The sequence below is a fragment of the Sinohyriopsis cumingii genome, chromosome 4, assembly GCF_028554795.1.
Source record: "Sinohyriopsis cumingii isolate HCF-2022 chromosome 4, ASM2855479v2, whole genome shotgun sequence".
NCBI lineage: Eukaryota > Metazoa > Mollusca > Bivalvia > Unionida > Unionidae > Sinohyriopsis > Sinohyriopsis cumingii.
Genome location: NC_142964.1, coordinates 109,492,208 through 109,636,386, shown reverse-complemented (window position 1 = coordinate 109,636,386; position 144,179 = coordinate 109,492,208). Strand labels below are relative to the sequence as shown.

At 36.2% G+C, this 144,179-nt stretch overlaps 3 protein-coding genes across 3 annotated transcripts in view; 2 read left to right on the top strand and 1 right to left on the bottom strand.

Moving 5' to 3' along the window:
* The first annotated feature begins 29,350 nt into the window (after positions 1-29,350).
* On the top strand, positions 29,351-57,504 carry LOC149801866 (osteoclast-stimulating factor 1-like). Its single transcript, XM_089956236.1, has 8 exons — positions 29,351-29,520; positions 39,347-39,393; positions 40,121-40,235; positions 43,528-43,619; positions 44,480-44,599; positions 49,170-49,248; positions 53,650-53,739; positions 55,496-57,504. Exons 1-8 carry the CDS (start codon positions 29,469-29,471, stop codon positions 55,549-55,551), a joined length of 651 nt encoding a protein of 216 aa, XP_089812362.1. The 5' UTR covers positions 29,351-29,468; the 3' UTR covers positions 55,552-57,504.
* Positions 57,505-62,953: 5,449 nt separating this feature from the next.
* On the bottom strand, positions 62,954-118,341 carry LOC149801865 (sorting nexin-27-like). The gene is made up of 13 exons (XM_089956235.1): positions 118,011-118,341; positions 116,746-116,828; positions 105,695-105,843; positions 104,375-104,567; positions 100,030-100,100; positions 99,174-99,275; positions 92,336-92,414; positions 91,650-91,810; positions 84,890-84,979; positions 82,416-82,565; positions 81,550-81,678; positions 81,021-81,080; positions 62,954-74,212 (listed from the first exon to the last, which is right to left on the bottom strand). The coding sequence occupies exons 1-13, from the start codon at positions 118,265-118,267 to the stop codon at positions 74,201-74,203; spliced, it is 1,536 nt and encodes a 511-aa protein (XP_089812361.1). The 5' UTR covers positions 118,268-118,341; the 3' UTR covers positions 62,954-74,200.
* A 14,724-nt stretch (positions 118,342-133,065) lies between these two features.
* Positions 133,066-144,179, top strand: part of LOC149801864 (uncharacterized) — a 23,087-nt gene continuing 11,973 nt past the window's right edge. The window contains exon 1 of the mRNA XM_089954359.1: positions 133,066-133,190. Coding sequence (XP_089810485.1) covers positions 133,160-133,190 — 31 coding nt within the window. The 5' untranslated portion in view covers positions 133,066-133,159. The remainder of the gene's footprint in view (positions 133,191-144,179) is intronic.

The window sequence follows — 144,179 nt, the reverse complement described above, 5'->3', positions numbered from 1 at the left end:
CGACCCCTCCGTGTTCCATGAACAGTTCTCGAAATTTTCCACAGCAACGTCGTAAAATGTCCACGTCGAAACGACAATACTTTAACATTTCTTCCTGAAAGTCGAAAGGGTCGGAGGCGTGAGCCTGGTACCAAGCGTAGAAAGCTTCTCGTTGTTCGGTACGCATGTTGTCAGGGTCGTAATAGTAAGCCTCAGGCAAATGGGGTAGAACGGCGTGTTGATTGGCTTCCGTATTGAAAAAGTGTGGAAAGTACCCTTTAGCCATTTCTGTCATTCCAAACGTTTTAGGCATTCGACTCAAAGGCATGGCAAAATAGCTCATCGAATCTTTAAACTGTACTTGTCCCACTTGCATGAAAATGATTTTGGCTTCGTTCAAAGTGACTTTAGGACGCTCGGTGCCTTGTTCCGTATAGTATCTGAGAAGAAACTGTCCATCGTATCCGGAGAAATAGTGAGCCATCACCGTGGCATGACCATGACAATCTCCGTAACGTTCGATGTCCTCTTGGCTCCACGTCTTGTCGATGGGGTCTAAGACCGATTGGGCGAAATCGGCTAGCGTGTTCGGTCTCCGAAAGATTTTTTCACGTCCTCCAGGAATCTTGCTGCAGTGAGGGCAATAACTGAAGATAGGTTCTAGAATGCACTTCTCGCACGCATGATTAGCCACGCAGAAATTAGGAATGTGAATGCCAGTCTCTTGCATGCATTCGAAATCGAAAAAGATGAAATTGCCTTTCTTCTTGTGTCCATCCTCTTTCCCTGGTGGGGGTTGGTATTTTTGCACGTAGCATTCGTGTTCCAAGTCCACGATGTGGTGACAAATGTGACATTTTTTCTTTCCTGAACATACGTGTGCCTTGGCATTATTGGTACATGGGCCTTGTCCACACGTGGGGCACAATCTTAGCAGTTGACAAGCACATTTCTGCCGTGAACCTTGCGTCTTCAGATGTTGTTGGTAACAGGCAGGGCTGACAAACGTGCGCAGACAAGTTGAACAATGCACTGGTTTTTGCCCTTCGCTCAGACAGGGTGGAGAGGCCAAACATCCTGAGCATTTCGATCCACAATGTTTGTGTTGCTCTCGATTATTATAACCATGGTCACATTTCTCACAGTAATAACCGTATCCCAGGAATGCATTGATACTGGTAATGGTATCGAAATGGTCATCGTGATAATAGACATGAATGTATTTTCCATCCTTAAAGTCTTTCCCTCGAAACAACAGAGGTCCGCGCACTTCTTGAGGGTGCACTTTCAAGGTGTAGAATGGAGCTAGGACATCTTGCAATTTTTGCATTTCAGGAATGCCACAGGGTGCGTCTTTGGACAGGCCGGCTTGTTGCAACAGGAGTTCTGCTTCACTTCGTTGTTTGGCTCGGTTCGATTTTCGAATGTTCTCCCAGTCTCTTTTCCATTCTACCGTGTCGTTCTTATCGCCATAGGTTCGTCCCACCACGATGGCTCGGGCTAAACACATCTGGTCTTGAGAATTGTGAATTTGGACGAGACTCTTTTTGGTGCTGCGAAGGTTGTTCACCAATAACACCTTATTGCGTTGTCCGGTCCCTTGAGGAGGAGAGACGTGGGTCATGTCCAGTGTGGCTTTTCCATCGGTGATGTCAAACTGATCATTGGATTGTTTCACGTGTTGAATCTTGTCCATGACTTAGGAAGCGGTCAATTCTGCAGGGGTGCTAAACTCGATCCAAACAGGGGATTTCAAACCGTCGTGTTGTATGGAGAGTCTCAAGCGATCGTCTTCTTTGGGTTGACATTGTCGCTTGAGTGTGGTGAGCAAAGAATCCCACACCCCAGTGATGAACCCTTCTGCTTTCTCTAACGGTACTTCGGACTTGAAATCTTTAAACTTCACCGTGTATTTATAAGCCGTGGTTCTAAATTTTCTAGAGGAGCGCTTTTCCGTCTCTCGAATGGAATAGTATTTTTCAGGGTTGACTAAGGGTGGCGAACTTTGTTTAGAGGGTTTGGATTCTGGTTCACTCATGTCCTCTTCAAAATCACTGGCATGAATTTGTGGCAAGACTTCAGTTCTGGTACGGGGCGATAGATCACGTTTCTGCCTCTTACTTTCTTCTTCTTTCTTCTCAAATGAATTGGATCGTTTCATCTTGAGTGCAAAACGTCAAATGACTCAAGTTTAAACACCATAGACTAATTTATAGTCATGGCAAACCAGCGTATATTAAAGGGTGTGTGTCTTGTCCTTTCACTTCATTTCAGTCTCAAACCGAGCACAACGATGGAAGAGACTAGCCAAATCGAACGTTTCATCAGAGCTTTGCAAGGGGTCATTAGAAAATTCTCTTCAGACCAGCCGATGGACTACTCTCCTTCCTTTCGAGATAAAAGTCAAGATACTTGCTATATCTGTCAAAAGAAAGGGCATTGGTCTTCAGAGTGTCCAGACCGTCAAAAAAGAAAAACAGGGGCTAGAAAAGACAAAAGTCAAGATACCTGTTATTATTGTCAAGAAAAAGGACGTTGGTTTCCAGATTGCCCAAAAAAGAAACAAGAGGAGTCAGAAGAAGAGAGGGATTCTTCAGAGGAAGAAGAGGAGGAAGATAGCAGACAGGTGAAGAAAAAGAAACAGGAGAAGAAAAGAAGAAGGGAAGAAAAGGAGGAGGAAGAGGAGGAGGAAAAGACTGTGACGGTGAAGAAATTTAAAAAACAGAGTAAACAAAGAAACAGAAGAAGTGAATGTACTTTTTAAAGTGCTCTGTTGTGAATTGTGAATTGGATTGTAACTATTGATAAAAGAATAAATTAATTATATAAGGTAAGTGTCTTTGAGTTTTGATTTTTAAATAAGAAGCTACACTCACGCACTCATATAGACGTACTATAGGGGTAAAATGGTTTTTGTTTTTTTTAATTATTGGCAATTGGAAGTCTATCTCTTTTCGAGAGAAGTGGGTGGCCCTGAAAAGGGCCTTTTATCTTGGTGTAGAGGTGAGTTTAAGCAATCAACTTTAACTGTCTTAAGCCTTTGCCACGGCCGAGGCCTACTTCTGATGATGATGATTTGGATGAAATCACTAAGGGTGGTACGGTAGGCTTAGTCACAGGGTTGGCCGTATTCTCTTCGGTCGTGATAAAGAAGTTTGATACATTTGTTTCAGACTTCTTAACTCCGCTAAACTGTCCAACAGTACCGTGACGATTTGACTTTCACCCTCTTGTTTCTTTGCTGCTTCTTCTTGTTGTTTTTTTCTTACCTCTTCTTCTTGTTGCTGTTGCTGTAGGAGAAAAGCTTGTTCTGTTTCCTTTTGCCGCTGTATAAATTTCTCCAATTCTTCTTTCTGTCTCTGTCTAAAATTCTCCACGTGCGGTAATGAAGAAGGTGACGAAGGTTCCGGAACAAATTCTTGCGAGGTAAGAAAATCCACAAAATCCCAATTTACCTCTTCTGAAAGTAAGTCCGGGTTCCCTTGGGCGGTCTCCACTGCTGGTGCACCCCAATGGATCGTTTTCTGAGTTTCCGTCATGTTGAATCACTGTCGCATGGATTGACACCGCACAGGCGCTAGCGAATCTATATAGACCACGTGACGTCACAGACTGTTCTCTTCGGATTGGATGCGTACTGCCTGAATTTTGTAACGCGTGTTTGGATTGGTCAATGAACTCAATCCGTTTCAATCCTTCCTGTACCTATAAATAAGCGCAGTTCACTGCATTGATTCACCTGTTCTCGGCGCCTGAAGATGTGGACCACAGTCGAATCATCCACCCTTGTTTCTTCGATGATGTTTAGGACGGACATGCTAATGTATGTCCGATCCAAGTGGACAGTTGTCCACAAGTCAGACACTAGTCTGTGGTTACGAAGAGTCTATGTGGAAAGACAAGGATGCCTCAAGAGGACTCTGATTTATGGCCCTGCAGTAAGACGCAGCTTGAGGACAAGAAGATGCCACAGATGCCCTTTATGTTAAGGGCATATTAACATAAGCCCAAAGGCCCTTTTCAGGGCAACCCACATTTCTCGAAAAGAGATAGACTTTCAATTGCCTACCCCATTTTTTCCCATGTTCAATTCTCCTTGTCCCTAGAATTGCTTTTTTCTCCCATGTTAAATTTCCCTTGTCCCTAGACAGTCCCACGATTTATTCCCCATGTTAATTCCCCTTGTCCCTATATCGTCCCACGATTTTTCCCCATGTTAAATTTACATAGTCCCTATATCGTCCCAGGGGTGTTTTAAATGATAAGTCCCATTGTCCCTGAATCGTCCCCCTTCACTACTGATACACTCAAACAGAAGAATATGCAAAATCTGAATATGTTGATTCTTGGAAAGAAGATGATTGGGTTAAAGATGTATATTCCATATTTGCTAATAAACTTGCTGAACATTACGACACGTATTTTAATAAATTTAAAGATGATGTAAAACTAGAAAAAGTAAAAGAGGATCCTCCTAGTTTTGTTGGAATTGGTTTTTCAAATCAAAGAAGTGGTCTTATTACACGTCCTAACAGTGGTCATTCTGATGTTGAACGATTAGAAATTCTGATCGGAGGAAAACGTGCTGGAAATAATTCTCCAGAAATTATTAATGAAATATCTGATATTTGCCGAAGATTATTTACAGGAGGTATATTGGATAATAATGTTTATCAGTCTTTCATTAATGAACTTGTTGATGTAATAATTACAGATTTTGAGAATAATTAGATCAGTATAATAATTATTAATAAAATGATCGTACACAACGCTCAACGTGGACCTGTAATGGTCAGAATAAAACATTCACGATTACCAACGTACAAAGCGATCTACGGAGATGGACTTGGTGATGTTGTTCAATGTTTATTAAGAGAATAGCTCCAAAAGCAATACCGATTGCAAAACAATTACAAATGAAAGCTATTGAGGCTATACACGATAAAAGTATCAGTGTTGTTGGTAATATTGCCGGTAAAACATTTTCATCAATCAAAGAAAGATTAAATAGAATTAGTACGAAGAAAACAACAACCAGTAAAATTACCCAGTACTGATATTATCTCTGCAAATACCAGCAAAATAGTAAATCAAGCTGCAAATCAAAAACCAGCATAGTTGGCTGTTAATGAAGTCGTTCCTGCCAAGTTGACTAATAAATTTATGCCGGTAAATACAAGTTCTATTTCAGTAAGTGGTATTCGTGTTAGAGGATGACAATTATAATAGACATGTTTAAGCGTATATCCGATCCAGCGTTTGATATGGACGCACCAATTCTTAAAGATGAATCTATGCGCGATTATCGATATTATTCTTATGAAGCACGTGTACCAAATCAGCGTGGGCGAATTGAAATACAAGTTCAAGATTCAAGCAGATACTTTTACCTGCTGAAGCGTTTATTGAAATAGAAGGAGAACCTGTAACAGACGTTGTCGCTAATATAGCATATGAAGGTGATGTTAAAGTTGGTTTTCCTAACATTGGTATTATGGCGTTGTTTCACAGCGCTACGTATATGATTGACGGAAGAAATATTGAAACAATTCAAAAAGATGTTGATGTTGTTACAACAATATTAAATTTAGCAAGATATTCGGATGATTATACAAGATCAGATGGAGCCTCAATTATGTTTATAAAAGATAATTCTGAAGGTGAACAGTATGAAATAAGACGACCAAAAAAAGTTACATTTGCTGCTGATGGCGCAGATATAGAATCGGTTGTTATTAAAACTAATCCAAATTACAACCTAGGATTTGCAGCATGTAAATCAACATTCAAAGGTGATCGTAGACGATGTTCATGCTCAATTCTAGTATCTCATATCTTTGGATTTTGTAGAAATGTCAGAAACGTTATCTTTGGAGCAAAACATACAGTTATACTTGTGAGAAAGGGTAATGAAAAGGATGCCATTTGGCATGAATGTGGTGTTGCTGTTGCTATTAGTCAAGTAATATTATTTAAACGTTCACCGTGGATGCCAGTAATAACTCCGTCAATTGTTGAAGAAGAAAGATTAATCGATTTTACGAATTCAGGTGGAAAATCATTGTTATAATAGTTGACAGTACTTACAGATTGCATTCAAGGTAATGGTGCTGGGTTATTTACATGGCATATAGCATCACCGCAATGAATTTCCGCACCAAGACATATATTTATCGTTTTACAAAATGCTCATCGACTAAACAATCACATGATATCTGACAACGTTGCAGTTTGTGAAGTTTCTTTAAGGATAAACTGACATCAATAACCATCTGAAGATATACTGTTAAATTTTGCCCAAAATTATGTAGCGCGTGCATATGATCGTTTAATGACGTTTATGGGACGTGATCAAAATATAGATACTGGTTTGCAAATATCACAGTTAGATTTTACAAGTCTGTATCCGATCTATTACTTTTCGCTAGAACATTTAGATTTATTTAAACAATCTGTCGTTGATATTCATTTTCGAGCTCGTGTAAATCCAGCTGGTGGTGTTAATTACAGAGCATTGCAGTTATAATCAGCGATAAATCTATGTTACTTGAAGGCGTTGGTGGACGAATGAGAATTATTGATGCACCTATTGAAAACATGTAATTAAATCGCTCATTTATAATGTCATAGCATCATGTTAGTGTCAGTCTGAAGCCTGGTCAGATTAGAAAACTTTAATCAAATTCAGCAAAGAACTGTGGAATAAAAGTATCACTAAAACAAGAACAGATCACAGGTGGTCAAAATAAACTATCTTTGTCAGAACGTCAAATCAGGCATTTCAATGATCCCAAACAATCAAAAACAGGCGTTAAACTCAATTTTATGCAAGCTCCATTAAAGATTCCATCAAGACTGGTGGTATAGTTTCACTTCTTGCAGATATACTAGCTTTAATAGCCGCTGCAGCCCCAGCTGTTGCAAAAGCAGTTGCACTTGGTGCTGCTGGAGCTACTGCTGGTAAACTTACTAACTTAGCGATAAATAAAACAACAGGAAAAGGATTAAAAAAGACACGGCCGAGCTCTAATACTTCTAGGAAACTCTTATCGATAGGGAAAAGGTCTGAGACTTCCAAGAACAGTTCTCTAATTCTTCCTATGTCAAAGTTTGATTTACTCGATGCTGCTAAAAAATTAAATATAAAAAAATTCTGAGGTAATTTTTATACGTGATCAATTACCAAAACAACCAAACAATATTGAAACTGGTATCCCAAATCTCGATAAAAGTTCCGGCTCTGGTACTCATTGCTTGGCATACGCAATTGATCCACGTGGAATTATTTATTTTGATTTGTATGGGTTGGTTCCACCAAAAAAAAAATTGTATTAAGTAAACACAATAAAAACTCCAATTTCGTGTTCAACATTACCCACACAAACAATAACCGATCCGCCAATATGTGGTCGTGAAGTAATTTCTGTACTCGACGCTATACCACTATCTTCGGATGCACCTCATAAAGTCGTAAACGAGCATACAAGTAGACGCGTCGTTTTAAACAGATCTTAAAGTATAATGGCTGATGTTTACGGAAGATCTTTCTCGAACCATGAACAAAAATCCGACAGAATAACTCATGAGAATGTAAGTACACAGATTAGTGATGAAATATCTGAACTATTAAATCTTGCAAATGTAGATCCGAAGGAAGCAGTTGTATTTCAAGATAAACAATGAAAATCAAAAACAAGCAATCTTTCATTGAAAGATATCATCGTTAAAATTAATGGAGTAACTAAAAATAGCATAGCGGTGTTTGATAGTAATGGAAACATTAAACCTGGTGTTATTATGTCAACGATATTAGATAATATTCGTGGTCGAGTACAAAAATCCGGTGATTCAATGACTAGTACTGTTTCTCTCAATATGTCTAATAATAAAATTACTGATCTTGGAGAACCAGAATCAGACAATGACGCTGCAACGAAAAAATTCGTCCTTCCAATGCTGAACGCGTTAATTTCAGTTAATAATGAAATGACCTCATTTAGAACTGATTATTCTAATCATGTAAACACAAAAATATGATTATTCGTAGAAACAAATAGATCCATTAATGAATTGTTTTGGATGTCCACCAGCCATAGATATTAAACTCTCCGACATAAAAATAAAGTAGCGTCTGGACAAGCATTATGGTCACCACTCAATAAATCGATTAAACATTGCACTTAGGTTACTGGTATATATAGTCTCTCAGTGCTTGGCGTTACAACATTTACGATATCACCACAATTTCACGGCGTTATGCACTAACTGGATTCACTGGATCCATGTTATTGATGTTGGAGCAAAACGACGAGGAAACATTTGTAGTGGAACCCGAGGAAAAAAAAATCTCGACTTGATTTATTATTGGTGTCTTGAATTAGTCTCCAAATTCCCACCTTATTAAAATGTAATGAGCATTCCAAACAACGTTCAACGTTTTAGATACAATCAAGCACGTAAATGACGAAAAAACTAAAAATATTGTTGACAAATATACAGCAAAAGCAAACAAATATACAGACGTGTAGTTGTTGTTGACATAATTGTGTATTCGGCGTCTGCTGTTTTTGCTGAAACCGGCGTATTATTATAAACAATAACAATTGCATCACCAGCAGTTGTAACAATTTGTATTTCATCTGCAACAAACATTGCTGGACTTCTTAATATTATTACGACAAATCATGCACAGGCACAATGCAAAATTGTATGAGTATATAATAAAATTACACACAGCAACACTAGCATACTCCAAATTATCCTCGTTAAAATATCATATTTTGAGTTCACGGAGATGATTAAAATTTACAAGGAAGTAATGACTGTGACAGAATCTACGCCTGATTTAGAAAATCAGGATTTAGACAGTAATACTAATAATGTCAACTTTGAACAAGCTAGCTCAGGAAATTGTCGTTAATACAACTCCGTCAAAAACTACAATGATATTGGTAAGCTCAGCTAAGCCTGAATTTAGCGTTAAATTTCCAACTACAATTTCAGCGACAGAAATAGCGCTAGCACAATTATTAGTATATCACAGCTGGCCAAATATCAGATCAAAATTATTCGGTTGATTGTTAGCAAATAATTCACCTGTATTTTCGTATAAAAATAAAGATCATGGAATTCTTGATTATCAAGTTGTCGGCATTCCCACCGGTAATTATCAAATTTAACAAATCAATGATTAATTTCAACAAAGAATTAAATCGAGCATTCACTCTTCGTGAAGCACCTTTATCAGCTGCGATATAAATATATTCGCATGATTACGCTGTAGATATGTATAAATCATCAATCAGAAATGTGTTAGGATGTCAGAAGTTCCGCCTGTTCATCAAGGACTATCATTACCAAAACTTTCTGATTTTTCTACTAATGAATTTTTAAAAATAAATCCTCCAAAATATCGGGAAGGTTATGCGGAGAATATTGAACGTAATTTAATTGCTTCTGATGGTACACAACTTCCTGATTTAGGCATAACTATATATATATATATATATATGAAACATGATGAAGGGAGAAAACCAATCATAGATAAAGATTACATTATGTGTTTTTATATTAAATATTAAGTCTGAACACTCTAAATCACGTAATGATCTTCGAAATCTTCTCTATCTCAGTATTATGATGATTATATAAAATAACAGATCATTGAAACAATACAACATCTAAACCAGGTTACATCAGACCTTGAATATATCAATAAAATTGTCGTTGAAATAGTAATTTTCCGTGGTGATGAATCTATTGTCCACCGCAGTTCAATAACACTAAAACTGTATTTTCTTAATTATTTTAAAATAACCGAGACAGGTCTACCAAAATTTATACTACCTGGAATTAACGCCGATGGGCTAAAAAAACTCAGTTAACAATCTAATCAATGAAAACTTCCTAAAAATATTAGCCGCATGAACACAAATATATCCAACGACAGGTAGTCTCAAACATAACAATGATCCATATGGTCTAGGCCGTCATATTTAACCAGGAATTGTAAAGATAACATCAACAATCGCTGTTAATCTTGTATGTGACGTAATTGATGTAGCTATCAAATAGATCTTGAAAAGTCCAATCAGGCTCTGTACACATTTACACCTTCTGTATCTCCTGGATATTTGATGGTACAATAAGCCATTAATCAGGTTTATCTACGTCGTTGTCACAATAATTTATTATCAAGAATACATTTCAAACTTAATGACCAGACCAGACACATTCTTGGTTTGAGACAATAAATTCTGATTATTAATTTATATGTAAGATCATAGATCTTAACGTTCGTGATTGATTTTCAATTGGGGATTATAACATAATTTGTTGTTTACTGATTCTCGTCCAGATTTCAGGTAAATGCTACATAAAATAACAAAAATCAGTAAGATTTTAAAATTTGATGGGGTAATAAGTACTCGAAATTGTGAAAATCAATCAGATTTTGTAATTTGATGGGGTATTAGGTACTCGAAATTGAAAAACTCACATCAAAAGCAGAAGAACAAAATTACATCATAAAAATCAGGTAGAATAAACAAAATTTGACAAAGTCAGCAATAAATATTAACTTTCACTAGTCACGACTGAGACCCCAGTTGCCATAACTTTCATTATCACTACTTTCACTTTCACAATCCCCCTTAGTGACGTTGGTACTCCAGTAACTGCCAGTACTTTTACTTTCACAATCACTTTCATTTTCATTATCTCGCATAAACATTTTCAACTGCCTCATGCGCGTGTTCATAATCTTTTTCTTTTCGTATTTGCCAGCTAATGTTGATCTAATTTTTTCAGTCGCGAGTGACAGAGACGAATTTGTGAAATTCTGTATCTTCGACCATAGCCAAGAATTGGAACATAGACTGCTGGATGAGCTTAATAGATCTATACTCTGCTCGAAGTGTATATCTATCACTGAACTTTCGGGTTCGTAATGACTCAAAATCACAAATATTTTTTTTCTGGATCAAGCTGAATTTGTATACCGTCATATTTTAATTTGTTAATTGCAGAAATAATAATATTATTATTTTTGTAGTTCATTATTTACATATTATTTACATATTTATTGTATAAGCTATTTACAGCGTATATACAATCTTAATTTTAAGGACGGTACAACGCATAATCTTAAATATAGTAGCATATTTACATCATTGTATTAAGTCAGGTTTAAAATAAATGTATTTCTGTATAACAGAGAGATCTAAAAATAACCACTGCATTGCAAAGCGGGCGATTGACTTTGTCATTGGAGACGAAATAAAGATGTAAATATCCTTTCACTAATTTTTGAACTATTAAAAACTTATATTACTTCACTAATAGTAGTTATCACACAGATAGCTAAAGTATTGCATATTTGTATATAATTAATTACGATGACAAAAAATACGGCCAATAACGCAGTAACAAGCGAGAAAACTACTTAGTTACTCTACTGGAGAGAGAGCTTAGCCTGACAGAGTTATCTCCCTTTAACAATAATACAATATTATTTTTGTGTGTATACGTGTGTGTCTCTCTCTGTGTGTGTGTGTGTGTGTGTGTGTGTGTGTGTGTGTTTGTGTGTGTGTGTGTGTGTGTGTGTGATTTGGACTTTTTAACGTAGCTTTACTATTTTATCGGTCATATCGCTACGATGTCTCAGCGTGGCAGTTTGTCATGATGTCTAGCACTGGGACATCATGCTGCAGACATGTAGCATGATGTCCCACCCAGTCACATTATCCTGACACCAGGCAGATCAGTCATAACACTAACCTCATACTGAAGAGCGCCAAGCGAGGAAGCTGTTAGAATGACTGTTATAAGTCTTTGATATCACTTGGCCGGGGACCGAACCCACAACCTCCCGCATCCGAGACGGACGCTCTAACCACAAAGGACAACGGACCGGTTGACAGAAGTAGTAACAATTTTTTTCTTTATATTTTTTCGATAATCCGATCTGTTAATATTATCTAGGACACATTTTACCGGACGCATTGAAATATCAAAATATTTTCCATCTGCGTTCATTGATTGAAATATTATTTAATCGCCATTTTCTGTATTTGCAGCTAAATAATTTTTGCCATTTTGTCCAAATTTGCTGTTCTGACTTTGTGTCATTGCTCGTAAATTGTTTAAAGGGTTAACGAGTTTTTGTACATTAATATGATCGATCATATGACCGTCTTCAATTACCCCACGAAAACATTCGTAGACAAACCTATGACTGAAATAATGCTTATTCCCCTTAGTACTGATCATGAGATAACCGGTGTTACTGACATTACCAACTAGTTTCTGATTCGACAGTTCCTGATTACACTATCTCGAGATACCTCGTAATCATTGATGATAGGGTGTTTCACAAATTATTTTTCCCCATTTATATGATAATATTATTTGTCTAAGTGATTATTTGTCTAAATGATTATTTTGAAAATCTGGCGAGATAATCTTTAGCATTTCTTTTCCTTTTGGCATTATTATCAGTGTTTTTTAAAATCATAATATCCTTTCAGCTCTCTGTATTTTTACCACGACATTGCACACACAACTGCGCTTTTCCTCTAACCCCAACACCACATTTTAAACATGGTTTAGGTCCTAAACTCCCTCTCCGCACAGGTTGTAAGTGAAGTCCACATAATTCGTTTACACAAGCTTTCTTACAGGGAGTTGTAGAACCTATCATAAGCCATTTGCATTTATTCTATGTTTGAATATATATTTGTCTTAATTACAATATGGATGAGTTTAAGCTATTATCAGCAATTAAGATTAAACCTTCTAAATCTATACTAGATCTTGATAGATGAACCCCTGACCCATGAAAACGAGCTCTGGTTGATCCGACTGAAACTCTGATTGAAAGTATTTGTAATGCTAAGATAGAATTTTGCCACGATGCTGCATCTCATCTGTGGTCAATATTCAAAATCATACGCAACACCGATGTTGTCCATGCCACAATGAACGATCAACGAGCGGCGACGATTATTAATTATCTCGACAATCAAAGATATTTTTCAGAGTAATGGTTTTAAGGAAGTAGACGATACTTGGATTATCAGTGACAACCGCCGTATTAAGTAAAAAATCCATACCAAGAATGTTGACTGGTATTGACAAAACGTATTATGGAAGAGCATATCCTGAAACCGCGGTTATTTATGCAATATATCCGACGAATGATAAACCCAGAGTTCTTGATCTAAAACCAATGAAATTGTCAAGGCTTAATTGTCTAGCCGAACGAGTAATGGATCATTTTACAATTTCGACTCGTGGAAATGGTTTAAAAGATAAAAGACGTAAAATAATAAATTATTGGTCAGAAATAGTTAAAGATATCGGAGCGTATATCAAAGACGTCGCTGAGCTAGGAAAGAAATTAAAATTTACAATAATGGTAAAAACGATAACCGGTGAGATTTTGTACTAATCAAAGTATAAATCGAAAGGAGCTTCGATTGAAATTTTGTATCACAATGTGCATGTGTAGACAAATGCAGTAACAATATTTCCACCAAATCGAATTGTTAAGTTTTACCAAGGAGATATATTTGATTTTATTACCGAAATAAGTAATAATGATCTTGTGTCAGTATGGTTATTTCAGAGTTCCGATGCTAGAAACTATGATCCGTTTGTAAGACCTAGTGGATATATTTATCGCACAGAATCTCTCCCCGATGAAATGAAAAATCTTGCGTCAAAATACACCCATGACGATGTCATGCATGAAAGGTTGCTCAGTAACTGTTTTACGATTCCGTCAGTCGCGACTCATTTTGCTAGAGAGAAAAATTCGTGGAAGACTACAAGGTTTGATTTTCTCAATGATATAATATCGAGTTGTCTCGAATACCAATGCGTTGGATTTTGGAATACCAGATACGATTATCATTATGTTATATCGGTTGATATGGTTGCATGTTATCCCGGATGTTCTAAATATTTTGAGCGATTTAGACATCCAACACACGAGATGACCAGAGTATCGCTAAATGGACCATTACCAGATTTTGACCTGACTGGATTCGCTTGTATCAAGGCATTTAATTTTGCCTAAGATCTTCATCCGAAATTTTATATCTGATTTGTCAAACATTTTTCAGAAAAAATATGGGCGCCAACGATATATGCTCGATGTAAAAATACTGATATCGTTGATTGTAAGTGAAGCAATTATATATCATACCGTCCGCAGAAAAAAGCTTAATTACCATAACAAAAAAATATACCGATGATGAAATCCGAATATGCCTGATTTGGAGAATGAAATCGCAAAAGATCTTGGCAGAAAACTAACTGGTAAATTCACCCATGGAGGATCATATGATCATATAAGACACTGTACAAGATTAATTATAGATGATGCTGAACTCGATTTTATAATTACCAATACAACTAAAAGAAACATATTTATAAGTCGAAGTAATGTTAATTTATCAGACAGAGCTAAATTAGGTACAATTGTGAGTTATATTGACGGTAAGTCAGCGCAGTTTACGCATTTAAGATTTACAGTGCTCGCGTACGTTTCGATAAATCTATTAGCGATGATAAATAGAGTTTCTGAGTTTACTATCAGAGTTGCTGCGGATTCATTTTATATCAATAAAAATACAGGATTGCTAGAACGACTACATATCGGCACTTATCCATCATGGGGTGAATGGAGAATAAAACAATTTCTTTGTTGTTCTAGGGTTTAAGGCCATTTTTCAGCACAAGATAGGCTATACATGGCGGCCAGTATAACTGGTGGAGGAAGAACCCTGGTAAACCCATGGAAGAACCACCGACCTACTAGAAGCTACTGGTAGGCCAGCTGAGCCTTGGACTCGAACCTACGCAGACAGAGGTGAGATGGCAGTGATCCAGAACGGTGAGCGCTTTCGACCACAAGGCCACTTGGGGCCCCCGAGTATAAAACAAGAAAATATACTTAATTATTCTGAATCCGTTGACGTTGAAATTAAAATTGTCATCTGCGCCATCAGTATTTGATCATGTGACCAGAAATAAGACTGTTTATCTCAATGGACTGGATGTTCTGGAAAAACAACTCGTGTGATTTAATTATTTCGGAATTTTTATATAGTTATATTAACACCTACACACAGACATCTCAAGAGAAATGAAAGAAAGAAATATTACATCATGCATTTATCACAAATTATTCCAATGGAAGGGAGATTAATGGACTCATGAACGAATGGGTGAGAAATATGTTCTAAGGATTATTGTTTGGGATGAAATATGCACCGTTTCATTAGAAACGATAAAAATATTTCTTGTTTGGTTATTGACGAAAAAATACTGCTGTGATAATGTGTGGCGATCATGGTCAACCAACACCTTTTGTTGCATTGTCTCCACATAAATGGCTGCAGAAACGTGTAGATTATCATAAAGAAAAAACTGATGATCATAGAGCGCTCGAACCAGAATTAGGAGAGTTTAAGCAGTTAATCAGACTACAACCGAATAAAGTTCAGAGTGCAATAATGTGCGAGATAATTTCAGAAACTCCTATAAACAATGTTTGGAATTTATGGAGACCAAATGATTTAATAGTTGCAAGTAAAAAGATAGTTCGTGATATTACTTTTGTTACATAAAGAAAATGTTTCGAATCTACCCGTACCTTTGTGTTATCGACCAGCAGATACGCAACGATTAAAATATCGAAGTTGATATGCCAGGATCGTCAGAGAAACAAAATCTTGTGTTGAATGATATTGGTTTAGTTCCTGTCAGTGTTGTTGTGAGCGCGTTAACTGTGGACTAAACTCAATGAAATCTAGGATACGCAATGACAATTCATTCATCATAATGATTAACCAGCTCTGATACAAATTTATGGATTGTCGATGATCGTATCGAATGGTCGAACCTAGTTTATCTCGCAGTGTCTCGAGTCAGAAGTATATCTCAGCTGCGGAGGGTTATGATAGAATTCACAGAAAATAATAATCAAATTCAGGAAACTAACGATGATATAGTAAGAACAAAATTAGTTAGTTATAAACAGTGTGAAAAAAAAATAAGCCCGACTTTGATCTCGATGCTGAATTTTTCATGACATTGAAACAACGACAGTATAGTCATTGTGCGAGCTGTAACAGAGTAATGTTGTTGCAGTATTCAAATAATAATCCAAGACAGTATACCATAGATAGAATTAATAGTAGTCTTGGTCACACAAGAGAAAATGTAATGCTGACCTGTCTTGAATGTAATCGACGTCGAGGTGCTAGTTTACAAAAGTGAAATTGGTGGTAATTGTGTGTCTTCAGGAATTACTTGTAACTGTTCACGTACAAATCCACGTTGAGGAGTAGCTGAATCTAATCTGTAGATTGCAGGGCTACCCGCAGATCTTACCACGCTAGAAATTGTACGTGTCGTAATTCTCAAAATAGGATCAGTCGCTCTTTTTTACAACCTTCAAGTTCACCAGGTTCTTAAAAATACCCCACAGTCACATTACCTAGTACTGGTTCTTTTGAAAAGTCATGTCGTTGTATTGGCATATGTTTCTTTGGTAATTGCATAATGGGTTTCATAGAAATTGCATTGTAATTTCATTATTTAACGCAGCTATCACACTTGGTAATTTTGCAACCCATTCGCGAGATCTCACATTTTTCTGAATTATTTCCTTCGCATATTGATATCCAAATAACCGCTCAGCTAGTGTTCGATTAGAACGTTCAACAGTTGCCTGATCACGATGAATTGCAGTATGTCCTCGTCTGATGTTGACGTTATGTTTTTTAGTCAGAGATGACACTGCACCAAGAAAGTCCTTCCCAGGATCAACCTGTAGCATCTGTGGTCATCGCCAGAGGCCCTCGTTGATACTTTCGTTCAAAAGCAGATACAATTTCAGCTGCTGTTTTAGTTGATAGTGTTTCTGCTTCCTTATATCTACTTGCAACATCAACAACAGTTAACGCGTATTTTTATGCACGTGATTGACGTTTAACAATTTTAATAATATTGTGTGGTAAAAATAAAATATCTGCTTGTTGAACTTCATTAGGAGTACTGACATCAAAGTGTGAATGCTGAATGTTTTAGGTGGTGGTAGCTATATTTGCCGTATTGCCTGTCGTGCTAACTAATTTTCAGCAGCAGAACGTGTAAAATTTGCTGCATTTGTAACAAGTTTACTAATCGCTGCTCTATCACTCCAATATCCTCATGGGGTATAATAAATCGATTCCATTATAATAATAATAATCGGTTGATTAATTACCAGCCCCTAGCACTAGTTTACTTTTCATCGCGGATCTTATCAACTAATTAGCTAACGATTCTGTGAAAGATTTTTTTTAATGGAATTTAACGATTGAATCAACTTCACATCTGCAATATGTCGGTGTTGTAAATCGTTACTTTTATAAGCTACATCATGAACGTGACATGCTTGACAAACATAATTTACTGGATACTCTCCAGGTTTTGGTTGATCTCGCTCGTGAAGTCGGATATAAAGTCGATAAAATTAAGATAATGCTACCAGTTCTGGCAGAGAGTGTTGATAGAATAGTGAGCAGAAAGATTTTACTTCTCACTTAGATATGTTGTTAACGTGTTATACTGTCCACTGTTCAACTAGTTATGGACATTTGAAAGCATTTCCCTGTCCACTGTACAAGTAGTTATTGAAATAAATTTGAAAGCATATCCTTGTCCACTGTACAAGTCGTTATGGACATTTGAAAGCATTTCCCTGTCCACTGTACAAGTAGTTATGGACATTTGAAAGCATCTCCCTGTCCACTGAATAGTATTTATGGACATTTGAAAGCATATCCTTGTCCACTGTACAAGTCGTTATGGACATTTGAAAGCATTTCCCTGTCCACTGTACAAGTAGTTATGGACATTTGAAATCATCTCCCTGTCCACTGAATAGTATTTATGGACATTTGAAAGCATCTCCTTGTCCACGATACAAGTAGTTATGGAAATTTGAAAGCATTTCCCTGTCCACTGTACAAGTAGTTATCAACATTTGAAAGCATATCCTTGTTCACTCTACAAGCAGTTATGACCATTTGAAAGCATTTCCCTGTCCACTGTACAAGTAGTTATCGACATTTAAAAGCATTTTCTTGTTCATTCTACAAGTAGTCATCGACATTTGAAAGCATTTTCCTGTCCACTGTACAAGTAGGTATTGAAATAAATTTGAAAGCATATCCTTGTCCACTGTACAAGTCGTTATGGACATTTGAAAGCATTTCCCTGTCCACTGTACAAGTAGTTATGGACATTTGAAATCATCTCCCTGTCCACTGAATAGTATTTATGGACATTTGAAAGCATCTCCTTGTCCACGATACAAGTAGTTATGGAAATTTGAAAGCATTTCCCTGTCCACTGTACAAGTAGTTATCAACATTTGAAAGCATATCCTTGTTCACTCTACAAGCAGTTATGGACATTTGAAAGCATTTCCCTGTCCACTGTACAAGTAGTTATCGACATTTAAAAGCATTTTCTTGTTCATTCTACAAGTAGTCATCGACATTTGAAAGCATTTCCCTGTCCACTGTACAAGTAGTTATCAACATTTAAAAGCATTTTCTTGTTCACTCTAAAAGTAGTTATCGACTATTAAAGCATTTTCTTGGGAACGATAGATTAACTCCTCAAAATTATGCATCTTGCTATTTCCGTTGCAAACGCGGATATGGCTTCAGTAAATATCCCATAGAATCTCAGCTCGCAATGTCAGTCTCCTCTAGTAATGCCAAGCTATGAAGGGTTATACTTCAAGTATTTCGCTTGCTGTTGGATAGATACTGATCCTTTATTGAATTTGGTCACTGGATCTTTGCGCAAATGAGTGATTATGTCTTCTATCCCTTCTGGTACCTCGCTTAACTGACTCTTCCGAACTATGCTATCTCCTTGTAATAGGATGCCTTGTTACTTCTAAGTTCCGAAATTCGGTATATCTGACTCCTAACATTTTTTTTTTCACATGTGAGACTTCCATAGGGATGCAATCCAACCGTGTAATTGAAGCGATACACCTAAATCCCGGCTAATTTGAAATAAAAACACAAAGGAGACAGCCTTCCTAATTCACATTAATAAAATATAATTAACCCTGTCCTACTTATTCGCAATAAGAAAGGTTGATGATTAGTGTCAGACGTGGTGTGATACACCAGAGAGAAAAGTTGATCTTTAACCATGTCACGAAATTGTTTAAATCCTAGCATTTATTAAATACATGTACTCGGGTTTCTTATTTTTGTGTACAACGATGCCCGAGTGTGATTTAAGTATATTGTACAAAAGACTTCCAAAGAGTGAGTTCGGTTCATCTTATGCCGCACGTGCGAAGTGCTTTCGATGGGAAGAACCGAATACTTCCAGCGCACAGACGATGTATTGCTGCATCGTCTATGTATAAATACCTCACCGTAGGTCAAAATCTTTACATTACGGAACGTCTTGTCAGTGAGCGGTCCACTTAAAGACTTAAAGATTTAAATAACAAACCCCAACTACCATGGGAAGCAATATATATATATATATATATATATATATATATATATATATATATATATATATATATATATATGGATACTTATTTCGTTTTAACGATACAATATATATAAATAATTTATTAACTAAATTGCTGAAAAAACCTGGAAGCTGTAAAATAATAACTGAATTGCTATGCAAATACAGAGACAACCAAAACATATGGGATAAAAATAAGAATATATATAGAACATTGAATGATATGGCCTGTCAAGACAAACAATTAATATAATTGAAACATCTTAACTTAAATTGGCAATCATTATGGATAAATTATGCAGAAATAAAATCACCTTCTATACAAGGCAGATTGTTTTGTTATATACGTGGAATTTGGATGACAGGAGAATATGCTTTTTACAGACATATAATAAGTATAATATCACGCTGTCAAAAATCATATGGACGCAAAAGGACACTTAATATTACGGTGCCCGGAAAAATCTACAGAAAGGCAAGATTTAAAAAATAAAATTATAATTAAATATGGAACAGCAAATAATATGTAATTCCTATATACAAATAACATCAATGATAAGAAAATATATAACGAATTAATATTGTGTATTAATTCCATCATGAAAATAAGAAGGGAAGATTTGTAACTTAAAAGTACTATATTTATTTATATTTTGGAGAATTTTTTTTCTTCAAATGGCACACCGTAGGAGGTCCTTGTACGACCCAACAAAAACTACATATACAAAGTATACTACACATAGATACCACTATACACCTGCTTATCCTCTTTTTAATAACACAACAATAGCAACAACCACACATACAATGATTTTCTACATACAACAAATATATCTTTCTTCTAACCTATTACCCACACTAAAATGCTTCTAAAAACTCTACTAATGTAAATTAAGAACAACTCGAATAGAATTTGCTCATATGAGCCAGTCCGAACAAAAACACAAAGGGATAAAAACGTACAAGAAATATAGCAATCAACACATAGCACACACCGGACTCTATTGATCCACTGGCCTGGATCACTTGTGTAATTAACTCCAAAACCAGCCAGGGTTGAGGAGTAGCGGCACACTAGTTAGGGCGGTGTAGAAACCCTACATCAAAATTTTCTAAAAACGAAATTTCTAATAAAATCAAAACAAACATACATACTATGGGGGAAAACATGCAGATATAAAATCCATTAATTTTCGGAACTAGGAGGTCCGTCAAATGATGTAATTCAGAAACGGACTACACCAATATGGATCGTAAAGACTTGCCTGGCCCGGAATGAATATGGACTATGATTTAGACAATGAATACAAGGGGAAATAAATATATAAAACGGAATACTACAAGAGAAACTCCTCCGGTTTTCGCCGAGACGGATAGCCCCTATTTCAATCAAGTAGGAGGAATGCTGTCGACGTGGAATGAAGGAGGATGGAATTTTATTATATATTACAATATTGAAACGGAAACGGAATAAGGACAACGGATAAAGTTTCATATTCTCAATGAAATACATACAAAGGTTTCTGTAACAGGACTGTATACAAGTCGAGGCATAGAACTCGAGACCAAGGTAACAATACAATAGAATGTATACCAAAGTATACAACTTGAAACTTCATTCCTGGGTTTACAGTTGTCTTACTCATTTGTTAGAGTCACTCTAGATTTACCAAATGATTTCACCAGATTTGCTATCAATTGCCATAACTAGAATTTTTTTGAACTAATACCTACATGTACTTAATCAGCTATACTGACAATAAATCCGCAACACGTGAACTAACATGACCAGTACTCACTAACTAGCTCGATGATGCATAGCGTGTGCGCTGCCCATGCTTTAACTAAGCGACCCTAATTTGAACTCGTGCATTAAGCAATTCCAGTGCTTCTTATGTGTTATATTAATTAATTATTAGATTAATTTCAGATCTACCTAATGATTTCAACAGAAAGTAACTTGGTAATTTGTAAAGATTCCTGAATTTCTATTCGCCTTACTCATTTATAATAATTATTTGAGTTACTCTAGAGTAACCATATGATTTCACCAGATTTGCTACCAATCCCAGACTTGAATAATTTATAACTAAGCGACCATAATTTGAACTCGTGCCTCAAACTATTTCCTTATGTTCTTTTGCACCAAACAATTACATTTACTTCCTTCTCTTTTACTTAACATTAAATTGCTTCTACAAAACTTAAATCTTGCATAATTAAAGAACAACTCAAACTATTTGATTTATACCAGCCAGTCCGTACAAACTACAAGGGTTAACATACAAAACAATATAGCACAAAACATATCGCAATCACCGGACAACACTGATCCCTGGCACGGATCACTTCCGTAAACAACTCTTAAGACCAGCCAAGGTCCAAGAGTATCTAAACAATAGTTAGGGAGGTGTACAAAGCCTAGAACAAAATTTTATAAAATCCAAATTTATTAAAACTGATACAATAAAAGACATATTGGGGAAAAACATAGGCACATAAAAACCTTTAACTTTAGACACTCGGGGGTCTCCTCTATGATGCAAGTCTGCGGGGGACCACACCAATACAGTTTAGGACTTGCACATTTTTTCAGTACAGCACAGTACAATGACGCTTAAGCAAGCAAGTGGGAGCATATGAAACAAGTGTACTACAAAGGAAACTACTCTAAACGGATATGGACTAGGATTCAATACAACGGATACAGGAAATATTTATAAACAAAACGAATTTGAACGAACATGGACTAGGATATAAGACGATGGAAATATAATTAACACTACACTAAAATGAATGCGGGAGGTCGTGGATTCGATCCCCGGTCGAGTCATACCAAAGACTTACAAAAATGGTACTAACAGCTACCTCGCTTGGCGCTCAGCATTAAGAGGTTAGTGTTAGAACTGGTCGACCCGGTGTCAGGATAATGTGACTGGGTGGGACATCATGCTACATGTCTGCGGCATGATGCCCCAGTGCTAGACATCACTATAAACTGCCACATTGCAGACATCGTAGCGATATGACTGAAAAACTGTTAAAGCTACGTTAAAAATCAAAATCACATCACATCACATCACACTAAAATGAACACGGACAAGGATTCAAGACAACGGATATAGGAATAATGATACTGATACTCATTCTTGTGGGGTGGAGTCTTGCGACTATTCTCGAGATTGATTAACGTCTCGCGATTATTCTTGCGATAGACACTACTTAACCTTGAACGGCACGTATAAAGAATCATACTATTTAAACAGTATATTACAATTTATATATGAATACAAGTCGATATAAATATCGAAACAGGAAACGAATCGGAATGAACATGGACTAGAATAAAGGATAAAGGACGTTTCATATTTCTAAGGAAATATGTAAATGTATACTACTATGGAAATGACTCTGAATGTACAGGGCTGTGATTCAATAACGGATTACAAGATGTAGAACTGAATAACTCATCGAGGGATACAACTCGATAACAAAACTAACAATATAAAAGGATGTATAAAATAAGTATAATATAATACTAGAAATGGATACAAGTTGAGGATACAACTCGAAAACACAATTAATAATATATTCTGACCTATACAATAAGTATACTATAATACTAGAAATGGATACAAGTTGAGGATATAACTCGAAAACACAATTAATAATATATTTTGACCTATACAATTAACAAGATATTCTAATGTATATGACAAGATTCAGATAACGGAACGCAAACATTCTTAATGGAGGGGACGAACAGACAGACTTCCAAGCTTCTCTACCTCTTTACTAATTAATGAACCACTCACTACAACTTTTCAATTTTCTAATCTATTTGCAAACATGCAAACACCATACAAAATAACTACTTCCAAGATATCGTATGTTAACATTAGAATTATTTCAAAGTTTCTTAAATGTTCTCAACAGAAAAGATCTGCTACCGAATTGCCATAACTTGTAACTTGAATTTAACAAATGGACTACACCACAAAGAGGCAATTTGCCAGAATTTTCACTACTTTTATACTAACCACAAACATGCAAACAACAAACTTTTATACTATTTACTAATTTGTACTTAAGAAATGCTTTCAAAAATGAAACGCTATCGCGGAATGGTATAACTTGAAATTCGTGAATGTATTTAACTATTTATTATCAATGCTATAACTTGAACTTGAACTTCTTGAATTACTTTTTTATATATTATTACCAATGCTATAGGGGTCCCGAGTGGCCGAGTGGTCTAAAGCGCTCTCCGTCACAGATAACTGCCATCTCACCTCTGTCTGCGTCGGTTCGAGTCTCGGGCTCGGCCAATGTGGATAAGTGAGAAAGCTTGCCGGTAGCTTCTCGTGGGTCGGTGGTTCTTTCTGGGGTAGCTATAAACTAGTTAGGGAGGTGTATAAACCCTAGAACAAAATTTAATAAAATCGAAATTTATAAAAAATAATTATACAGTAAAAGACATATGTGGGAAAACACCAAAAACACATAAAACCCTTTAATTTTAGACACTAGCTCACCAATAATTTTAAGGACTTGCACATCTTCAGCTGTAGAGGTATGTGAGTTATTAATTTATTGTGTATAAGTTATAACTAATGTACCACCACGTTTATTTTTGTATATTTTATATGTATCTTCGGCTTGCGTAGTATCATGCGAATATAATTATTCTTGTTTGTGACTTAGCAAGATATTTATATTAGCAATATATAAAGTTGCATTTGTAAGAAATGTTTAGTACTGTAGGATTCTTGTTGGGCACGGTTGGGTTCACTTCTGAACTTGTGCATTGTTTTGCAATTATTGTGCCGATAATGTAATCTGTGTAGCTTAAAGTATATAACGTCATTATGTTTAAAGGGGCCCCGAGTGGCCGAGTGGTCTAAAGCGCTCTTCTTTACGGATCACTGCCATCTCACCTCTGTCTGCGGCGGTTCGAGTCTAAGATTCAGCCAATGTGGGCATGTGAGAAAGCTTGCCAGTAGCTTCTCGTGGGTCGGTGGTTCTTTCCGGGGTTTTCCGGGTTCTTCCTCCACCATTAATACTGGCCGCCATGTATAGCCTATCGTGTGCTGAAAAATGGCGTTAAACCCTACAACAACTACAACAACATTATGTTTAATCATATATGCCCGTGACATGCACAGTACACGGTGTTAGATGTATTTTCGGCTGACCGGAGTGATGCCCAGAGTGATCGGGGTCGCACCTGTATAGCTGACCAGAGTGATCAGAGTTATCGGAGTGATCGAAGTTGACGTGGTACCAGCAGCAGAGCTAACCATAGAAGCTGATCATAGCAGCTGTGAAGCTTAACCATAGCAGCCGTAGAGCTGAGTAAACAGTGTTGCTGGTCGACAACCAGGGTAGCAGGTGATCGGGCGTTGCTGACCGGGATTGGTGGGCGCTGATTGCTTGATTGACCAACCTGGAATACTAACTGCTTGATTGACAGTGTAACTGGTAGCCAAGTGTGTTGGTGACGGAGTGTATAACTCCTTACATGTAATCTTTTAGCCGTGTTTTTAATACCCAGTGTGTTTTTGTTACTGTAAAGATAGTTTGCACATCTGTCCCTGTTTTCATCATTTTCGCTTTTTGAGTGAATACATTTTTACTATGCGAGTAAATACCACAGTTTTATTATTTGAGTAAAACACATCATTCTTTCCTTGTGAAATCACTGTGAATCATTCACCTTTTGTCCATGTACTGTGTAAGGTCATTTATTTGTATTTTCATTATTTAGTTCGTGCGGATTATGTCAATTGATCCAATATTTGGATATTATACGCACGTATTAATCTATGCTTTTCTCATTCAGAGTCATTCGTCATTAAACATTGTATTTGTATCACCGTCAAAAATGTTCAGTTGTAAATCCGAAATCCCACCCGGTTATCTTGTAACAAACCGACATTTGTGATAAAGGTTAAATGTTAGAGATCACAAACTTGCAAATAGATCAATATGTATGATGTGCCAAATACAAAACAAGTAACCTAAAATAAGATCAAAACGCATTTCATTCGTCTTATAAATAGAAATGAATTAAGACATATGATTTACAAAATTTTAACATAATCATAGTGAAAACAGTTTGAGATTCATTGAAAGCAATATAAATTAGTACATATTTTAATGCGGTAGGAAGTAAAATATTTAATCAATCATATTTGAAAATTATCATCATTCTAACAATTTGGAACTTAGGTTCTTTAAAATTTAAATTAGATTTGACAATCAAAATCATGGAAGAGACCAGTCAAGAAGTAAATAAACCAAGGATATGATTTGTTTACCACATAATAAGACTTATTAACACAACGAACATGGTAGGTCGCAACGGATGATGTCACGGAACGTTTTTCGACATGTTACATAACAAATATGGACAGGACCTGACCAAAAGTACAAGATGGATGTTTGAGACAAGAATGAGCATTAAAAACACCACATAGATGAAGATCATCCGCTCATACATAGACTTTCCTGAATGGAAAACGAACTTGTATCATAGTAAAGTAAATATGGATAATACATGCTTTCCTTTGATGCGAATCAACTCACAATACTTCCGGAGAGGATTCTAGAAACCATCAAAATATGATATCGATAAATATTGTCCCTTACTTAAACGTGTTGGATAAAGCGTTTGTGCAATAATAATTTAAAATGAATTTGACATAGCTCTAATTGCTTATGAGTAGCAAAGAAGTTGTTTATACCCAACAAAATACCGTAACACCCATAGTTTTTGTTACAGACAATACTAATTTAAAATGAATTTTATGTAGCTCTAATTGCTTATGAGTAGCAAAGAAATTGTTTATACCCAACAAAATACCGTAACATCCATATTGTATTTTGCAGTCAATATTTTAAACCTTACCCATAGTTTTTGTTACAGACAATATCCCAACGCATTAATAATTTTTGTTCCACAGACAAGGCCCTACTCCCCAGCAAAACGGACCATCTGCTTCCTTCAACTAGCCTGTTAAAAAGATGATGAAGATACAATACTTTCCAAATCTGACGATCTCACATTTCGTCAGTCACGATAATACCCAAGCTATGGCGTCCGCGTTTGGAATTCTGAGAGTGAAAAGCAACTCAAGACATTTTATAAAGCAATAACACTGGCTTTAATTTGATTGTTCGATATAAAACAGGCAATCGGAGTGAGAAACAAAATTCACTTTGATTGGTTGAAATTCATAAAAGATGCGTTATGGTTGGCAACGTGCCAAAACCTAATTTCAGTCTCTTGCATGTTTATATATACGTTTTCACCAGCCTTGTCATCCATTCTTAAAAAATCACGAGAAGGCCCTGTGCCCGAATCTCGACTATCATCTAAACAGAATAGATACATCTGTGTTTCATCAAAGAATTTACGTAGAGAGACAATGATATTTGACCCATCTCAAAAACAAGATAAACTTACTAACTGAAGATTTGCTCATTCTCAGAATAAATTAAACGTATTCCGACGATGGGTCAATATTATGGCAATCTTTCTTGTCTCTCGGTGTAAACTTTTCGTGCCTGACGAACAAAAGAAGTTATCAGTGATTCCATCGCGAGCGTCGTTCATTCTTTTTTTTTCTCAATTCTTTATTTTCCTTTTCAGTCGTTTTTTGCAAGGAATTACCTCTTCAAGTGAAATGTGTTCTCTTTGACATTCTTTTGCAGAGTCAATATGTGTGAAACATGTTAACAAATTTCATTAACATGTTAGGTCTTTTACTCGAAGTTTTCTAGAAACAGAGTAGTAATCAATCTTGACACCGTTTTTTTGTTGTTGTTTTTGTTTGTTGTCTTTCACTTGTTTGCACCGTTGGTTTGCGCCTATTACATTTGTGTGTATTCAAAAATAACACTTTAATATTCGTCCTTTGTTTATGTGTGTAATTGCATAGGTGCATGTCTGTGTGTTAATCGTCGTACCCTACGCACCTTCACCGCCTTTGGACTGTATGTTGGATAGTAAGCATAACTATATGAGTGATTTCCTCACATACCACGTTTACATCCCTCTCTGTACTTATGTTGGTTGGTATGGTTGTTTATCTGTTAGTATAAGTAGGTGAATGATCATCTTCTAATAAAAGACACGCACTCCGTCTTACAGAAACTCATTATACGTAATTATGGTGGTGTTTATCCGTTAAGACAAATGTATGTAAATGTATATGTATGTATATAATTTTAAATGTATATTTCCTTCCTTAAGTTTGTCTGTGTTTTTTCCTGCCTAAAGAACAGCGTTTGTACTTCTTGGTTATTAATTTTGTGTGTGTGTGTGTGTGCGCGCGCGCACACACACACACGTTGGTTGTAACAATCAGAATCAGATTATTTTATTTCGAACGTGAATTAAAAGTTTATAAATCTCACGGTATGTACACTTTATATACCTCCCCCCCCCCCCCGGGTTCGCCCCCACAATGTCTTTTGAATACAAATTGAGTCATATTTTAAAAACAAATCTGGATTTCCGTTAGATTTTGTATGTTATATCGTTATCATTTTAAAATATCTATACTGACCAATCACGGTGCTCCATCAACATTTAGAAACGTACCTTGCCTAACAGTAAATTGAGCTCATGCACAGCCCTGCATACGGCGTGCCACTTTTATTGTATGTACTGAGTGTTATTTTAGCGTCCTAAAACTAAGCACTGGAAGCATCAGAAGAATGTGAACCAAATTTAACAGCAAGCATCCTCATTTAAAGTTTATACAAATGTTACCATTCTGACATCCAATAAATCCAATGTTACTGAAAAACAATTTACACAATAGGGTATTCTTTAATACAGATAAGCATATATTGATTCAATAAAAAGTATCCTGGCATAAAGAATTTCACAACTGTACAAATCATGTTCATTAGCCATTAATTATGACTTCCTTTAGTAAAATATACTAAAAATTATAAAACTGTTTTATTTTTAAATAGAAGTCGCTCAATGGATTTCTACCAAACTGACAGAAAGCATCCTGAACTTAAAGTCTTATATTGCTTTCAGTAGTCATGCCAATTCACCGCCTAAAATGACGAACATGACCAAAAGAACTCCAGAAAATCTACCTTTCAACAACTTTACATAAAACGCAAGAAAAAATTGAGCATATAACATATAATGTAACCATATCACGAAGGCCTTTCAGCTTTGTACCAATATGCGATTAACCGTCAGAAATGGTAGCCGGTACTAAATATACCGTTATTATATTAAAATATTTAATTTGTTCAGCTTTCCTATAATAAATTATGAAATGGTATAGAAAATAGCCTTTATTGATTGTTTGATGGCGCTTATTATACGTGACCTTTTTTCTTTATTTTTTATATTTTGTAAAATTAAAATACATGAGTCAAATTCTTGGGGTCATGAACTTTTTGTTAGTAATGATCGGTATCTTCAATTTTTTTTATAGTAAGTACGTTATTTTAAAAAAAACAACAACAACAATAGGCGCATATAATTAAATGGCTCTAATATTACACTTTGCCTCCAGATGCATTAGTGCATTCCGCATTACTTTTAGAGTTGGTTATTTTTCGTCTTATATCATGGAACATGATTACATGCGCCATGTAGTATTCTCTGACTAACTGTCTCTTGCATAAATTTCAACTCAAATTAAAAGTTATAATTATATTGCTGCTTCACAGTGTATTTCCGAATGCAAAATGTTATAAAATGTCATGTTCCGTGCTCAAACTTGTGCGTACGTTTGTGTTAAATATTTTTCGAACTCATTCGGATGACATTGACTTTCATCCCTCAACCTGGAACTTCACTTCCTAGTTGATGAGTAATGACAGCATCCTAACAGGTTTATCCTCACGTTAAATAAATTTCTTTTTCTCACTTGAGTGACTTGAATATGGCAAACAGACCTCGTCCCTCAAGACCTCCACCGCCTGTACCAAAGCCAGGTAAACTAATAAGGTTCTCCCACAGTGGGTAGGCAGGTGCCCGTGGTTGATGCAACGGTGCCTTATAATTATACAATTTACCAAAGATTGATACAGAAAATATTCATCAAAATCAGTAAAATGTTATGAATAGAATGATGACAAATTGTTTCTAACCTTCTAATGCGAACAGGACCATACGATAATATAAAAAGACATCTGATCAAAATCCCAGGTCACTATGTCTATCCACTAAGGAGTAGTGACGAAAAGAATTTTGACAAGAGACGAGGTAAGTAACGGGATAAATTGCCGGTTTATACCTGGGACTAGAATAGCTATGGTTTCAAGGGTCAGCTTGTACCCTCAAACCGATTTTAATAACGAAGAGCTTCAGTGATAACAGGCGTCACGCTACCAGGCGCATACAAGATGAAAATGTATCCTTTTTCTGTATGAAAGTAAAAACTACTTCGCCCTGCGATTTTTTTTTGATGTACGTTGCCAGATCGTAGCTTTTGAGGTGCTCCCTCACCTTAGCCATAATTTTGGTGTTGTAGCTCAAAGTGAAATGCAGGCATCAAGCCATCAAACTGCAGGTGTTTATTTCAGTTGCACTGGCAAGGAGACCCTTTGCACATTTACAGACATGTGTTTTGATAGCTGATTGACCATTGACCCTTTTCCAAGTAAGTTCCTAGCTGAGATGTGTAATGTATCTCGCTGGTAATAGCCACTATTACTAGCTGAATTCCGCAAGTTATCATTTGATGATAAAAAAACATACTATGTAAATAGCAATTTGTGGTTTAAGAATATACTTTGTAACTCTATGTGACCTGTCAGTTTTAACTGCCACATGGGCATTATTTTCTTCATACATCAGTTTGACACTTTAAGTGAACCTGCCAGGGACAAATAATGGAGGACATCGCTGTATCTAGGAAGTAACACTCTGTCTGTTTTTGCAAACATTTGTAATATCTACTGTGTCTAGGAAGTACCATTCTGTTTTCTAAAAAAAATATTAGAATAAGATTTTGCATATAGTGGATGCAGAAAATAAAATATTTACCTTCTGTGTATGTGTATGTCTTGTATCCATCCATAAACTGAAAATGGACTTTTCTAGCAGTCAGACAATGACAGTGAGCAGCCTTCTCATTAATATTAAAAACATCCATTTTGGTTTGAAATACTAGAAGGCAACAATGTTAGGTATGCTTGAGTTTGAAATTATAAATCAGTGAGCAAAATAGTAAGTTTTGTACATTTATATCCTTAATGCTTTTCCTTTATAAAATTAGTAGATGAGTACAAGCTGTTTAGTGTGTAGGCTGGAAATATAGTCCAATGTTGCATCTGTGTTATCCCTTAATTTCTTAAAGTTTTTGAAAATGTACAGAGGCATTTACAATTATGATTTGGATGTGTACATGAAAATTATATACATTGTCAGGGATCGTCCTGGGCTTTGCCAATGTCGCAAATTGCGATTTTTTTTCCTTATTGGTGACAAAAATATCCCATCTGGCGATTTTTTTGGCGACATACTTTTTGGTTATTTAATTTGTACATACAATCATGGATTTGGACTGGATAAATTAAAAGGTAGAACGAAAGGAAGCCACAATGACTAAGCAATGCATTGGAATCAGTCTGTTACACAAATGATCCTTTGTTCTTATTGACAACCCCATCTTTACAGTGCATTGTTACATCATAATCTGCTTATGCTGACATCTGGGCTGAGTACTGTATGCTGTGATACAGTCAATCATGCTACCGCACTATACCTACAACTGACCGACTTCTGAAGACGCGAATAGAACAGATACAATTAATTGTATGGCTAATCCATCTTGGTTTTTTTTATATACATATACCAGTACAATAGTTTTGCTGAACCTTCATAGAAAACTGATAACCTTTGAAGTACCGACTACTGTGTATAAATACAAAGCAAATGGAAAAAATCTCAATCACAATTACATCTGTCGCCAGTGCAGCATTTTACTCATTGATCTTTTCCTTTTGCCATCAGTCCCGTGTTACGGCTGCAGAGACTTAAACTCCGCAACAAGAAATAGCAAAAAAAAAAAACAGTTTTGCATAATTAATAATAATTATTTATTTCTCAAAATACAGGAGTGAAAGAATCCCTAAATTGGGTGTGAATTTATGCTTATATATACGGTCCAATATTGCCAGGTGTTGACTCATGTAAGTTTCATTCGTGGGAATGGAGATCCTATTTTTCTTGTCAAGAAAATTTATACAGCATTCAGTGATCATTCTTGGGATTTAGGAAGCAATTCGCTACAAGCTTTGTGAAGCTAGCCATAAAGGGGTGGGGCTGCTGAGAGACTACTGGTGTCATCTGTCAGCACTGTGGACTGTGAACGTGGATTCCGTAAGATGAACCTCATAAAAACTGACATCAGAAATAAGCTCTGCATCTCATCTCTCGAGAATTTTATGAGAATCAGCATGTACAGATGTGAAAAATTAGACTTTGAAACTGCATTCAACAAGTGGGCAGCCCAAAAATCGCGACGGATCTTCATGTAACACTTTGTAACATTTTGTTAATACTTGTTGTAATTAAAATATTATCTAACCCATCTTTTGTAATTTTCATTTCCTGTTACATAGACTAAATTAACACTTGGAAAAATGTACACTACTTGTTTTGGCGACACTTTTTGAAAATTGGCGACAAAATATTGAGGTTGGCGATTTTTTGGGCGACAGCTTTTTAAAAGCCAGGACCATCCCTGCATTGTTTTAGAAATATCTGCTGAAATCTTCATTTTTGCATGATATATCGGTAAAGAAATGTATCTGTAAGCTTGAGAAACAAGACCTGTGAAGCCACCACCCATGGAATTCTTTGCAAAACTTTTGGATCTAGTTCTTAAACTCAGCAACTTTTCGTTTAATGGCAAGAATTACCTCCAGGTAAACAGAACAGCTATGGCAACTAAGATGGCCCCCTCATATCTTTATATGCAGATTAAAAAGCCAAATTTTCAACTATGTAAGCTGTAAACCATACCAGTGGGTACGTTTCGTTGATGATGTGGAAATGAAATGGAAAGGCTAGACAAATTCTTCATGTAGATCAGTACTTTCCATATTTGGTCAAATTCACTGCTTAAACACAGACCATATATTTTTGGAGACAAGAACTAAAATTGTCGGTAATACACTTCATACAGACATTTATTCCAGACCAACTGACAAACATGAATACCTTCAGCTGCCACCCATGGCACTGAACCCAAAACACCCTTCATCCTCACCTTTCCTCCAGAGAATCCACAAGTAGGTTGCATAATTCACAAACTTTTGTTTATCAATGAATCAAGTAAACTGCTTAGATTGGTCTTTCCACACAAACTAGTAGTAGCATTTTGCGGACCTCAAAATTTGAGACATGAAATTTAAAACCACTCTCAAATCAAATAATAGAGGGGAAATCAAAATCTTGTGGAAGCAAACAATGCAAGACATGCCAACAGATGAAGGAAACATTTTGAAGCACAATGACAGGTCAACACCTTCAAAGTCACTAATGTACAATAACATGCAGCAAACAAAGCGTGATCTGCCTTACATGCAAGGTTTGCAACTCCCAATATGCTGGAGAAATGTGCACATTAAACATTAGAATGAATCTGCACAGATCAGACTGACTGACAAACTAATAAAGTGGAAAGGAGTCCACTGGCAGAACATTTCTCTTCTCCAGGTCATACTTCCAATGATGTAATCCTGTCTGGCATTGCACATAACTCAAAATAGAGCACAGAGCATAGGAAATCCAATATAGCTTATTGGATTTGTTGGCATTGTATACTGAAATTAGGAAGAATCAAAATGGGCATTTTTCATTGCATAGGTAACAAGGAACTTACAGGCTACCAAAATCACATTTTCCTACCATTGATTTGCTTTCTCAAACAGATGATCTTAATTATCATTTTTATGTAAAAATGTATTTAAAAAAACTTCCAAATGTATACATTTATTAAGAAGTGTTTATTGAACTATTATATACCAACAACTCATTTGATGCAATATTGCTTTACAACATAACTTTATGAAAATTGTAATTAACAGCCATGGAAACATTATATCCAGGATGGAAATATTATATCCAGGATGGAAATATTATATCCAGGATGAAAGATATGTAGACAGCGCAAACATTTCATTGATGACCTACTAAAGCAGATGATTGGGGCCAGTTGTTGTAGACATTCCTACCTTGCTAGGTCTAAAAATAACAACTCTTTATCGTTCAACCTTTATTTTGTATTTATTTTTACTTATCTACAGCAAACACGATGTAGACTTTGTATGGTGTTTGTGCTTTTATGTTTTGTTGTCCATTGTTTTATTATCTTTTGTGGTTTTTTGCTCCTGGAAAAGGAATCAGCAGATTTTGAAAGCTCTCTGTCTACATAGTACATACAGTAGTCCCCCTCTTATAAGGCCACCCCTAATGCAGCAGGGAAGTGGCCTTATAATGCGGGTGGCCTTTCTAGAGGGCGATGACAAATGCGAATAGTAAATACATATGAAAAGTCACAAGTACATTTAATTTTAAATATTTATGGAATAAATGTGGCTTCTCGTGAGGCGTAAATGATATAATATTAACCTTAGTGGTAAATGTACTTTACTCAACACTTCTTTCAGTAACGGAAACCTGACATCGGAAAACAGAAATCGGATTACTTAACACACGTTATGAATACAATACTGGTTCTGGATACATATTCAAATAAAATGCGGCCGCTTGAGAGGGGTAAATTTTATGATTTTGCACTAATATGCTGGCCGCTGGTCGTGTTACCCGGGTGGCCTTTCGCGAGGGGTACTTTTGAACACAAACTCGTCGGTGCCAACGGACTCTGGCTGTAAGGAGCGGGTGGCCGCTGGTCAGGGGGGCCGTTCAAGAGGGGGACTACTGTACATACATATATATATATATAGAGAGAGAGAGAGAGAGAGAGAGATAGAGAGAGTATTTATGCATGGACCTTGTAATCATTTTTGTCAGTGGTAGAATTATTTAAGCATGAAATAGTAAAACTTTAAATTTTGGACTAAGGTGAATGAGCTGTTTTGAAAACATTTCACAGTTAAATTGGCATTGCAAAATAATCAGTAGTAAATTTATTTCATTTAATTTTATATCCAGTACTATAAATGTATCTCACATAAAATTTGGAACTGCTCAGTGTACCTGAGAAATGTCATATTTTAAACAACTATTAATATCACATTTACAGCAAAGACAGAACTTAATATTTCACATTTTCCAAATCAGCCCATAATAAGGTCCGCATAAACATGGTCAGAAACAACCGACACCTAGTAAGGCTGTATGGTCCTGTAAAGGCTAGTTACAGAGGCAAAAGTCAACTAAGTCTGATGAGACAAAAAGAATCACACTATTTTGAGATTTTTTTGGGTTTTAATTGCCTGTAGATGTAAGGCATAAATCTATGTAATTGTTCATTTAAAAAATATATATCCACATTAAAAAGTGACACTTATTTTATTTGAAAATTGTAACTTTAAACACAAATACCATTATGAAATTGAGGGATATGCAATTTGTTGAATCACTTTGTGTCGTGTTATATAATTATCAAAGAGGAAATGTATTGGAAATTTCACTGTATACATGCCATATATACTCACTTATAAGTAGAGTCGAACTGCAGACAACAGGGATCCTGATCTGCAGTATCATAATTGGCAGCAGATCAGGCTCTATATTGATTGTTCTAATGATTACTCCAAGCAAACTGCACAAAACCAGATCTGCTGGAATATTATGAGACATCAGATCTGGGTCTGTGCAGTTTGCAGTTGGACTCACCTTATAAGCAAGTATATATGGTAAATATTTTCATGAGTGTGACCCATTTCACTTCAAACTTGTGTTAGGTACCTGGGGTTTTGATCCTTGTTGAGAGTGAAAAATTCCTTATGATATGAAGATATGTATTGAAATATAAAACTTGATAATTACTTATTAATAAAAATGTCTTGATGATGTAGAGACTGTCCATGGGATGGCTTACTTGTATCTTGATTCAAAGGTTAAATGTTAGGTAAGAGATAGTGTTAATTAAATAGTCATATTTGACATGTACCGCTCCACTCACCAAAGACTGGTACAAACTATTGCCTCGCTTGGCATTTATCATTAAGAGGTTATTGTTAGGACTGGTTGGCCTGGTGTCAGGATAATGTGACCAGGTAGGACATGATGCTACATGTCTGCATCATGATGCCCCCGTGCTAGACATCACTATAAAACTGTCACACTGCAGACATTGTAGTGATACAACTGAATGTTTTTTTACAGCCATGTTAAAAATCAAGTCACACATACACACATGCACCTGCACACACACATATATTGAATGAAACAAATGTGGCTGGGTCAGCCAATCATTGGTTACAACTCTGCTATACGGTGATGCAGACAGCTGATAACCAAACTCATCTGTATCAAGCTATTAAATGTAGTTGAAATCAATACATTATACAGTTACTGTGCAGAAATGATAGTAGGGTAGACAGATGATTGTGGGCCAAGGGCTAACTTTGGCTGTAATGATCTTCCATCAAGGAGATTTTAAAAAAAATACAAAAGAATAAAAGTAAAGATAACAACCAGGGTTCAAAAAATGTATGGGTGGCTGCTTGAGGTGCATGGCAAGTGACTTTGAACTTTTATTTATCCTTCATCAATTTTACCTACATACACATTGTACATGATACTGAATCAAATTAAAATGACACTCATCCACCTGGATGAGCGATGCTGAAAAAGTGACTTACCATTCTTTGCCATCACTTGTAAGCAAGCACATGATAAGACTTTGTCAAAGTAAAGTGCAGCTCATGCAATTTTTCATTCCTCCATCTGTCCCAGTACTGAGGCATTGTGCCACAGACATGTAGCATGATGTCCCACCCAGTCACATTATTCTGACACCAGGCCAACCAGTCCTAACATTAACCTTTTAATGCTGAGTGCCAAGCGAGGTAGCTGTTAGTAACATTTTTATAAGTCTTTGGTATGACTCGGCTGGTGTTCGAACTAGCAGATGCCACTAGGGCACGGAGTGACCTCCATGCAATAAGTAATTTTATTTCAAAATTATTTTTAATGTTCTCTCTCAGTGAAGAGATCTTGGCTGAGTTTGATTTTCTGGATTTTGTGTAGTTTAGTGGAGCTATAGCCACTGATCATCAGACACCTGCCTTCAATATTTGTTTCTGGTAAAAATACCTTCTTTAATTATGTTTGTACTTCAATCATATTTTATATACAGCTGCTTGAGTTTTATGAACAGTTGGATGAATTTGACTCAGCTTTCCAATATATCCCATAATTGTCAAACCCATCCACATTAATTTCTGCACAATGTTAATCGAATTTCAACAAAATTAGTTATTTAGCTTGGTTTCTATGATGCCTTGGATGGGTTTGATTGTAATAGTTTGCATCCTGGGTTATTGCCCCTGATTGTCACATTCACCCACTATCCCACTACAACAATTCCATTAACTGAATTAGTGCCAGAAGCATTAATTAACCATGATCTTTGTACGACTAAGTTTGATGCTCAGCATTCTTTGTCACTGTTCTATAGTGATATAGCATTGACTTGTCAGACCCATTAATTTAATTTCCACATAATAACTTTCATGATTATTAATGGATTTCAGGTAGCTTGATTGTAATGAGGCTTTACCTAAGTTTAACTGTCAGCATTCTGGATTATTATTGTAGCAGAGTTATAGTCCCTGACTGATGTACCTGCCCCCATAAATTTCCATACAGCTCTTTTTTATGATTGAATTTTGGTAGACTGGTTGATGGGATTTCAGCCAAATTTCAGCAGACAGCTTAATATTGATAAGCCCTGTACTGAGCTTAACTATAACCATTCTGTGGCATTATTTGATGGAGTTATAGACTGGTTTTCAGACCCATATATTTTCATTTCTACACAATGCCTTATTGGTTTTTAAATAAAATTTACAATTATTGTATTGTGTAGAAATGAAAATAGATGGATCTGAAAAATATTATTTTATTGTTGAGCATGCAGCTAAGTTGGATTGTTAGTGTAGTCTAGCTACATTTTAGCATGCAACATCTTTTAGTGCAGCTATGGGCTGTGTCTGACTCCTTCAATTTCCTCTTCACAAGATTTCATATTTGTATGTAACCCAGTATTGAAGATTCTTTGGCTTGGTTTGATTTATTATTGTTAGATCTGCATCATTATTCACAAGAGCTGCAGCCTTTTATTGTTTACACCCACCCACATTTGTTTTCACACAGTAATGTCCTTAAAATTTTGTGTGCAGTTCTGTAGTTAGTTTACTTCTGAAACAGTGGAATTTTATTATCAGCTTTCATTGTTGTTATTTTTTGGGATTAACAGAATGTTGCACATACATTTTGTATGTAGCTTGATATTGACAACACATTTTCAGCTTAATAGTGATGACACCTAGCTTAAAGTGTCAGCTTAATATTGATGACATCTCACCTGGCTTCACTTGTCAGTTTAATATTGATGACATCTCACCTGGCTTCACTTGTCAGTTTAATATTGATGAGATCTCACCTGGCATCACTTGTCAGCTTAATATTTATGAGATTTCACCTGGCTTCACTTGTTAGCTTAATATTGATGAGATCTCACCTGGCTTCACTTGTCAGTTTAATATTGATGACATCTCACCTGGCTTCACTTGTCAGTTTAATATTGATGAGATCTCACCTGGCTTCACTTGTCAGCTTAATATTGATGAGATCTCACCTGGCTTCACTTGTCAGTTTAATATTGATGACATCTCACCTGGCTTCACTTGTCAGTTTAATATTGATGACATCTCACCTGGCTTCACTTGTCAGTTTAATATTGATGAGATCTCACCTGGCATTACTTGTCAGCTTAATATTGATGAGATTTCACCTGGCTTCACTTGTTAGCTTAATATTGATGAGATCTCACCTGGCTTCACTTGTCAGTTTAATATTGATGAGATCTCACCTGGCTTCACTTGTCAGCTTAATATTGATGAGATCTCACCTGGCATCACTTGTCAGCTTAATATTGATGAGATCTCACCTGGCTTCACTTGTCAGTTTAATATTGATGACATCTCACCTTGCTTCACTTGTCAGCTTAATATTGATGAGATCTCACCTGGCATCACTTGTTAGCTTAATATTGATGAGATCTCACCTGGCTTCACTTGTCAGTTTAATATTGATGACATCTCACCTGGCTTCACTTGTCAGTTTAATATTGATGAGATTTCACCTGGCTTCACTTGTCAGCTTAATATTGATGAGATTTCACCTGGCTTCACTTGTCAGCTTAATATTGATGAGATTTCACCTGGCTTTACTTGTCAGCTTAATATTGATGACACCTCACCAGGCTTGACTTGTTAGCTTATAATTGATGAGATCTCACCTGGCTTCAATTGTCAGTTTAATATTGATGAGATCTCATCTGGCTTCACTTGTCAGCTTGATGAGATCTCATCTCATTTCACTTGTCAGCACTATATTGATTAGACCTCAGCTAATGTTTCCTGTCATTTTTCAGCATCATCTGTGGTGTCTTTCTCTACAAAATGTTCCTCAACTCCTTTATTATATCACCACTGCATTTTATCAATTTTTATACAAAACTATACACCACTGCTAATGTAAAACATAGGACATTAATTCCTGGAATGTTATTGTAGTTTTCTATTTAATTTTAATGTAATACTTCTGTTTCAGGGCAGGTAAAGGTGGTGAGGGCCATGTACAGATATGAGGCTCAACAGGTATGTTACACATACATTACAATAACCCACACCTTTCAGGTTTACTGATTTGCCAGAATCAAACAGGATTCTACCATATGTCTTTATACACTTATTGTTCCACAAGTGAACACAAATCATAATTTTTTGACAGTTTTTCCCCCAACCATATATTTAGTGTTGTATGTTATATAAGAAAAACCATTAGAGATATATATCTCTGTTTTCCCCTCTTGTGTCCCTACCCCTGTTGAGGCTGTTCCAACTGGAGTAGTCTCTTATGTTGTCCCACCCCATATACCACTAGGAATAGTATCCCCTGTTTTGTCCCACTCACCCATGTACCATTAAGAATAGTCTCTTTAAGTAAGGATATCCTAAGGAACCAACATCTGTTGAATATCTAAATTTGTATTTTTATACCCTCTCAGTGAGTATATGATATACCAAGTTATAAACCAGTGACTATACAGCTTCACCAAGGACCACTATTCAGGAGTCTTGTATTAGACCCATCTAATATGTTTTGATACACAAATAAATGATCGCATAAATACCAAATCTGAGACATTTAAGACAAATTGAAAGCTTTTGTGGAACAAAATTCTGAAACTGTTGTGCACATCTATGGATCACCTCTAGGCATTTTCCAAGGTTTGAAATCTATAATTTGCTTGGTATTGGATGTACTGGCAGCTTTAAACGTGTTAAGAAAATACTCTCTCAGATTATTCTACCATGATTCCAGTCTGATGAGCTTACATTTGATGAAGGCGACCTTCTGTACCTACTGGACGTGTCCAACCCTGACTGGTGGAAAGGTAAATGTGGCAACAGAACAGGTCTAATTCCTAGTAACTATGGTGAGTAAATAATATTGTAGCTTTTGTATAGCCTTTATTGGCATATTATAATGAGCCATAGGTGCTACTTTTATTTGGTGACAGCGGCAGTACTATTATCAGTAACTGTGGTGAGTAAATAATATTGTAGCTTTTGTCTAACCTGTATTGGCACATAACAAGTCATAGGTATTACTTTTATTTTGGTGACAGCGGCAGTACTATTGTCAGTAATAGTAAGGTCAGGAGTAGATGTTTGTTGAATGACCTATACAGGGAGAGTCTGATGGGACAACAATGTGTACTCCAGGCTCCTTATGGGTACACTTGTTTGTTGAATGACCTATACAGGGAGAGTCTGATGGGACAACAATGTGTACTCCAGGTTCCTTATGGGTACACCTGTTTTTTGAATGACCTATACAGGGAGAGTCTGATGGGACAACAATGTGTACTCCAGGCTCCTTATGGGTACACTTGTTTGTTGAATGACCTATACAGGGAGAGTCTGATGGGACAACAATGTGTACTCAAGGCTCCTTATGGGTACACTTGTTTGTTGAATGACCTATACAGGGAGAGTCTGATGGGACAACAATGTGTACTCCAGGCTCCTTATGGGTACACTTGTTTGTTGAATGACCTATACAGGGAGAGTCTGATGGGACAACAATGTGTACTCCAAGCTCCTTATGGGTACACTTGTTTGTTCAATGACCTATACAGGGAGAGTCTGATGGGACAACAATGTGTACTCCAGGCTCCTTATGGGTACACTTGTTTGTTGAATGACCTATACAGGGAGAGTCTGATGGGACAACAATGTGTACTCCAGGCTCCTTATGGGTACACTTGTTTGTTGAATGACCTATACAGGGAGAGTCTGATGGGACAACAATGTGTACTCCAGGCTCCTTATGGGTACACTTGTTTGTTGAATGACCTATACAGGGAGAGTCTGATGGGACAACAATGCATAGTCCAGGTTCCTTATGGGTACACCTGTTTTTTGAATGACCTATACAGGGAGAGTCTGATGGGAAAACAATGTGTACTCCAGGCTCCTTATGGGTACACTTGTTTTTTGAATGACCTATACAGGGAGAGTCTGATGGGACAACAATGTGTACTCCAAGCTCCTTATGGGTACACTTGTTTGTTGAATGACCTATACAGGGAGAGTCTGATGGGACAACAATGTGTACTCCAGGCTCCTTATGGGTACACTTGTTTGTTGAATGACCTATACAGGGAGAGTCTGATGGGACAACAATGTGTACTCCAGGCTCCTTATGGGTACACTTGTTTGTTGAATGACCTATACAGGGAGAGTTTGATGGGACAACAATGTGTACTCCAGGCTCCTTATGGGTACATTTGTTTGTTGAATGACCTATACAGGGAGAGTTTGATGGGACAACAATGTGCACTCCAGGCACCTTATGGGTACACTTGTTTGTTGAATGACCTATACAGGGAGAGTCTGATGGGACAACAATGTGTACTCCAGGCTCCTTATGGGTACACTTGTTTGTTGAATGACCTATACAGGGAGAGTCTGATGGGACAACAATGTGTACTTCAAGCTCCTAATGGTTACACTTGTTTGTTTCAAGACTCATATTGCTTTCCACATTTACATCATAATATGTTTATGAGACATAGCATAGTTTAAACAAGTTGATTTGATTTTATATAGTGTTCTGTGAATTGAAATTTAGTTAACTTCTTAAACTTCACTATGACCCTTTATTGTTGTGTGTAACAGGTAGTGAGAATTTAGGTATTGTTTTCCACTTCACATCATGTGTTTTTCAGACATGATGGTGTTCCACAAAAGAAGTGGATTTTTAAAATAAATATTTTGTTAATTGAATTTAGTTTAGCTTTTATGGAACAAATTATAAGTAGCTGATTAATTATCTTTTTTATGGAACTGATAATAAGTAATAATAACTGATAATAAGTAATAATAACTGATAATAAGTAATAATAACTGATAATAGGTAATAATAACTGATAATAGGTGATAATAAGTAATAATAAGTAATAATGACTGATAATAGGTGATAATAAGTGACAGTGATTCAGAGCTAAACATAACTGACATCCCTGAAAAAGAGTGAGTACAAATTCTTAGACTAAGCACAATAAAATGAAATCAATCTGACCTGTATAGTTGAAATTAACCTAAACTGCATACTTTGAACTGTGTAGATGAAATCTGTCTGAACTGTTTAAGTTGGTGAAATCAGTCTGAACAGTGTTGGTTAAATCAGTCTGAACTGTGTAGGTGCAAATCACTCCAAACTGTATAGGTGCAAATCAGTCTGAGCTGTGTAGATGAAATCAGTCTGAACTGTGGAGATGAAGTCAGTCTGTACTGAATAATTTTGTGAAATCACTCCAAACTGTGTAGGTGCAAATCACTCTAAACTGTATAGGTGCAAATCAGTCTGAACTATGTAGATGAAATCAGTCTGAACTGTGGAGATGAAGTCAGTCTGTACTGTATAATTTTGTGAAATCACTCCAAACTGTGTAGGTACAAATCAGTCTGAGCTGTGTAGATGAAATCAGTCTGAGCTGTGGAGATGAAGTCAGTCTGTACTGTATAATTTTATGAAATCACTCCAAACTGTATAGGTGCAAATCAGTCTGAGCTGTGTAGATGAAATCAGTCTGAACTGTGGAGATGAAGTCAGTCTGTACTGTATAATTTTGTGAAATCACTCCAAACTGTATAGGTGCAAATCAGTCTGAGCTGTGTAGATGAAATCAGTCTGAACTGTGGAGATGAAGTCAGTCTGAACTGTATAATTTTGTGAAATCACTCCAAACTGTGTAGGTGCAAATCACTCTAAACTGTATAGGTGCAAATCAGTCTGAACTATGTAGATGAAATCAGTCTGAACTGTGGAGATGAAACTAGTCTGAAGTAAATACATATTTTGTTTACCAAACAAAATAGGGTGATATGGTTAAAAGGTTAAACTATTTTCAACACATATTACTAGAATGTGAATCAAAAGTTGTGGCTCATCCAAGTTCCATTGTGTGAATTAAATCCATGCCTTGAGAAGCCACCTAATTAAAATAGCTTGTATTTTAAATCATAAAAGGTTATTGTTTTTGTGTAATGTTTACTGTTACTGTTCTACAAGGCATAAGGGTGCAGCCTTGATAAGAGGCAGAATTGAAAATGGCTTGACTTGTCTGTAATAGTTTAGGTCATGAGAAATTGGTTGCTATGGTAATGTGTGTAGTTGGAACACTTCATTGGTGGATATTTAACATCAACTTGCTGTTTCAGTGGAGGAAAACACTGAGTCTATAGACTGTCCACTTCATGAGGCAAGCAAGAGGGGTAACTTGCCTTTTCTTCAAGAATGCATTGCTAATAACGTAAGTCCTAATCTTAAACACTTTATAAGAATTATTTTGTATGCCAAGTCAAGTCAAAATCTTAAACACTGTATCATATATGTTTTGTATGCCAAGTCAAGTCAAAATCTTAAACAACTATGAGATAAAGTTTGTATGCCAAGTGAAGTCACTATCTTAAACATTTTATAAGATATATTTTGTATGCCTTGTCAAGTCATAATCTTGAAAACTATATAAGATTTATTTTGTATGTCAAGTCAAATCATAATCTTAAACACTTTATAAGATTTATTTTATATTTCAAGTCAAGTCACAATTTTGAACACTTTATAAAATTTATTTTGCATGCCACATCAAGTCACTATCTTTAACACTTTATATAATATATTTTGTATTTCAAATCAAGTCACAATCTTAAACATTTATAAGACTATTTTGTATGCCACAATCTTAAAAACTATATAAGATGTACTTTGTATGCCAAGTCAAATCACAATCTTAAAACACTTGATGAGATATATTTTTTTGCCAAGTTAAGCACATACACGTTTACCAGACATATGTGAGCACAAGATATTAGCATAAAATGAATGGTTTATATAGTAAGTGTTTTAGCATAGTTCTCTTTAAACAAATCAGATTCAGTTACACCAGACAAGCAATAAAATTGTAAGGATTGAATTTTATCAATAATTTGCAATGATTACCCTTATGATAAAACTGTAAGACAGTCTTTATGGTGAGCTAATTGTTCATCATAAGGCTATTAAATAAGATTTGATTTATCTACCATTCTTACTTTGTGTATACTCTCTTGATTTTTTTGTAGTTATAGTAATCAGTATTCCTGACATAGCAATGCCTGACTTTATTCCCAGGTATCTGTAAATGGTCTAGACAAGGCAGGTTCTACTCCAGTACATTGGGCAGCCCATGGTGGACATACACAGTGTTTGGAGGAGATACTCAAAGTTCCAAACTGTGCAATAAATGTGCAGGTCTGTCTTTACTTTTTTTTGTCATGAAACACAAGCTGTGTAATGAATTTATTTGCATCAGATGTATATATTGCTGTACTCTATGCCAGTTATTGATGAAGGCATATTTGGGGGAAATGCAGAATACCAAAAGTATTATTTCCAGAGTCCATATAGTTTGTTAAGATCAAATATTTGCCAGAACTTACAGAAGAATTTGAGAATAAAGACAGATTCCATGGGTGCAAAGTTTTTGCTGAGTGTTCTAGCAGATACTTGAACTGATCAAGCTGTGCATTTTAGTTGCTCCATTTTGTTCTGGCAAACATTTAAATTGAACAAACTGTGCATACGAGATTGTCCTGGCAAATGCTTAAACTGCAAGATAGAGTGTTCTGGTGAACACTTAAAACGGAACAAACTACTGCTTGAGTGTTCTGGTAAACTTAAACTGAACAAACTGTGAGTGCTAGAGTGTTCTGGCAAACACTTAATCTGCATGCTAGAGTGGTCTGGCAAACTCTTAAACTGCATGCTAGAGTGGTCTGGCAAACTCTTAATCTAAACAAACTGTGCATGCTAGATTGTTGTGAGAAACACTTGACAATGCAACTGTTTGCTAAAGTGCTCTAGCAAACACTGGTACTAATGCTGGAATGTTCTGGCAAACACTTAAACTGAACAAATCATGCATGTTAGAGATTTCAGGAAAACACTTGAACAAACTATGCTTGCTGGAGTCTTGTAGCAAACACCTGACCTGAACAAACTGTGCATACTAGAGTGATGTGGAAACACTTAAACTGAATAAACTATGCATGCTAAAATGTACTGGCAAGCACATGAACAGAACAATCTGTATATGCCAGAATAAACTGTTTATGTTAGAATATTCTGGTAAATACTTGAATTGAACAGACTGCATGCTGGGATGTTATGGAAACACTTGAACTGAACAAACTGTGCGTACTAGAGTGATGTGGCAAACACTTGAACTGAACAAACTATGTATGCAAAAGTGTTCTGGCAGGCACTTGAACAGAACAATCTGTGCACCAGAGTGGCTAACTCTTGAACTGTGTAGACTGTGTATGCCAGAATAAACTGTTTATGCTAGAATGTTCAGGTAAATACTTGACATGAACAAACAGTGCATGCTGGGATGTTATGGCAACACTTGAACTGAACAATTGGTGCATGCTGGGATGTTATGGCAACACTTGAACTGAACAACTGGTGCATGCTTGTCATTCCAGAATGTTCTGGCAATCACTTGAACTTAACAAAGTGTGCATGCAAGAGTGTGGGAAATGCTTAAATATAGCAAACAGTGCATTCAAGAGTGTGGGAAATGCTTAAATGTAGCAAACAGTGCATGCAAGAGTGTGGGAAATGCTTAAATATAGCAAACAGTGCATGCAAGAGTGTGGGAAATGCTTAAATATAACAAACAGTGCATGCTAGAGTGTGGGAAATGCTTAAATATAGCAAACAGTGCATGCAAGAGTGTGGGAAATGCTTAAATATAGCAAACAGTGCATGCTAGAGTGTGGGAAATGCTTAAATATAGCAAACAGTGCATGCAAGAGTGTGGGAAATGCTTAAATATAGCAAACAGTGCATGCTAGAGAGTTAAAGCAAATGCTTACATTTAACAAAGTGTGCATGCAAGAGTGTGGGAAATGCATAAATATAGCAAACAGTGCATGCTAGAGTGTGGGAAATGCTTAAATATAGCAAACAGTGCATGTTAGAGTGTGGGAAATGCTTAAATATAGCAAACAGTGCATGCTAGAGTGTGGGAAATGCTTAAATATAGCAAACAGTGCATGCTAGAGAGTTAAAGCAAATGCTTGCATTTAACAAAGTGTGCATGCAAGAGTGTGGGAAATGCTTAAATATAGCAAACAGTGCATGCTAGAGAGTTAAAGCAAATGCTTACATTTAACAAAGTGTGCATGCAAGAGTGTGGGAAATGCTTAAATATAGCAAACAGTGCATGCTAGAGAGTTAAAGCAAATGCTTACATTTAACAAAGTGTGCATGCAAGAGTGTGGGAAATACTTAAATATAGCAAACAGTGCATGCTAGAGAATTAAAGCAAATGCTTACATTTAACAAATAATGCATCCCAGATTGTTCTGTCAGATGTTTAAATTTAATAAGTAGTGCATGCTCAATTGTTCTGGCAAATGCTTATATATAACAGACAGTGAATGCTAGAGTGTTCTGGCAAATGCTTAACGTAACAGACAGTGAATGATAGAGTGTTCTGGCAGATGCTTAAATGTAACAAACAATGAATGTCTGCGTGTTCTGGCAAATGCTTAAATGTAACAGACAGTGAATACTAGAGTGTTCTGGCAAATACTTGAATGTAACAAATGGTGAATGCTAGAGTGTTCTGGCAAATACTTAAATGTAACAGAGTGAATGCTAGAGTGTTCTGGTAGATGCTTAAATGTACCAAACAATGAATGCTAGAGTGTTCTGGCAAATTTTTAAATTTAATAAACTCTGCTTGCTAGAATGTTCTGGCAAATGCTTAAATTTAACAAATTGTGTAAACTAGATTTTTGTGGCAAACATTTGCATGCTAGTACTCAATTGGTACACATGATTCTTATGTTTGAGTGCAGTAAATGTCACGCAGTCACACACATCAAATCAGTAGGAACTGGCAAGACTGCTCAAAAATGTCATTTACAACAGCTGTCAGTCATGTAAATGGTTATGTTGTGTAAATAATACAACATAGTCTTGATGATTTCTTTTGTAATCAGTATTTATAAAATTTGTTTTACTACCCATATTTTCCTGTTTTCTTAGCAACATTGGTTCTTGTGACCACAAACATTTGTTTGCTAGAGAAAGTAATTGAAAATCACAAATGTAGAATATATATTTGTTTGTAAAGTACACATATCTCCATTGCAAACCTGCACAAGTCTGAGTCCAAAATTGTTTTAAATAGAAAAATTGGAAGCATTGCTATAATTGCATAAATATTTAATCAGGCCATTTATGTATGCATTTAAATTGGGTCATTTATATGTGCATATAAACATGCATGCCAGATTTCATTTGTATATCAGAAAAATGTAAACAGGTCATTTATGTATGCATTTAAACATACATAACAGATTTCATGTGTTTATTGGAAATGATTTTTACTTAATTATGATTAAAATGTTTTCCGTATTGAAAAATCAAAATCTCCAGAAATGTGTAAATAAATTGAAACACTAGTCTAATGACCTGAAAATCAAATAAGATCACCTACATGTCAATAAATATATGCCTACCAAATCTTATTTCTCTACCTCATGTTGTTTAAACACGGTTTTTGTTATTAAAAGAATCCATGTTGCAAAATGTTGAAAGTATGTGTTTGGAAAAAAAAAACGAATAGTTGCTGTAATGGCTGACAGATTTAGTTGCTTCATCCTGATAGCTAGAATGCAGAGAGCATAGAGATAAAAAAATTATCAGGTTTTGTCCTGATTTCAAATTACTTTAAACATAGAGATATATTTAAATCCTGTTTTGTACTGACTTCAGTTAATCTTGAGCACAGAGATATATTTACATCAGTTTTGTTGCTGACACAGGTATGTAGGTTGAATGTATTTTATGCAATCTTGCAAACAAGCTTCTTGGTATAGGTGTACAGTGCCAGTTGAAGATCTGCAAGAACTTAGGACATACTTATATCATTTTGTTTTTACACAAAAATATCTGCAGTACAGTAGAAACTGTATTGAATGACCACCCCTTTTGCCCAAAAATTATGGTCTCCCAAGACAGGTGGTCTCTCATTACAGGCCTTAATACTATATAATGAATCAGTCTATGTTCTGAGGACCTGATCTCTCAAGACAGGTGGTCCTTCATAACAGTGGTCTTTCAAGATAGATTTTATTGTATACATCTTTATGATGCCGTGTACATAAATGTATACCGCTCCGGTGGCCTAGTGGTTAAAGCGTCCGTCTCGGAAGCAGGAGGTTGTGGATTTGATCCCCGGCCACGTCATATCAAAGACTTACAAAAATGGTACTAACAACTGCCTCGCTTGGCGCTCAGCATTAAGAGGTTACTGTTAGGACTGGTCGGCCTGGCGTCAGAATAATGTGACTGGGTGGGACATCATGCTGCATGATGCCCCAGTGCTGGACATCACTATAAACTGCAACACTGCAGACATCGTAGTGATATGACTGAAAAATTGTTAAAGCTACATTAAAAATCCTAATCACACACATAAATGTATACATGTATCAGTTTTTAAATGTATACATATATCAGTTTTTATAGGTGGAGGGTAGTAGAAGAAAACATGGGAGGGGACCACTTTCTTACTGAAAGTTTAAGTAAAACAGCTGGTAAGAAATGGTCTAATGCATATAAATATGTCAGGAGTTATTATTATCCACTTATAAAAGGTTCCTATAGCTTACTTTTATACAAGTCTGTTCATTGATCTGCATTGATTCTGTTTTTTGTATTTACTGGCAATATTATTTGAACAGGAGTTACATAAGTTCAAAAACAACTTCTTAATAGAACTATTTGATGTTCTTGCTTTCAGAACAAGTTGGGTGACACCCCTATCCACTGTGCCGCCTGGAAAGGTCATGCTGAAGTAGTGAGGATGCTTTTGGAAAAGGGTTGGTGATATATCACTACTTAGACATGTGATCATGAACTTTGCTTTTGGAAAAGTTTTGCTGATATCTCATTACATAGACATGTAATCATGAACTTTGCTTTTGGAAAAAGGTTGGTGATATCTCACTACATAGATGCGTAATCATGAACTTTGCTTTTGGAAAAAGGTTGGTGATATCTCACTGCATAGATGTGTAATCATGAACTTTGCTTTTGGAAAAAGGTTGGTGATATCTCACTACATATACATGTGATGAACTTTGCTTTTTGACAAGGGTTTTTGATATGTCACTACATAGACATGTGATCATGTTCTGTTTTGCAGATAATCTCTGTTGTTTTATGTCCTATTTTACATAGATAATAGCTCTTATACTGTACACAAAATTTAACAGGAAGTCACTAGATGCTTAATTCACCCTGGTATGATCTGTTTTATTTGAAAAGGGAGAAACAAAGATATCCATGTTTTTATTTGAAAAGGGAGATACCCATGTTTTTAGTTGAAAAGGGAGGTACCCATGTTTTTAGTTACAAATGGAGATAGCTGTGTTTTCTTTTGGAAAGGGAATTATCCATGTTTTCATTTTAAAAGGGAGATATCCATGTTTGTAGTTGAAAAGGGAGATATCAATGTTTTCAGTTGAAAAGGGAGATATCAATGTTTTTAGTTGAAAAGGTAGATAACCATCTTCATTCAAACCAATTGATTCATAAGATCATCTTCCAGAGAAAGATTAGATTCATCAGTTCTTTTTATTTTATTCCCCATATTTCTCAACTGTACTATAAAAAGAAATTTTGTTAAATGTCTGTACTTGTTGCAATCAAACCCGTTTTAACATAGTCTGGTTAAAGACTGTGTTCATGGTTATGTGCAAAATAGCCTGGTTTTCAAAAATGAAAAGTCCCAGTTTTATTTGCAAGATTTGCTTAGTGTATTTTTTAAAGTATCATCCTCTTCACCATTTTCCTCTCTTAATGATGTTCTAATTAGCATGCAGTTAGATGTTGACTGTTAGTATGTGTCAGTTTGGAGTTGACTGTTATTATGTGCCAATTTGGAGTTGACTGTTATTATGTGCCAGTTTGGAGTCGACTGTTATTATGTGCCAGTTTGGAGTTGACTGTTATTATGTGCCTATTTAGAGTTGACTGTTATTATGTGCCCATTTGGAGTTGACTTATTATGTGCCAGTTTGGAGTTGGCTGTTATTATGTGCCAATTTGGAGTTGGCTATTATTATGTGCCCATTTGGAGTTGACTGTTATTATGTGCCAGTTTGGAGTTGACTGTTATTGTGTGCCATTTTGGAGTTGACTGTTATTGTGTGCCATTTTGGAGTTGACTGTTATTATGTGCCATTTTGGAGTTGACTGTTATTATGTGCCATTTTGGAGTTGACTGTTATTATGTGCCATTTTGGAGTTGACTGTTATTATGTGCCATTTTGGAGTTGACTGTTATTATGTGCCATTTTGGAGTTGACTGTTATTATGTGCCAGTTTGGAGCTGACTGTTATTGTGTGCCAGTTTTGAGCTGACTGTTATTATGTGCCATTTTGGAGTTGACTGTTATTATGTGCCAGTTTGGAGCTGACTGTTATTATGTGCCAGTTTGGAGCTGATTGTTATTATGTGCCAGTTTGGAGTTGACTGTTATTATGTGCCAGTTTTGAGTTGACTGTTATGTGCCAGCTAGGTGAATTGAAATGTGACATTTGATACATCTGCAAAAGATAGTCCTTCACAGATAATGGCTTTATTTATCATGAGTTGAGTATCAAAAAATATTCATCGAAGTAAAGTCTGCAGACAGTTAGTGATCTATGTCCAAAGTGAATTACTTTTTTATTTCATAGTGAGATATTGAAATATATCAGTGGGAGAAAAATTATATTGCTATATGTGACTATATAATGATATCACATTTGTAACTACTTTTGTTCATATTTAGGATGTGTATGCTATTTAAACCTGTATTTCTGTATTTAGGCCCTTTTCATCTTCTTTCCTATTTCCCTCCACATCTGGATGTACAGATCTTAAATTATTACATAGTCACTATAGTTTTCTTATAGTATATGCAGTTTCATATATCTGATATCACAATGTGTTACATGTCACTTTATGTGATTAAGATTGGTCCATATAAGCCCATGAAATTATTGTGCAATATTCTGTTTACTGATTGGCTGTGATGATGGGATAACTTTTTTAACACCGCCATCTAAAATTGTTTTCTATTAACATTTTGGTGGTCATTTTTTGGCTTGACTCATTTTCTCTGTCTGAATATGGCTAGTTTACCCCCATGGAGGTTTGTTGTGTCATGTATAACAATATCATCATATGAAAGAGTGCATAAAACCCCAATACAAGAGCAACAACAAGAAGTAAAACTAAGGGTATTGCTCATTTCATGGTGGATGTTTCAGGTGGGGGTGGAGGGCGGGCAGAATATCCATAACATAGAATCCACCCCATATAAAAGCATGGTTAAAATGTTGAAGTAAATAAACTCACCTCTGTTCACAGAAGAATGTGGACATAAACTGGTCTCCCAACTGACAGAACTTCGTCAAACCACAGCATATTTACATAGTAAATACATGATGCAAATCAAACTCAAAATGAAATTTGTTTATGTCTTCCTTACAGTCTACTGTTTCCAAATTTAATACTCCAAATACAGTATATATGGGAATTTCTGTATCCAGTAATCCTGTCACAAATACAGTATATATGAGAATTTCTGTATCTAGTAATCCTATCACAAATACAGTATATATGGGAATTTCTGTATCCAGTAATCCTCTTTTCACATAACTGTTGCAACAATGTAATGTTTAGTTGTGAAAGTGACATTTTATGGTGAACATGGACTCTAGCCGGTACTGTGTACCATATCAAACAATGTGATATCATACACGTTTGAAATTCTGTGTTGAAAAATTATTTTTGTTTTTATAAAATGTTCTGTTTGTTTGGATGGATGCATGTTATTTGATTTATAGTTTGTAGATAGGTATGATCTACTTGTCCTAGTTCAGCTTGATTTGGGACTAATTTTTATGCACAACAAATAAAAGGTGCAGCCTCTGTCAGAAAGAACAAAATTATTCATTCTTCTTTGTATCTAATAATTTCAGCTTTAAAAAAACTATGCGATAAAAATATAGATTTAATATTAGATTTATGAAACTCGATGAAAATGTTCAGCTTTTGATTGCCAAGGTTCACAAAAGCTGGACATTGTTCAACTCATTTCATAAATTCAATATTAAATCATTACCCATTTGAGATTCTCTATATATGTCAGCTGTAGATCCTAAGTGTACATGTATGCAGTCAGTGGGGTGCCATCAAGAATTGCCTAAACACAAACTCTAAATAGCAAAATGTATGTTTCAGGTATTATCTTTTTTATAATTAGCTTTCTAATGAATCGTGTAAACTGTTATTGATATGAGTACAGGCTGGTGTAGAGAGGTTTTGGGTTACAGTCAGTTTTGATAGGTTTGAGAAGAACATTAAAACCAGCATGATTTTGTAAATTTGATAAATTGCGAAATAGATCTACATATCTTAAACCAAGTCAAAATTAGTGTCCTTTAGAATTTGTCAGTATTCCGCATCACCAGTTGCAACAATCGGACAGCATCCAGTCACTAAATTACAGATGTGAATCAAATTTAGGTTTTACCAGGGTTTAATGTTCCAGAATAGATTAATTTTTTCTACTTATATGATATGAGAGTGTAAGTCAACAGGAGAATTCATTTGTCTGTTGATGATTGAGCGTATTGGACAGCCACCATTTTCCTGTTGGCATATCAATTTTTTTGTCAAATACATTTTTCAATGATACAAGTTGTTTAAAAATTGATACATTATAATAGATTAGATATAGTGGAATCTAAATTTGGTTCATGTCAGCCACTTTTTTGCCATATTTAATCTGTGTCTGATTTCTGACATGCTCCATACTCATGGGTGAATTTCAGGTGTTTCTATGACATTTTTCTTTTGCTGTGGGTGGATTGGGGTATTGGCACTAATAATAAAAAACTATGTTATATTATAGTTTGTTGAAGAATAAAAATGAGCTTTTATCCTGACAAACTGGCAAATAAAATAGTAAAATGAACAAGTTATTCATTCTAACAAAATAAATTGCATGTATATACATATTGCAATTGTTATATTGTCTCAGGTGTGGTGGAAATTGGATCAATAATAGGACATAAATTTGTGATTATATCTGATATATTCCCATGTGCTAGGGCAGAGCCAATTGAGACCGATAATATTGTGATTGTAACTTTTCTATTCCCAGGTGCTAGGGCAGAGCCAGTTGAGACCGATAATATTGTGATTGTAACTTTTCTATTCCCAGGTGCTAGGGCAGATCTGAAGAATAATGACAACAAGCTTCCTTATGAACTGGCCAAAGATCCAGAAACAGCAGCTTTATTAAGACAAGCAGGTTGGTGGCTTGATATTACGCTATTCATTTTATCCCCAAGTTTTAATATTAAAGAAGGATGAATGAACTAGCTGACTATGTTTTGCCATATACAGCAATTCTGTCAAGTATTACATGTACTGGGTCTTAGGTTTTATGTCAGGGAATACAATTTTGTTGAGATCTGATTTTAGGAAAATTATTCTGAAATTGTACATCTTGTCATGGGAGTCACAGTGGTTAAGGTGTTAGGCTGACAACCCAAAAGTCACAGAATCAAGTCCTGTCCAGATCAGTCTGGGTGAGCTGCATTGGAGCGTCTCAAGTAAACAATTATACTCCCATTCCATTAGTACTGTATAACCTTTTATGTGCTGATGTATTGTCAAACACCTAACAAATGACACACATTATGGGGACCTAATATCTGTTGGTTTTGGGGTTTGTTTCTTGACTTTATGAAATTCATGAGCAATCTGAGCTCTTGAGTTTTTCCATTCCATATAAGCCATTCCATTCCATATAAGCCATTCCATTCCACATAAGCCATTCCATTCTATATAAGCCTTTCCATTCCACATAAGCCTTTCCATTCCACAAAAGTTTTTCCATTCCATATACGGGGGCCCCGAGTGGCCGAGTGGTCTAAAGCGCTCACCGTTCCGGATCACTGCCATCTCACCTCTGTCTGCGTATGTTCGAGTCCAAGGCTCGGCTAGCGTGGGTACGTGGGAAAGCCTGCCAGTAGCTTCTCGTGGGTCGGTGGTTCTTTCCTGGGTTTTCCAGGGTTCTTCCTCCACCAGTTATACTGGCCGCCATATATGGCCTATCTTGTGCTGAAAAATGGCGTTAAACCCTACAACTACAACAACAACATTCCATATACATACATAAGTACTTACTGTTAAAGTTACATTGATATTTTAACATATTAAAAGATAATGAAATTTGAGATATGAAACCAGTTTTGGAATTTATATTGTTATGTTGTTACTCTCTTTACCATATTGAATATGTATACACAATTATGTGTAGCCAAGTAAGTGGATTATTAATTGTTCTGTGTGTATCAGTCAGTAAAATAATAGCATAACACATAAAATGCAAGTATTAAGCAGTTATTATTTTCATTTTATGTTTCTAATATATATGAATAGCAATGTATGTCCCTGGTACAAAATTTTTGAAATTTTCTTAATATGTATACAGTGCTTGCCACCTCAGATTTATTTTGGTGCTACCCTGGCTTTCAACCTTTGTGAGCTTTGTGTACTTGCCTCTTTCAATTTATTTTTGGCTGTGTTTTATATTATTGATATTGCTGTATGAAGTATTTGCCAGTACAGTAAAACATAAATAATAATAATAATGAGGACTTTGTATAGCGCCTAATCTTTAGAAGCTCTAAGTGCTTTACAACATTAGACAACACCTATAACATAAAAAGCATAATATTATTTTTTTTAAACCCACCATGAAATTAAAACACAAAAAACAAAACAAATAAAACAACAAAAAAAAACTTTGCCAGATTCAAGACTGACCTAATAACTTAAGTGAGAGGTATATATAATGATAAACCAACTTGTTTATAAAGATATTGGACAGGCGAACTTCACTGTTACATTATCCATTGAATTTGATACTGTGTTTATAATTACATATTTGTTTGCATGCATGTGCCCATCTTTGTCTTCATGTATGTTACTGTAAATTGAAAGATTAATTCGTGTTGATGCTGTACAGTTCTCGAGCGGATTATATTTTCTGATTTCAGTGGCTCCCAGGACTGAATCAGGTGACTATGGGGATGAAGATGAAGATTCGGACTAGATAACAAAGGCCATCTTACAGTTAATGTATCAATGTGTATATTATAATGTCATGTGTAAATATGTCCAAGATTTCTCATGATGGATTAGTAAAGATTGATCAATTCACCAGCTGCGAGTATTGTTTTAAAAATGTTATGTATTTTATGTTGCATTTCATAATGACTAAGCCATTATTGTAATATTTTTGCTTGAAAATTGCCAATTGGCTGTCTTTCCAGTGGCATTGGATTTTCTTACGTTTTTGTCTGAGCTCTATTTTTTGTCTACTTTAAAAAAAAAATGATATCCCAACTTTATAAATTTTATGTTGAAAATTGATTACACACTGCATGAATGGCCTTAGCAAAGCAAATTTAGATGTGGTCTCAGTGATGTGAGCTCAGTGTTTATGAAGATAGAAGAAACCTGGACTAAAGGCACATTGTGCCTGCGAGTAAGCAGATTTTTTGCTCAAAGTATATGAATGTTAATCAAGTAAAGTTTTTTTCAGTAAGTTTTATACTTTCTTACTATTTTTCATTATAAAGTATCGATATTGTCCCTTACTCTTTCTTACATTTTAAAAAATAAGTTGCCCTCCTTTATTCCTACTCTTTCACACAATTTCAGACAAGATTTCAGAGTGGTCCAAATGCTTTGATTTGATGTTATATTTAAACTATCAAGCTTGATATATTCCATGATTGCTTTGACAGAGCAGTCCATTGAGGATATATTACCTTTCATTTTGGGATCTAGGGTAGCTGAATGGTCCAAGGCACTCACCCTTATCGATCACTGCCACCTCAACTCTGTCCATGTAGGTTTGACTCGCTGGCTTGGCCAGTGTGGGTAAGTGGGAAAACTTGCCAGTAAGTTAATGTGGGTTGGTGGTTCTTCCTTAGTTTCCTGGTTCTACCTCCACCGGATATACTGGCCGCATTGTATAGCCTATCATGCACTGATAATGGTGTTAAACCCACAAAAGCCATAAACCATACTAAGTTTAATTCTAAGTGAGAGAATTGACCAAGAAGTTATCACTAAGGTACTTCTTAATTGTGCTTTTATATTTGTGGATGTATAAATGGTTATGGTTTCATTAAATTTCCTCATGTGTTTCATTTTACACTTAACTCATGTTGGTCAGTCAAATGGCAGTGTTTTGATTCAGCATAGCTAGCATATATACCTTTGTAAGTCAAATTCAACTATAAACTGTACAGATCAAGAGCTGTCATTGCATGATGTGTCCACAGATCTGGGTCTATGCAATTTGTTGGAACAGTCATTAATACAAAGAACATAGACCCCTGATCTGCTGGTGCATTTGGCAATGGCAGATCAAGGTTTATGTTCTATGCAGTTGGTCTTATAGGCATGTATGCAGTAATTATCATTAGTCAAAATGTGTCCATCTCTCATTAGGATGAAAAAAAGCTAATTTTATTGCTTAATGAATTTTGAAGAAGAAAAATTTTTTTATAAACAAAACATTTATGAGGCCTAGAAATGTATTTACATGTTACGTTTTTTTTTTGACGGTTTATTCCAGTGATTTATCATCGAACAAGTTAAAAGATTAATGTAGATATCATTGTCTTTTGGGGGAATTATGTCTGCTACATTTAATTGAAGACCAAGTTAACAACGTTATACTAATAAATGCATCATACATCAACTTGTGCATAAGTAACATGATCTGTTTTTGTTGATATTATTTTCAAAATTTGCCCTGTTGTATAATATTATAGTCGGTGTTGCCCATTTTAATGTATATTTTGTATAAGGTTGGTTAACAAAGACCTATTTTGGGCCATTTTTCAGATTTAATATGCAGAATGTTCCAAATGATTCATTAAACCAGTTCTTATTTACTTATGTTATGGGCATGTCCCCTTCGTTTGTTAAAACCAATAAGGATAAAACCTTGTTTGCAGAATATATTTTATTAAAATTCAAGCCAGCAAAATGTGTATTTTCTGTCTGTCATGCCTTGATAAGTTTATAATGACCCCATTAGTTGTCTTTCTTCTTTCTTTCATTCTCACTGGTAAATAATTTCAAAACAAGTATATATAGATGCATATATTATAGAACATCCTTTAAATAAATCTGAATTTTTGTTGTTTAAGTTTTCCTTGATATGTGATAATTAGTAATGTTTATAATAACAATTTGTTTTTATTAAAAATAGATAATATAGCCATTTAAAACATAATCTTAATTAATTTTACCTTCCGATGTGATGCTGATTAAGTTTGTAATGATAACCTGTTTTGATGGTAAATAGACAACATTATAATTTGTTAACATAATCTTACTTCATTTTGCCTAGTTATGTGATGGTGATATAATATTCCTGAAAACAATGTTTTGAGGGTAAATGTATAATATAGTCAGTTGTTAAGATAATCTTAATGGGGCGCTGAGTGGTCTAAAGCGCTCACCATTCCGGATCACTGCCATCTCATCTCTGTCTGCGTGGGTTCGAGTCCATGGCTCAGCTTGCATGGGTACATGGGAAAGCCTGCCAGTAGCTTCTCGTGGGTCGGTGGTTCTTCCCTGGGTTCTTCCTCCACCAGTTATACTGGCCGCCAAGTAGAGCCTATTTTGAGCTGAAAAATGGCGTTGAACCCTAGTACAACAACAACAACAACATAATCTTAATTAATTTTACCTTGGGATGTCATGCTGATAAAGATTCCAATGACGATCTCTTTTGATAGTAAATAGATTGTTTCTGATGAAAAGTCTGTCTTGAGGGTAAAAAGATCATAACTTATTAATATTCATTCATCATTTTGTTTGATGTTCTTCACAATTTAGGTTTAGTTTTACCATTGGGAGCTTTTGTCCTAATATATTTTTTGTAACCTTTAAAGTGTCTTCCCCACTGACTATTAATAGGACCTCCACGATGGCAGTAGTCATAATATAATTGTTTTAGGTGTGTTTTATAGAGCATCAACACATCCAGGTTGTTCAGTGATGAGGCATATGGAACAAGGTTCCTTAGTAAAAAAGAAGTGAACCAGGACCCTATGACAATTCTGGCAAGATAACCACTGAGCCAGTATCACTCCTACCTCCATTAGTTGTATCTAGGGTGCATTGGGCCATTTCACTTTCCCAAGCCTACAATGGTTATTTAGTGTTATATACTGCTTATTTTCAGATATGCATATTGTATATTCCACTTGATACAGTCAAGTATCATCATATTAAGAGTAATCACTAGTCACAGTTCATTACATTCAGTCAACTATGTTCATATTAAGAGTAATCACTAGTCACAATCCATTACATTGTCAACTGTCTTCATATTAAGAGTAATCACTAGTCATATCCCATTACATTCAGTCAACTATCTTCATATTAAGAGTAATCACTAGTCACATTCTATTACATTCAATCAACTATATTTTCATTAAGAGTAATCACTAGTCACATTTCATTAGTCAACTATCTTCATATTAAAGAGTAATCACTAGTTACATTCCATTACATTCAGTCAACTGTCTTCATATTAAGAGTAATCACTAGTCACATCCCATTACATTCAGCCAACTATATTCTCATTAAGAATAATCACTAGTCACATTCCATTAAATTCAGTCAACTATATTTTCATTAAGAGTAATCGCTAGTCACATTCCATTACATTCAGTCAACTATATTCATATTAAGAGTAATCACTAGTCACATTCTATTACATTCTGTCAACTATATTTTCATTAAGAGTAATCACTAGTCACATTCCATTACATTCTGTCAACTGTATTCATATTATGAGTAATCACTAGTCACATCCCATTACATTCCGTCAACTATCTTCATGTTAAGAGTAATCTCTAGTCACATTCCATTACATTCAGTCAACTGCGTGGGTTCAAGTCTAAGATTCAGCCAATGTGGGTATGTGAGAAAGCTTGCCAGTAGCTTCTCGTGGGTCGGTGGTTCTTTCTGGGGTTTTCCCGGGTTCTTCCTCCACCATTAATACTGGCCGCCATAGTCTATCGTCTGCTGAAAAATGGCGTTAAACCCAACAACAACAACATTCAGTCAACTGTCTTCATTTTAAGAGTAATCACTTGTCACATTTCATTACATTCCATCAACTGTCTTCATTATTAAGAGTAATCACTCATCACATTCCATTACATTCAGTCAACTGTCTTCATATTAAGATTAATCACTATTTACATTCCATTACATTCAGTCAACTATCTTCATATTAAGAGTAATCACTAGTCACATCCCATTACATTCAGCCAACTATATTCGTATTAAGAGAATCACTACTCACATCCCATTACATTCAGTCAACTATCTACACATTAAGAGTGATCACTAGTCACATCCCTTTACATTCAGCCAGCTATATTCATATTAAGAGTAATCACTAGTCACAGTTCATTGCATTCAGTCAACTATATTTTCATTAAGAATAATCACTAGTCACATCCCATTACATTCAGTCAACTATGTTCATATTAAGAGTAATCACCAGTCACATCCCATTACATTCAGTCAACTATATTCTCATTAAGAGTAACCACTAGTCGCATTTCATTACATTCAGCCAACTATATTCATATTAAGAGTAATCACTAGTCACATCCCTTTACATTCAGCCAACTATATTCATATTAAGAGTAATCACTAGTCACATCCCATTACATTCAGTCAACTATCTTCACATTAAGAGTAATCACTAGTCACATTCCATTACATTCAGTCAACTATCTTCACATTAAAAGTAATCACTAGTCACATCCCATTACATACAGTCAACTATATTCTTATCAAGAGTAATTACTGTTGTCAGAATCAAGTCCTGTATCTTCTCGTTAAGACTAATCATTCATCACACTCCATTTGATAATTATGTATCTTATCATTAAGAGTAATCACTCATCACACTCCATTTAGGTTCCTCTCATCAGTTATTATGTACTTAAAGCAGGACAGGTACAATGTAATGTTGTGTACATTTACAGGCAGCATATTAGAGAGTATGTTGGCATACATGTCTTTCTTTCATGTACTGTGAATTAAGTTTCTTTACATGTGCTATATGGAAGATAATGCACTGCCTTAAGCAGACAGCTGATCAAAATGACTGCTCCCGTAAGTTCAAGAACTGAAATTGAACTAGTCTAAAGTGCACTAACTTAAGCAGTTATTAAAATAAAGAAAATTAATTTTGCTAGAGTAGACAGTACTAAATTCAAAAAGTGCATAACTTAATTATAACACAAAAAAATTCTGTTAGTTTTTTTCTTCAAAATTTCCTCTTGAGTCCTGGAAGTGAAAAAGACTAAGCAGAGGTAACATTCTTTTGAAAGGTACATATCCGAAGTAAACTCAAGCTATTTACTCCTATAACACAAATTACACCTATTAATAAAACAACAAAATAAAGGGAATTAAACTTTATTTTAACAACGCATATAATATACATAGTCTTTTTTAAATAACCAGGAAACCCTGTAAAGAAAACCTAGGAAATTCTTTTTTTTAAATCATAGCAAACTCAGTGCAAAGTACAAAACTGCAGGATGGAACCCTAATAGTCTAATATCGTCTCATTACTCTTGTCACATACCATTTGATACAGTCTAGTGTCTTTTCATAAAGGATAATAATTCTGTTCACATTTTGAGCCAAGACTAGAAACAAAGCCGGTTAACCAAATGTTCCACAAAATTTAAATAAATTTTAAAATTGACAAGGGATGGAAGTTTTTCTTTAGCGTTAACAACATTGGAAATGATGTAGCTATGCAATATGAATAATTTGCATTGTTATTATTCTTGAAATGCATTTGTTATGTGCTGATACAAGGTTATATACTGTGTTTTGTATCAATAAATATTTCCTATATTATTGAAGCTATCGCTTTGTGTGGCAGTAATAGGTTTTCCTTTCCAGAGTTGTGTAAACTCATCTTTATGTTATTTAAATTAAGTAATGGGGGTTGCTTAAAGATGGAGAATAAGCATCAAGAATGCTTGATTTGTCTTCACGAAATACATAGGCCCCAGTTCGAGTCCAAAATGTGAGGGAACACTTATTGTAGATATAAAAAAATCTTCTGGGTCACAAATGTTCATAACCCTTGAATTTTGCTACAATGACATGAAAATCTAATGGTTTATGTACATTTGCATGCAAACATACATACCAAATTTTGCTCGTCTACCTCATAGGGTTTTTGCATATATGTGCAACTTGTATTTTCTGTCAGCAGTTTATGGAAGAGTGGGGAGGGAGGCCTGCTCCCAGCCACAAAGCTTTAGGACTTGGAGTGTGTCTATGATATGTATTTTTGCTATAAATATTCTGTGGGATTTCCAAGCATTTTTTTTGTAATCAACAAACACTTGGAATGATTACAATTTGGCTTTGATCACTGGGTTGTGGTTGTGATATGATTTGGCATTGATCAGATTTTTTATGTTGAGGTTGTGATGAGTATGTTGTGGTTGTAATGAGTATCAGTTGGCTGAATTGTTATGTTGTGATTGTAATGATTATGTTGATGATTAGATAATGATTTAGCTGTGATATGTTGTGATGTGATGCTTATGTTGAGGTTGTGGTGATTATGATTTGGCTGCGATTGTTATGCTGTGATGTGATGCTTATGTTGAGGTTGTGGTGAATTATGATTTGGCTGTGCTTGTTATATAGAGGTTGTGATGACAATTTAGCTGTTATGATGTTGTGGTTGTGACTATGTTATTATTGAAAGAAGTATTAATAGCATTACTCCTCATCTTTCAACATCACCACAACATATATTTTCAACCACTACAACCTACATAGTTAACCACTTCCACCTGTCCCTGTTTAAAGACTGCCTTCCACTGAATGGATGGTGTACATGGTCGTTTGATAGCTAGATAGTCCACCTTTCTTTTAAAGTCTAGTTTAAAGTCATTTATAAACTTTTACATCACATTTTGCCTCCTGCACAGACGACAGAGAAGGCACTGGATTATGGTTATCATATTATATTGCTAATTTGAAATCTGTAAACATTTGCAATGTAAAAGTGTGGCGAGTCCAGGATTTGAAACTGAAACCATCTAAAATGTGATAGGCACTCTATGACAAAAGCTATCAGTCTACACTCAAACAAGCTCAGCTACATATATGTTTTCTGCCTTTACGAGTCATGCCCAAGATTCTTCCTCACTCCTCAATATAAAGTCACCCTTCCTATGTAGGTTGCAGCCATGCACAGGAACCCAGTCAGAAGCATGAAATATAACTGGCAAAATACTTCATGGCCAGGCTGGGACTTGAATGATGCCTTTCACTTGCTATATCGGTGCTTAAATTCTTAAGCCCGTGTGTGCAAATTCCTCCTGGCCAGCTCTGTTATAACAAAAATTGTACAAATGACATGCTCATTTTTCAAACCTTTATTTAGATAGGTGGCAGAGAAAAAGAAACAGCGCATGACAGAAAGTCCTCATGCTGATACTCTGATACATTTAATAATCACTTTTTTATACACAAAACTGTTACTGGACAGTCAAATGCAACAGTCTTGAATAAGTTAACAGCCTGAAAGCAATCAACATCTCTCCAGTTCCCATTCAAACATAAAGACATCCCTAGCAGCACTACATTACACAAGGATAGTTATGAATTGTTCACTGAAACTTGCATGTCCTTTACCTGAATTTTAACTAGTGCTTAGCTGTATACCATTGCAGTGATAATGTGTTTTTGTAAATAAGTAAATTAATAAAGGGGAAACCAAAATAATATTACCAGATTTATATGTTATGACCATTTCATGAGAAAATCAATTTGATTCAGTGTAATCAAGATAGCATCACAAGGAAAACATGCAGGACAGCTTCAAATGACCTTGCACAAGAGAACTCCACATGGAAAACAGACAGCTTCAGATGAACTTGCACTAATGAGCTCCACATGGTAAACATTCAAGACAGCTTCAGATGAATATATACAACAGAGCTCCATGTGAAATTTAAAAGATCTATTTCATGTTAACATGTTGTTTATAATTGTTGAAATGTAAACAATTACAAGTCACATACAACATAGTTTACCTGCCCTCTTTATGCATACATATCATATATACTCACTTATATGTTGGAGCCAACTACAAACTGCACAGACGCAGATCTGCTGGCTCATTATGTGGTGGCAGATCTGGGTCAGTGTGATTTGCAGTTTGACCCTAATAATAAGCCTGCATATACAGTACATACAACCAAGTACAGTACATGCAAATTCTGGACAACATGTCACTCAGAAATGATAACAGCAGCAGGTAACTTTATGACAACATTATTCAAACAAGAAAAAAATATCGTTTAAACATGTTCAGCTTAGTATATGACATGATACAATCTGAGTATATTTCAGCATTCAACCAATATGATTATTCACACACTTATTCATACAAATACATAACAAAACAATAATCTCCAAGGTTACCTGTCTAAGGTAAACAAATAAGAATGTAATAATCTTGGCAAAATAATGTGTATTACAGTTTTTTTTTCTCCCCAACAAATGGTTCATTACTAAACTGTAATTGATTACTACTGACATCTGCAACTAATTTTGCTATGAAAAGATCAAATAATTGTTCAAAAGCATTCATTCAAGGAACACAGTGTTGAAGCCTGAAAGTATAGCCAAGTTTTTTCACACTCATCTTGGACTTGCTGCATTTACATGTTCGACCAATATCATTACAAACCGGACATGTGGAATCAATTTTTGGAAAGTGGCTGCTATACAAGGGAGATTATTTCAACAGCAGTTGCACTGTGAAGATTAACAAAGTATAAATTTACGACAGTGGATCTGACTGTATATTTACTGTGTTATAATGGAATTAATAAATACACAAGTAAAATAATATTGCAGAAACAATGCCTAACCTGAGCAATGTTTGAACACAATATGAAATTTTACCATTGAGAGACCAGGTATGAATTAATCAGGAGTACAACTTGTTGGCCATGAATGCATCATTATTGTAATGGTATTAATACAAACTAGAATGGTAAGAGATGCAATCTGTTTGCTCTTGACCAATGGTTCCAATTAGCTTGATAATCGAGATACAACCTGGTTGCTCTTGACCAATGGTTCCAGTGAGCTGGGTGATTGAGATGCAATCTGTTTGTTCTTGACTTGTGGTTCCAACTTGCTGGGCAATCAAGATGCAATTTGGTTGCTCTTGACCAATGGTTCCAATTAGCTGGAAAACCAGTCCAGTAATGGTAAGAGATGCAGTCTGGTTGCTCTTGACTAATGGTTACAATGAGATCTGCAATAAGTCCAGTAATGGTAAGAGATACAATCTGGATACTCTTGACTAATTGTTACTATGAGATTTGCATTATGTCCAGTAATGGTAAGAGATACAATCTGGTTCCTCTTGACTTGATAGTTTCAACAACATGCACAATCTGTCCAGTTATGGTATGAGATGCGGTCTGGTTGCTTTTAAATGATATAATGGTTGCACTGAGGTGGGCAAACAGTCCAGAAATGATAAGATATACAGTCTAGCTGCTATTATCAGTCTATTAATTTAAAGAGATACAACCTGGCTGCTTATAATGGTGGTTCTACTGAGACAGGCAATCAGTCCAGCATAAAATTTTCTCAACTGTATGAAAGACCATTAAGTTAGAAGATAAAACATGTTTTCTTCATTATTTATATATATATATATATATATATATATATATATATATATATATATATATAAGAGAACAAATATATATGAGAACAAATGAGTCTACATTTAAGACAATGTACAGTTGTGACTGAAGAATTAGCAGAAAAAATTATAACAAATACTTTATAGAACTTATTGTTGAAGGTTTTCTTATTTATCAACATATTCATACTTAAAAAAGTGGAAAAATAATATTATTGCAAGAATGAAAATTAAAATTAAAATGCAAAATAAAAGATAATATTATAAAAGCCATTCATTTATCTGAATTAAATGATTAAGTTTGTGAGTCAATATTTCAATGAATTATGCTTTTACCATGCACAGAAAATAACTTACAGCAGATAAACTGCACATCAACTTTCATTCAAACAATTTAGGTAGATAGGTAGGTACTATTCTTAATGAAACAATTTAGGTAAGCAGGTACTAGGTAATAAATCTTGATAACAAGTGAAGATGACTAATTTTCCATTGGAGTGACTAAATATGTGAAGAAAAAAAAATTGCATCAATTTCCATGTTCTTCTCGTACAATTAATACCATTTAATACACAGTGTAGTTATCTCATATAATGAATATTATTTAATACAAAAATTTTGATCGTATAATTAATATTATTTAATGCACAATTTTGATCATATAATTAATATTATTTAATAAACAATTCTGGATGAAAATTCTGAGCTTGAAAATGGTACAAACTGCAGACATCGGAAAATGAGACAGTAGTTGATAATGATAATGGTAATTTGTTCTTGAAATAATGTTTCAATTTCTTATATTCTTGTTTGTTTTTCTTCCACTCATTTGATTACCATATATACTCACTTGTAAGCAGAGTTCAAATGCAAACAATATAAATCCTGATCTGCCAAACAGATGCATAGAGCCAGATCTGTCATCACATATGGAAATGGGTTCATACAGTGTGCCTTTGATCTGCCAAACAGATGCATAGAGCCAGATCTGTCATCACATATTGAAATGGGTTCATACAGTGTGCCTTTGATCTGCCAAACAGATGCATAGAGCCAGATCTGTCATCACATATTGAAATGGGTTCATACAGTGTGCCTTTGATCTGCCAAACAGATGCATAGAGCCAGATCTGTCATCACATATTGAAATGGGTTCATACAGTGTGCCTTTGATCTGCCAAACAGATGCATAGAGCCAGATCTGTCATCACATATTGAAATGGGTTCATACAGTAATGCTCTCCACTTATTAGGTAACACACTGTATAACATGGAAAATGACTGCTCCAGTGGCATAGTAGCTCGAGTGTCCACCACAGATGTGGGAGGTCGCGGATTCAAATCCCCGCTAAGTCAAACCAAAGAATTAGAAAAATGGTACTAGCAGCTGCCTTGCCTCATGCTCAGCATTAAGTGGTTAGTGTTAGGACTGGTCGGCCTGGTGTCAGGATAATGTGACTGGGTGGGACATCATTCTACATGTCTGTGGCATGATGCCCCAGTGCTAGACATCACTATAAACTGTCACACTGCAGACATTGTAGCGACATGACTGAAAACATGGAAAATGTCAAATCCACCCCTTTGATAAATAATCTGCTTTTGTAAAGCTTTTGAATCTGTTAAACTTTGGAATCTGTGAATTATGTGAAAACCATATTTATCTATTAATAGTATATCAGGGTTATATAGAACATTTGACCTGCAGTTATGATGTACTCCTGGTGAAGGCAACTTAAAAACAAAAGCATAAATATAACTATACTACAAAATTTTAACATCAACACTGTTGCTCTTAAAATAACTAAACAGTGGTCCCCATCATGAATGACCCTCCTGACCAGCGGCTACCTGGTTATTACAGCCAGAATCACTTGGCACTGATGAGTTTGTGTTCAAAAGTACCCTTCAATAAAGGCCACCCCTCTAACACAACCAGCACCCAGCATATTTGTGCAAAAATTTTAATTTACCCCTCACAAGTGGCCACGTTTTATTTAATTCATATGGTATGTAATCCGATTATGTATACTGATGTCTTTTTCCTAATGTCAGGTTTTTGTTATGGAAAGAAGTGTTGGCTAAAGTACATATATCACTACGGTTAATATTGTATCACTAACACTGCTGTTTACAGGAAATGGGGTCAACAATGATGTGATAGACTTTTGGGCTGCTGATTTTTTTTTTCTTTCATGATTACAACAAGACCTAGAACAAAACAGGGTACCAGACAAAGACCGCAAAGTCATGTGACAGTACATGTATCAATTCCTTTATAAACAAGACATTTCATGGACTCTACAAAAGTTTTGTCTGCATAATTAAGTTACAGTACTGAACAATTAGCAACACAGAATAAATAGTTATAACATTTGAACATGTTCATCACATAAATGGAGAATTAATACTTTAGAAGAAAAAGTAAATGTTATTAGACTTGATGATGATGGGGAGAGTTCTAGAGCTCTTGCCAAAATATTTTATGTTGGGAAGACTCAAATAGAAAGCAACATAACAGATAAGGAGAATATTAAGGCAGTGGGAAAATTTAGGAAATGGAAAGATATATATTTTAAATGTCAGGCAATGTACGTACCAAGATTTAAATGAAGTTTTTGAATGATTTTGCCATGCGCATGTCAACAATACCCTACTCGCAGTTCATGCATAAGAGCTACTAATGTATATTAACTTGAAATAAGTTAGTTCTTAAGACGAGAAGAACCCAGTAATAATTAGTGCTACTTTTAAATGAAGATATTAAATGCTCTGAAGTTATTTATATTAAATGAAGATATTAAATGCTCTGAAGTTATTTATAGCTTTCTTATACATACACTTCACTTCATAGTCCTCCTTTAGAAAAGCCACCAGTCTTATATGGCCACTTTCCCGGTGCAGAAGGGGTGGCCATATACCACAAAATCTTAATATCAATACTGCTGCCCATCCCATTACTAATGGAGAAGTTATACCTAGGTCTCACCAATACATTGCAGCAGATCTCAAAAGCAACCCATTCAAAAGAATGACATTTGAATAAAAATGTTGTTGTTTTTCTGGGGTTTAATGCCATTTTTCAGCACACAATAGGCTATACATGGCGGCCAGTATTAATGGTGGAGGAAGAACCCCGGAAAGAACCACCAACCCATGAGAAGCTACTGGCAAGCTTTCTCACATACCCACAATGGCTGAATCCGAGACTTGAACCAGCACAGACAGAGATGAGATGGCAGTGATCCGTAATGGAACGCGCTTTAGACCACTCGGCCACTCAGGGCCCCCTAATAAAGATGTACACATTCTGGAAATTTGGCTAATGCTATTGTGTTTAGAATGGAGATTTTGACAATTTTGGCTATAGAGTACTAAGTACTCCATGTTTTAAGGATGTAACTTTATGTATAGAATTGAAAAGTACATCAGCACAGTCCTGGCTATATAGAGCTGAAGACATTTAGGCATTAGAATACAGGCATAAAAAAAACAGACATAAAGACTAATCAAAGAGGTGAAAACAATGATGACCTCAAAGGTAGACAGGATACTAATTTACATAAAATCAGTGGGAAGAATAAACACTTGTGAGATATTGCACTTCATGGTTCCTTTTATTCTCATAAAATGAATAGCTGAAATAATCTTTATTACTAAACTGAAGTTCTTTTCTTTTTCATCTTACAAGAGAATTTATATCAACATTCGAAACATTATTTGAGGAATTATAGCGATTTCCATTTGAAAGCATTTTCTACTTTCAAGTATTCGAATATCCATGGAAGATTACTATGAGATTTAATAATTTACCTAAATATGAGTTGCTTCCCTTGACATTAAAAAATATTTACGTAACAGGTCAGTGGCTCTATACTTTGTTACTAATTCTATAAACACTATACTCTATATTATGTTACTAATTCTATAAACGCTATACTCCGTACTTTGTTACTAATTCTATAAACACTATACAGTATGGTAATATTATTAATAATATCTGGCCTGTTCTACATTCCCAAGCCCAGTGGGATAACAATGGAAAAATATAATAATATGGTTTTGTCAATCATTTCCAGGATAATCAACCACAGAGAAAAATGAAGAATGTCTATAACTACCATAGCCATCTCTTTAACATTTTTCTTATGATAAAGTGTCATCTAGAGATGATATATCTCCATTTTGTTGCTTAATTCTTACTGTAAGTACCAAACAGTCCATAACTCCCAATCTTCACTACAGTCAAAAAAGTGTCAGTTTCTATTCTACTTATCCTATATATCCATGGCAACACTAAAATAATTATGGCAGAATGGATACCTCATTGCAAACTTGCATGGCATGTATCAAGTTTGGTGTAAAATACCTTAAATGGTTTGAGAGACATGCTTTGGTTGCATATAAACATGTAACGACAGACAGACATCAATATTCTTGACTAAGGGCATTTATTTTAAATACATGATGAAAATTTCATGAAAATTAGATGAGAAAATTTGAATTTACTGACATTTAAAATAAGCTGCATAGGTAGTACACTGGACCCCTGACTGACTACTTGTAATAAGGAATTAGGTAAACATGTACACCTAGCTAAGTGATTAGTCAGCAGGATTTGGAATTTGTGTTAAGTGATAGCTGAGTGACAGTAGCCATGAGGTGAACAGTAGCAAGATATATGGAACAAAGTTTAAGAAAACACTGAAACAAATAGTGTAACTTATATATTTTTTTGACTCAAAAGTCAATGTAATTTTAAAACTAAGTGCTGAAATAGAAAATCCACTGACAGCAAAAAAATGAATCCAGAATTAATTAAAGGCAAAAATGTTTTCAAAATTTAATAAATTAAACTAATTAAAATAAATATTTATATACTAGGAAACTGATTAATGAACTGTATCACAGCAACAACTACAAGTCTAATCTGGTTTGGTTTTGTGGAGATTAATTCTATTTATCAGCACATGATGGTCAATAGCTGGCAGTCAGTATATTTGGTGGCAGAAAACCCTGGGAATCAACTCGTGGGAAGATACTGGCAAGCTTTCTCATATCCCCATATTTGTGAAGCCAATTTATCAAACCCACTCAGACTGAGGTGAGATGTGTGATTCATCTGTAACAATTATTTAGTCACTTGGGACCCCCCCCCAAAAAAAAACTAGTCCAAAAGAATAAATAAGTGTCATCAGTTACTATACCATGAAAGCAATATATGGCAATAAGATAGCAAATTTTGTTCACCTGAAACTCAGATTCCAAAATCAGGTAAAATATATGTTGCACAGCTTACATGTTACATTTTGAATTCCAATTACAGACAACGTGCATGCCATTTTTCTCAAAACATAATGAAAATAAAGACTAGACTTTTTTCTGAGGTACAAAAATTAAAGGGGCAATAACCAAGTATAATTAGGGCAATGATCAACTTCAAATGTGATACTGTACATTATTTCAGTTTTATTCTTGAAATGACATCTTGATTCAGAACATTTTCAGTAATAAGAACCAATAATATCCAAACGCCTTGGATACAGCACTGGACATTAAAGATTAGAACATTTGTAAAAGGAAAGAAAGAAATATGGAAGGAAATAAAGACATTTATCACTAAAACTAGCATGGGCATAGTGTGATTCTTTGCCAACAAACCACATTTATATGCTGGCACGCTGGCCTGAGTAGGCACAATAAGTCATCATCTATACCAGAACATGTGGAAAGTCCCCAATTACTACAGTAGATTTTGATAATTTGTCATTGTTTAAAAGAAAAATATGTACAGGCAAAATCATAACAATGTTATTTTCAATTATTTCTGAATAAATAAATATGTTCCATTTTCCTGTCAAGAAAGTGCACTGTTTAAGCAGTACCAACTTCTGTACTGGCTATTAAAAAGTACTATATACAAACATCAACTTGTATCACATGGATTGTAAATGCTGAGGCATTCAAACAGTGGCAATATTTTCTACATAGCATAATGTATTATACACAACCTGTATCACTTTAGAACAAGAACCTTTAAAATCTGAATTATATCAGCTCTGTGTGACAGCTATAACATACACAATTATATATGATTTGATATGGGGTACAATTAAAACATACTCCTTTTGTTTCTATTTGGAGTTTTGGAAGTCTGCATGACTACATAAGAATCATATGACTTCAAGTTTTCTTTCAGCCATGTTTCTTTAATAAAAAATGTGAAAGAGGCTATGGGATAAGTATCAATATACTTGATATGAAAAAACGGAATTATGAAAACAACCACAGCCTTGCTATAAACATAGGTTACTCAGTGCTGTCCAACCCATGGCCCGCATGCAGCCCTCGGGCTGATTTGAAATGGCCTGCCCGAGCTCGAGCAGCTTTATAATCATTCCTTTTCAGTTTTCTGCTGCGGCCCTCTGCTTCAAGAAAAACATGTCTCAGTGGCCCATGGTGTCAAAAAGGTTGGACAGCACTGGGTTACTGGTATGCTTACAGCCTTGCAATAAATATAAACAAGCTTTCATTCTGAACGATACTTTACAACATTAGGAGTGCAATATCCCGCAGATAAAACTAATTCATATTTTCCAATCCAAATGTAGTAACCTTTTATCATATACTCCATTATTATATCATGGAGTGATTATAAAATGAACCATTTCATCTCCCTATATGATGCATGGAGAAAAAGATAAACTTACCTTTCATAATAGAAACCAGAGCATGTCACTAACAGTAACAATTATGATGTAATATTCTAATATCATCAACGACATGCTAGTGGGGTATTTAAACTAGCAACATGGAAAACAAAAATTATTTTTATACATGTCATTCAGTATGAAGCAGTGCTGTGTGCAGAAATGCTATACAATTGATAAGTTATATGGAAAAAAAGTATATAATAACTATGAATTAAATTCCCAATACTAAACTACAAAAATCACAATATATTCATCTTACATCTGACATAATGCAAGCTTAATTTCATCACCCCTGTATTTCTGCACCTTTTACTTAGTTTATTCATTTGAAACATACAAAAAGAAAGAGGAATTAGAAACATCAAAGTTTCATTAGAACTCAAATGGACCACTGCAAAGCTTTAAGAACAATCCAGTGACTGGCCAACGTTATAAACTTGGGAATGTCTACATTGTAGGATCTACATGTGGACGTTACTGTACTGTAAGTACCTTTCATATACAATAATTACTGGAAACAACTGCTAGAGTAAATTAACTTGTGTCAAAGAATCCTTAAGTTTACAATAGTTGTCAGAAATACAGGCACTGATTTTGAACAGATGAGGGCATATCACATTTACAATGTCATTAAATCCCAATTAAAACATGAATGACACTTATGAAGCCTTCTGTAACTGGCATTTATTTCATTTAGTGTTTACCAACATTTCATTTCTTTATATTTCATCAAATATTGCATTGTTTCTTGGGAAAATATTTTCGTCCAAGATAAAATTAAAAGTTGCACATTTCATTATAATGATTTTGAATGTCCTTGCACTGACTGCCAGTTCTGAACAACAAAGCAAGCAATATATTGAACTTTCATTGACCAACTTCAATTGTGATTTTTAAAAAAAATTGCAAAGCAAATAGAATCCTATTTTGGCCTTATCTGTCAGAAAAATATGTGACCCCATGCTTGCCTGTTTTAAGTGGGTTCATGAGTTATCCAGGCACACTAAAATGAGAGAAGGGTGAAATTTTCCATTTATGCAGGAAAGACAGGGCTCCTATGTATCTAGTTATCAACTTCTGGCAGTGGATAATAATGAACAAAAATTTATATTGAAGACAACAAGTGAGGTCAAAGATATAGGACTTGAGCAGTTTGAACACAGGCCCTTAAGACTTAACAACAATGATTCCATCAGCATTTCCAAAAGAAATGTCATACCCATCTTACATCCAAGACACACATGGCTTCTATGACAATGTCTGATTTTACCCTCCAATACAGCTGGCTATTGAAGAAACAAAAGTTTAGTAAATGCTGTTGCTGTTGTTGTTTTGAGGTTTAATGCCATTTCTCAGTGCAAGATAGGCTATACATGGCAGCCGGTACAATTGGTGGAGTAAGAATCGGAGAAACCCCGGTAAGAACCACCGACCCATGGGAATGTCATAAATGTAGTACATTATAAGCATGCATGTCCAAGAAGCAGAATCCATTAACTAGGACACTCCTGAAAGCACTGGCCCTGAGGACCTCACATTAGAACCAAATGTCTACTTGTTTCTTTCTAGGATTTAATTTATATTCCATCATCATTTTACATCTTTTATGTGCTTATCTTATACAAATAGATAGTCACTTTTAGCTGCGCATTCCTTATTTTCAGCCAGCTCACACCTAAATCACCCTTAGTCTCTCAACTTTTCAAAATAAGACATCTCATTTTCAACACTGTAACAATGACTGTTAAAATTATCGTGATTTCATTGTAAAATATCTCAGACCTCTGCTTTCCATGTAGGCCTGCAAAACCAGATGCTTATGAGAAGGCTGCTGTTGACAGACATGATGTCCTAAATCTAATACACAATCTAGGAATTATTCATTATAACAGTCATCACAGTGTATATATATATAACAAAGTCTAGTTCATTCGCAGTCATCCAAACTCACATATCAATCCATTTCAAGTATATAAACATAAAATCACAAGTTGTACAGTAAATTGACAACAGATGTTGTGGTACTGATGATGATGATGATGATGATGATGATGATTACAGTCACAATGGTGGTCGTGGTAGCAGCAATGATGATCATAATGGTTTATCCATTCAATCTTTCCTGTCAACAAATGACTAGTAAACACATAGTAAAATAAAGATCTTTCATATAGGGATCGACTTTGCAATATGTCTCTTGCCATTTTCATTCAGTCCTCAATCTTTCACCGAACCTGCTGAAAATAGAAAAGAAAGTAAGTACAGTTTCTATTATGAAAAGAGAATTTCTAATTTGTACATTTTTCTCACAAGGCTGGTCCAATCAATGTATTTTCTGAGGTATTTGCTGTAAAACCCGGCACAGATGTTCTGTATGGCTGACAATTCCAAACAGCATACTTTATAACAAGACTGAGACAAAATGCTTGCAGTTCTTTAGAACAAAAATACTTAATAGATGCCTTACAATTAAAGTCTGTAGACTTTAGATTCAGCATTCTACATAAATGGTTCCCACACTTTTATAAAGATAAATTTCCAGGTCATTTCCATGGTTTTTCCAGGATGAAATTAATTTTTCAAGGTTCATATATGACCATTATTGAATGGAATTAAAAAAAAATACCTTTTAGATTAGAAAATATGCATTTTCTAAATCTAAAGATGTTTCTCTTTCAAGACTCTCCAAAACATCTAAGTCAAAAATGATGATCATGTACAAAACCAAAAAATGTATCAAATGAAACAAGTTTGACTATATTCATATACTTTGGCATGGAAGGCAATGTGCAGAATAAAATTTCTAACTTTACTTTGCTGCCATGTTTTATGTTGCTATGTGGAAACAACATAACAAACATAAATTAGTTTTGTTTCCTTTCAAACCTTTAAGTCTAAAGAATTATATATATATATATATATATATATATATATATATATATATATATATATATATATATATATATATATACACACACACCTCTCCCTCGGTAACTTGCGCACAATGGGGTCCACAAACATAGATCACACTATAAGCAAGGCGTGAGTTACCAAGGGGCCTCCGAAAATTGAAAAAAATCGCTTTGACATCGAGAAAACCGTAAAGGGGGGGGATTAGGGAACTGGGCTGTTTAATGACTGAATCCTCATTTTACAATCACGTCGATAATAATTTTTAATAATGCGCTTTTTCTAATCAAGTTGTTTGTTATTCTGTTTAAATAACATTTTTTTCCTCAAAATATCCAACATATGAAAGATTGTTCCAACTGGTTTGAACAACCATCACGTGTACGCCAAAAATCTGTGTATTACATCACTGCTTTTTGTTTTCTTGATGAGCCTGGTTCCCGTTGTGGTATTTAATAGTATCTTGCCAAATCGGTAGTCCACAATTTGGGAACTAGACTAACTGTTGATTCACCATCAAACAAGATTCCTTTTTTTTTTTCAAAAGACATGAAATTTATTTCGTGACACGTCTATGTCAAAACTCAATTTTTGATTGTTCAATTAGTACAGTGTAAATGTCATGATTTCATTGGAAGTAATAATGAAATTTCTTATCATCCCTGAGGATATCTCGAAATGCCAGTTCAAGAATTCTCTGAAACTCGCTTCCCACAATGGTCCATATCTGTGAAATCAAGCTCTTTATTTTACGAAGTATTCTTTTTGCTTTGCTGCCTTGTTATCTTTGATCAGTTATAAAAGAGTTGGTTAATTTAAGGTAGTTTCTGTTACATACACAATAACGTTTATTACAGTGTTCGATTGATCAAATGAAGCGAGTTCACCCGACATACGACCGAGGCTGCTAGATTTTAAGTTAGTCAGATTTTTGTCCCTTTTAACTTTTCTTTTATTCCACCTCCTTTTTTTCATTCAAAATACATAATTAACGTGACAATATAAAGGATGTCAGCTTTTAATTCAGTGCAACAATACAACAAATACTTCCGCAAGTCAGTTATCAAAACACGGTTGGCACTTAATTAGGTTCTCAGAGAAATGCTCGTGGACATAGCTGTTACGGTAGATTGACGCATTTTACGTTTAGTTACAAGAGGACACATTGCACTTATGACGATTACACTTAAAAGGAACTAAAAAATGGAACTAGAATACAAATTCAATTGATAAAAAAAATATTTAATTTGTATTTATTTATTAAAGTACTGCCTCCACTCAGTGTAAGTGACATTTTAATTGATCGAAATTCGAAAATGTGGGTTGTGAGATTTGTGTACTCGTGCAACTAGCAATGCAAATCCGAGTCTGAGGTCAAATTTCATGAACACCGTAGTTTTATTTTGTCTCTCAGCAGATTAATGACATAACGATTTTAATACTCTCAATTTCTGAGAAAATAATTTTCATATTGATTTCATGCAGGTATGACTCAATTTAACAAAGCCATCTGGTAAGTGGCTAAGCTTTGCCACCACCATGTTGGCCTCTTATGATGCTAGACTGGTTTTCATACTTTCCATGTAAGGAAAAATACGAATATTCGAGCTATCTGTGGAAAAAAATCTACTAGACAGATCTAATGCACTGAGTGTTTGGATTAACTCAACATAATTGTTTATGGCAAGCACCTAAACAATCCATTCTGGTCAGAACTCGATAAATGTAACGCAGGATCAGTTCAGTTATGACTCAATTACATAACTGTTTTTGGCACACAAAAAAAAAGTGGTGGCGGAAAATTACTGTTTTTTTTCTGACTTTCATCAATATTTTCAAAATTCAAGGACTTTTCACGGTCAGGAAAAAATTATCATTTCTCACAATTTTTCCTGATTTCCCGATAGCATGGGAACCCTGTACATAGAGTCTCTATGTTCGAGTTTGTAGACTTCAGATTCAGTTTTCTACATAGAAAGTCTCACAATTAAAGTTGTAGACTTTAGATTCAGCGTTCTATATCGAAAACCTCACAGTTAAAGCTTTGTAGACTTTAGATTCAGTGTTCTATATAGACAGCCTCACAGTTAAAGCTTTGTAGACTTTAAATTCCATATTCTATATAGACAGCCATACAGTTCAAGCTTTGTAGACTTTAGATTCCGTATTCTATATAGATAGCCTCACAGTTAAAGCTTTGTAGACTTTAGATTCAGTGTTCTATATAGACAGCCACACAGTTAAAGCTTTGTAGACTTTAGATTCAGTATTCTATATAGACAGCCACACAGTTAAAGCTTTGTAGACTTTAGATTCAGTATTCTATATTGACAGCCACACAGTTAAAGCTTTGTAGACTTTAGATTCAGTATTCTATATGGACAGCCTCACAGTTAAAACCTGACAACCACACAGTTAAAGCTTTGTAGACTTTAGATTCAGTATTCTATATGGACAGCCTCACAGTTAAAACTTGTAAACTTTACAAAAAGTTTGTATACTTTAGATTCAGCATTCTATATAGTCATGATTTCAATGTAAAGTCAGTCTCAGAGAAATTTCTATGACACTATCAGTTGTCGAGATGTCTGAATTTTGCTAAAAAAAAGTAGAACTTTTAACAAGTGTTAAAAGACACTGGTCCAGGTCAACTCTGCCGACATGGAGTCTATTTACACCTGTGCTAGTAGGTGATTATGTTTTAAACTGCCATTGATCTTTGATCAACAGTTAATTAAACAGGCCCGGAATACAGAATGACTTTGTTGAGACAGTTACGAGTCTTGAATTCTAACTGATTAACATTGGATTTCTGCAAAGAAGAACTCACTTGGCAACAATGGGGTGTAAAAATCTCCTCTCCTTCAATTACTTTTATTTTAATTTTTTCAAAATATTTTAGTTATTTTATGTACCCTTGCAATTATAAATGCATAAGATTATAGTCGATTTTGTTTGTTCTGATTTCTGTTACTCTATTTCGTGTTGCCATCATGATCTTGAAAACTATTTACAGATAAATGAACACTGTAATATATAAGACCATTCACGGGATATGGGAGCAGTAAGTATGAGTAAATAATCTGGACAATTGGCATCCAGATGGTCTCTGTTTTACTGCAATGACCCTGACCAATGATCCTTCATCTTTTGACCCTAAAATCTATCTGCCTGTTACATACCTAAAGTGCAAGTCCTACACACAAAATTTGGTCAAAGTCTGTGGTCTAGAACTAGGTTATTTCTTCTTTCAGTCACAATGACCTTGACAGCTGACCTTTCTGACCACAAAATCATTAGGCTTCTTTCTTATACAAAGTGTAAGTCATCCCCAAACTCTGATAAAGGTAAATGGTTGTGAACTTAAATTTTGTGCAGAATCTTTTTTTCTTCTTTAAGTCATAGTGACTTGGATATCTGACCTACTGACCAAAATTCAAAGGCAACCTGTCCATACAGTTTGGTATACATCTGTCATGTAAAACTTCGTTTAGTCACAATGACTCTGACCTTTTGACCCCAAAATCAATAGGCTTCTTCCTTACCCAAAGTGCTAACCATATGCAACATTTAAATTGTAGATGGTGGAGACTCAAGTTATTGAATGAAAAGCCATTTTTAATTTTTTTATTATCATGACCTTTGACCTTTCAAGACCCCAAAATCAAAATATTTCTTCCATTCTTCTATTGAAACAATCCACCAAATCTGGAAACTATAGACAGTGGAGAAGTTATTTTCCAGAGCTTTTGACCTTGAAAATGTTAGGTTTTTTTTTCCTTATCCCAGGTGCAAACTGTCCAAGTAGTTTGGCAACTACATGCAAAGAAGTTGAACTATTTAAAATAGACACTATTTCTTCTTTTAGAGACTGACCTTGACCTTATTCATCAAGTCAAAAGACTTCTTCCTTTCTCTTAGTGGTAGCTATCCACAAAATATGATAACAAAGAACAAGACTTATTATGCAGAAACCATTTTTCTCCATTCTGTCCCAGTGACACAGAATTTTGGCACTGAAAAACTGGTTACTCCTTTTTTTTTTTTTTTTTTAACCCCGTAATAGGTTGACCAATGGGTCGGGGAACCATCCCAGGGTCACCTTACAATCAAACATTTCTGGTTATCAGATAATCTAGGGATAATAAATATAATCTACAGAGAAAGTAAAAAAGAAAACACACACACACTCACACACGCATATACACATGCATATGGCACACAATCTAGGTGACATGGCCTTTGTGATATTACAATATTTTGTTCCTGTTTACCATCAAGTCAGAGACAAGTTAAATGTTCATTGTTGAGGTCCATTTTTGAAGAAATTGGTCCTCTTTTTTATTTACCTTAGCAGTGTATTTTTCAATGTTCTTATGCATTGCAACTATCTGCTTAAAAGCAAAAATAGAAGGATTTTTCATATTGAATCTGCAAGTATAAAAATCATATTTTGCCAAAATAAGCAGAAAATTACCCAAACTGTCCAGTTGTTCACTTCCTAAAAATGTTTCTGTTTTGGACAGATGTACAATATTTGGGCAAAAAGGTGCAAAAACTTCAATAAAACGGTACCGAAACTGTGAAGTAATACTGCAGTCATAAAAGAGATGCTCAATACTTTCAGTTTCACTCTTACAGAAAGTACATTTGTTGTCATCTAATATGTTAATTCTTTTAAGAAAATCATTAGTAGCGATTATTCTATGGATTAATTTAAAGTTAAAAGAGATCAACTTGGTATCCTTGGTACAGCATTTTGCCCTGCTATATATATCAGACCACTCCTCACTACTTATATTTTTATTAAATACTTGCATCCAAGTTTCTTGCTTCGCAGTGTGTTGCCTTTTAATTTCCTGTAAAAGATCTTTGTAAACAAGCTTGATTGAATCTTGTTTTCGCAAGTTCGTTATTTTATCCTCCTGCTTATCAAAATTATTATGTACTAGGTGGTTTTTTATGGCATCTTTCCAAGCTTTAGGAATTCTGGATATTAAGGAGAAGTACTTCAAGAAATCATCGCTTCCAGTTTTTTGTTTTATTATCTCAAAAGGTATTAAATTGCCGTGATCATCTACTAGATCGTTCAGAATTTCAAAACCAGCTTCTGTCCAGGATTTGTATTGATAAATCATTTTAGGGGGAACAAAATTTAAAATACTCATGGATAGATACTCGTTAGGACTTTGCGGTTCTTCTTTCCATTTAGATACTGCCAAAATTAGATCTCTCCAAAAACTGTTTTTAATGAACTTACTAAATTCTTCTAATTTCCTTCTCCCTAAATTCCAAATATCCTTTTTATTTCTGAGTATAGTTGTATTGACTAAGTTCCGCCACGTTCCATCTTCCTTTTCCAGCAATCTTTTAACTCATCTTATCTTAATATACCTAATGAATGAAAATATGTGTATCATATTTAGTCCTCCCTCGTTTTCTGGGGAAACTAGTATATCATGTTTTATTCTCTCTACTTTTCCACCCCATACAAATTTAAATAACGTGCGATTTAGTTCTGCTTCAACTTTTGCTGAAAACTGGTTACTCCTTACCTCAGATACAAGCTGTCCACTACTGACAACTATTGATGGTGGAAAACTCAAGTTATTATGCAGACACAAATTTTAAACAGATGGACAGACAACAGAGTAGCATGGGATAAATTAAGTCGCAGCCTATAGCATGGGAAAACTTAACTCATAGAATAAACAATAGGATCAATTAAGTCAAAGTATATAGTTCAGGATAAATAAAATCATTTGTTATAGCATAGGATAAATGAAGTCATTGGTTATAGCATGGGATAGATGAAGTCATTCATTATAGCATGGGATAAATGAAGTCATTGGTTATAGCATGGGGTAAATGAAGTCATTTGTTATAGCATGTGATAAATGAAGTCATTCGTTATAGCATAGGATAAATGAAGTCATTAGTCATAGCATGGGATAAATGAAGTCATTTGTTATAGCATGGGATAAATGAAGTCATTTGTTATAGCATGGGATAAATGAAGTCATTCGTTATAGCATGGGATAAATGAAGTTAATGGTTACAGCATAGGACAAATGAAGTCGGAGCATATAGCATGGGGTAACTGCTTTTCAAATATTTTCATATACATTATCTTACCTCCTCATCTGCATTCAACTCCTGATAGACTTTGTCAAAACATTCCTTAAGGTACACATACTGAAACAGAAGATCAAATTAATTTGCTATCACCACTTTAGTCTCTAAAATACAAGTATAACCTCTTGTACACACATATCTGTAGAAGATTTATAACTGAATATTATTTATAATAGAATATAAAACTATAAAAACTATTTGGAAAAACCCAATCTTTTCAACATCTGTCATGTCAACATGTACACCTATTTAACATTTGTCAGGTGAATATATCCACCTAAATGACATTTGAAGATGAAACACATCCACCTATTTAACAATATTATCTAAATCTGTACTGAGGTAGAAACAAAACAGGATATGTGTTATAATTTAGAAAACAGAATACACTGTCTCAGAGGGTTTGCACTGGAAAGGTACTACATGAGGTCACAATTACTGTTTCTACAGTATTTCCTTATGAAACACAAATAAAAACAAGCTTTCTTCTCAAACTACAAATATGAACTAAAAAATATAAAACTCTTACATATTGTGTAAGTACTTGCACCATCCGTGGCTTTTTCCCAGGCCGGTCGTATTCAAAGGCAAATGCCATTCCTTCATCATCTATATCATAAGCCTTGATGTCTTTCCACTGGAATTCTATCACTTGAGACTGGGGACCAAAACGAAGCACAAATGTCACACACATAATTATATGAATTAATCCATTTTATTTAGATCCACTTTTGATTTATCAAAAGAAATGGTTGAAATATGGGCACTTAATATTCTCATTTCGAAACTTTAATTTCTGCAGACTGCTGGCATGTTCGATTAGTTGATGTGTGACAAATAAAATCAACATAGCCATAAGGACTTGATAAACAAGCCATGGTGACATGCTTTTCATGGAGATAAATACCTTAAGTTCTCATGCACTTATTAAATTTTAAGACAATACAAGGATCAACAGACAAAGGAAGCTACATGCTAAAGCATAACATGATCACTGGAGCATTAAATGTGGTAATTGTGACCTATTTTTAAGATCATTAGTAATCCTTAAAATAAATATATGCATTATGTTTTATGCAAAACTTTATGTCTGAGATAGAACTAAATTGTACCAACAGTGTAGATGGATAAACTTAACAATGGTGCCAAAGGGAACAAAATTACTGAAAGCAACATCACTGGAAAATTGATGCCTGTATCTGTTAAGCTTTCATCGTTGAAGTACAAATGGGCTGATGCATCTATTTACTGTGACTTTATACTGAAGTAACCATTATAACTACATTTATAGTAATTCTCCTCCTACCTGTCTGTAATGTCAAATTAAAGTAGTTCTTACCTCTATTATACCATCAGTCCTAAATGCCTGAAATGTCAAATTAAGGTAGTTCTTACCTCTATTGTACCATCAGTCCTACATGCCTGTAATGTGAAGCATTTGTAGCTGACTATAGCTATCACATGACCCTCCTTACGGGAATCACATGGACAGTGAGGGAATACAATACATCCATAGCCATCCAGGTGACGTACTGCCTTTAATAACTGAAACATGATCAATTAGTCAAAATAAATTAAGGATGATCCTTTGTGAAATATTTGAAAATTTGAACTTAAAAGATATAGATATTTTAACATGGCCCTGTTAATTATGGCCCTTAAAACAATACCTGAATGAGTAATTCAAAATTCATGAAATCTGCTCAGGTTGAAGATTACAGACTCGTTGTAACAAATACATAAAGAAAAAAGGATGCTGAGGGATGAAATTCTGTTAGCTAGATGCAAATTTAGCACTAAAAGCCAGGGATGCTGATTGATGGCAGGTAGTAGGTCATTCAAGATTAGCATTAAAAGCCAGGGATGCTGATTTATGGCAGGTAGTAGGTCATTCAAGATTAGCATTAAAAGCCAGGGATGCTGATTTATGGCAGGTAGTAGGTCATTCATGATTAGCATTAAAAGCCAGGGATGCTGATTTATGGCAGGTAGTAGGTCATTCAAGATTAGCATTAAAAGCCAGGGATGCTGATTTATGGCAGGTAGTAGGTCATTCAAGATTAGCATTAAAAGCCAGGGATGCTGATTTATGGCAGGTAGTAGGTCATTCAAGATTAGCATTAAAAGCCAGGGATGCTGCTTTATGGCAGGTAGTAGGTCATTCAAGATTAGCACTAAAAGCCAGGGATGCTGATTTATGGCAGGTAGTAGGTCATTCAAGATTAGCACTAAAAGCCAGGGATGCTGATTTATGGCAGGTAGTAGGTCATTCAAGATTAGCATTAAAAGCCAGGGATGCTGATTTATGGCAGGTAGTAGGTCATTCAAGATTAGCATTAAAAGCCAGGGATGCTGATTTATGGCAGGTAGTAGGTCATTCAAGATTAGCACTAAAAGCCAGGGATGCTGATTTATGGCAGGTAGTAGGTCATTCAAGATTTACCTAGGCCTCTTATATACCTATCCTTGCCTTTTGGTTTTTATTTATTTCAAAGGATTGTTATTATGAACCTGGGTGGGTACTCAACCCATGGCCATTGTGTCATGAATCCAATGGTCTACCACATGAGCAGTTGCCTGATAAACCCTGGTAAAAAGTGATGTCACTGATAAACCCTGGTAAAAGGTGATGTCATACAGATAAGGATCATGTCACTGATAAACCCTGGTAAAAAGTGATGTCATACAGATAAGGATTGTCTAATTGTATGGTGATATGATATACTGTATCATGTGTACTGTATGGTAACATGTCTCAGTGTATGGTGATATGATATACAGTATCATGTGCATTGTATGGCAGCATACAATATAAGATCTAAATATGTACCCAATAAAAAAAATAGCCAGGATACATATTGAAATTTAATTGTGTACCCAAGCAGACAATAGCCAAGGATCATCATGAAATTTAATTATGCACCCAATCTGACAAATATCCATGATACAACCTAAAATTTAACTATGAAGAGTCTGAAAATATGCAGGATACAACATGAAATTTAATTATGTACCCAATCAAACATAAGCCAGGGTACAACAAGAAATTTAATTATGTACCCAATCAAATAAAAACCAGGATACAGCATGAAATTTAATTGTGTACAAAATCAAACAACAGCCAGGATACAACATAAAATGTAACTATGTACAGTCAGACAATGTGCAGAATCCAACATGAAATTTAATTGTGTACTCAATGTGACAATAGCCAGAATATATGAAATTTGTTTATGTACCCAATTTGACAATAGCCAGAATAAATGAAATTTAGTTATGTACCCAACCAGACAATAGCCAGAACACACAAAATTTAATTAAGTACTTAATCTAAAATCAGCCAGGATAGAACATAAAATCTACTTAAGTACTCAATCAGACAATATGCAGGATATGTCATGAAATTTAATTATGTATCCAATCAGAAAACAGGCAGGGTACAACATGAAATTTAGTTGTGTACCCAATCAGACAATATGCTGGGCATAAAATGCAATGTAATTATATAGCCAATCAGGCAATAGCCAGATGCAAACTTTAAGATTATTCATAATCTTACAAAAGAATTATCAAAAAATTCAAACAATGAATTTCCCAAACTTTTTCATATTGTAGCTACTTTTAGGTATTTTTGTCTAAAAATTTTTTACACGGTTAAAATTTGTAATGTTGTCACATACAAATACAACCACTACAAAATCTGTGTACAAAAATATATGATAAAGCTGAATTATTATCCAAATATCCAAATTTCTACAACCTACTGAGAGTTTTCTATACAAGAAAAAATTATATGCTTGACTGGGCCTGGGCTGAAGAATTAACTAAAGACGGATCTGTTGTGATTTTTATAAGTGTAACAAACTAACCTCCATCTTTTTCTCACTTTCTTGTAGGACTTTCAGTTCATACAACTTTTCATCTGTCTTGATATGACCTCTATTTACATCTTCTACAGCCTGAAAAAACAAGTAAACTGATGACTAAAGTATTTGCAAACATCCAACTTTCCTTCACATTTCTTAACTACAGTTAATTACAGTGTTACATGAAAGGGTTGAATTACTTATCTATGTGCCCAACATGGCTCATACTTTCTTATATTACCTTAACCTTTAATATCTAATAATATGATTATTCAATATATGTACACTTTGACATCTTCAATTCTTGCAACTTAATTGCCTCAACATTTAGTTGGTTCTTAAGTCAACAATGACAAATAAAAATATAAAACTTATTAATCATAAATGTAATGAAGTAAAAGAGAAATAAACTAATTAATCAAAATAATTATAGACAATACGTATTCAAAAGTGTTACACAAGGCACATAAATATGAAACTTTAAATGATGATGTTCTGTAAAATTTAAATTTTGTTTCAAGTAGCTACGGTCGGCTAAAAGCCAAGTATTGGCAAGATATTGCCGCACTAATCAAAATACAGTTAACAAAGATATATTCATTATGCTCTACACTGTCACAAACACATCATTATATCAGAAAACCCAAAATGCACAGCAGCTTAATTATTTACAACCATACCGTATCAGTCCACACCATACTATACTGATCATTACCATAGGACTGTCCATCCCCAACATACCTGACCATGTACTGGATCATGATCTGGATGGGACTGTCCATTTTCAATACAGCTGACATTGTGCTGGACCATGATCTGGCTCAGACTGTCCATCCCAAAAACATTCCACCACAGATGGATCATGATCTGGATAAGATAGTCCATTCCCACCACAGCTGGCCCTGTACTGGATCATGATCTGGCTCAGACTGTCTATCCCACTACAGCTGACCCTATGTTGGATCATGATCTGGATAGGACTGTCCATTCCCACCATACCTGGCCCTGTAATGGATCATGATCTGGCTCAGACTGTCTATCCCCACTACACCTGACCCTATGTTGGAGCATGATCTGGGTAGGAATGTCCATTCCCACCAGTTTGCCTTGTGTTGGATCATGACCTGACTCAGACTGTTCATGCCCACCACAGCTAGCCATGTGTTTCATTATGATCTGGATAGGATAGTCCATCGCCACTGACCCTGTGTTGGATCATGACCAAACTTGGACTGTTCATCCCCACCACAGCTGACCCTGTGTTGGATCATGATCTTAATAGAATTGTCTGTGTATCCAACACAGGGTCAGTTGTGGTGGGAATGATCTGTAATAGGACTGTCCAAACCCACAACAGCTGACCCTGAGTTTGATTATGGTCTGGCTCAGACTGTTGATCACCACCACAGATGACACTCTGTTGGATCATGATTTGGCACATACTGTCTACCCCACTACAGCTGGCCCTGTGTTGGATGATGATCTGGCTAAGACTGTCCATTCCCACCATAGTGGGTCCTGTGTTGGATGATCTGGGTAGGACTGTCAATTCCCTCCACAGCTGGCCCTATGCTGAATCATGATTTGGCTTGGACTGTCTACCCCCACTACAGTTGACCCAGTGTTGGATGATGATTTGGGTAGGACAGTCCATTTCCACCATAGCTGGCCTTGTGTTGGATGATGATCTGGGTAGGACTGTCCTTTCCCACCACAGCTGGCCCTGTGCCGGATGATGATCTGGGTAGAACTGTCCATTCCCACCATAGCTGGCCCTGTGTTGGATGATGATCTGGGATGGAATGTGCATTCCCACCATAACTTGCCCTGTGTTGGATGATGATCTGGGTAGGACAGTCCATTCCCACCATAGCTTGCCTTGTATTGGATGTTGATCTGGGAAGGACTGTCTATTCCCACCATTGCTGGCCCTATTTTGGATGATGATCTGGATAGGACAGGACTGTCCATTCCCACCATAGCTTGCCCTGTGTTGGATGATGATCTGGGTAGGACAGTCCATTCCCACCATAGCTGGCCCTGTGTTGGATGATGATCTGGGAAAGACTGTCCATTCCCACCACTGCTGGCCCTATTTTGGATGATGATCTGGGATAGACTGTCCCTTCCCACCATAGCTGGCCCTGTGTTGGATGATGATCTGGGATCGAATGTGCATTTCCACCATAGCTTGCCCTGTGTTGGATGATGATCTGGGTAGGACAGTCCATTCCCACCATAGCTTGCCTTGTATTGGATGTTGATCTGGGAAGGACTGTCTATTCCCACCATTGCTGGCCTGTGTTGGATGATGATCTGGATAGGACAGGACTGTCCATTCCCACCATAGCTGGCCCTATGCTGGATCATGATTTGGGAATGACTGTCCATTCCCACCACAGCTGGCCCCACGTTGGATGATCTGGGAATGACTGTCCATTCCCACCACAGCTGGCCTGTGTTGGACAATGATCTGGGAAGGACTGTATATTCCCACCACAGCTGCCCTGTGTTGGATGATGATCTGGGAATGACTGTCCATTCCCACCACAGCTGGCCCTGTGTCGGATGATGATCTGGGAAGGACTGTTCATTCCCACCACAGCTGGCCCTGTGTTGGATGATGATCTGGGAATGACTGTCCATTCTCACCACAGCTGGCCCTGTGTTGGATGATGATCTAGGTAGGACTGTCCATTCCCACCACAGCTGGCCCTGTGTTGGATGATGATCTGGAAAGGACTGTCCATTCCCACCATAGCTGGCCCTGTGTTGGACGATGATCTGGACAGGAGTCAGGTGATTTACAGCAACTGAGGAAAATTATGTTACCATGATCTAGACCAAGCTGGTAGGAAAGTCGTGTTAAATGAAAGGTATATTCACATTTTGACAAGTTTACAGAGAATAAAAGTGTAACAGATACAGTCCAGAAAGTTGTTAATATGGATGCACAGTTCAACATACTGCTGTTGTGTGACAGTTCATGCTTTGATATATACATACAAATGATATCTAGCCCAAACTAATCATTTTAAACATATAGGCATCCATGTCTTCTATTAGAATTTTCTGATTCTGTACTATCATATTCTGAGAACTGGAACTACTTTAAGATGTCAGTTGAACTACTTTTTAATTTCAATTCAACTACTCATTCATGTCAACTGAACTACTTATCATGTCAACTGAACTACTTTATTTTGACAAATTAACTACCTTTATAGTGTCAAAAATTAACCAATTTATAATGTCAACTGAACTATTTTATCATTTCACCTCAATATGCCCCAATTCTGAGACAAGTAAACTTATTTACAGGACATAAGTATTAAGCATGTTTTTCAAATGATTACACAGTACCAAGGACAAAAGACAACAAGCAAATTCATACTGAACTGCCACAGTTATCATGTGAAGACTGCATACTGCTGGAGTCCTGCATCAGCTTCAGAAGTCTCAATAAATTCTCCCATGAACATTAACATCAAAAACATGCATTCATAAAATTCTCCAAAATGAAGGAATATTGAGACTACCAACACCAGCAAAGAATAAATTTAACATAAACCTACTGATGACATTATCTTAAATACTGCGTATCTAGAAACGGGATAGTATCTGTACATGTTACAAACTCCTTGCCTATGAATAACTTTTGCATGCTGTAAAAGAATTTCCAATTACTGGATTCCCAATGGCTATCTGATATAGTATATCACACTCAACACTTGGGCTGATAAATCAGCCCCTCTCTCATGATGATATTGATTGGTAATTTAGGGGCTAATATCACCCATTCATTAAACCTGCAAAAATCTGTAGCCAATCTTGTCTGCACACATCAGTGTATATTTTATACACTTACTGGTATTTCTCACTTCTGTGGAGCTACCATCAACTGAAGGGTTCTTTTGGTGACATGTACACTAAATTCCCAGAGCAAATCCTATGTTTGGTGACTTGTAAATCCATGTAGAATAGCACAACCCTCTGTCCTGTGACCATTTTTAATTTTGCAATAGATATGGCTGTTACCAAATACCGGTAAGTGCCTAACATGTATGCAGGTTTGCTCCAGAAAGATTTGCATACAAAAAAATTGCAAATTTTAATTAACAGGTAACATCGGACTAACTCAACATTCTGCAACTCTAAAAGATCTGCTGATATCACATAATGACCCAGAATGATACAGCTTTCCCAGTGGTTATGTGATATGAGCAGATCACTCTCAACACTATGCAGATCAAGAGATACTGACAAAGAATGATACAACATTTCCAACAGATGACATCAGTAGATCACACTCAAAACTATACAGATCAAGAGATACTGACAAAGAATGATACAACGTTTCCAACAGATGACATCAGTAGATCACACTCAACACTATACAGATCAAGAGATACTGACAAAGAATGATACAACATTTCCAACAGATGACATCAGTAGATCACACTCAACACTATACAGATCAAGAGATACTGACAAAGAATGATACAACTTTTCCAACAGATGACATCAGTAGATCACACTCAACACTATACAGATCAAGAGATACTGACAAAGAATGATACATTTCCAACAGATGACATCAGTAGATCACACTCAACACTATACAGCACAAAATATCTGCTGATATCACACAGAGTGTAACCCTGCTATAGCACACTTCATTATAGTATGAACTGAATATAACGTAACTGATGTGGCTCCAGTTGTTTTGCATATTTGTTCATTTATGAAAAAAAAAATTTGCTTTTCTTCAAAGCACAGAATCTAATATGAAAAAAGTTAATAAATATTTTGAGGAAGAGATCAAGTATGAATTTGTGTAACACGATCAGAGCATGACTCATTACATTTAACAATTTCATCAGTGTCTTGAAGTGCAAAGTTTTGTGCCAAAATAAACAAGAGTTTGATTTAATAATCTGGCAAGATGTGACACATTCTTGAAGGAAAAATTGTCATATGAATGGATCTTTCTTGATATGAAAAAATGTTCAAAGTTTCTATAATTTGTTAATATTCATTTCAAATGTGTCAGTAGTTTGATCACTGCCCTTTTGTCTTAGCTTAGTTTTGTAAAAATTCAAGAGCTCATTAATAAGCTGATTATTGTTAGTCCTTTTATTAAAGCTTGTAAGTCTTTTCGGTTTTTCTTCAATAAATACGTTCTGTGTAAATTTCTTCCTCAAAGGAAAGAGAAGATTCACATTCAAATTTGTACCCAATGAATTTCAGTAGATGCTAACCATTAATGTTAATCTCGCTTCTAAAAACTGTTACAATTATTGGGCAACAATATATATAAAAAACCAATAAACACCAAAAAAGCTAGAAAGCCACCAACACGTGCACGTGGCTTTGTGGTGTTATCAACTGTCATGCAGTCAGCTGACCAGTGAATACTGTTCTGCATTTCCTATAAACATGACCCCATTGTTCCTTAACAAATGTTCTTGCTGTAGTAGTTGATCAAACTGTTAATTAGTGAAACTTTACAATGGATAATGAGATACGGAAACTAGAAGCTTGATGAATTGGATAAGATTAGGTCCAGATTTAAACAAATGCAATTAGCTTCAAGATTTAGTGTTCTGAATTCAAGCAAACAATGTGGTGGTCGAACAATGTTCTTGACTGAATGTAAAAATCAATTAATTTACCAACCTTTATAGAATAATAATAGATTATCGATGTTCACTCAATCTCCATTATAAATAACTGTACTAACAAGTTTATGGACCAAACTGTCAGCAGTTTTGGTCACTGCCATACACATGTAAAACAACTCACACTCACTATCTTATTTACCCATTTAATTTTCTGATTTCAGATCATTTACATTTACACAGGAAACTGTCCACACTGGTTGTAACAAAACCAGTTAAGTTAAAAGGGTGGAGAGCTTGGCTAATATAATCCTACATTATACTCCATGCTGATCTGCAGTGAAGCAAAGCTATAGTTACAAGAGAAATGTGTCAGTGAATACTGGGTTTATTTTATTTTTTCCTCTGTTCCAGACATGCCAACCCTGACAAGTCCATTTGCGTAAGGCAGTTTATTTTTGTCCATAAGATTTACCAGTTTTCACAAAATATCAATAACCGCTATTGTAAAGCTGGAAAATGTTAATTAAAATTCTGACGCATCGACTATAAACATTATGTTCAACTGAAAAATTTGTGTGAATATATTAGCAAGAAATGAAATGGATTTGAATGGACCTAGCAAATGTTTGTATTTTGCTTTTTTTATAAATAGAAACTATGCTTGTTTATGCACATTTCTGATTGAATTACTATTATTGATAATAACAGATTTGACTGGTTAGTACATGTACACAACTACTTATGCTTATGTTAGTATATATCAAAACAGATAATAAACATGTAACAACTATTTTAAGGACGTGTTTAATACAGAAAAAGATGATATTTAATATGCAGTGATTTAAGATGGTAACTGTGCCAATGAAGCATGTATTCCTCTCCCCATTTTGGGAGTGCATGAATCATTTTCTTCAGCTGATTTACTTGGTTATAGCATGGTTTGGTACATAGGACAGTCACGTTTTATGGACCTGAACCATCATGTTATAGTGGTAACACACTATGCTCATTCAGGATGACACAGCTTGCCCAGTCAACATACATTACTAATAATATACTTGGAGTTCATCTTGGACAGAAAAAGTATTGTTAGACATGACTTTACAGTGCAGTTTTAGGAATGATATAGCACTCTGTACCTGCCAAAAGAAGAAAGTTACAGCCTGGTCATCTGAGTTGAGGAAATTCTCCTTGACTGGGTTAAACAACCACTTCTTCAGCATAATGCAGGTTGCTGTCGCTGTGCTGTAATTCTGTATATAAATGTTGTGGGGAAACTCTGAGGCATGCAATTTTCTCTCTGCAAAACAGAATTCACATTAGTTGAGATATTAACAAAATTACTGTATTAATCAGTAGTTGGAATGAATTACTCATTAAACTTTTCTTGCTGACACTTACGGTAAAAATATGTTTCTCATTACAAACTGATTACATATTCATGAACACCAGAGTATTACTTCATATGTTGTGACACCATTTCAAGTCTTCAGAATCAAAATACCGCAGAGACCAGTAACATAGTTTAATCTTTCTAAAGCACACTTCAAGTCTATCATCTTGGATTAAATCTATAAAGTAATTATTTTAATATCTTACATGAATATACAAGTTCTAATAAGTAAATGGGTCACTGATCTGTTCCTGAGAAAAACAACTGTTTCACTTTCATCTGCTATTTGGTTATCAGTATCTTTTACAACAAACATGTGCAAAATACCATGACAAATTCACATCTTGTTCGGAATGTTTTCCTTTTAGAAAGATTCCTCAGGTATCGCCATATATCTTGTGACGATACACGTACAAAATACTCTACACTTACCAAAGTTATACTCCACAGTTTCAAAAAGATAAAAGCACTCTCTAGCAGCATCAGATAGTTTCAGTTTTTGAACAATTGCCTGCAAATATACAATTTGTATTATTTCACAAATATTTCAACCATATGCAAACAGATCTTTTTTCAAAATTATGGCTCAAATGAAGAAATTTAATCGTAATGACCAAGTCTCTTTCCACGATTTATCTTAAGTTCTTATTTGATCCTTTCTGTTATGCACAGGCTCATCCATCCGGTATCTTTGAATATGTTTTTCTATTTTGCACAAAATATTTGTCCTTCCTGCATCTTTTTACTAATAATTATCTTCATTAACAAAAAAGTCATCAACAGATGACATATCTCTCTCACCTCACCCCAGCTTATGTGCAGACTACTGAAAATACCATATGGCCCAGCATTCTAAATTATTTATGCCGCTTCTCCTAGATCATATGGCCAAATACCATTGATGTCAATACTACTAATGGCAAAGCACTTTTATATCACAAATACATTGTTTCCATGACAACACAAAAAATATTGAATGCAGAAATTGTTTCTGAATTATTTTTCTCTGACAATACTTACCCAATCACATTAACATTAGTACTAGGAAATTACTGTTTGCTTACTCAGAATCCAGCTCTCCTGGAAAGACTACAAGAGTCTTTCTGGCCATATTTGTTATAGATAAAGAGAAGTAACTCTTACAGATTAACAACTCAAGTTCCTGTAGTGTACACACACATCCAGGATGTTGACTAGTTAAAGACTGAGTGATTCCTAAAACAGGATGTTTGCATTTACAAGGGAGGGTAGGAGGAACTTATAGTAATGTGATTGGGTAAGTATTTTTAGAGAAACATAATTTACTTTTAAAAAAAACTGCATCCTGCAAAATATACTACCTGATCACATTAACATCAGAATATATGAGGAGAAGGAAATGCTTGAGCATCCAATTCTACAGACATCACCATGTAGGAGCAAGATGACTGCCTACTGAAAGGATGAACTTCTTATGTAAAAGCAGAAAAACCAAAGATTGTGTGTTTATACAGTTTATACATGGGATCCTACACCTGGCAATTTTTCACATGCAAACATTTCCTGGTGAATCCACTGAAAACTGCAAGGTCATGCCCAAGACTGAAGTGCTGTTATGAATGGTGTTCGATAAATGTTTGAGTAGCTACCAATGGCCTGAGGAGATTCAGCTCTCCCCTTTACAACACCTTGTCAGATAAATAGAAGCTAGAGAAGGAAGACTACTGTGTGTGCCAGCTATATAACTCCACTATGTCTTGAAGTGAGACATTATATTCAAAGTAAAGACTTGTGAAAACTGCATGTATTTCATGAGATAAAATCTTTTTCAGTCTGCCTCATTCTGAGAGTTTAGAGTGTTCCAATCAAATAATACCCTTTAGCCAAGTTGTCAGTGCTTGTGGGGTTATGTCATGCTGTCCTAACTTAACCAATATGAAGAGCCTTGGACCACTGTCACAGATATTCTCTGTGCAACCAACAGCATCCAAGGGTGTGTATCAGAAACTGCAACTTTGGCTCTCTCAATAGGCTGATTAAGGAGAGAGTGCCAATAGTTACTTGCTAATTGCATATTGATGGTAACCTATTGTCAGAAACAAAACCTGGTTGTGGCCATAAAACCGGAACAAGGGGAGCTAATACATGAGTTACTTCCCTTTGTCTATAAGATGTATAGCTGGAAAGCTGGTTTTGGAGGTAGCAGAGAGTAATTTTCCAATGTTAAAGTCATCAGGTGATGCAGCTGATGGAGAAAATTCTATGTTTCAAAAGGCAGCTTGCTGCAACTTGACTGACATGTGTACCAAATTTGAATGAAATATCTTGAATGGTTTAAGAATTTTGCTCTTGCACAAAATATTTAGACAGGCATACAGATTAAAGGCAGAGAGACAGAGTTAAAAAAAAAACAAAGCAAACTTGTCCATTTGGATTTCAATTTAATCATCTTTATATCTGTGGTATCACCAATCAGATTTGCATAAAAGTACTCATCTTGTTATGTGTCATTTCTGTTTGCCATTAAGTGTTTGATTTGTTGTTGTTGTTGTTGTAGGGTTTAACGCCATTTTTCAGCACATGATAGGCTATACATGGCGGCCAGTATTAAAGGTGGATGAAAAACCCAGGAAAACCCCACAAAGAACCACCGACCCATGAGAAGCTACTGGCAAGCTTTCTCACATACCCACATTAGCCGAATCCAAGACTCGAACCCACGCAGACAGAGCTGAGATGGCAGTGATCCGTAACGGAGAGCGCTTTAGACCACTCAGGGCCCCTATTAAGTGTTTGATTTAAATCAAACTGCAATGTGCATCTGTAGTGTTTTTCTCCTGTGGTTTATTTAATACGCATTAATTTTGATGTGTTATTTTGGTTTAATCTTGTAATGTATTAATTTTCTGTCAGGCAGCATGATACACAGTATCTGCAGAGTGATTATGATTAATTTCTTTAACAAATTACACTTCTGTCTGGTACCATGATACATAATAACTCATATCACTTTCATTTATTTTCATAACATTATACTTCTGTCTATAAATATGATACATAGTACATGCTGAATCATTGATTTATTAACACATTCTACTTCTGTCTGGTACCAAATACAAAGTATCTGTTGTGTCATTTATTAAATTTTTTAACACATTCTACTTCTGTCTGGTATCAAATACAAAGTATCTGTTGTGTCATTTATTAAATTTTTTAACACATTCTACTTCTGTCTGGTACCAAATACAAAGTATCTGTTGTGTCACTTATTAAATTTTTTAACACATTCTACTTCTGTCTGGTACCAAATACAAAGTATCTGTTGTGTCATTTATTAAATTTTTTAACACATTCTACTTCTGTCTGGTACCATGATACATCAAATATGTTGTGTCATTTGGATTTATTGTTATAACACATCATACTTCTGTCTAGTACCATGATAATATATGTTGTGTCATTGTGATTTTGTTTAACACATTATACTTCTGTCTAGTACATTGAATATGTTGTGTCATTTGGATTTTTTTAAACACATTATACTTCTGTCTGGTACCATGATACACTGAATATGTTGTGTCATTTGGATTTTTTTAAACACATTATACTTCTGTCTGGTACCATGACACATACAGGGTTGCATCTAGGATTTGGCAAATGTGGACACATGCCCCCACTGAATCTGAAAAGAGGGGTGACAACATAATGACAAGAGAAGACCTACCATGATGATGTAAGTAAAATTAACTTCCAAAGAGAGCAATAGCAACATTAAAAACATGTATTCTGTATAATACAATGTAACACTAAATGCATATTGTGTTCTCTATATTACAGTAATACACTAAACACATATTGTGTTCTGTATATTACAGTACAACACTAAATGCATATTGTGTTCTGTATATTACACTAAAACACTAAATGCATATTGTTCTATATATTACAGTATAACACTAAATGCATAGTGTGTTCTGTATATTACAGTATCACACTAAATGCATATTGTGTTCTGTATATTACAGTATAACACTAGATGCATAGTGTGTTCTGTATATTACAGTATAACACTAAATGTATAGTGTGTTCTAAATATTACAGTACAACACTAAATGCATATTGTGTTCTGTATATTTCAGTATAACACTAAATGCATATTGTGTTCTGTATATTACAGTATAACACTGAAACCAAAATCTTGTTTTATAAGAACAGTATTTTCTCTACACACTTACCATTACATTATCAAACCATGCACTGCAAATCATGTCACTCCTCTGTCCATTCTTATATTTTAAAAACTGTGTCACATATTTACTGTGTGTCACTTGATAAATATCATGCATGTAGTTTTAAGATTTTCACTTCGTTTCAAATCCTGAATCGCCCATTTGTGAGCTGAATTCAATGTGTCTGTCAGCGGCTGATGTCCTGAAATTAGCAATTCCAAGTATGAAGGAATTTTCTTTGACAGTTTTTACACACCAATTGCAAAGCATCTGATTTATTTCATTAATTTCCATTCAGGTCGACTTTTTTGCCTGTCTGAATTAATTTTCTTTTTGATGTTGGAAGGACAACTCAGTTTCAGCACTGCCATTTATTAGCATCGTCTGATACAAGGATTTGTTTGTTCACTGTTGCTGTGCCTACTGACAGAAAAATCTGCACTCTATTATTTTAAGTATTACTGATAAAATAATGAAAAAGTCTCAGTGTTAACTGGTTTTGTTATTTAATGCATTGTTCTGCCAAGCTAACCTCAGCTTCAGACATCGATAGGCCATTTCCATCAGGTCGTGAAATTTGTCTTTGTCAAATTGACAGAAAAGGCAGAGGATGTTTCTATTGCAACAAACATGTGCTCTCCTTGCTTTTCTTAGCAACCAATCAGAATTAAGCATGTGACACATAGGAAATATGTGACATATTTCACAACTACAACATATCCACTGAAAGTGACAACTGGGATTTTTACACTGAAAGAAAGCATACATCAAAATAGCACATTCTTCACATAAAAAATACCCACAAATCGAATTTTTTGCGTGATTTTGCCCGCATAGAATTTGAAATTTAGTGGGAAATCTTACATTTGGGGGAAACTTTCACAATCACGCATCCGAGATGCAACTCTGTGCATAAAATTTGTTGCATTTATTTTCATTTATTCTTATAACACATTATATTTCTGTCTCGTATCATGATACATAGTATCTGTTGTGTCACTTAGACTTTTTAAACACATTATGCTTCTGTCTTGTCATACATATACAGAAACGAATTGGTCTTCCATAAAAAAAGCTGTAAAAATTTTAAGGGGGGGTTGGGTGTCCTCCCCAAATGGGGTCTCGAGGGGCAGTGTCCCTGATTAGGGGGTCCAGGTCACTGGATGAATGTAAACTTTTGACCAATCAGAATCTACATATAGTCTGTTGCATTATTTTGATTTACTCTTATTAACACATTATACCTCTGCCTAGCAACATGATTCATATAATCTGTTGAATCATTCTGATTTGTTTCTATGACACATTATATTTCTGTCTGGTACAACTATGCATCAACAATAATGGGATATGGGCACATGTGACCATCACAAGTTATTTCTTGTATAAATATACATCAACCATCCAGATGTTACTATATTGTTCTATCTGGGAACAAGGTATAAGCACTGAACTCTAATCTCTCTGTGTTCTTTCATGTTGCCTTATTTAGTTAATCCACCCAATATATGTGTGTGTGATTTGGATTTTTAATGTAGCTTTAACAATTTTTCAGTTATATCGCTACGATGTCTGCAGTGTGGCAGTTTATAGTGATGTCCAGTACTGGGGCATCATGCTGCAGACATGTAGCACGATGTCCCACCCAGTCACATTATCCTGACACCAGGCCGACCAGTCCTAACACTAACCTATTAATGATGAGCGCCAAGCGAGGTAGATGTTAGTACCATTTCTGAAAAGTCTTTGGTATGACTCAGCCGAACCCACGACCTCCCACATCCGAGGAGGATGCTACAATGTCTGCAGTGTGGCAGTTTATAGTGATGTCTAGCACTGGAGCATCATGCTGCAGACACATTATCCTGACACCAGGCTGACCATCTGAGGCGGACGCTCTAACCACTAGGCCACCGGAGCGGTCCACCCAATATACTATATAAATCTGTATGGAAACAAGGTACAGCTCTCCCATGATAACTTGTGCACAATGGGGTCCACAAACAAAGACAGTACTTTAAGCGTGACGTGAGTTACCGAGGGACCTCCAAAAATTGAGGGAAAAAAATCACTTTGACATCGAGAAAAATGTGGAGGGGAGCAGCATTAGGGAACTGGACTGTTTATTGACTGAATCCTCATTTTACAATCACATCGATAATAGTTTTAATAATGCGCTTTTTCTAAGGAAGTCGTTCATTATTCTGTTTAAATAACATTTATTTTCAAAATGTCCAACATACGAAACATTGTTCCAACTGGTTTCAAAAACCATCACATGTACGTGCAAAAATTTGTGCATAATGTCACCGCTTTTTGTTTTCTTGATGAGTCTAGTTCCTGTAGTGGTGTTTAATATTATCTGGCCAAATTGGGAGTCCCAAGAGCAGGGAACTAGACTAACTGTTGATACACCACCAAACAAGATTCTTTTTTTCCCTCAAAAACATGCGACATTTATTTTGTGAGACAATTGTCTACATCCAAACTCAATTTTTTTTATTATTCAATTAGTATAATATTGATGTCGTAATTTCGTTGGAAGTAATAATGAAACTTAACATCCTTGAGGAGACCTGTAAAGTGCCAGTTCAAGAATTCGCAGTAGCTCGCTTGCCCACAGTGATCGTATCTGTGAAATCAAGCTCTTTATTTTATGAAGTAATCATTTCGTTGGGCTGCTTGGTTATATTTGATCTCAGTTATGAAACAGTCGATTAATTAAAGGTAGTTTATGTTACATACACAATATCATTTATAAGTGTTCGATTGATCAAATTTATCGAGTTCACCCGACATATGACCGGGGCCCCTAGATTCTAAGTTTGTAGTATTTGCATGTCTTTTAAGTTTTCTTTTATTCCACCTCCTTTATTTGATTTAAAAGTCATTCTCAGGGTATATTTTGGTTAAAAAAATGGGAGCCATGCCTGACCCCATGTTATAAGTGGGTTTGTGAGTTATCAGGGCTCAAGTTATTGAGGGAGTGGTGTATATATGTCAAACTCTGTAATCTCTGCATTGTGTTTCAATGTCACATTCCCATAATTAAATTAATTTACCTTATATACTGTATCTGTTGGATCATTTCTATGTATAGTTATGACACATATACTTTTGTCTGGCAACATCACCTTCAGCTCTACCTCATTATTGGCAGTGCTCTGAAACAGAGAGATCAGTGCCATCACAACATAACTATAATGTGTAATATGTGGTATGAATAAAAAACAAAGATTTGCAGAACTATAACAAACACAGTCCAAAACATTTACATTAACTTTTATGATACAAATTTGCAAAGAGTACAAATAATTTATAATCTGTGCAATGCCTAACATTTTTTAACTGGCTTATAGAATACTACACTGCGTTTAATAGAAAAGAAGAAATCTTTGTTACTACTACAACTGAACCTTACCTTTGGTGTGAATAAAATATAAATGCTTTTACGTCAAATTTGACAATAATGGGTACCTGAATGCTTGCTTTTGTTTTCTTGCTGATGAATTCACACACAATTTAATAAATTATGGCACTAAACAGTGTTAGAATACTGAAAATGCAAAATCGTTTTTTTTGTTAATATGTTATGTCTCATCTGTATGAAATGTATCAGCATTTGTTCTGTCCGCTACTGTAATATCAGTCAAAGGAAAAATACTAACCGATTCTCTGAGAAAAATAAGATGCAGAGCATATAACTGAATGTCTCTGTAAAGGAATGAGAGGAAAATATTTGAATCTATTTAATATTCTACAACTGACACAATCAGTTAATATGTATTACTGCACATCCAAATATTCAAGCATCAGTAAGTTCGCCAACACACAGTAAAGCGGTTACATTTGAGGCATGCAAATTTTGTGACTTATTGGGCATTTCCTTGCTAAACTCAATAAAATCACTGTACTCACATGATCACTTTCCCCAGAGGCCAGAAATTCCTGCATCAGGTCACACTCCCCAATTACACGGACAGCGCACACTAGCAGGAAGAATATATATATATATATATATATATATATATATATATATATATATATATATATATATATATATATATATATATATATATCATATGCTTTAGTATAACACAAATTTGGATATATCACCATGGCATGTCCCCCAAAACATTTAGAACCACTTCAAAACTTTCTTCCAACTAACATTTAAATTATTATAGAGATGTAATGCCAAAATACAGGACTGAGATTTGTCAACATGGCAAGAGGTACTGTATTCTTGAAGAAGAATTTGTCTACGCACTGTTTTTAAATCTTCAATGAATCCAGATGTACATTAAAGTTTTTATTTCTGAATGTTCACTTCAAATATGTCTTAAGTACGCCATTGCACATTACTGTAACCTTTTATTTTTCCTGCAAGATGTCAGCTCTTAAAAAGTCTAGCAATTGTTAATCAAGTTTTTACTGAACCATCAACAACAAAGTTAATAATTCTTCATTGTATATCTTCAATGCATTCTTTAAAATGTTCAAACTAGAACAACATCCCATCAATGCTTGTCAATCAACCAGCATACACACCTGTTATGCCAGCAATGCTGATGGTGAAATAACTTTATCGCTCCAACTGATAAATCAGTTTACCTACTAAAGAAATTGTGTATCATCGAAGTTAATCCCACAAAAAAAGTTTTTTTGCAACTATCTAAGCACTGCTTTATTCATGTAGTCTGACCACATTGTCATCATGTGATCACAATGTCATCATGTGATCACAATGTCATATTGTCATGTGATCAATAGACTTTCATCTGAAAATCACTTCATGCATAAACAGTGAGTCCTATTGCTATGTCTACCAAAGACAACTTTTCCTAAATAACTGGTCTGGGATAGTATGTGTATATATATATATATTAGAATATACAAAAGAAAATTCTTAAGTCTGAGATTTATAGAGACACTGCTAAGTGACTGCCACATACATATGGATATTTGGATACTGAACCATAATTGTACTCAATGTTTCCTTGTTATTGTACAATTATTTTTTTGCACTTAATTCAGAGAACATCATGATTAAATCCTGCATAGGGATATAAGAACATAAAAATAAGATATTACACCATGACTAGACCATCAATGTCAATTCTGGGACTGAAAATTAGAGGAAAATATGCTTATTGTTATTTGAGAAAGGGGAGAAAACTCCTTACTTCATCTGAAAAATGGGGAGAATTTCAGGATGGAGAGATTTAATGAAGAAATAATGATATTCACTAAATTTCAGTAGATTTTTCAGTACAATAAAAAGTACTAGACCAGTCATATTGAAGTACAGGCCACATAGTTTCCTCCCTTAGAGACAAGCCTTGTTGCAGGCAGAAATGTTGTAACAGGATTTTCCCAGGTATATAAATGTACATATTTCCTTTAGATTCTAACTTCTCAAAAAAGCATTTAAGTGACAACAACCATGTTAATACAACCATCCCCTCAACAGAAGTAGTGATAACAGAAACTTAAGAAAGCCGCCATTTTTATTTAGGACCAATTAGAATTGTTGTGCATTGTGGCGTTTCACACCATTTTTCAGCATGTGATAACCTATATATGGTATCAGATTTTTTGGTGCAAGAACCACCAACCCACTCGAAGTGACTGGAAAGCTGTATCAAATGCCAACAATGGTCAAACCAAGACTCAAAACCACACAGAGGTGAGTTCAAGTGAATATAAAGTGTACTTTAGACCAATCAGACACATGGGTCAACAGTATCAATTATATATCCTGAAAAGTTTCACTGTGAAAATCCAAATTCTATAGGATTATCTGTTCAGAAAAACAAGCTTTAATAAGATTTTCAAAATAGTTATCATGGTGGACACATTGAAGGTCCAATCAGCAATATTTACATTTAGAAAACAAATACATGTCACATAAGTCTTTGGTTGCAAACCCCATTTTGATATGACTAAAAAGATGTAAGTGTCCGCTTTACCTGAAACTATGAAGTTCCTGAAAAGAGCCACAGACTTTGAGTGTTTTAAACCCTACTAACTGACCTGTATACCTCCTCAATTGAGGATTCCAAAAATGGTTTGATGAAAGAAAATGGTGGTTGCTGATAGAGGTGGGAGGGCTCAAGAAGCAAACAGGACAGGACCATGCATTGTTCATTAGGTCTAACCATGCTTCTGAAAGCAGCCTAATCCGAGACCTACAAGGATGTTGGGATGAGAGACTTGAGGCAGGAGAGACAGACCTCTTAGGGCAGACTATCTCACTCCAAAGGAAAGGTGGAGTCCATAGATGTCCCATCTTGATCCTTCTGGCCACCCTTTTTGCCAAGTGAGAGATGAGAAGTTATTTGAAAGGGGCTCGGTGATTCCATTGAAACTCCTATTAAAAACATTAAGACTGGACAACCAAAGAATTGAAAGTGGCACAACTACATAGGCAAAGAAGCTCAGCTGACAGTGCCAATGACAGTGAGAGCAAGTGTCTTGCTGTCTTGGCAACTGCTTTTAGTGAAGTTCTGGTAAGTAATTCCAAAGCCTGTGGTGTCTTGATTGGGGTGCGGGTTCAAGTCACCAAGAGATCCCCTCTTTGAGCCAAAGAGACACAAAATCCAGGCCAGGAAGTTTAAGAGGCCAAACAGGTGAGCAAATCCTGTAACAACATACAGAAACCAGGGAAATGGACTTGGTTGATCTCAACCCTTTTGATGAATGAGAGAAAGAAAAGACCACAAAAAAGTGGAACTTGTTCGACGGCATCAGGGAATCACTTAAACCATGAATTGCATTCAATTTCTCCGAGGACTGGCAGGCTGGTGACTTTCTTGCTCATAAATTGCCATTGCTCTCTCCAAGGATCGGCTAGCAGGCAACTTCTTACAACGAAAAGCGTGCATCTGATTCCTCCTGGGATAGGCAAGTGGCAGACTTCCTTATACCAGGAGCTGATATTGATCCCTCCTGGGAATGGCTTGTTGGAAAAATCCTTTAAAATAGGAAGTGCCTCTGATTCCTTTCCAATAACAAAAAATTTCAAATTAGCTGCTGTGGATGTCAGAGTGACAATGCTTTCATTTAGGATCAATCAGACATCATTAGAAGTCTTTTCGTGAAAACCCCAAGTTGATGATAGAGCTTAGAACTTCTAAAGATTATGTGTTCTAAAGATATACAAAGTCCTCATTATTATTATATGACTATCCATTTGGAGGCAAGGATAACAATATTTGAGCAGTAAAACTAACTAGATAGCCTAATGCTTCCATGTGTGATGATGCACATCTTTCATAGTTTCATTAATAAAAAAACAACATTAGTGTTTTATCTTTACACACTTGGGGAATTTACCCTGGATGGATATATTCTTTAAACGACTTGATTGAACATTTATAAGTATAATAAATGTCAGTCAATGGCTTAACTGTTTAGTTTCAACAATGGACAGGACAACAAACATTGAGTCATGATGGCAAGCTTGACTGATCTGTTGCCACACCAATATAAGGAAAGCAACTTGCAAAGGTATAACTATTGGGAAGGCCATAGTAACATCTGGACCAGAAAATGTCACATCACAGAAACATCCAGAACTGTAAATTTTGTAATTGTTATAGTATTAATTTAACTACTGTTAAGGCCTACTGAACATGACTATGATGTGTACGACTTTCCAAATTTAAAATAAAACCTTAGAACATCTTTATTTGAAAATAATTACACTTCACTTGCTATCTGAAAGGATCAATTTATTTAAAACGCTCTCTGACCTTTCAGTCATATGCTAAAAAAAAAACAAAAGGATAGTGGTGATATAGAACAGCCCTTATGCCTTTCAATGTTATTACATCAAAATGACTTAATTGAGGTCACAACAACTCCATCGGGTGTTATAACTAGAAACAATGTAAGCAATACCATTATCAACATCACTTACAGCGATGTAAACAATATAATTTCTTGAACTTTGCTCATCCAAAAAAATGCAAAAACAAAGTGGCTGTATTTTCTGGATGATAAAGATGTTGTAAAATATAAAATATTGTTTTGAATGAAAATATTTCATTATGTAGATCTATTCTTCATATATCAAGCTGGATATTCATCACTGTCTCTTGTCGATGGTTAACTAATCTAACTCAGATCAGAAAGAGATGAAGATGTTATAGCTGAGCTATACATCGTACTATTATTAGGTAATACATGCATATATACATTTTGTTTTGATAAAAGATAAAATGTTGGCTAGCTGACACATGTGTGATTGTTATGTCACCTTTTTCCAGGTACTGCTCCAGGCCCCGCCTTCTAGCATCCAACTGTTGATCTGTCAGGGAGAAGAACTTTTTGGGAGGTAATTTGGGGAAGTTGAAGTCAGGAAACTCTTGTTTTAATTGGGAATGAATGGCAGAAAACTCTCTGTATCTCCTAGAACACAAGTGTCTTCCAGCCATATAGATGTTGAATACCTATAAATAAAGTAAAAAATTTCATACCAACATACCAGTGTTCAATCCTATAAGCTACACAGGCTGCAAAAACAAATCAGTATATTATGCACCTTTGTCACTAAAGAATTTAAAAGCAAAACATAACCAGGTTTCACGCCAATGCTGATGCAAATTCATTGATTACTGCTTTTGCAGTTGATGGAGTAAATGTATAAATCAGTTCTCATTTTTTATGTCAGTAAATGAACAAACAATATCGAACAAACAATATCCAAGCTGACGCCTTTTCTTAAAAAGTGGTTTCAATGATATCTGTTAAACAAAGAAATGGCTGTAAATGCAATGCTTACATATCTATTGCTTATACAGTGAACCAAACAGGTTTCAAGTGAAAACTAGATATGCCTCATGACATGTGCCTTGTTTTATAAAACAGCCAGTACAAATTAGGTTTGATTATGTAATGGGGTGCAAGGTTCAACCTTCTTGAATGGTCCACATGACCAGCTGCCAGCCATTTTATATGGCCATAATTGCATGGCACTGATGAGTTTGTATTCAGTTACCCATCCTATAATTTGGACATCTGTCATCATGATACTGTAAAACCTGTCAACTTTACCCCTTTCAAGCAACATTATAATGGTGTTTACAGACAGAAATCTCACTAATATTTGTTGATTTCAAAATTTAGCACTCCCACATTGCAGCTTTAATCCATACAAAGAGGTAAACAATCCAATAATCCTTAATGCTATGTGTTCCTTAGATTTTAGGTTTCATCACTTTGATAATTACTGGCTTTTATTAACACCAATAAATATCAAAAGCTAACCACTGAGAAGCACCATAATTGGTAATTATTCATATTTATTTTTAATAACAGTGATATAAGCTTTATCACATTAAGTCCGTAGACTGACAACATTCCTGTGATTTTTAAATGAAAATGTTAAATCTAAATTTTTTTTTACTTCTGCCTTTGATACTTTATATATAGTTATTACTCACTCTCTTCTGAGGCTACCTTTTCTGTTCCAAAATGGGTGGCCTTCTTTGAGATGGACCTCTATAATACTAAGAGATAGTACGGAAAGTTCTTAATCAAAACAACAACAAAAATGGTGCTCTCTTTCAAAGCTCACCACAAATTTCTCCCCATTGCGATCAATGGTCTGGCAATCAGGTATTGATATAGGAAGGGACCGTCTCTCTGAGAAGTCAACATAGGAAGGACCAGACGAGTCGTCACTGGGTTCCAACCTATCTGCCACCTGTTCTGGCACAGATATCACTGGAACGAGATAAAGAGAGGTTAGTTTAAAGATGAGCTTGATCAGAAAGGAAATTTATTGCAAATTATGTTACCTTATGAGAATACTTACCTGATCACATTAACATTATTAATATAAGCCTAATACCTCCAGAATCCAGACATACAAAAAAACCCATCTTTTTTCTCTTCTCCAGGAAACATAATTTACTATAAAATATACTTTCTCCTTTGAATACATTCCTCAATCACATCAAAATTAGGAGAATAGGTAATAGGTGGAAGGAATGATGAGTATCCTATCTATACCTCGGGTAAACTTCTAGGGAAGAAAGGTTTGATTACCTATTTAAATGATAACCCATTCTCCTGCTTAAAGCAACACAGTCTACTGTCATGTGATCTGTGACTGCTCTATCAAGTTAAGATAGTTTTTAAAATCTTCAAACCATCTGATCTGAACTGAAAGAACACGTAACTTACTCACTCTTCCAGTGAAAGCGAAGGTTATCAGGAAACAGGTTTTCGATAACAGCTTAGGCAAGATCTTTGCTGATAATTTAAACATTCTCTAAGTTGAGCAAATTTAGGATCCACAACATATTCATTCTTTAAGTTGTTATTTTGGAAACATGGTGAGGGATTTTGGTCTTTTCAAATGAAACTTGGCTAGTGGGTCTGAGATATCTTTATCTGAACCATGATATCTGCCATGATATCTGCCGGAGAAAAAGGTCAGCCAGTAAAGTGATTGAGACACTCAAAAAGGATGATGGTATTGACTCTACAGAAGTTCCTTAAAACTTGCCACTTTCCCTTGTAAGCCTTCAGAGTGGAGGGCCTTCTAGCTGTCAAAATTCTCCACAATCAAAAGTCTCAATCCTTTCTCTTTTCAAGGCTGTAACAGACACCACCTTGATTATTGAGAAGATTCTCAGTCAACACATTAAGCACTGTATGGTGACCCAAGCAACTCAGGCCATCGATTCCCAGGCATGTAGGTTGGCCAATTTTTCTTCCAATCAGAAAACTGCCCATGAGGCCATATCCAGTATTAAAGACGTGGCAATGTTTCTACTGGCCTCAATGTGGCAAGAAACACATTCTTATCCATCTTATACAATGGCAGAGCATACATATTAACTGACATTACTTTCTTAACCAATGCCAGGAGTTCAGTATAGTAGGTGGCAGAATGTGTCTTCTATCAGGATGACAAGAACATGGTTAGTCCCTGGTTTTCTTAAAATATATCTTAAGTATTATCTGTGTCACATACATTCAGTCAGCCAATCATAGCTAATTATTAATTTCTATGAGTTTTGCTATTAGGGTAGCATATGGAAAGAAGGAAACCCTTCCTTATCACCAATGTTAACCAACACTGAGACTTAATAGTCATGTGTGGTGGTAGTGGGTGGAGGGCATGCTAAAGCTGACAACACAAGTACACATGTATCTCTTTAACAGTGTCACTGAAACTAAACTCTGACCTCTCTATAGCTGGATTGGTCATATATATATATAGTCCACTTCTCCCCGTTGAGCTTCCACTTTTCCCTGTTCTGTCCAATAGGAGAAGTCACTTCTCCCTAAAATTCAAGTCTAGCTTGACCACTGATACTGTATCATGTCATGCTAAAAACACAATATTTTTTAACTCTTAAACCCCTGACATAGTTGTGGCTCCAAAACCCCCCCCCCACAATTATCATTAATCTTCAAAAATAGAAGGAAAACAAACCTTCAGTATATGCCCATTAAATGTAGCATGTCTAAACAATAAAGAGTCATGATTGGATTTGATGTTAAATATCATTGTGAGTTTAAACAGCAGCAATAAAAAGGCAAAGAGATAGGGTATAAACCACAATTTCATATATAACTTAACTGGCTGACTAGCTAGTAAAATGTGTTTGAAGTGTTGAGTTAGCCCAATGTGTTAATTTGCATAGGTAAGATCACAAAGTGACACAACCTAACATAGGTAAAGCGATGCTTGATGCATGTAGGAGAACAAAAGTGGTTACATATCATTGATCATCGCCCTGAATGAGAATTTTTAGTGATCTGTATAAGTTTACTGACAAGTTTGTGAACAGTGGCAACATTTCTTTAAGTTGGATTTTACTCCATATATCAGATGCAAAGCATGATTATTTCAGTTGTCATAATTGTGATCATTTCAGTTGTTCAAATGGTGTTGAAGTGCAATTCATTTTTTTTAAAGCAATTTAGGAAGCAATTAGCTATAAGCAATGCTCAGCAAAAATAAATTTCAGAGATCCTGATTGACATAATTTTACTTTGTGAAGCATGCACACACAAAAAAAGGTGGGGGGGGATATTTCATTCTTTGAAAATACTGCAAACATATTGATATGTGTCATTCCTGTGTATACAGGAGCATCACCTGTATGTAACATGTTCAACATGCTGAATTTAACATTCAGATCTATTCTCTTTATCATTATTCATTATCTTAACCTTGATAAAATACTAACTATTAATTGATCTTTGCTTTTCAGGATGAATTTAGCCATGAAACAGATTGATTGAAAGACAATTTTAAGTTGACTCTCTTGTTTGCACAGTTGATTTGTGTTGATAATGCATTACCATCCATACTGGACAGAGGCATTCGATACTGCAGTATTACCTGAAAGCCCCCCATTAAACTTAAAGATATTAATATGCCCTCCCTCCCTTAATGAAATGGTCAGTCCCAAATGTGATGTATAACATAGTTATTCTAATAGAAGCCCCCCCACCATGAATGCACCCCTCCTTTTTTTCCACAAAAAGGAAATTCCTACCTTATCTAGACTGATAGATCTAGACCTGTCAGGCCTAACAAGACCTCAGTATGCAGCCGATTTTTCATGTAAGTTGGACCCGTGTTCAGTAATGTATAAAAAAATATCATATACTGCTATTGTCAAGCTGGAAAACATGCAATTAAAAGTCTGAAACTGTGATTGATGCAGCATCAGTAAACATTGTGTTCAACTCAGAAGTTTGTCAAGTTTACCTGAACCTTAATTACCTCCAGTACAGTTTCACAAAGTATAGTTCTGGCTTCTTCATATTTCTCAACTTCAGATAATCCTTACATTAAAAAAAAATTCACGTTGGCCTAATGGCAATCATCTTTCCTGCCATGTGACATACCCAAATAAACACACGCTGTCTGCTAAATATAACAGTTGCCCTTCCTGACTTTTTCCCCAATAATCTGAATATTCCCTTTTATTCTTCTGTACTATTAAAACTTTTAAGAGTTTTATTTTCCCTTTCATCCTGACATGTCACTTGTTAGATGTCACTGAAAAATAAATCAGCAACAGCTTGATCATCCATATGTTCTGCATCACAAAATATGCACAAAGCGTCTGAGGTACTCTAGCAAGTTAGTTCGGTTCCCTGACTAATTCGACTGAATCTATGAAACCATGATCTGAATCAAAACATGGACAAGCCAGTATCTGGATGTTACAATCATATTCCATAATTTGTTATTTATTCCAAAAAGCCATATTTTAAGGGTCATTTTGATAAAACTTCTGGCAAAATCATAAGGGCTGGCAGGTCTATAGCTCTGTATTTATCCATTATGGCAAAATCATAAGGGTTGACAGGTCTATAGCTCTGTATTTATCCATTATGGTAATATCCGAATAATTAAAACAATACATGAGTAATCCCAACATTGTTACAAAAATCAAAACAAAACAATTTACAAACGTTTTCAGCCAAACTGTGATGAATAGTATTCAATGCACCCCCACCCCCTTTGGAAATAGCACCACCCCTGGAACATCTATTGAATAACTACAGTATTCATTTTTCTATAAAGACAAGCACATCTCATCATCGACTGCATCAGATAGTTTTGTCAATCAGAACAATTCAGTTCTGACCAGGATTCACTCATAGAATCCAACAGAAAAGTCTGAATACCAGTACCATCCAGTCTCTAGCAGGTGTACTACACACTAATGACACTTGTATTACTTTCAAATATTAACCCCTACTGATTTTATACGTTTAGTGTAGCAACTTCAATGTTATGCGACAAATAATATTAAAAGAGGGGGAAATTTTGGGTATAATGGGGTCAGGGTTTGTGGAACTTGAGTCAGGGCCTGTGACTTAATTAAAATCACCAAACATGGGGCTATGTCTAAAAATCTTTTTCTTTGAAGATTGATAAAAATAATGCATGTACCGTAACCTTTGTACAACATGATTTTGTGTGTCAAAATTCATGTAGCAAATGCAATAAAATCAGTGAGGGGTGCCAAAAGACCCACAACTGTTGCAATAAAATCTGTTCCACTTGATAGTTTGAATGCTCACAAGGTTTAGTGGACATCACTTTATCACTGTATTGTGTGGACAATCCAAAATTTGCAATGCATTTACTGTGCCTCTGATAGCATATATTTTTCAAAAATATAATAATTGTCACAAGTTCATTTCAAATAAATTACAACTGATTGAAGAAAAAAATCAACAAAAATAATAGCAAATGACCATTTTTATTAAATACTACGTTTAACAAGACGTTCCAAGGAATTATATGTCTCTTCTGCTTCCCTGCCCAATATCCACTTTCAAAATGACCTTGAACTGGTTTGATGGTCAGAGGGAGTTTAAGTGTGCCTGAATATGATCAGGTAGTGGTCACTGATTCAACATGTATTATACTTAGCCTTCCAAGGATACTGATTAACGTCCATACATAAAAATTTCAAATGAATACTTAAGATTTTACAGGGAGACAGGGTGTCTCAATGGTTAGAATGCCAGACTCAAAACCAAAACAGTGTGGATTCAAATCCTATCATCGAACCAGCCTGGGTCATCTATATGGTGTGTCCTTGGGCAAGGCACTTTATTCCAACTGCCTCAGTACTATGTAATCTACTTCTGTTGCTGTGCCATAATAAAACTTTTCAAATTACTGACTGTATCAGAAGGTGAAAGCTGCCATAGGAGAGGGCAGAACTTCTTAATTCTTCAGTCCAAATATCATAGCTATACTCCCGGGGTTTTGGAAGAAAGTCCATACAAAAAACAAACAAAAAAAGGATCTGACAACTTAGCCAAGATTTTCAAATGGCACTGATCTATCATGAGGGTCAGTGGGAGGGTAGATATCTAATGCTATGAAGGGCAGAGCTTCCTGTATCTATAGTCCCAGTATGAAACATGTATCTACAGTCCCAGTATGAAACCTGTGTATATTGTCCCAGTGTATGAAACCTGTATCTACATTCCCAGTGTATGAAACCTGTATATATTGTCCCAGTGTATGAAACCTGTATATATTGTCCCAGTGTATGAAAGCTGTATATATAGTCCTAGTATGAAACCTGTATCTATAGTCCCAGTATGAAACCTGTATCTATAGTCCCAGTATGAAACCTGTATCTATAGTCCCAGTATGATACCTGTATCTACAGTCCCAGTATGATACCTATTATAATGACAGCACTCAGCTGTACACCCATCTCTCAGAAACCAATGCAGTCATTTTAGACATTATTCTGGCCACTGAATACCTAATTAGTTCATAATAGCCAGCTTCCAGTTTGACTGGATGCATGTTTTTGTGTCCCCTGACCATCCATAATAAATTCCATACAAAACACATGAACTTTAACATGGTTAGAATGGTTTGTGCTTGAACATGGTGAATGAATTCAATTTGTTGCAGTTAATACAGAAAATTTACTTCTAGCCTGCCAATCCCTAACCCCAACAATTTTACATTTACATGATTCCATGGACCCATAAAATTGGAAAAAGACCCATCACATTTAACCTGAACACAAAAACAATAGGTCCAGACTTTTTGAAGTTTAAAACAAACTACATGTATATCCCTCCCATGAGTTCTATGCCATTCCTGCATGGTACTTGTGTTACAACTCATACAATTCCATCTAATCTGTCCACTCTTGCATAGCAAGATTAGGGCCAGTTCAGCTCTACGTGTTCCTCTAAAAGACCTAACAGAATGAGTTTAAACAGATTTCAGTAAAGTGCAGAGATGAATTATGTAGTATGTTTTTTTATCTTTGTTTTCCTGTCATGGTCAACTTTTACATAATTTATTTACTTACCATAACAAAAATTCATTTAAATTTACAATTGTTGGGATGGATCAGGCAGCTAGCAGACTACTGTTCCATATTTTCAAATTCCCAGTGCAGGCACTGGATAGATTACAATTGTAATTGTAATCAATTACATTGTGAGCTGTAATCATAATCATTGATTTCCGAAGCTCTATAATTATAACCATCCTTCTTCACTGGCAGTGTAATTGCATAGATTAATCATGATTACAACCAACAAATTTCACTAATTACATTCTTAATAACTGTAAGAATACTAAAATGTTCCGCAAACACAAGACCATGAATGCTGACTATTAATGTTAGACGGCAAATATACAAGCGAATTTTTCTACAGCAGGCTTGCCAAGTATGATACCATGACCTTCAAATAGCAGCTGCCACTGATCCCATATTGAAGTTAGCTTGGTGCACCCATGAAGAAAAATGAAATCAAAGCCCCCATAACCAAATAACTTCCTAACCTTGCACTACAAAGCACAGAGAATACCTCCTCCCTCATGAGAAAATGCTTAATTGTTTTTAAATTCAAGGATGATTCTAAACCAGTCTCCACAGCCAAGTTCCCCATTGGATGATTACTTCAGAACCACATGCCTGTCAGGGGATGCTGACCCACTGGCCTACTGGAAGGACAACAAGGCCTCAATGCTACAATGTCCAAGCCTGCTTGCTCGTAGCTAGATTCCTGCATCAAGAGCTTCAGCTGAATGCCTCTACTGCATGCAAAATCTTCACAGCAGACAGATGTAATCTGACATGCAAACTTTGAACACTAAATGTTTATGTAACAACAGTAACAACTAAAATTGTTTATGTGAATGTGATGTAAAGAAGTGCTCATTAGGCATGTTAATTTGTGTGTGTGTGTGTGTGTGTGTGTGTATGATTCGGATTTTTAACATAACTTTAACAAATTTTCAGTCATATCGCTACAATGTCCACAGTGTGGCAGTTTATAGTGATATCTAGTACTGGGACATCACGCTGCAGACATGTAGCATGATGTCCCACCCAGTCACATTATCCTGACACCAGGCCGACCAGTACTAAATCTAGCCTCTTAATGCCGAACACCAAGCTTGGCAGCTGTTAGTACCATTTTTGTAAGTCTTTTGGTATGACTCGGCCGGGTATCAAACCCATGACCTCCCGCATCTAAGGTAGACGCTCTCACCTCTAGACCACCGGAGCGGTTTAATTTCTATGTAAATAATTGTCAATAAACATTTACATGGAATGAAAGTTGTTTGTTTTTCAGTTATATAATGTATGATACCTGCCCAGAACAAAAGAAGATAACAAACAAATACAAAGCAATCAGGATCATAATCATTACCCTGTAATCATAATCGTGGTTTCAAAAAAAAAGTGTAATCGTAGTCAATAATCATCAAGTAATCTGTAATTGTAAACCTGTAATTGGCTCCATGCCTGCCCCAGTGCAAGAAGAGCCCAAATACAAACAGCTTGGCCTTATACACTTGTACTTTATGGCTGAAATGCAGATCAAGGTCAATGTTCATTCAGCAAGTGTATAATAATTAAATTTAGCTTGATCTACCAAGATGTTAACAAAAGCAGATACAGCAGTTCACTGTCACAGTTGAAACAGGCTTCTAATCTGTTTCATTATCTCTGGTCAAAAAAGGAAACATGGCAATCTATTACATATGCAAACAACATAATAGTCTTCATATACTGATCTCACTGTTTCATAAAGTAAGAATTATTTTTGGGCATCTGTGTTATCACACAATCTTAACAGCATAAGGATATTTCAATGATGTAGGGAATATCGAAGGAAAATGTTCCCACTGATGTCTAATGCTACATCTGGTTCAGAATCTCAGATATTAATGTCTTACAATTCAATTGGAGACAAGCTGCCCACAATCTGGGCTTTAAAAATTAATTACCATCAGCAGCGTCAAAGAAATATGAAATTTCTGGAAAACCTTATCTGACATAAAACAGACATTTCTTGACATAATTATTAACCAAAAAAAATGTACACCACTCCCTTGATAATTTGCACCCTGATAGCTCGCGAACTTGCTTATAATGCGGGGTCAGTTGTGGATCCCATATTTGCTTTCACTAGAAAGTACCAACAATCTGACCCCTACCTGTTGAACATGTAAAAAAAATCATGATCAAAATTGGTAACTGAAACCTGGATATATCACTAGTTTTATCATCAAAAATGGTTGATATGACCTGGTTTTATCGTTAAAAATGGTTGATATGAGCTGGAAATCTGAACCAACATTATGAAATTATCAACTTTTAATAAGAAATCATGTATTTTAAAATTTCTTTCCAAACAACATTCTTGGTACACTGTAAATAACAATGCAATAAAATTTTGATCAATGAAATTGTCACAAATGCCAGCTTGAGGCAGCACTTTAATAAATAAATACCAATTAAATATGTTCTTTTAAGTGAAGTGAAATGCGTGTTTTAGTTATATCTTTTAGTTTCGTTCAAGCGTAATTACCATAAATTCAATGTGCCCTGTTGTATTCAAATGTGTCAATCTACCCTACTAACAGCTATATCTGCAAGGGTTACTGTGAGAACCTAATTATGTCCAGATGCTGTTTTGATACCTAATTTGTATAAGTATTTGTTGCATCACTGCAATGAACTAAAATCTGACATCCTTTTATTACCATGTTAATTACGTCTTTTGTATAAAATAAAGCAGGTGGACTGATTTAAAAGTTAAAAGGTGTTGAAATCCAACCTGCGTAAGAGATATCAGCCCTGGTCTAGCATCAGGTCAACTCATTTCAAGTGATCAGTTGATCACTGTTACAGTATTTTGGGAGAACAAAATATAATTAAACTACCTTAAATTAGCATATCATTCACAAATGTGATCAAAGATGGCAAGAAAGCCATGCAAAATGAATACCTGATGACATAAAATTCTATTTCACAGCTACGTTCTATTAATGAAAACTAGTTTCAGAGTTTGTAGTTAATTTGTAATTCCTGAATTTTCACTCAGAGATTTCCTCACTGATTGGAAAAAGTTTCACTATTACTTGCAATAAAATCATGGCATCAATATTTCATTATAGAAATATATTTAAAAAATTTTTTTTTAAATAAATGGAATCTTGTTTGATTGTGAATTTGAATCAATAACTAGTCTGGTTCCTGCTTAGTATGCTCCTTGAGTTGCATTCCACCAGATTTGAGAGCAAAGCAGGAAACATAAGGGGCAGGGAACTAGACTACCAAACAACAACATAAAGCGATGATGTAATGCACAATGTTTTGATGGTTGCTCAAACCAGTTGGAATAATGTAGCAATCTCTCAGTGGTTGGACATCTTGAAAATAAAGGTCATTTTTCATAAAAATGAATAACTTCATTAGAAAAAACGTTTAATTGACAATTATACCCAACACAATTTTAAAATGAGTACTCAGTCATTAAACGGACTAGTTCGCAACTAGCCCCCAAGTGATTTTCTCTATGTCCAGAGAGCATGGTATCATTTCATTTTGTTATGAAGGTCCCTTGATAACTCGCACCCTTGCATATAGTGTGGTCTATGTGTTTGGATCCTGCTGTGCAATGAGTTATTGAGGGAGAGGTGTAGTTGTGTATTTCTGCCTGTTTGCTGACATGAAACAATAAAGCACATGTGACTGATCTTAAAACTTTATTTTGGAAATGTCATTAAAATTTTGGACACTGCTGATCCTAGCATACTGCACATGGTACTTGTTAGCAAGCCAAGGGCTAACAGAAAAATCTGAGGCATTCCAAACTTTGACATACAAAAGAATGTGCCTACAAAGATGATTATGTCTGATGAATAAATATGTTCTATAAACTATAATAAAGGTTTGTTTTTAGAAGAAGAAGAAATTCTTCTTGGCTTTGTTGGTAAAACTGACGAAAAAAAATAAACCAGTTTCAAACCCAGTTGTGAAATTTAAACTCTGAACTTGCCCATCAGGCAAGAAATTCATGTGAAACAGAGTTAACGAGTAGCCATTGGAACATTACCTGGTACCTGCTCCAATATTACCTGGTACCTGCTCCAATACACTAATTTCAGTAATTATTAATTAAAATGATGCAGATCATCTGGCTAGTGGCATAGTCATATATGATACATTTTGCTACATATGACTCTAATCCAAATATAAACAGATAGGCTAATGCCAAAATAAATTCAATGAACAGATTAATGATGCAGAACTATATCAAAGATTATTTTTGAGACCAATGTCAATGAATAAGGTGAAAACTGGAAAGATGCCAAAGTTCTTGCAAGGTGCATAGCTGCCACAGAATAATCAGAAGTGCAGTTATGAATACGACCAATGGAAGAATATGATAAAGTACAAGAAACTGGGCAAAAATTACCATGAAATAAGACCCAGAAAAGGATGTGATATTGTGCACTTTCTGCACCGAGCATTCTGAGAAATATGGAAGTGCACACATCAGCTATATTTAAGTAGGATCAGTACAAATTTTGAGCATGCTGATCCTGTGGACCACTGAACAAAATATCCCAATGCATTTGTGAACAACATCTGCTGATGATCCTTGGATGATTACTGGAGATTTTGCACTCTGAAATGTTTCTGCTGAAAGCTGCTACCAGACTAAAGGACAGACTGAAATATGGATGGACACTGTAATTGCTGTCTTACTTAATTCAAGACAAAAAGCTATTCTATACAACTACATTGTTAATATACTGAGCAAAGGAAAATCCATTGAGTTGTACATTTCTCTAACCTGTAAGTGTCAAGGTATCACCTCCAGATTTAATCAAATCCACCACTTGCTTGTGAGTGGCTCCCTCAACATTCACATTGTTCCTGAAGAAAGATTGAAAAAAACTTGTATTTAGGACAGTTACTAAGGCAGACACAAACAATAAAATGCAGCATACAACCATTGAGACATTAATATTGACTAATATTAAAGTCATAAAAGTCTTGTATGTGTTCAATATAAATTATTTCAGTAATCGGTGTCATTTTTATAATCTGACTTGGCATACCTTTAAATGGCAATTATTCACTTTATTTGGATCTCATATATCCATACCCTCTGGAAGGTCATTATTTACATGACCTAAGATGGTACATCTTATGGCAATATCAATTTTTAAGTAAATGGACATTTTTGGATGTGATCAATGTACAGGTGTGTTACTGAACAATCCAGACTGAATGTCACATGCTGTGATATTACAATGAAACCTACAAATGTTGATAAACAAATTCATACAATCCTGTATTGTGACGATTAGACTTGATGTGCTCTCATTTTGAACCACTTTAGTACCTGTTCACTCACCACTGTAAAAGCCCATAGCAATTGATAATTTTCATCTTGAATTTTTCATCACAGTTGAAGTGCAGAACATTCATTATCAGGATTGAACAGACTCAGGTTGAACAAAATTATTATTAAATTTGAAAATAAAAAAAATTATATTTAATTTAAGATGAGTAAGTGTGCATACATGACCTGTATGACTTTCTTTAAATTGGTTTGTATTTTATGTTGCAGATGTAGCAGTTTTAATTCTCTCATAATTATCACAAATCAATGCAAAATGATGGTTATAAACAAGCATTTGTTGTTTTTTTTAAATTGCTGTAAACAGTGCAATGTCAAATTATCTTATTGCAAATGATGCCAAGTTACTTGTGTGTAAACAAAGATTTCTAAATTACTTTACAAAAATAACAGTAATAATTTAAACTGAACAGCTGTAGGTACATTAAAGATATGCCTGCACAATTAAGAATTACAAGAAAACATGACTGTACTTCCCTACTGTATTTTAATGCACCGACACCCACCCCCCTTGCAGATCAGGGTCGACCTCTTTCTTGGTAGGACTACTACATCGCCAAAAATGAGACCATGATTATACAGTAAAGTAATAGAACGAAAAAGGACATATAGATGCATATATTAATTAATCAAACATACAGAGATCACGTGCGTGTCTGTGTGTATAAAACTGTTTAAACGATGATACATACACAGCCAATATTCGATCTCCCTTCCTGATTCCAGCCCGCTGCGCAGCACCTCCTTCCAGAACAGCACTAACATGTTGCAGAGGGGCATATAAAACTCCGTTAATCGACTTCAAAACCCCTCCCTCGCTGACCTGACCCCTCACATTAAATCCAAACCCCGTCTCTGACTTTGTAATCATGACCACACGCGGTGAGAAAGGGTCATCTCCCTGATATTCCGCAGGGGAGGGTGTCCCACTGTCATCACTGTCCGCCATACTAAGTCACATGACCAAACTAATGAAGACAAGGGTAAAAGTCGAGCAAGGAATAGTTTTACTGTCTACGGAGATTTTACTGGACTAACCTTGGGATATACGGGGCTGAGGGTTCCAATTGATAATATAAGAAAGAAAAAGAAAAAAAGAATATATGAACTGAATGATATTCATCGTGGTAAAGGATATGTTTATTTAAGGAACATAGACATGTATTATTTTAGTTGGTGATGGTGATGCAGGATGTAGTGGAAGGGACTTAACGTACATACTAGCATGCTTCCGGTTCTAACCTGGGCCTTGTTTTAGACACCTAAACACCAAATTCACCTTAAAATATTTACTCTTTTAAAATGAATGGTTTTATTACGTTTTAAATTATGTTCGATTACTCGTGTCTCTGGAAGTATGTTATGTGTATATATGTCGTGCAAACCATGTTTATGTCACATGGGCTTGTATCGTTGCTTACTATTTAACTGTCACTCGTACATTATTTTAGCCACACATATTACTGATAGTTAAGTTGTAAGCAGTGATACGACCCCATATGGTTTATGTAAAGCCCTTACTGATTTATGCAACGCCTGTACAAAGCTGATTAGGGCTTACGTATAAGTGTTGTTTATATCAATGCCGACTATAAAACAATCTTTTTTTATCTTATCAGCAGTCAAAACCTGAATTCAAAACAAATTTTAAAACAGTTTGGGTTAAATTAGAAATACTGTGTACTATTTTTTTTTTACATGACACGTTTAGAGCAGAAAAACAGGGTGATCCGATGAGTCTTAGATAATCCGTAGAAAGTAAACAGAAATGCAGTGTTCTACTTTCGGGTGGTTTCAGTTTACCAAAGGTTACAGGGGAAAACGATGACCAAATATCAAACCACGTTGTAAATTATAGTATAGTATTCACCTACCCTCCAGTTTGTTTGTGTCCACCTCCTCTAATTAAAATAAATCCACAAAACCTAGACATTCATTCATTATAATATCTAACATGATTGTCACCAGGGTGCCCCTAACACTGTCAACTAATTGGCGTTTCAAATGAAACGGAAGCTGTTGTTGTAAACAACAAGGAACACTGCTCACTGTCCTTTTCTGGTTTCCAGAGAGTCCATTTCAGTAAAACGTGTGTTGTCTGCATCCAATATTTGCAGCGTCAAGTTTCTAAAAAAAGACTAAACAGATAAAAAGGAAACAGCTGTTGTATATATGTACTTAAAGAGATAAAACTCCTAATTTACGGAATTATTGAGAGCCTAGCAAAGACAGGGAACAACATTACACTTGTTGCCTGAAAACATAGACTCTACCAAGCAACCTTATTTCAAAACAAGCTCCCGTTTGATGTGAAACCCTAAGAAGCTGACAGTGTTTGGGACCCCCACACGCCACCCCTGGCGACAATCGGGTTAGATTTTACTCATTGATGAATGAAATAACCAATTTCTTTTGTATTTTTTAATCCTAGATGATTTTCGTTTTCAAAATCGTAGGGATGTGTGTTTACAAACAAACGGAAGGGCGAGCGAATACTATATAGTATGTGATACCAAGCAGAATGGAGGCGAACAGAGCAACTCAAATAAAAAAATAACGCCATCGTGATGGGTTCCCAAAGTGAAATCCCAAAAAGACTATTAAAATGGTCGTGGTGGAAGCGTTATCAGGACGAAAGAATGGGGAGCCTATGGCATAGGTTATGCTGGGGGCATTTGCCGTGTGCGGATCTCGTGGCCATCAAACAACGAAACGAGAAGCGAGAGAGCGGTAGTTTGGTCGGCTTACCATCTTATCCGTCCATTCGCTTGCCAAGTCGCAGCGGAATAAAAAAAAAATTCTCAGAAAAACGAGATGACGGGCAGTAACTAATACGTGCGGGCGGCTTTTGCTTGGAAAAGTGGAGTTTTGGAGGGACTCCGTCCTAGTCTGGTTCCCAGCTTCTTACGCTACCTGCGTTGCAGCCCGCTGTTCAAACTCGGGTAAACGCGGACGCCATATTGCATATCAATATCGATCTAAAACATTGATCAAGAAATGAAGTGCAAATTTTATTTTGTAGATGACGCAGTGAGAAATGCGCAATATTTGCAAAATAGTTGTTACTCTCACCCACTCGTACACAAAAGACTTGATATTTCGGCTTAATCTTTCGCAAAATTAACGCTCTTACATTCCACCTCATCTCAGTTCATATGCAAAGTTAAGATATCGATTGGAGAAGGAATTGTTGAGATGACGCAGTGGGAAATGTGCAGTCTTACCGAAATATTATTGTGCTAACTCCACTCCTTCATCTTCGCCTACTAGTAAAAATATGTGTACCAATAATTATATGACCCAGTTGCTTGTTAAGCTTGAACACAAGATAACGATTGTTCCCGATCAAACCGAAAGTATCACCAAAGTTCGTACTGTTTCACTGAAAAAAAAAAAAAAAACAGAAAATTAAAGGAATAAATTTGCCACGGTTGATTACTGACATTACCCTATGTGGGGCCATTTTGTTTAGATGACATAACAGTAGTATGTCATGCAGCGGAGTGTAACGCAAGGAGCATACAAAGCAGGGAACCAGACTAACTCCGTCCCTGCTGAACTACTGAAGGGTGCACCAGCAGACGCTGCGGGAAGGAAACGATTTACCGTTTCTTCGAAAAGGGGACACGCACACAGGTACGGATATACCAGGCAAGTATCAGGTAAGGAAAAAGAGGTTAGCGTGAGGTATCGTTTGGTGTTCGAGGAGCTGCCGAGCAAATTAAGTGAGAAAAATGTTGGCTAGTATATACCCATCCTACTGTTCGGCATGCACTACATGTATTGATGCATGCATAGCGAGAGAGCAGAGAAGCAAAATTGGTGCAGTAACGTGTTGAAAACGAAAACGTGTGAGTCAAACAGACAGTATCATCTATATGCCTAAAGCAGAGTACTAAGTGAGCAACGACCAGCTGAAGCTGTATCGCCTTTTCTATCCCAACGGCGGCGGTGGGATAGGGTCTATCAGCGGGTCAACAGTAAGGGGGGGGGGTAGGTGTGCAGTGCGCGCTGGGCTGGTGCTAATTTACATTTTCTAGGTAACCATCTTTGCCGTGGGTTGAGTGGCCCTGGCCTGCTCTAAATGGTGTAACTAGAACAATCTTTCTGGTACCTTGGTTACACCTCTGCTAGCCACAACACCAAGGGGACGAGGATCAATAGCCCGCGTTGTGTGTAGATTGCGATAACTACCTCCAACGGAGCATTCTGGCGTATCTGGCTGTCTTGTGTGGAATACCATTCGCAGCTCGAGCACGAGGATGCGCCACGTGCTGGGAGAGATGAGGTTAAGAAGACGCCTATCTTGTAGGAAATCCGCCATGTTATCTAAATGAATGTTATTGCCTTTAAACAGCGGGACAAGGCTAGTGGTTGCGTTGTAACCCGCGTATAAATTCACAAGGTCGACGAGGTTCTCCACCTCAAGCAATAGCAAAATAATCGCTTTTCTGCCTGTAACATCAAAATGCTCCGGACTTAAAAGCCAAAAGACACACAGCTGTTCACTGTGCACCGCCTTGACAACTCCCAGGGACACTTGAAGAGTAATGTGAGGTTAACCAGTCCGGAGTGCTACTGCAAAAGAGGGGCTGCGCTGTTCTGACCAGTGGGTCCAGATAACAAGCATGAAAGTCGTTTATATCTCAGCGACGTTTACATTGACTGAGGACCTAAACCAATGGTATTAGTATGTCAGGGGGCACAACTTGCAGCTCTTAGAGGCACAAGCGCGAGCTTAGGCGCAACACTTACGGTGTTAATCAGATAATATAATATGGTCGAGTGGATCTTAGCAACAGCATGCTTCTGTCTCTATACCTTTATGAACCACGCCGGGTCCGCCTCCCTGTTCTCCAAGTGCATATACGTACCGAACTCAAGTATTAAAAGGCAGGCGTTTTTCTTCTACACATACCAGCTGAGTCACCGACGTTACAGGCGTAGCCCACACAGACGTAACACGAAAGGCGTAAATAGAAGTTTTTCGTTTGTTGTAACGTTACCTCACTGTTTAGTGTAAGAAAGCTTGGGCTGACGCATAGCTGTGGCTTTCAGCCTGACAACAGGAAGTACTCGCATTCGCTGACTTCTTGGTAAGATATTTAAGCACGTTCTTGGCCACACCGTTGCTTCTTGAGGAAATCTAGGCGTTCGACGTGCTTACTTTGATAATCAGTCTTTGTCAGATCCTTTTTTTTTAAATCTAGTTTGGAGAAGTTTTAGTTTGAGCCGCATAATCCGAAAACCTTAATTATTTTCCGGCCGAATATAGCACCAAACTTGGCCCGTAGGCAGCCCTGATGATATTAGCATAAATGATGTCATGTTTAGTTAGCATGGTCCGTGTTGAAATATCCAGCGATATGATGGTAATTGCCATTGCAGCATCTAAAAAGTCTCAGCGGCCAGTTTTGGCTAGTCTCATTTAAGCTCGCTTTTGACAATCATCGTATTATCAACCTCAAGGCCACATGGTATTGCTCCGTGGTAAATGAGGTGTTTGAGCTATTTCGCGTGCATTGCACATTCTTTCGCACTTTTATGATACTAGTATTTCATATGAAAATTGTCAGTTGTGTGTCTAATAGTGGCTGCTGTACCATGCGGCCATTGGTGTTCCGACGGATCGGCTGATTTTTGCTGATGCTTTTGTGGCAGCGAACTGCGTGATAATGCGTATGCGAGGCCTACCGCCAAAACAAGGCCAACCAGTGGAACATAAGCAGATATCTCATTTACACTTATGTAGCCGACGGTGGAGCAGGGCTGGGGTCGACTCTCGTCATAGCCCGGAATTTCTTTACTATCGCAGCAAATATTTTACCTGCAGCGACTCTGTCTTGGCTTTTGATATTAGTGACTTGCATCACTTCGTGAGAGGATGCTGCTAACGGTTACTACTTTGGTACCATTGGCGGCTTTGTCTTCCGTTCCGCTGTCGTACTAAAGGTTTATTATATTTTTACGATGCTTTTTCCAACATGTTTATATGTTATCACACTAACTGCATTTGATGCAAGTGCCGGGTCGAACTTGAAGTCGAGGTGGCTACTGATGCTTGTCAGTGAGACCTGGATGCGCGGTTCATTTTGAAATTCTGTGCAAAGTGCTTGCAGTAGTTTACAGACAGAAAGTGGCATATGTTCTTTTTATCTCTTCATCATAATCACATTGAGGCTGCGAGTGTATTTTTTTTCCCAGCTACATGAGCCACAAACTCAGACAGGCGATCAAGCAGGTATGATAGTATTTCACTTGCATGTGTTTAGGACGTTGTTGTGTCTTTTGGTTTGACTCGTAACCAGTTTAGCAGCTCCAAAATACCAAGGTCACTCTCAGTTTCTGCCATGGTTATTGTGAAGGTTACGGCATGGTTCACGCATCGCCTGACTCTAAATAACACGTATCCTAAGGTCACAATATCATGGAATGGTAGACTGTGAACAAACACAAACCTTCAACATCACACAATACTGTAGGTTCTCTAGCAGGTGATAAGAATATATTAGACACTGACGGATCCGTGCGCAGAAGGAACTTGTTGCCAAAACTTAACGTTATGGATTCGCTTGCATTTTCAATGCGTCTTCTTGAACGGTGGATCATTTGGTCTACAGTTTACCTTATATCGATGAAAAGGGCAAACCTATCCTGGTAGAATGCACCAGTTTAGATCTGCAGACTCTCCGCTTCCTTGATAGACTCCAATGCCACCATTTGTATGTCCTCTTTCCACTGCTTGTATCGAGCCTGTCCATGGTCGTAGATCTGGGATGTCTTCGAACGTCACCGACACCGACACCTTATCGATATGGGTGTATTAAAATACTCAGTTTACTGAGTGTCACATCCTCGAAGAGCCTAACTATTGCAACTTTTGGTGGGCGTGTTTAGGTTGATGTTCCACGCACTGCCGCTCTTGTTCACTTCTCTGCCGTGATGGCGCATCATTCTGATTGACAAGATTTCTACTTTCTTATGTACTGTTGCCGGATCATTCGTGCGAGAGCAGTGTGGGTCACAAAAGTAAAATTTCAGAATGTCTCTGCTGCTGATGGTATAGCTCGTGCATTTATTGTTGCCACATATCACAATGACGTAGTATTTGAACGTCACCTTAGAGGGGAGGTGGTCTGAAAGGCCGGACTGATAGTATGGCACGTAGTCGTTTAGCAGTTAGAGGTCGAATGGCACAAAGAAGAAGCTTCCAAATGTGGCGCCGATGGATGTATTGTGTTCAGTAGCCATCGCCGATACGTATAGTGGCAGTGATGGCATTTTATATACCTAATTATACTAATAGACACCATCAGTTACCTCTTTTCCGTCAACCATTGACATCCAACCATCAGGATCATACATACTGGAAACGGGTTTCCTTTAAGCTTTATATTGTCATTTTTAACGATGGCGTAACTCAGTTTATTTTTTCTACGATTGTATGGTTGCTTCAACTGGCGTTGTTGTGCCACTGCTCAGAGCAACTGTGAATGTCAGTCTAGTGGAGACAGGCACCGAGGTTGGAAAATCTTACAGTAAGCTCCTGGTAATGCTCTATGGTGCATGGGTCATTAGTCACAACAATGGTGATCTGGGTTCCCTTCGCATGAAGTGCGCGGCGTGGGAACTTAGTGGAGTGAATTTGTTTCCATATTGAGGCATGCTTCTGTATAGATATGGTGCTATTTAAGCACGCATGTCATTTCTTCAATAAGTGCACATTATTAATTGACAGTGTGCTATCACAATAGCTAAATGTTGTTAACGGTTGATTTGACATCTAGATGGAAGAGTTTGGTCGCCCTGAATGCGACCTACCCACCAAAGATAAAACGCCAATATCGCGCCTCCTGTTCAAAGTTATCAGCAGCCGGTTAAAAGACCTTTACGGCATCGACCTAATTGTGACTAAAATGAAATTTGTATTAAGGCTTGACGCCCATCACATTAATAAAAGGACCTGTCTATGCCGACTTTAATGTAGATAAGAATGAAACTGGAAGTATAACATTCCCCTCGAATGAAAAGTGTGGGACTTATTAGGCCATGCAAACTTTCCTCACTAGCACAAAACTATAGTAGAGACATATATGGAAAATTAGGCATAAAAAGAACACCACCAAAGTTGGAAGAAATACAACACATAACAATTACAATGTTCAAAAAAGAGATCCCATAAGAAACAAACTAGCTGACAGATACTAAAATACTCGATGCGGCGTGATCGGAGGACATAGTGCTCAAGGAAGCATCAGCACAGGAACCTGATAGTATCCAAATGCGAGATATGCTAGGCCTCAACGAGGCGCTTCAGTGGATGCGTTGGAGTATATAACAATAACATCTCGTAAATAAGAACAAGCTGATCCAGTTAAAAAAAGTTACGAAAGTTCTGTAACATAAGAGAGAACGGATGAGCTAAGAGATACGATATCATATCACATTTAAAACATAGAAGAGGAACACGGGCTGTGGATATAAGAAGCCAGCTCTAACCAAGAAGCATTCGCGCCCAGTTTAATCGGATCAGCGAGACTATGAACTTAATTGTTTACGAGGATGCCGCCATAGCTAAGAGGCATGGAACACTCTACTGCGAGAATGGAATTGGTGTTTACTGGATTCTCAATGCGTTTGGTCATCATAAGCCTGATTGTTATCGTAGTCACGGTAGGATGTTAGGTATGCATAAGGCCGTCTCCAGTTCCGATACCTACACCAGATTCTGGTGGTGTAAATGAATTGGTAAAAGGAGTCTGAAGCGACAGGCTGGAACGCTGAAAATGCGGGTCAATCGTGTTCTTCTGGCTGAGGAATGCTGCAAATATCATTGACTGGTTGGCTGGAAACCTTATGTTGCTTGCCATCAAATACCGGTCGTGTGTTGTCACCGTTCTTCACTAGCGCTTATGCCGAGTGAAGAACGTTGGGCACATGCGCATGAAACTTTTTCTCTCTACCAAGAAATCAGTTTTAAATAAGCCCCATCTTGAAATCAAAATCCGCAGACAACATCAAAATACAATTCTTATGGATACAGTCATTGGTTCAATAAATGTCCAGTGAAAATAGAGAATACAAAAATTGAGAAACAATTGGATATCTCGGTACATGTATATAAGTTACTCGAAGCCAGTGGTAACTTGAGAAACTACATCAAACCAGTTAGAGTAGGCAAGAAAAAAAGATCAAAAAAACATTATGTTGACTAGTTGATCTTATTAGCCTGTTCCTGCTATATAATGACTGATGAAGATTTTGCAAATATCATTGTACAATGACAGCTTTGAAGTAGTGCTATGCAACAATCAGATGCGTCATTTACAAATCAGAGTCAAGTTTTATGTGTTTATAAGACATGCATTCAATCCATGAAATACTTTTTAAAAAGAGCAGGCTGTGCTATTCGCGAGTTCACGAATGTAAACATAGAAAATAGTTGACATTTTTGCATATCAAGTTATTGATAATGAGGCGCGTCGTAGGCTCAGTAAGGTCATCTTTCAGGGTATAACAGAGGTAGTCACCAACAACTGCAACTCGTTCTTGATTGACGAGTTCAAAATGGATCCCGGCACAATTTATTTTCGGCGAGCGAATAGAGTTGATACGAGTCAAAATTTCGATTTTTCAAGTTCCTTCCAGTCAGTTCATATCAACTATGTGCCTTTACCCTTTTCGCAATGGATGTGGCGGTCGTACTTTTTAACCCTTTTAAAGCTGCATTGTTGGTACTATGATTCTTATAGTTTTTGGTGAAATTCACACGCTCCTTTTGAATTTCATAAGTAGAGTATTTCATAAATTTTCAGCGATGACCATGATTGCGTTAATGATTTTGAGACAGATTAGTGATGATCATGCAAATAACACCGTATTAGTGAAGTTGTAACGAATCTGTCTTAGAAACACATTATGATTTTGAAGTGAAATCATCTTTGTATTGACATATATAGCCCACAGTTATTGCCAATATATTTACGTGTGTTTACACTCTTTACCATTGCTTCTAAGTACGAACCTTGGCCGAGTCATACCAAAGACTTACAAAAATGGTACTAATAGCTACCTCGCTTGGCGCTCAGCGTTAAGAGGTTAGTGTTAGGACTGGGCTGGCTTGGTGGCAGGATAATGTGACTGGTTGGGGCATCATGCTACGTGTCTGCGGCATGATGCCCCAGTGCTAGACATCACTATAAATTGCCACACTGCAGACATCGTAGCGATATGACTGAATATTTTTAAAAAGCTACGTTACAAATCCTAATCACACACACACACCTCTAAGTATGCGCCTCTGCTAAATGGCGATACGCTATATAATTTTTGCTATTATCCATACGCCAACCAGCCTGGCGAACACGAATGTTGTTGTTGTTATAGGGTTTAACGCCATTTTTCAGCACCCGATAGGCTATACATGGCGGCCAGTAGTAATGGTGGAGGAAGAACCAGGGAAAACCCTCAGAAAGAACCACCGACCCACGAGAAGCTACTGGCAAGCTTTCTCACATACCCACATTGGCTGATACCGAGACTCGAACCCACGCAGACAGAGGTGAGATGGCAGTGATCGGTAACGGAGAGCGCTTTAGACCACTCGGCCACTCGGACCCACGAACGCGAATGTATGCTAAGTTTTCATTGCAAATGAGTTTAAGCCGCGGACAGTAAGATTATGGACTCAGATAATAAATACCGATCTTAAAACAATTCTAGAACAAATTAAGCTCAGCACATCACCAACTGAATGTTATCGTTGCGACCGCAATATAGTAATTCCTAATTTGTTGTCGTTTTGGAAGCCTTTCACATGAATTAACCAATTACGCCCCTTATCGCAACTAAAGAATACTCTGAATAAATCTGATGCAACGACTACTGAGACCATCCATAATGTGGCCTCACTTGCGACAACACACTTGTGTAACACACAGATGATATCTCAACAACTACAAAAACTAAGCCCACAGGTACCTCTTTGACCGAGACACTATCAACTCTAGCAATCAACAAGAACTCGCAAATTGTACGTTCATGCATTTGCGATAACTCAAGCGTTAAGAACACGAACATTACATATCATAACATTGTAAGAAAACAAAATGTACGTCGTTCCACGTTCGTGGACTTATCAAACTTTTATATTCTGACTTCTTAAACCTTGCACAAAGTTACGATACTTTAAATGCGAGGGAACAAAAAAGAAATGCCGAGCAGATTTCAGAAATACATTCGTAAAAGTGGGAGTATTGGGGATTTTGTTTATCTTCGTAAGTAAGTGTAACTGAAACAGAATCAGACTGCATATTCAAGACACTAAGAACCGTGCTCAAACGGACTGGCTTCGATACGGTATCGCGTATAAAAGCTCCTGTCTTAAATCTGATTTAAGATTCCTTCAAAAATAAAACTTTGAAACAGATATAACAAATATGCGTATTTACTTAATTATTTATTTTGTGATCGAAATTTCAGTACCAGATGATTTTTCTCTTGAGAGATGTTGTTTTGATGAAACTTCTTACGAGTTTCGTCATATTTAATCTACCGTACACCATTTTGGTCTTCCTAAACCTAGACTTTCATAAGATACAGTACAAAAGAATGGGGTTCATATCTTAATTGAAATCTGTAGAAATAACATTTTAACAAATCTTAAATAGTAGATTTGGTGCTTTACGGCACATCAACACAAGTAGGCTATTTATGGTCTAGGTAATTGGAGAAAAGTGCCTTACCCAATAACACACCACGGTAGTAAATGATACATGCGATTTAACCCAGAATTTTCAGTAATTGCCTGTTCGGTAGTATCAGGTCATGTTATTGTACACATTGATCATTTTAGTATAGCAGAACATTAAACACATTGTCCACGTACACAGACAGTCTATTTACACAAAGATCATACTATCTGGTATAGCTAAAATTCACCAGTTTAAATTTAAACTTGCGTAGAATAATTTTCTTTATGTTATGAATTTAAGTAATTTAAGAGAGAGAGAGAAAGCATACTCTTTCTTTTCAGAACAAATGCATTAAAAAGACAAGAAGAATACATTGGAAAGAATACAAAAGTAACAACGAAATAGGAGCAGAGAGCCAACAGGAATTTATCTCGATAATCGTCAGAAAGAAGAGGCGGACATATATTGGCCATGTGCTGAGACTGGCACCAGAGAGACTACCGAGACCTGCACTTAAATGATACTCACCTGATAGAAAATGGAAGACTACGAGAGAGAGAGAGAGAGAGAGAGAGAGAGAGAGAGAGAGTGCAGTACTGGAACCACTATAGGAGATGACTGCTGTGGCCATGATAGAGGGAAATGGCGTGTGATGGTTTCTGTTATATTCGACATATTATGCGATAAAAGGATAGAATGATGATGATGATGATGATGATGTCAATTTAAGTGCCTATGTATCTTTTTACCCAAACAGGCAGAAATGCAATGCATCTTCTACTTTAGAAAATACATAATTTGCATATCCACACTGATTTGCAATTACAACTTTTTTTTATCATGCAATGATACCTACTTTACTTTATGGTTGTAAAGTCTGGGGGCTTACAAATTCTCAATTAATTGAAAATGTGCACAATGAATTCATCAAGAACCAAAACTGGAGAAATTTAGACCTAATTATACGCTGATTTCAGAACTGGGTAAAAGACAGTAAAATATATATTTAATCTCCATGACTAGATTTGGCATTTTCATCGTAAATGATCAATTTTTCTCAAGTGGATGACATGACGGTGACCCACTCAGACTCAGTAGGAATCTAAGTGGATGACATGACGGTGACCCACTCAGTGGATAACATGATATTGACCCACTCAGACTCAGTAGGAATCTAAGTGGATGACATGATGGTGACCCACTTAGACTCATTAGAAATCTAAGTGGATGACATGATGGTGACCCACTCAGACTCAGTAGGAATCTAAGTGGATGACATGACGGTGACCCACTCAGACTCAGTAGGAATCTAAGTGGATGACGTGACGATGACCCACTCAGTGGATGACATGATATTGACCCACTCAGTCTCATTAGGAATTTAAGTGGATGACATAGTGGTGACCCACTCAGACTCGGTCATTATTTTTGCACAGTATGTAACGTTTTGGAATCTACCGATTGGTTTACGTACCCCAAATATTAAAGAAACTATTCCCCATTCTCTAATGCTGTCTTGCACGTATTTCAAACCAAGCGGGAGTTTCTTCACTAACAAGGTCGCCATATTCGAGTTGGCGAGGTTATTTTGTTTCAGACAACAGATATGATATAGTTCGCCTTTTCGATAAGCTCCCAAAATGCCGTAAATTTTCGTAAAGTTTAATTACACGTATTTATAATTTATTCTTTTTCACTTTGATCAGAGTTTTTAATTATAGCTGTTAAAACTAGACATTGCACATATTGGATGCAGACACTGTAGTATTTACTGAAAATGAACTGTTTTAGAAACCAGAAAAAAGACAGTAATCTGGTTGTTTACATAGAAAGCTTACGATTGGTTTGAGAAGCGAACAAGACGACAATGTTCAGGGACCCCTCCTTAGCAACAATTAGGAGAGAATATATCAATTATTACATTAAATTACTATATTTATTTGCACATTTTTTAGCCTTGTTGCTTTCCGTTCATACATATTTAGAAGGGTACAAGCTACAGTGGATGTAGCAATGGCAATGGCGTAGCTTGGATATTTGAGCCCTGATGCTTTGCATACTCTTGCTATATGGTAGATAAGTCCCTGGAGTGTAGGTTTTACGTAAGAGATTTCTTCATCAGGCTTTTACGAAGAATTTGTTTGGTAAACTCTAAGTCAATCCGTTCTCAATTCCGAGAGAGAGAGAGAGAGAGAGAGAGAGAGAGAGAGAGAGAGAGAAAAGAAAGGAAGTTCAAGTCATTTGATGTAAGTGTCACTCGATGATGAAGACGTGACTACATTCTTGGGGAATTGAAGGTACTCGGGATCGAGCTGCAAAGACAAAGCCTGTTTGAGCTTCTGGCCAGCAAAACTTTATTGAAATACTCAACATATAAACTTACATTTCAATATCAAACTACAACACGCTCAATTTTCGGATATAAGAAATACATATAAAACTACGATATTCTTTCACTTACCAACATCACACTTATATAATAACTGCCGTTTTAGAATGTAATACAGATAATTAAATATCGAATAAATTCACGATAGCAAAAGAATCTAAAATTCAATATTTCAGACTAATACCGTAATTGAAATATATGTTACTGAATTAATTCTAAAATGTCAACATATTACACTCTATTATATAAAGAGTATTTTATTTCTAAATTAACTATTATTGAGTATGAAGTTGGTAGCGAACGTTGCTTTTACTATAATCAATAATATAATTATAAGTAAATATGAGTTCTTCAAACAGTTAAACTTTCTAATACATTATGTTAAATAATAGTAAAGAAATATTGAAATGATCTAATGTTTAAACATACTGATGTTAGGTTAACCTCTTAACACTACAAATTCTTATAACACTAAAAAGTCTTATACTATGAAAAATTGTACATAGACGGAAGCCTGTTTGAGCTTCTGGCCCGCAAAACTGATGTCGACCCGCGGCTGGGCTTAATATACCCGCTTTCTTAAGACAACGCCAAATATGGCGCGTTCTTTAGCTCTTGCGTTTGGCCAGAATCTCAAAGCGAGGCTTCGTAGTCTCTTACAGATTATTGTCTAGGTCTATGTACATTATTACGTAAGTACTTCTGCAAGATCAGCACATTTGCCCTCCATAAGAATTTTTGGAATCTGTCTAGTTCGCTATTTTTATAACCTGCTGAATATACTCTTTTGTGCTGAGTCTGCGATACAAGTAATATTTTGTATAAGACGGTTCGTACTTGATCATAATAGCGCAATCATTGTTGAATAGTAGGATACGAATAAATGGATTAAATCTCAATATATTTTAGTAGAAGATTACTCCCAATATGATTTATCAATTTACTTCTAATACAATTTAATCAAAACTTACTCTTAATACAATTTAGAGAAAATTTCAATCTTGTTACTTGTACTAAAAAATTCTGTCCTAATATAGGCAAATACTATATGTTAAAGACAAAATAGTATTTAATTGTTCTTTGCTACTTATCTTTCAGGATAATGTACATTGAAAAAGAAAAACAGTAAAACTTAAAACTTGGGGAAAACGGATGTGAATGATAATCTTAAGATTCTTTCAATATTCCATTTCCAAAGTCTGCATATACTTGTTCACCGTTTGCATCCTAAAATTGTTGCATATTCAAAATATTCATATCACAATTAGTCATATCTTATGCTTTGTTTCTAAAATATGCTACCTGCGTTTGATGACCTGAGATCAAAATAAATAATAGAAATAAAGGTTTTGTTCCGATCTTTCCTGTTCAAACGGTGACATATCGCAATATCAATCTATTGGGTATATAGATATTCTGGTCACGTATATTTGAATTCAGTATAGGAAGTTTTAGTATTCCGCAGACAAGTCATGTAGATTTGAATTCAGTATCGGAAGGTTCAATATTTCGTAGACTATTCATGTTGCATAATAATACAACAACACGCTAACGCCAATCATTGTTTAACTGAACTTCAGCCAGGCATTAAGTCACGTCTCTTAAGTGCATAAAATACAACCTATTGGAGACACAACATAGGTCCCATTAATAAGTTTATCTAGATTTCGTTGACGTCATCCAATGGAGGTCATAACACATTTTATTATTGGGAATTAAGACAGTGTTCTGTAATAATCTGGTCGTCAAAGTAAACAGGATGTGGAAAGTGTTTCTGATTGTACAGCTGGGTAAGCAATTTGCTGTTTCAGATGAAAACTTAAAGACAATAGAACTAAGAATAGCCTACAAAACCGTTTTCTTCAGGAAAAAAAAGTAACAAAACAAGTGATTAAAACACTTTTTCGCAACTGTGGGGGAATGCAATGTTTATATGCAGCTGTAACGGAGGTCAAGTTATTAAAAGCTACAGTTTATAAGTAATTTTGTGCGTACATATCCATAGTTAAATATATCATTTGTGAAAAAGTAGCGATACTTTATTTAATTTAATTAGCCTAATTTGAGTGTGGGGATACAAACTCGCTTGAAAAGTAGGAGACGGTGTAACACATAAACATGATTTCATTCAAAGACATGCACCTTACATGCATATCTATCTATCTATCTATCTATCTGCTTTCTATCTATCTAACTACCTATCTATCTATCTATATATCTATCTGTCTGTCTGTCTATATATCTATCTTTATATATATATATATATATATATATATATATATATATATATATATATATATATATATATATACACACACACACACACAGAGTCTTTCTTTAGCTGGCTTGTACGGTCTTGCCCACACATAAGCCTCAATTTCCACTTCTAAATTTTCAAAGCTGAACATTATCAGGATATATTATGGTCTGAAGTGAACCAATATTTTAAGCACAGGAAAGAACTATTAGAATTCCGTAACATTACCGTTCAGATTAGAATACAATTATCATCTTCGTGTGAAAGTAACCAGAAATATAGCAGTATCCCATACACGTCCATTGATTCAGATTTCATAGAACTCCATTCTAAACAAGGGGTCTCTAACTAAATAGGCCTAATTTGCCTAATGCGGAGACCTTTCTAAATCATGTAGCAACACTAAAATAGGCATAATTTACCTAATGCGGAGACCTTTCTAAATCATGTAGCAACACTAAAATAGGCCTAATTTACCTAATGCGGAGACCTTACTAAATCGTGTAGCAACACTAACATAGGCATAATGTACCTAATATGGAGGCCTTACTAAATCGTGTAGCAACATTAAAATAGGCCTAATTTACATAATGTGGAGGCCTTACTAAATCGTGTAGTACACTAAAATAGGCCTAATGTGGAGGCCTTACTAAATCGTACAGCAACACTACATTTTATTGCTTGTTATCTGCATACATAGCGTGCATACTTTATTTGTTTGCGACAAATGTAAGTATTCCTCGGAAATATAAAAATATCACGTTTTTGTTGTTGTTGTTGTTCTAGGGTTTAACGCCATTTTTCAGCACAAGATAGGCTATACATAGCGGCCAGTATAACTGGTGGAGGAAGAACCCTGGAAAACCCAGGGAAGAACCACCGACCCACGAGAAGCTACTGGCAGGCTTTCCCACGTACCCACGCTAGCCGAGCCTTGGACTCGAACACACGCAGACAGAGGTGAGATGGCAGTGATCCGGAACGGTGAGCGCTTTAGACCACTCGGCCACTCGGGGCCCCTATCACGTTTTTGAATGGACCCATTAATTGTCAAAATTTAAATGTAACTATTCTATTATATAACTTGTTTCAGTCGCATTCTACGTGGAACTTTAGCTTTGGTATGCGCATTTACCAATTTACTGATTTTGTGTGTATTTCAATGAATATTCTGGCCGCAGTGGACCCAAATACTATTGTAATCGTTCGGATGACATGTCTTGTATCAATGTATAGTTGTAGACAAATAAAAGCTCTGCTGTCAATACAGTATTGGATTTCCCGTCGACAGCTTCCGTTCTGCTTCCAGAACTTTATATTCGTTGTAGCGGGAATCTCCTATAATGTGCACATTTGTCCATCCAATCGAGTTGTAGGGTTAACCGTTCCTAGTCAGGGTGCAACGGACAACTTTGATGCTCATATATATTTTTGTTGCATACACCTGCTAATATAAAAAATTCTTTAAAAAAAATAAAATGCACGAGTGAGATCAAAAAGGTCCACATTTTTGGATAGGTATAACAAAGCAAAACATAAGAATTTTATTCACTTGATCTGAGAAGTGAGCGGAAATTAATAGAATAAAAAGTTGATGCATCCCACCCACGATCAACTACATTTGCAAGTATAAATTCTTAAACCAAGATAAATATATATTCAAATTCGTATATCGTTCTAAACCCCCTTGACAATAGACTTGTCAATGATTCGATGTAAATAAGCCTAAGTCATACGTTAGAACTGAATGTGATGTTGATAAGTATAACGTTTCTATTACTGAATGCGACTCTCGGGATTATAATGTTTATGTGACTGAGTGTAACAATGAGGATTATACCTCTTTCTGAGCAGCAGAGGGGGCGAATCGGACATTTTGTCCAATCGTTATTTTGCTTAATTATTACTTTCTGCACTCAACGATCTAGTGTCGTCAGCGCCTGGTAAAAAAAAAACGACGTCGTCGTTGGGGGATCGTCCAAACGTCATTTGGTTTAATTAACACCTTCTGCGCGTCTATCCCCAGCGTCGTCAGCGTCCGGTAAGCACATCGACGACCGCGTCGATGTCATCGCCCCCTCTGCTGCTATGATCTTACAAACAGAGTGATCACTAACTCCTCCTCTTGTAGATCAATTAGGTTATTTGACTGATCGGTAAGTCTAAAATTAATTCTCGTTAAAAACCGATCATGGCATCGCATATAGACCGGATTAATCGGACTCTCAACGATTAAAAATCCCGGAGGGGCTGTTGGTGAAAATGAATAAAGGATGTACCCCTGTTGAGCCTGATTTGATTGCTTGGTATCCACCTGGTAACTCCCTTCGATAGCATCACACACTAGATTAATTGCTATCACCGATGCGATATTTACGTTGTACGGGGCAATATGCCTACCACCATCTCCGTTATCGTGTCTGAGGATAGTTGATGGACCGAGAAAATCATTAAGAGAATTTTTTAGTTCTGGCGCGTTGTATCCTGGAAACTTGAAATTGGGTAAATCGGCTTCTGTGATATTATACTCGGTTAGGAATTTTTGTTTATTACCATCGCTGTTAGCGGATATTATTTTAACGATTCGTTCATTGATATATTCCATGTCTGATATAAGTTGATTTAACACCTCAACGTGTTCTTGTGCTTTTGTCTCTCGTAGCTGTTCTAGTTGTGAATGGTAAATATAATTAATCTCGGCAAACGCATTAGTGATATCATTTAAATTAACTGTTAATACGACGATCGATTCAGGGGTTTTGTCATACTGAAAATACCACTGCATGGCGTCCCTGTCTTGAAATATAAACCTGCTGGGTAATGACGTGTTTTTCATAATAGACAAATTATCTTGATAAATGGGATTAATTTTATGATACGATTGCACATTCGTGTGCAAGCCCGCGGGGTTTTCATTAGGTGGATTTTCGGGCCAACCTAGTATGGTTCTTATTGAACTGTTATAAATATCAACCATATACCCCGGTGTGCTTATTTCAATCGTCGACGATAACGTCGGTTCATGAACCGTAATAGCGATTTTTGATTCCTTTCCTGTGATCGATTTTATCCTGCGTTGAAATTCCTTATTGATTTGTTCTATTTGGTATGACCCAGTTGGTATTGTAACCTCATTCCAGTCTGGGGTCCCATCGGGCTTATTTGTCCATGCAAAAACCAGCGAGTTATTAGGTTGTTGTCCGTTAAATGCGTCCGCTCGGATATTAGGCCAACTGTGATATACTCGCAATTTTGCCAGCGCTATTTCCTTCACTGGAACCGGCGATGGGAAGTTCACACTAAATTCGGGTTTCGTTGACGTTATTGATATCATATTTGTTTGTACCGGAGTGGTGTTCTCCGCGATCCGCTGAAGTAATTGAGACCCTTCGGGGTTCAGCGACATTATTATTATTCGTTGTTTTTAGTGTCTAATTTTAACAACCAGGTGGTTTCGGCTTCCAGTTGAAAATCCTTGATTTTTGACATCGCGGAGCTATACAACTGGACCATCGTGGAGAATTCAACATCGGATATGAACAAATTATCAATCGATAATGAGATCAACCCGGATAATTTCGAGTACGCGTCGGATACTATTTGATGTTTTACTGTATACTCGTCGAGTTTTTTCTGAAAACACGATAATATCTTCCTAGTGATTGCGTTGGCGACTCCAGCAATTGTTGTCATCGCGGAAACAGCGATTGGAACAGCGATCGGGGCTATCGTGGTTACCGTGGATAAAATAACACCGGTACCGGCTACTATACCCGACACCGAGTACACGACCGCGTCGATGGTGGTTATTTTTCTGCGGTATTTTTTTATTTTTGCGCGGTATTGTTCGGAAAGCGTTTTCAAATTCGCGGAGAATTCTTTTGCGGTATCGAATCGATATTGATGTGACGTCGGTGATACCTCTGATTCAATTACCCTGGTGGTCATTTTTATTTTAAAAGAGCTAGTGTTTTTAATTACTTAGATCCGCTACAAATTCCACATACCATGTGATGTTTGTCCTAAATAGACTGCTATCAACGGCCTTAATCACAAACCGTTCAATTGTGTCCTTGTCAATGATTGTTGACACTGTATTGTTAAACCCGGATGAACTCGACGATGATATACTAAACTGCATCGCCGAAATCAATGTCAATCGATAAATGCCCTTAACAGTTGCGGTGATATCTACTGTATTCTGTGTAGGAGTCCAATCGAATGATCCATGCCGAATTGTGTATACTGTGTTGATGATGTTCTCATGAGGGATTTTTATTTTTTTGAATTGCTCTTCTACTCTCGGTAGTCCGTCTTTAATCGCTTCAACAATAAATTTGATTATTCCTATTTCCCGTGTATGTCCGTCTATACTTTTTTTGTTCTCTGTAACCTTAGTAATGAGTGTATTTATTTCCTGTGTGTACCCGTCGATATTTTGTTTGCTCACTGCAGTATCAACAGCGATTATTCTTATTTCCCGTTCATGCGAGTCTATACTTTTTTTGTTCGCTTCAACCTCGGTTTTGAGCGTTACTATTTCCTGTCCATACGCAGTGATATCATTTATAGTTGTTGTAATCTCATCCAGCTTGGTATTTTTTTTACCAAAGAATTTATCAAAGTTGTTATCGACCCTGTTAAAATTTTTTCGCAACGTGTAAAATTGACCCGACAGCGTTGTAAACTCCGAAATAGTAGTTTTTATCCCCGCAAGATTCGGTTCGGTTACCGTCGGGGTCCCGAAAAAACTAGCGGTAGTGAGCTGTATATCGGTGATAGATTTTTTCACCTGCGCGTCAAGTTCGGTCACCGATTTATCCAACCTCGTAAAACCGTCTCGGATTAATGTTATCGTCGATAGATGTTCACCCGGTTTGAGTCGTCCGTCGCCGGTATACAACGCGATAGCGTCCTCGGCGGTATCACGCTGTCGTGTTAAAACATCATCCAGCGACACATTACTGGATTTCAATTTACCCTGGCGGTCTTGAAATACAACTATTTCGCCTGGGTCAACACTTGTTAAATTCAACGTATCAGCGATTTCATCCTCGATTAGTTTTTTTATGTCATCGGTGGCGGGCGTTTCCTTGGATTCTTTCACCGCCGAAACCGGTCGTCCCCAGATATCAATCATCGTTATTGTAAAAAAACGGTGTTTCTAATTAACCCGCCGGGCCTCTACGACCCCACTAGTGTATTCGTTTACAACCTCATGAGGTGGTTTCCGCGATGATGAAATCGCCGCGAGTACGTTCAATACCTCACGGCCACATATCGGTGGGTCACTTAATTGCTGTGTTGGCAGCGTGGAATAAAAAACCGGGGCTGAACACGCCCGGACATACCGCATGAACTCTTTCGGCGGAGCTAACCCGTATGAATCAAAATAGACGATCGCGCGCGGATCAATCGCGTACGCAACCCAATGAGTTCCCGCTCCGGAGGACCCATCGAGGTTAATTATGCCGGTTTCAATATTCCTTGGTGCCGCCGGTAATTGATCCCTCATAAAAACACCTCTGAAGTTTTTTATCGCTAGCGCGTTTGCGGCGTCTATTAAATCAAAATTAGACATTGGAGTCATTAAACGGTTCCCTGTAGTCTTAGACCCTTTCCCGAGTACCATGAATACGGGGTTCCCGGTAGTCTTAGACCCTTTCCGGCTACGAGTCGTTTTTTTTTGTAGCCTTTCCCGGTTGCCTTCTTTAATGCCATCCCCGCCGCGGTTCCAACGGCTCCTAACGCCGCCGCCTTAGCCACTGCTGGTGCGGCCGCGGCAATCAACGCTGGAATCGCAGCTAACAGCGGAAATATCCCACCGGTCTTTTCCATGTTTTTAATTGCTGCGGCTGAAAAATCTATTTGAACACCTTTTTTATTCTCCATCGCATTATTGAAATGTTTTATTTGACGCGCCGTCAACGATATCTTATGATTACCACCCGCCATCTGTGACGGCTTCAGCGTTATTGTGGTTCCGCATTGTTTAGCCGACTTTGATCGTAATTTCTTGACTTGACCATCAGTCAACTCTACACTGACGACACTATACGACATTTATTGTAAACGCGTTTATACTTTCAATTACATGTTTTCCACTGGCGCATCAACGATTCTCATTCGTCCACCAACACCTTCTAGCAGCATTGATTTATCGCTGAGAATGACAGCAACCGCTCTATAATTAACATTACCCGGGGCTATACGAGCTCGGAAGTGTATATCAACGACGGATTGTCTCGTTAAATCAAGATGTTCCAGCGAAAAATAATAAATCGGATACAGGTTTTTAAAATCAAGTTGTGATATTTGCAAACCAGTGTCGACGTTTTGATCACGACCCATATATGACAGCAATCGATGATACACACGTGCGATATGGTTGTCGCCGTAATTAAGCTGTATGTCCTCGGATGGTTCCTGTTGTCCGTTTATTCTCAGCGAAACATCCCTGACTCCTAATTGATCAAATATCATATGGCTGCGTTCTTGACTGCCCAATCGTTCCCTATTCTGCAGCGCTATGAATATATGACGCGGGGCTGAAACACCTTGTTTTGATGCCAGGTGCCATGTAAACGTATCGGCGACGTTATCCTCTTTAGCATCAGTTGTTACCGCTAGCCAACTCAACAACGATTTCCCTCCCTGTTCCATAAATGCTAACAATCGTGCTTCCGTGGTAACTGATGGAGTCAGCACCGGCATCCACAATGCCATTTTAGTTAAAATGACTTTACCGGCAGCGACGCCAGCAGCACGCCATATTGCATTGTTATCATCGCCCCTTCGCGTCAGCGCGATTGTATGCTTAGCCCCATAGATAACCTTCCTAACATTTCTGCAGAATCCAAATATGTGATGGAGTGGAATCGCGCATGAAAACTGTCGGCGTGGTCCTTGCAACATCCCTACTCGTGTTGCGAATCCCATATTGTAATTATCGTTAAGACTTTTTATAATATTGAAATTAGCGCCTGGTCTTGCTCTGCGGTCTGGATTGGCTGCTTCAGCTTGATCAGCAACTGCGGTATCTCTTTCCGCCAGCACGTTGATGTACTGAATATGGTCAGCGTTATTAGTGGTGTCCTTTGCGAACATTATAGATGGGCCCGCCGATCTTGTATAATCATCCGAGTATCTCGCCAACCCAATTATCGTCGTTGCAACATCAACCTCGCGTTCTATTGATTCAATTTCTCGCCCGTCAATAAGATATCTGGCGCTCTCAAATAACGCCATGATACCGTTGTTGACGAAGCCAACTCGAACACGATGGTCATCTGCGTATGGTGCATTATCGGCGGCATTTGTCACGAGTTCTCCCTCGATTTCGATAAACGCTTCACACGGCAGAAAGTATTTACTGGTATCTTGGACCTGAAGTTCAATTCGCGATCGTAGGTCAGGTTGCGCTGCATAATAAGAATAAAATTGATAATCACGGACAGAATCATCCCTGCGCACTGGGGCGTCCATATCAAACGCGGGATCAGCGGTACGAGCAAACATTCTATTATTTATCATGTTGATGTTTTCAATTGCGATTTTTTCGTCGTAGACCACTTCCCGCTATCGCGTTCATGAGCGCGTTGGTTGCCGCATCGGCTGATGGCGAAGTCGCCAACGACTGAGTCGTCGCCAACGACTCTAATTTTTCTTCCACGGCGTTATTTATTACTTTACTGACATTTGCAGGCATCACTGTCGTTGATGGCATTACCGGTGGTTTCTGTTTTCTTTTTGAAAATCTCTTGGATTTCACCAATGACATTAGTTTGTCCCGCGCGGCTGAAAGCGCCTTTCCGGCAACATCTCCAATAGCGCTGATTCCCTTATCACGAATAACATCAATAGCCTTCATTCCTAATTGTTTGGCTAACGGCGCTACTTTTGGAGCCATTCTTGTAAATAACCCCGCAATGGTGCTACCGAGACCATCTCCATAGTACGCGCGGTAAACAGGCAATCGCGAGTTTACCACGTAGACGAGTACTGGTTTATCGTGGTTGTAGTGTATGATCATCCTTATTAAAACACCAGTTTCCAATTAATCATCCACGAGCTCGTCTATGAGCGTTCGATATGCATTAATGTCCATAATACCGCCTGCAAATAACCGCTTGCAAATATCAGCGGCCTCATTGATTATTTCCGTAGAGTTATTTCCGGCTCGTTTTCCTCCGATTAGTACTTCCAGCCGTGATATATCACTGAGAACACTATTAGGGCAGGTAACGCCGTAGGATTCTTTACCAACAGGGTATCCTTTTCCTTTTTTTGGTGTTCTACTCTTAACTTTCTCGAGGAATACATCGTAATTTGGATCACCACGATGTGGTAATGCATCTTTATGTTTACTCGCTAAATACACTATTCTTGCCCAGTTCTCCGTCGAGGTTATTTTTTCTTGTAACCTTCATTGATATACTCATCTCGAATGCTCTTAGTTGATGTTGTAGCAACAAAATTAACTAATTCTTCATCGTCGTCGATGTCTCTAATTTGATCTATTGCGGACTTTTTAAGAACATTACGGGGTATATTCCCCTCTTTCTTTTTTTCTTCCGGTGTTTCTTTTTCTGGTGTTTCTTCCGGTATTTCTTCTTCTGGTTTTTTCGCAGTAGCACCTAATTCTTCTTCGTCGGCCATTGTAACATAAGGTTCTTGTGGTTCCGTTATAGCGAGTGGTGGCGGCCTCCGTGTTGTAGCAGCCGCTATTTTCGCAGGGAGTGTTTCTAAAGACCTTTTTGTTTGTTCGGTCTGAGCCGCTATCTTTTCAAGCGCATCGAGAACGGGTACAGTTGCCGCCGTAACATCTTTGGTCGCTTTAGTTACCGGGGCAAAGAGTTGTTCGCTTCCAACAGTAAAATCGGTTTGTAGTTGCTGCCGCGTTTGAAGTTGTTCTCGGACCCTGTCTCGTAACGGTATAAACTTTTTAAGCGCCGCTAGCCGCTCTCTGGCTAGCCGAGTAGTAAGTGATTCGCCTACCATTATTGCAATTGCGAAGCAATTTCTAATTTCTCGCCGGAGTTTTCGTCTATAATCCTTCTAATGTTTTTGATCTTGCTAAAAATCTCCCGGCGTCGTTCATAAACACGTCCAAGTTTTTTTTCGTATTATTTCAACGGCAGTGAATAGTCCAATGAATGCATTTGCGTCATTGTGGTACAAGTTTTCATTAATCGTATGTTGTAATCGTTTTATAAAAAAGTACTCGCGGGCCAGGGTAAAACGCCCCCGTTTCGACTGTTCGTTAATAATCTCATAATCGGATAATATTTTTTCACTGTCGAGACCATCAGATAATTCAATTCCTTGATTTTTTAATTTTGAAATCTCAGTTAATATATTATTGATGTCTTGGGAATCCATATTCTTATAAACATTTTATTTCTAATATCAAAAGTTTTAATAAAATTTAAGTTAAAATTTAATAAAATTTAAGTTTAATAAAATTATTGGGGATCATTTTTGACCCCGTTTTTTGTATGGACAGTACAATGCCGTAAATCTCCACTCGAGTGTTGTGGCAGATTGCAGGCATACATGGACAGTACAATGCCGTAAATCTCCACTCGAGTGTTGTGGCAGATTGCAGGCATACATGGACAGTACAATGCCGTAAATCTCCACTCGAGTGTTGTGGCAGATTGCAGGCATATACATATACTTAATTAAGGACATTCACATCTTGGAACCCCAAAGCATACATCTCCGGGGAGGGAGGCCTAGGGTGACAAACGTCATCGTAGACCGCCCAGAAGATATGCTTGGGGGACATCACTACATGTACTTAATTAAGGATGAATATATTTACAATGAAATGATTGATGGATGATGGGACGACACAAGACAGCACAAACATAAAACGGCGGGGCGGAACTCTACGGCCAATTCAACCAATCAAAAGCAACCCAATTAAATTAACCCGGTTGCATGATTGTGAACAAAAGACAACCACACGCCCGGGTCAAGAGCGTGGGTTAGTTTTGATTAGTTGAATTGGCTTTCGAAAGCCCCAGGCTTATAACGAGTCATCTTATATATAAAGTGACTAATACAGCGGCGTCACAAGGTGTGTGTTAATTTGAATTCCCTTGAATCGTTAAACCCTTAAATACTTATTAATGGTGTTTCACGGCATTTAAATGAAACCAAATACTCAAATAAAACACTAAAAAAAAGAATACAGCTGTTAGATAACAGCGTGTATTTCATTAGTTTTCATCGTAAAATGATTAATTAATCGCAACATTAATTGGACTTCAAGGGACGTAACTCTTGTCATGCGACGCTATCACAAAACGAGTTATCTCCCTTTGATGTTATATATGAAAATCGAATTCTGTGACCCGTCTTTTTTGAGATCGCTGTTTGATATACTCGTTCTGCAACAAATTGTATTGAAGCTCTACAAATATCGAAATATTTTCCTGCCTCATTCATCGACTGAAATATTTTTTCCTCGTGAGTTGTTGTATCAAATGATTTTACGCTTTTTGCTTTTTTTGAG

Bases quoted from the DNA above. Each gene is read 5' to 3' on its own strand.
- LOC149801866 (XM_089956236.1), top strand. From the start codon at position 29,469: ATGGCAAACAGACCTCGTCCCTCAAGACCTCCACCGCCTGTACCAAAG. The intron at 43,620-44,479 runs GTAAGTCCTAAT...CTTTATTCCCAG, and splicing joins AAGAATGCATTGCTAATAAC to GTATCTGTAAATGGTCTAGA. The intron at 53,740-55,495 runs GTTGGTGGCTTG...TTCTGATTTCAG, and splicing joins AGCTTTATTAAGACAAGCAG to TGGCTCCCAGGACTGAATCA.
- LOC149801865 (XM_089956235.1), bottom strand. From the start codon at position 118,267: ATGGCGGACAGTGATGACAGTGGGACACCCTCCCCTGCGGAATATCAG. The intron at 91,811-92,335 runs GTAAGTGTAGAG...TCTGTTTTGCAG, and splicing joins AACTGTGGAGTATAACTTTG to AGAGAAAATTGCATGCCTCA. The intron at 81,679-82,415 runs GTAAGAACTACC...TTTGGTCCCCAG, and splicing joins GGACTGATGGTACAATAGAG to TCTCAAGTGATAGAATTCCA.